This window comes from Equus caballus, chromosome 7, assembly GCF_041296265.1.
Source record: "Equus caballus isolate H_3958 breed thoroughbred chromosome 7, TB-T2T, whole genome shotgun sequence".
Taxonomy (NCBI): Eukaryota; Metazoa; Chordata; class Mammalia; order Perissodactyla; family Equidae; genus Equus; species Equus caballus.
Window position 1 is genome coordinate 6764530 of NC_091690.1, and position 144179 is coordinate 6908708.

At 39.6% G+C, this 144179-nt stretch overlaps 1 protein-coding gene, 2 long non-coding RNA genes and 1 other non-coding gene across 11 annotated transcripts in view; 2 read left to right on the forward strand and 2 right to left on the reverse strand.

The window, feature by feature from the left end:
• The window catches only part of LOC111774207 (uncharacterized), a 13595-nt gene extending 1831 nt beyond the window's left edge, over positions 1-11764 (reverse strand). The window contains exons 1-3 of the long non-coding RNA XR_011440414.1: positions 11537-11764; positions 8318-8380; positions 1-49 (exon numbers count right to left, since the gene is read on the reverse strand). The exon at positions 1-49 is cut by the window's left edge and continues 1831 nt beyond it. This is a non-coding gene — a long non-coding RNA (uncharacterized lncRNA). The remainder of the gene's footprint in view (positions 50-8317; positions 8381-11536) is intronic.
• A 15485-nt stretch (positions 11765-27249) lies between these two features.
• Positions 27250-95479, reverse strand: SESN3 (sestrin 3). 8 transcript variants are annotated; one of them, XM_070272652.1, is made up of 13 exons: positions 82969-83205; positions 81564-81684; positions 74951-75174; positions 71191-71332; positions 54878-54943; positions 52042-52239; positions 50200-50382; positions 46143-46379; positions 45448-45622; positions 40221-40339; positions 39225-39415; positions 36915-37059; positions 27250-35088 (listed from the first exon to the last, which is right to left on the reverse strand). In XM_070272652.1, exons 6-13 carry the CDS (start codon positions 52147-52149, stop codon positions 35002-35004), a joined length of 1245 nt encoding a protein of 414 aa, XP_070128753.1. In that variant the 5' UTR covers positions 52150-52239; positions 54878-54943; positions 71191-71332; positions 74951-75174; positions 81564-81684; positions 82969-83205; the 3' UTR covers positions 27250-35001. The 8 variants fall into 8 exon arrangements, with proteins under 8 accessions (XP_070128753.1, XP_070128751.1, XP_070128758.1 ...); XM_070272650.1 differs by having other exon boundaries at positions 71191-71267; positions 82969-83190; XM_070272657.1 differs by lacking the exon at positions 74951-75174 and having other exon boundaries at positions 71191-71267; positions 82969-83218.
• On the forward strand, positions 83260-89472 carry LOC111774209 (uncharacterized). Its single transcript, XR_002809024.2, has 4 exons — positions 83260-83385; positions 84451-84585; positions 87376-87540; positions 89383-89472. It is a non-coding gene; the product is annotated as an uncharacterized lncRNA (long non-coding RNA).
• Positions 95480-117873: 22394 nt separating the features above from the next.
• MIR7143 (microRNA mir-7143) lies at positions 117874-117992 on the forward strand. Its single transcript, NR_128006.1, has one exon. It is a non-coding gene; the product is annotated as a microRNA mir-7143 (primary transcript).
• Positions 117993-144179: the final 26187 nt, after the last annotated feature.

Genomic DNA, 144179 nt, shown 5'->3' on the forward strand with positions numbered 1-144179 from the left:
TGTGAGCCATGTTCTTGCTTGGAGAAGCATTTCCTGCTGCTACTTCAAGCTGTTGGGTTGGATGAAGAAGATAAGGAAGATGATCTGATCATCAACACACATTTCTCTCCAGTACAAGTACATAAGGACAGAAACGGAGAATTACTCACTTAGGGAAATTAGATGTTGTATAGGCATTTCTCCAAATGCTGACATTATGTAAGGACACGACATTGCTTTCTTTACAAGACAGAGTGAAAACAATTTTAGGGGGTTGGCTTAGACTGAGTCAGTGAAAAGAGCAAAGAAGGAATCAACTGTTCAATAAAGAGAAACTATGTCTATCTCCACTGAGGGAAACAGTATTTTGAATATAATGAAAATGCAGCTGATCTGTGAAGAAACTCTCAAGATCTTTTTAGATTATTTTTAATTACTGAAAACGTAAGCAGACCTCATCACTAAAAACTATTTTCTTCCTAACCTTCATATTCATTTCTTCATAACCTTCCTAACCTTCACAAATATTCTTTCCTGTGAATAAGTATGCTAATAAATCTCTTAGACAATGTCCAAATATCCAGACAGGCTTAGCTGGATGCAGGTAAATGCTGATCATGGCTAAGCTCAATCCCATTAGCTGCATTGCCTAAAAGAAATAGAGGTGATCCTCTTATGGACTGAAGAAGGAGTTTCCCGAAGCCCTGAGAGAACCCTTACCCTGTTGCGTTCCCCTCAGAGCTCTCTAATGGCACCATCCTGAGCAGGGACCTGAGAAACTGGCTGTACCCTCTGATGTGGTTTCTTCTTCCTGCCCATTAAAGCACAGAGGCCTGACATGCTGCTGCTCTGGCAGCAGCTCTGCCACTCTCAGCAGTCATGTATTTGAAATGTCACTTGTCACTGGTGCCAATGAGAGCTTCGAATTCAGTTGCAAGTGTTGCCAGAAGCCACGGAAGCCTGGCAGGGCCAGTGGCAGGAAAAGGAAGGTTGTGGACCGTGATGTGAGCTGATCATGATGTGAGCTATCTACACTACTAAATTGGGGAAGGAGGAAGAGGAAGAGGATGGAGATTTGCATATGAAGCCTGAACTGGATGGGAAAGCTGATAGAGGCCTTTTAGACCAATGACAAATGGAAATGAGAATGAAGACCTATCTTTTCACAGACTCTTGTCTTGACTCCATGGATCCATCTCTCTCTAGGAGGGGTCATGATTTCCCACATCCTTCTCATCTTAGGAGGGAAACACCTCGGACCCATCTCTTCTGAGAAGGGTCCATTAAAACCCTCCAGACACATCTCAATCCAGCAGAGCTCTCAACTCCCCAGAAACAATGCAAATAGAACATAGTTAGAAATCAACATTTCCCAGGTGCATCTTTTCTTAGAAGAACTAATCATGTCTTCCAAGATCCATCTCTCCCTGTGAGGACCTACCATAACTTTCCAGACACTTCTCAACCCAGGAGGGCTCTTGACTCCTCAGACACTTCCCTGGAACCCAGGAAGACCTGTCATAAACCCAGTTGTGGCTTTTAATATCCATCACTTCCTGCCTAGAACCAAAAGCAATGAGATATCAGAAAGAGCCTCCAGCAAGTCGTCTTCACGTTGGAAGGGCTGAGGACTTTCTCATCAGTCCCTCCCAAAGGACAGCAAATATAAAGACCATTCAGACTCTGTCCACCATTAAAAAAAGAAAAATAAAAAACAAGCAAAATCCTACTCAGGACATAAGAAACAGGATGATTTCAAAGGCTCTTTCCCTGGCCATAGGGAATTTTGGATAAATTCTTCATCTAGAAGTCATCCCTCAGACTCTGCTTTCCACCAGAATGAGAGCAGGAAGACCTCTGACTCAGACCCATCTCCTTTGTGGAATAGACCTTGACTGTGGAGCTCTGATTCTGACTCCAACAGGAAACAGAAGACCAACTTTGCTGATTCCAATCCAACCTCACTCACTCCAAATGAGTTGGTCTCTTGGAAATAAGGTTGGGCATAGGTTTTCTGGGGCTCAAACAGAGTTGTTATTAACTGACATGCAGTGAGAATCATAGAACTTCAAGAAGTGAGACAAAGAAACCATGAAGTTTGAAGCTGAATTCTAAAATGCCCAAGCCATATTTTAAGATAAGCCAGTTATAGGAGGAACTTGAAACTAAATTGTTTGGAGCAAAGGAGAAAAGTAGAGAAGATGAGGAGTCTGTTCAGTGGGGAAAAGGGCTGGTTCAGAGTCAGCCAGAACAACAGAATGTGGAGGAAACAATGATGGAGATGCAGAAGCCACTGGACAAGATGAACACTTGTATTGGATGCTCAGAAAACAAGAGAGGGGATCCTATGGCCAAATTTATTAAGAAAAATATGTTAAGGAGAACAGGGATAAGAAAGGGAAGTCCTGATGCAGTGGCATGGCAGCTCCTCCCAAGAGATTCAATATCTGGCCTGGGTACCACAAGGATGGAGTAGACAAACCCAGTGTATTTGAATCAAAGCATTTTGCACCCTCACAAGCAAGAAAGGAGTGGAAGAATTTGCCTACAAGTGGAGTGTTGAGGATGTATAACTCTTGTGACTGAGGATATGGGCATAAGGTATAGACTGCCAGCTGCTACATCTGCCCTGACTCACAGGGCCCACCTGGACCAGCAGCAACTCACTGGGCACCAACTTTGATCCTAGAAGAATCTGGGACTGGAAGTTCTGACTAGGGGCACCGTGAACTTCTTAGGTTTTAAATAGAGGAAACACTGACTGTTCAGTACCCTTAGTACATGTGGAGTTTGTTCTGGTTAGGGTTTTTCTTTCTTTTAATTTTCTTTTTTTATTAGGAAAACAAAGCACACAGATCCTCAAGCTGGACTTCTTGCATCATCGAGAGGTAGACACAAGACCAGAATTTGGCAGTGTCCTCCTCCTTAAAGAGCAACCAGCAGCACAGAGAGCATTTCTAGAAGTTGGCTATAAAGACCGTTGAAATCAACAAGATTCCACATTTCATGAGCAATAACATGGGATCATACGAATGCAAATTCTATCTGACCCTTCATAACAACAAGGTGAGTTATACAACACATACTCAAAGGAAAAAGCAAACTAATTTGGTCCAGAGATCAGCCAAGGTGTCTGCAGCCTAGCCAGAGCTGGACAAAGTCTAGGTAGAGATGCAGAAGCTAATGAAAATCAGCACTTTGGGCTACAAATAACCAAGCAGAGACATTTAGCTGGGGGCCGCAGAGTCTCCTTCTTGTCCAGATTGACTAGAGACTGCCCAGGGCATCATGCCCTGCCTTGCTTCATTTCTGTTTAGGAACAGAGGATTGAACCCCCAGATAGGTGCTGAAAGTACCTGCCAATGGCCACTGGGTTCCACAAGAGCATCACCTCCAAGGTGTCGAGCAGAGAGGACATGTTTTGGACACACTGGAAAAGTTTTCCCTCCAATTCCCCTTTAAGAGGAGAAGCCACCACTGGATGTCCTGGTGTGAAGGAGCGCCACTCTTACTGCTAAATAGATTTTCCCTTTAGCCATCACTGCCCTGAATTTTCCGCCCATCATTTTTTGCACCCTAAGAGCCCCCTGGACTCCTCTGTAACCTCTGCAGCTTTCCAGATCTAATCCTGAAATCCCGGAACCAGGAGTCTACCACCAACTTCTGGGGTCTCCTCCCACATCCTGGAGTCATCCTCCATCTATGTGTTCACAGCCGACTAGAAGTCCATTACCAACCACTGCAGTTCACTCCCAGGTGCCAGAGGCCCACCAGCTTCTGGGGTTCATCCTGCAGCTTCTGGGGTTCACCCCAGCCTCTTAGAGTACATCCCACTGACCCAAGTGTACAGTGATTCCCAACTCCCCAGTGATGGGGTGCCCACTCATCCCTGAAGTTCCTGAAATCATTCCTCCTCCTCTTTTAAATAAAAAGCTTGGCCCTTTCCCCACCAATTTTTCTTTTTCCTTCTGATTTCCCATATTTTCTTCCATTGGAAAGCTTTGGTGATTTTGTATACAGGACAGCACTATCCCCCACCCAATGATATGAATACATTGTAGCAACAAAAAATATAATAATTTCCTAAATAACAGAGCCCCTTACTATGTTTTATATAAACTACAATTACAGCCATGCAGAGAAATATTGATACAAACAAACAAACAAGTGATAACATTTTCAAATAAGGAGGAAGAGAATGGGGAGAAGGGATCTGACTTTGATTAGAGAGAAACTATAGAGCCACGAGGCAAACTTTGGTCTATTCATGCCCATTGCTCCTGCCCGCTGGACCTGTGAGGTATGGCTGGAGCTCTCCGCAGGTGAATCAGGCTGAGAAGAAAGGGCCCAGTTCAGACGGCTGGGGGCTCTGCTCCAGTGGGTTACATTCTCTTGGTTTCTCAAGAGAAGAAGACAAGAGCTTTTTCAGAGGTGACACAGAACTAATGTTTATCATTTAAAATAAAAATTCTAAGCCCTAGATGTATGTGAAGCTCATGGAGTGTGAAATGTTTTTAAAGATAATTTTAAGAAGCCATAAAATGTGGCTATATGTGGAAAACAGTGATAGCTCAATAGATTGTGGCAGCTACTAACTACTTGGCCGTAATGAACTCAACATGAACTCTTTCAGAGTTTTCAAAAACTGGTTTCACCTGCCCATTAAAACCACAGCCTATTAAAACTTGAGAAAGCAGCTTACGCTGGTAATTTTCCCTGCTATCTTTGTTTGAAGTGAACTTGAATTAAAGGAATCTTTGGCATTTTTCTGAACCCACGCGTAATGGGATGCATTTTTTGGTTGTTCTTTTCTTTTCTTTTCTTTCTCTCTCTCTCTCGTTTTTTTTTTTTTGGTTGCTCTAGGAGTTGGGGCCCTAATGATGAACAAGACCGAGGCACCATCCTCAGAGAGCCTGCAGTCTGGTGCTCAAGTGCAGGCAAATCCGCCTTCCTTGATAAGGGTTAGCATGAGCAGAGATGGGTAAGTGGACGTGTAAATAGTCGACATCAGGATATGGAGCAAGAAGACCAAGAGTCCAAGAACTCCCACTCAAAATACAAGTTAGTACACAGACAATATGTCAGCAGGAGCCAGGGCGCAGGCAAGCTGAATTACCAGAGTTGGCCGACAATGAAATCACTCACCTCATTCAACGTGGGGGAAACATGTCCCTCTTCTCTGCATATACTACACTGTGCAGAAACTGTCCATGTGTTTGCCTCTGGCAACAGACTGTGTCTTAGTCATCTTTTTATCCCACTTTCCAGCATTACCCATCAACAACACTTCCTGGCACAGTGCAGGGGTTAATAAATAATCATTGGATTAAACAAACATTCAAGAAAGAATGTCCTCACTGGGTGGGAGTTTGAACTAGAAGAATTCCAAGATTCCTCTCTACTCGGAGATTCTATGATTGTATACACAGCCTGGCATGTGACAGGTGCTCACCGAATATTAAATCAGATGATGCCCGGGTAGTATTGAGGTCCTTTGTACCCCTGTGTTATCACCCCACATCATCAGCTTACCCTCTTCTACAAGGGTAGTAATCATTTACAGAGCACTTTGTTATGCAATCTGCATGCATCATCTCATTTAATCTTTACAACCACCCTAGGAGGTAGCGTCCTGGTTTCTATTGCTGCATAACAAACCACCCCATAAGTTAAGGTTTAAAGCAGTTTATTATTATCTGCCATGGTTTATGGGTTGACTGGGCTCAGTGGGGCCATCTTTTTGGGGGTCCTATGGGGTTGCACTCAGATGTTGGCTGAGGCCACAGGCATCTGAAGGCCCAAAGGGGCTGGACGCCCAAGATGGCTCACTCACTTGGCTGGCAGTTGATGTTAATCATTAACCAAACACTGACATTGTGACCTCTCCAACTGCTTGGGCTTCTCACAGCCCGGTGGCTGGGTTCCAACAGGGAACCTTCCAAGATGCCCAGACAAAGTGATTTAGCCTTATATGATCTAGCCTTGGAAGTCCCAGAATGTCACTTCTGCCACACTCTACTGGCCAAGCAAGTCACTGAAGTTAGCCCAAGATGCAGGGGGATGAGAATTAGACTCCATCTATTAATGGAGGAACGGCAAGGTCATTTCAGAAGAGCAGCTGGGATGGGAAATATTGCTGTAGGCATTTAAGGCAAACACCATCTGCCACAAAGATGGGCTATGACGTCCCATTCTGCAGGTGAGGACATTTTGCAATGGTTAGCTAGGTTATATGGTTAGCTTGCTTGTTTAAGGTCAACCAAATCCAGACTCCCTCTGATTTCTTAACCATTATACTTCGCTTAAGACAGCGTTCTAAAACTTTAACAGTGAAAGAGTTACCCTTCTCTAAGATGCAGGATTATTTTCAGGAATATAAAAACATAAATTCTACTAAAATTGATAAACTAGAAATATAAGTTCCAGTAGGATTTGGGATGTGGGATGTTATGTTTGAGAAATCCTATTGAAGGAAGAACTGACGTTGGTTGGGCTGCTTCAGTGGTCCAGGTACTCGTACACCATATATAAACTCACTTAATCTTCACAATAATCTCTTTCCCCAGATGAAAAATTAAATTTAGAAGGAATAAATAACTTGCCCAAAGCTACATAGCCACCAAGTGACAGAGCCAGGATTTGAACACAGGTGTGTCTCGGCCCACTTTCCATGTAGCTCCCCGTTGCAGGTTTGAATCCCCAGAAATCAGTCTCTCAGATGAGATAAACATGAAGGAAGTTAGTTGAGGTGTGCTCAGGGGCAACAGCTGTAAAGGAAGGGAAAGATGCAGGATGGGGCAAAGGAACAGGTGGGCTAGGATGCAGCATAACAAAGGGCCCAGCAGGCCCACGGTGAGCTCTGACACTGGGATAGCCCTTCAGCATGGGCCCGAATAGAGGGCAAGGGGTCTGAACCTTTATTGCCACCCCGTTGCCCACAGCAGGCATCACAGTAAATGGTTGCTGAGTAAACAAATGCATCCAGCAGTCAATCCAGATTGAACTGTAAAGGGAGGCAGCATCACAGAGGGGAGGGACCACTGATGTGTGAGGGCACGAGCACTGGCTCTGGACCAGCAGAGGCTTTCCTGCAGGACATGAGAATGTTCTGGGCGCCAACTCCCAGACAGTCCCCAAAAGGAGGAGCCTGGCCTCTAAGCCCAAACCAAGTGCTAAGATGAACACTGCATGTTCCTCCGTGCATCCTGCCCAAGGAACCCTCAGAGCAGCTGGTACATTTTTAATGTTGTTGAGTTTAGGCCTGGCCCCAAGTGGACTCAACTTACAGTATTGAATTTATTTACTCTAGGATTCCAAATTGTGACCACACACCCCAACGAGGAGTTCCAAAAAGTAAATAATTCAGGTGCCATTCACTCATAGAGGCTGGTGGTGGGAGACCGTTAGCTGAAAAGATATTAACAGCCAATCATAACGACAGTCATCTTTGAAAGGTAGGGTCCAAAGCAGACGAAATGATATAAAGAAATTGCAGGTTTCCCAGACCCCATCCCTCAGGTCTGTGCCTGATCCAACCTCGCCTTCAATATCTGTGGAGAATGGAAGAAGAAGTAGGGAGAATTAGAAGTCAACAGGGAAGAGGAAGAGATGAGACAACTCAAGGGAAACAGGACTGGTTTATTCAATGTATGTTATCTCACCTAATCCTTCTCACAACCCTGTGAGTTACCATAATTACAAGCTTTTCAGATGAGGAGATTGAGGTTCAAAAGGACCAATCGAGACCCCAGGGGTGTGGGAGAGAAGGAAAAGGAGTGAAGGGAAGTGGGAAGGGAGGAGACTAGAGTTGGACACATTTATCAGAAAAGGGGGACAATTAAAAAACATTGCCAGGGGCTGGCCCCATGGCCGAGTGGTTGGGTTTGCTTGCTCCGCTGCAAGCGGCCCAGTGTTTCGTTAGTTCGAATCCTGGGCGCAGACATGGCACTGCTCGTCAGACCACGCTGAGGCGGCGTCCCACATGCCACAACTAGAAGAACCCACAACGAAGAATACACAACTATGTACCGGGGGGCTTTGGGGATAAAAAGGAAAAAATAAAATCTTAAAAAAAAAAAAACAAAAGCGTTGCCAAAACATACTCACACGGCCAGAACACCGTGTTTCCCCTCTTTGTACCCAAACTGTGAGAAACCAGGGAGAAATAAGTCCCTCTAGCCTCGGTTCTCGTTTCCTCTCTAAATAGCTCCAGATCCTGCTTGACGTGCCCAAAGACCTCTCAGGGACTGTCTTTCTGGATGTTTTTAGACATGTGATTATAGAAATCATTTTTGGCTTCATTTCTAATAGAATTTTCAACAATGGAATGAATACTTACTGAGCACTTCCTGTACATCAGGAACTTTCAAATACATTATTTCATTTAGTCTTCACAACAACCCTGCCAAGATAAAGAATTATTATTTTTATTTTTATGGAAGAAGGAATCTGAAGCTCAGAGAGGGTGAGTAACTGGTGCAAGATCACACAGCTAGTATCCACACCAGGATTCTAAGCGAGGTTGGAGCCTACACACTCTTCACTTGATCCTCCTGCCTCAAGGTTACTGATGTCCATAAGCCCCACATAAACTGACCTGGCCTTGCTTTTGGTTGATCCAAACATTTGGGGTCCAGTAGGGAACACAAATTCTGCATGGATCTCTAAGTTATCCACTACTTGGAATTTTACTTTTATTTATTTTATTTAGTTTTTGCGTTGTGAGTGTTGGTACCCACATAGCATTGAGGCCTCTCTTAAACAAGTTACACTTCCCATCTGTACTGAGTCATTTGGCAAGAAGAAGTGGTCCCCAGCCAATGCAAATAGAAGAGGAGAGCAGGAAAAGGGAGGGGTGGGAGAAGAATTTTGTAATGTATGGAGCTGTGAGTGCAAGCTCCTCATTTTTGCCTCCCCCAAATTAACCAACACCCCCTTGCTAATATTCACCCCAGGGGTTGTTCAGTCTGCACTTTTGATCTGCGGACCCTTAGCGACCCCAAAGTCAGCATCCACTGCCCTGTGCCTTTGGCAATCATCCTTGGTCCGGGACTGGCTCTAGCCTGTGTGGATGCCTGTGGATGCTGCCAAGAGTTCCTCAAAGCGGAGAGGTAACCATTATCCACAGCACCTCTGAGGTTCTGCCATTCTGGCAGAGTGTATGGGAGGGACCAGTTCCTCCCAAGTCCTGGTAATGCGGCTGGAGACTGGCAGGGACGTGGAGGGAGGGCTGACAAGCCAGAGCTGCAGAGGAGAGGGCCACTGGGGAGGCACATCCAAGGCACTGTCCTCTCAGAACTAAAGCAGGAGGCAGAGGGCGCATGAGGCTGGCCCCCTGAACCGTCACACTGTGACCCTAAGTGTTACCAAGCAACCAAGGAGGTGGGTCAGGTAAAGAAAGAGGTGGCTGAAGGAGGGGGCATGTGGAACTTACTGGAGTCAAGCAAATGCCAGCCACAGTTTTGAAGGGTCTAGATGGAAAGGGGATAATGCCAAACACTATTAATCCTCAACCCTGGGTGGTGGAAAGAAAAAAATGTATATACAAGCATGTATGTACATATGTATATGTATATACAAATTCTCTAAGTCAGACAGCACTGGGTTTGAGATCCCATCTGACAGTTACCAATTGTAGGACCTTCCACGAGGCACATAAGCTAACTGCGGGCGCTAACTCCTCCGGACAGGGCTGTAAGGGAGCATTGGAGCGCTGGCACGCACTCAGAGCCCAGGGAAAGTTCTCCACCCCTCCACTCCCTCGCAGTGGTTAGGAAGCCTGTTTTGTTTTCTTCCCAGGCGAGACCTCAGGGAAGAGTGAGGCTAGTGGCTATCTTTAGAATCCTCGAAGCGGAGGGAGCCCTGAGCGTGGAGGGGCAGCATCAGCCCCGGGACGGCGGGCCACAAAGGGGCATTGTGCCGGGAGGGCTGCCTGGGGCAGGCGCTGACTCCGCTCTGGCCTGGGGACCGGCGGGTTTGCTCCCAGTGAGAAGTCCTCCATCCCCGCCCACAATGGCCAACCTCCAACAATAGTTTTGTCAAACGTCAGGAATGCAGGAAAACGCCAGAGACCGTTTATTTTCCGCCAGGGTAGGTAGGGGAGAAAGCCGCTCCTTTTCCTGGGCTGGATGGAGTCTGTCCAGCCTGCCTGCGGTTGGGCTGCACCGAGTTCCGCCGTCCCTAGGGAGGCGGCCAGGTGACCGCACCGCCCCCTCTGCTAGGCGACTGCACGCCTTTCAGAGCCCCGCTCAGCCTGTTGCCTACGGCTCAGAGAGGAGATGCTGGTGTCTATGACGCACAGGACCGAAACCGGGACAAACGTCACCCCACCCTTACCCGACTCCAGTACCGGGAGATTGAGCGGGTGCTCAGTCCCGAAAGCTGGTCGTATTGCGGTTGCGATCGGAGGAAAAACCCTTGTATATAACACGCCCATCTACGAGGAAACCCGGCGCCTCCTTCGACAACTCCTCACTCCTGCGCCAGCTGTGGTGCAGAGGGATTCTCGGCTTGGAGAAGGGGGTCTGGGTCACCGAGGTCTCTGTCTTGGGGTTTCCGCTGCCTGGGGAGTCCGAAGGCGCCTCGGAGCCCCTTCCCAGGGCTCGGATTCGAAGGAGGAGGGAGCCGGGTTTGAGAGAATTTTCACTATGATCGCTGTCGACTCCTCCCGCCTCCAGGTGGCCCGCCTCCAGGTGGCCCGCCCTGCGAGGGCAGTGGGCTGGAGCCTGACGGCGGCCGCCCCAATCCGGGGGTCCTGCGTGAGTCGGGGGCTGAGTGTCCGACCGTGGCGACCTCCCCCAACCCCAACTCTCCCGACACCCACCAGCTCCCCCTGCATCTCTGGTGACACTGGCCGCAGCGGGGAGGATGAGCCCACAGAAGCAGACAGAGGCCGGGCGGAACAGGGTTCCTTCCCGCTGGCCGGACCTCCCGTCCTTCCTCCTGGCGCAATTCTTTCCCTTCCTCGGGCTGAGAGCCCCGGCGAGGCAGAGGGAAACCTTAGACTCGTCCCACAAAAATGCACTCTCATCTACCCAATTTTGCATTACCCTCTGGGCCGCCCTGAACCCGCTGAAGAGCCCAGTGGGGCCCGATGCCATCCCGGGAAGGGCCGCTCTCTCAGTACCCTACTCGGGCCAGCGCGCGGAGGTGGGTTCCGGCAGCCCTGGGCCCCTGCAGACCCTTGATGTTTCACTCTGATGACCTGACGGGGAAGCACTGGGCGGTGCTAACCATGCCAACGACCATTTATTAGTTTACACCGAGAGTGGACTGCTGGGGGTCCACATCTGGGAATCCGCCCGAGGAGTGCCTCTCCTCCCTGGAGGCAAGCCCCAAGGGAGGCTGGAGCAGGCGAAGTTGCTGGAGCACGATAAATTCAGAGCAGAGGCGTCAGATGACTCAAAAGTGCAGCGGCATCTGGCTCAGACAGGTTGTTGACCCAATTCAATGTGACCAGATACTTCCGTGAGCCCCATAGCCCGCCCTTACCCAGACCTGTACCCCCTTTTGGCGATGCGCCCCGTCTGGGATGTGTTAATACGTGCCGTCGGGTTACCGTTTAGTCGGGCACGTTCGTCTCGGCGCTCTTCCTCTGTGAGCTGATCTGGTAGGTTCACCGGCAGAGGGCAACCTTATTCCAAGTTCTCAAGCGCCCCTGGCCATCTCCTCGCTCCCTACCTAACTAGGGAGATGGAACTTAGTGTCTTTACTGTTTACAGCCGTTCCTACCCATGGCTTTCTTCTTCCTCCTCCCCTCAGGCGTCCGGCGTGATCCAGTAGATCTGGCCTCTCCTCGCCTGCAGCAGGACGGAGGGGGAGCTGGCCCCATACGTCTTATCTCTAGCAAAGCCAGTGTGAACTGGCTCTGTCCAGGTGACTGTCCTCTTCTTCCTCCTCCTGAAAACTGTTTACATTTTAAAGAGAGACAGTCTCCAGCCTGAGGAAAGCAGGCCAGGGAAGGCAGGGTGAGTGTGAGTGTGTGCACCGGCGCATGTCGGGGGCTAGAGAGACAGGGAGAGAGAGATGGCTGGGCAGCTTCTGAAAGAGGGTGAGGGAGGGCTTTCCCTGTTTCCTGAAATCACCTCAGATCCCAATTCAGTTAGCACATGGAGACACTTACTTTGCGCCGGGCACTTCGTTGCACACCGTCTTAGTGGAGCAAGCTCTGGGTTTGGAGCTGTGAGATCCAGCTGGAATTCTGGCTCTCTCCCCATGAATTTCTTCTTACAGTGGTACATCTTGTTCATGGCACTTACCACTATGCAGTTAAATGCTTGTATAGTCATTTTATCCAGTCAGCACACATTTATAGAGTGCCCACTATGTGCCAATAAAGGAGCCCTTGCTGAGCTTGTAGTCAGACAGAGAAAAAGCAATAAATATAATAACTAAATCCTATCTGTTGGAAGGGGGCCAATTGTATAGGGCTTTGCAGACATTTCATGGACTTTGGCCTTAATGTGAAAGAAAAGGGGAGCCATTCGTGGGTTTTGAACAGCAAATGGGCATTTACTTTTCACAAGGATAGTGCTGGCTGCTGTGTTGAGAATAGACTGTAGGAGATAATTGAACAAAACAGAGGCCACAGTAGCGATCCTGGTGAAGGGGCATTCTCTCAGGCCAGGGGGTAGTGCTGGAGGTGGAGAGAAGCGGTCACATTCTGAATATGTTTTCAAAAATGGAATAAAAAAGATTCTTGTCTGATTGTGGGATGTAGAGATCTCAAGGGATCAAAGATAACTCCAAGCAGCTGGAAGGATAGAGTTGCCACGGACTGAGACCAGAAGACTGTGGAGAAAAGCTATAGAAGAGCTTAATTTTGGACGTATTAAGTTTGAAGTGTCTACTGGGAAAACTAGTGGAGAGGGTGACTAGGCTCATGTCTGGAGAGGGCTGGGCTGGAGATAGAAATGTGGGGTTGTCAGAATACACCGAGGTGGCGCTGAATGCTGGGAGGCTGGAGAGACCACCGAAAGAGTGAGTAGGGCAGGGAGTCTAGGCACTGAACCTGGGCTGCCAGTATGCACATCACATCTGTTCCCTCTGCTCGGCTATAATTCCCATGATCCTCCCCTGTTCAGGGCTCCATCCGCAGTGCCTGCCCAGAGAACATCTATTCAATGAGTGGACCTAATCTCTCTGCCTCTTCCTCTCATCACATGTAAAATGAACATACACAGGATACCTACCTTATAAGGTCATTGTCAGGAAAAGTTAAATGAGGTAATGAAAGTGAAAATGCCTTATGTATAGTAGGCACTCAGTCGATTTTACAAATGTAGGTTTGATTATTTCATTCTGTACTCTATGATAACTCAGGTTTATAGGAAGTTAACCGCTTGTATTACTTGATGGTATCTTCACAGTTAAGTCCTGAAACATTCAGGGCAAACACTATTATTCTTGTTTTATAGATGAGAAAAGTGGGCTTGGTGAGGTGGAATAACTTCCTTGAGGCACACATCTCATAGTAATGCCGGTGGCTAACATATTTGAGCATGTCTGTGTCAGGCACTGCGTTAACGATTTTGCTTGTATCTCGAAACAGCTCTCCAAGGTGGGTGTTATTATCCTCATTTGCAAATGAGGAAACTGAAGCATAGAAAGGATGATTAACTCAGCCAAGTCACATGGCGGCCAAGTGGCAGAGCCTGGGCCATGAAGCGGATCTCCTGATCCTGACTTGAATCTTCTTTCCCCAACCTTCTAGCTCGTCTTCCTCATTCCTGTCCTAGACTCCTGCCAGGGCTGGGCCTCACCGTAGGCAAAGTGAGTGGCTGCCTCCTCGCTTTGAAGTTGGAAAAGTTCTTTCTCCTCCCACTTTTCTCCTACCAAGCCTGCTGCAGGATCTGAAAGTTCAGTTACTCCTCTGGAACTTTCTAGAACAAACTAGGTCAAAGCATTTTGGTTCATTGCTCCCTCTCTCTGGAATGTACTTTCCCCTCTTCTCTATGTGGTGAACAACTTCTGTGTGTTTATCCAAATTCTGGTGTTTTTCCAAATCCAGCTCATGTGTCACTTCTGCTGTGAAGCCTTCCCTGCTTGCACCAGACAGACTTAGTCACTACTTAGTTCCTACGACACTTTGTTCATACCTCTGTTGGAGCATGTGTCAAAATGTAATGACAGCTTCCGATGGATTGGAATACTGTGGTATTCCTATGGATACCTCTGTAAGACTGCGATTTTCTCCAGGAAAGCTTCTTATTTCTTTCATGTCTTTGTATCTGATGTGGTGTTTGCTTCATGAATACATAAATGAATGACTGATCCATCAATAATCACTCTCAAAGCAATTTTAAGGATATCAAATACTGTTTTAGAGATGAGCAAATAGGCTCAAAGAAGTGACTTGCCCCAAGTCAGCCAGCTCATTAAATATTGGAGCCTGAGCTCCAGAAAGGTGATGAGGTTGTGCCTTGTGAAGTCTCCAGACAACTGGTGAAGCCCAAAGACTTCGTGCTACTGTTGCCTTCTTTTCCCACTGCCATCCTGGGTCCTTGAACTCTCCCCAGAACGATCCTGCAGGTGGCAACAGAGGCCAAAGAAAGGCGCAGCGTCCTGGCCGGAGCCCATGTCTGGGAGTGAGTAGAAGGAAGCAGAGCTCCCTGAGGGCAGGGGCAAGCTGATTTGAAGACATCCAGGAGAGGGAGAGCATCATATGCCCCATCATTTGTAGCTCAGAAATTGTTTAGACACTTTTAGCGTAAGCACTAGTCATAAAATTGACATGAAGAAAGGAAAAGCAATTAAAATAAAAGGATATCAAATAATAAAATGAAACTTTATATTTGGATGGAAAAGCCACATGATCTGTCCCAAGTCACAGAGTTAGAAAGGGGCAAAGGGGAGGGCTGGCCTGGTGGTGCAGCGATTAAGTGTGCATGTTCCACTTCGGTAGCCTGGTGTTCACTGGTTGGGATCCCGGGTGTGGACATGGCACTGCTTGGCACGCCATGCTGTGGTAGGCATCCCACGTATAAAGTAGAGGAAGATGGGCACGGATGTTAGCTCAGGGCCAGTCTTCCTCAGCAAAAAGAGGAGGATTGGCAGCAGTTAGCTCAGGGCTAATCTTCCTCAAAAAAAAAAAGAAAGAAAGAAAGGGGCAGAGGGGAGGGTCGATCCCAGGGCCCACTGCCTCATGTCACCTGCAGAGCAAGTTTCTGCCTGATGGTTGAGCACAGAGAAGCCAGGTGTGGTACAGGTACATTAGACAGGACCCAGAGGGTGTTTGGTCATAGACTGAAGGCCACCTGGGGGGCAGAGCTTCTAGTTGGCTGTTGGGCTTTGTGCCCAGCTCTGCCCTAATAAGCATTTTTCCAATGGCTCGCTAAAAAAGCAGAGGAAAGGTCATCAGATTTGCCAAGGACAGGAAACTGAGTACTTGCAAGCGCCCACGCGGAAGAGTGGGGAACTATGTAAGTCCAAGCAGCATGGGCCAATGGGGACACAGAACAAGGTGACATTTACCCTTGTGTTCAAAATAGTGGGGCAAGGACAGCGTGGAAGAGCCATGGCTTTCGGCTGGGGCCTTTATGATAACAACTCACGGTTGTGCAGTGCTTAGAAGGCATTTTCATTATCTCTTTATCCCTCAGGACACACTATGAGGCAGTAATGGGGAAACTGAGGCTGGAAGGATCCTGTCTAAGCGGTGGAGCTATAGTATGAATTGCGTCTCTGTAACTCTTGGGCTGCTTCTCTGCTTTCACCCCACATCTCTAAGCAGGCTTTGAAACAAGCTTTGGAACCTTGCTCACCTCCAGTCCAGCCATCGCCCCGTTATAGGAGCGGGTCATCCATCTCTTTCTGGGGCTACTGCACAACCTCCACGTTTGACCCCATCCTCTGCTTCCTCCCATTAATTTGATATGAGTTGCCAGATTTAGCAAACAAAACAAAACAAAACAAAAAACCAAGATGCTCAGTTAAATTTGAAATTTAGAAAAACATTGAATAATTTTTATCTTATGAGACGTAACATACTAAAATTTTTTTATCTCAAGTTCAAATTTAACAGGCACCTGTATTTTATCTGGCAACCCTATATATGAGTGATAGTTCTGAAACAACATTTCCACCGTTCTGAAAATGTCCAATTTCCCTGTTACCTATAGGGCTGGGGCCACAAACTCAAATTCCTGCGGGGCCTGGGAAGGTAACATGAGTGTATGAATCGGGTGATCAGTAGGGGTGGGGCCTAAAGCGAAATTCAAAATTGCAGAGCAAATGTTCCCCCAACACAAATATTCAAATTTAGATTTTTGAACTATATGATAAATCCCTGTTGAAGCAAAAAGCAAGCAAAAACACACACACACACATCCATGGCTGTCAGTCCAGTGTCCCATCTAGAACCTGGGCTAGGCCAAGCCCTCGGCCTGGTGCTGGAGGCCCCTGGTTGACTGTTCTGCCTTCACTCTCACCACTCTAAGGCTGGGTTCTCCCCTCCTGCCCCCCTCTCCTTCACCAGCTAGTTCTCACTCATCGTGGCCCACCTCCCCCCCCCACCCCCCACCCCGGCCACCTTCCACCGTGCCAGTCCTGCTGGCCACTCAGTGACCTTGCCCTTTGCATGGTCAATGTGCTCCTTTCTGCCCAAGAGCATCTCTAGTGGTCACATCACTTTCCTCTCCAATAACCCAAAGAGAAGACAGGAAACCACTTTGAGAGGCCCCTACCATGTGCCAAGCCCTTTATATGCAGATCTTTGCTTATTTTTGGTCTCCTCTTCTTGGTGAGATGGTGACTCACTCAAGGGTAGCAACCCCGTGTCACACCCCTCCAAATGCCACTTTGAGCTTCGCTGTAAAGATGCACTCAGTGCATACTCGCCAACGGGGCCAAGAGTATACAAACTCCTGAACTCAGTAACTTCAGACTGGAAGCAAAACCACACACCAGTGCTTCCCCCACCCGCACAGTTCCTTACCACACCTCGTCACCTCCCAACTCTAGTTTCAAGCATTTTTAAAATCTGAGGCTTTAGCACAAGTTTAAGCCTTGGCTTAAAAATCCGTTTTTTACAGAGCTGATTAGGACCTGAATTTGGAAGATGTTGGTTCTCTTTTGACCTCAGTCCAAAAGAGTTCTGCTTTATTGGAAAATTAGCTGTAGCACCTTCAAAGGCCTCCTCTTGTGCGTGTTGAGCTGAGCCAGCCTTGAGGCTTTGAAAGGAATGCCATTTAATCTTGGCAAAGCTCCACCTTTTGTTTCTAAGGGAGAAAAAAGCCCCAGGGACACGGATGACTCAGGGCAAAGGACAGTGGCCCCAGACCTGATCCACTTCTGATGGGGAAAGGGCAAGAATCTTGGAAATACCCGAATTAGACACTAAGCTGGGGAAAAAAAAAGGGACAAGCACCAGCAGGGCAACCTTTCAGTTTTGCTAACTCCAAAGATTTTTCAAATACCCTCCCCCTCTCATGATTGCTGGCCTCCCCAGCTGCGATCCGGCTGAGATGTGCTGAGCTCGGCTGGGCCGCGCTGCCCTCTGGGACAGCTCTGGAGCCAGCTATGCCTTCAGGGAGCTCCCTCTTCACGATTTCCTCTGACAGCTGCCTCCAGGGGCTGCCTGGCCAGGGAGGGACCTTCTAGAAGCCCTGTTGCCTTTTGAATTCTGCTATTACTCTTTTCTTTGTAAATGGAGCCCCTTCCTTATGATGGGAAAGGGTGTCATGACAAATAATACGTCTCTATTTTATCATTAGGCTCCAAACTTGTCCATGGGGAAAAAAAAGTGGCTTCCTTTTTAATTGAACTAACATGAAGAAGCTCTTTATTATTCCTCTTCAAAGAGACTGCACTAGGTCCCTTGGACAGGACTCAGCACAGAATTTCCTAATCAGAAATCAGGACAGAAAGAAAAGGAGACAAGGACACAGGGGTGAACTGCACTGGATTAGGGGTTTTTCCATAAATAGTCTAGTTTCGTGTCTGGGCGGTGGGGGGAGGGGGTTTGCATGGGCTTGTGGGCCGGGTACTGTGCGGGAAGCTGGGAACACAGAAATGAATGGAACACCATGCCCGGCTCTCCCTGCCTGATGGAGGAGGTAGATGTAGGCACCCAGCACCCAGGGAGAAGCACTGTGGCGCAGTGGTTAAGAGCACTAGTGCTGGATTCAGCCAGCCTGGTTTGTACGCTGGCTCTGCCACTTGTGGGCTGTGTGGCATTGGGCAAGTTACTTAGCTTCTCTGTGCCTTATGTTTTGCATCCTAAAATGGAGTTAATTATGAAACCTACATGATAGGGTTCCTGTGAGGATTCAATGAGTTAAATAGTCAAAATACTTACGCACAGCGCTTGGCACTTGTGTTTATTGTGATCGTTCGGGAGGTGTGGAGGAAGTGTGTGGGAGCACAGAGGAGGGTGCAGCTGACTGCCTGGATGTCGCAGGGGAGGCTTCAAAGAGCAGGTGACATTTGATTTGCATCCTGAAAGATGAGTAGGAGTTTGTGGACAAGAATGGTGTGAAGGAACCCAGGCAGGGGGAGCATGGTGGGAGGGGGAGAGAAGGTGGGGCTGTCCGGAGAAGCAGAGGCCAGTGGGGAACGGTGCTGGTCTGGGGAGGGAGTGAAAGCACAGGAGTCTGAAGAGGCGGGTCAGGCTAGGCTGGCAAAAGCCTCGAGTTCCATGTAATAGGTCATTCATTCACATCTAGCGCTTCAACTGTATCTGGCGTACTGTAAGTGCTCAATAAGTATTAGCATCGTTGTTATTACTATTATCAAGTCCTTTACAGGCATCCTCTCATTGAATTCTCCCCACATCCCTGGGCAGTGGGTTCTTTTATCCCCATTCTATGAGATGAAGAAGGAAGGCCCAAGGAAGTTACATAAGTTGCCCAATGTCACTGAACCAAGAAGGGGCAGAGCCAGTAGGTAGCAGAGCTGCAGTTTGAACTTGGATCTCTGACCCCAGAGCCTAAGCTCTTAACAGTGACTTCGTGCTTTCTCACAGTGCTTAAGGCTGCTGCCTTAAGTGCTTCCTATTGCCTAGTTAAATGGGATTGTATGCGATGATACTCTTTGGTTTACTTTGAAAGAAATAAAGGAATCCAGTAAGGCAGTCTGACAGGGGCCTTGGGTGAATAAATGCACCCTTAGGCTGGGGTGTATTTCAGGCAGCCTGGGCAGGGAGCTCCTGGGCTGTATCCACAAGGCTCAGGCCCCAGGGGTGTGGCCTTCTGACCCCCTTGGGCCCCTAGCACAAAAATCACGATGGCAACCCCAGTTAGCGTTTCTTTGCAGACTGCTTGGCAGGGCTGAATGTACCTGGCACCCTCTGGGTCACTTTGCTCTGAGCAAGGGCTTGGCTCCCTTAGGCATCAATACAGGCCCATTGTGCAGGTCACCAGGCCTTGGACGAGAGCCCACATATCTTCTGGTTGGGCCAGGGCCTGTGATACCTTCTCTCCCACCCCTTCACAGCCAGCTGGGCGTTTGTGTCCTGGATCAGTTCTGCAGGTCCTCCCTCTTTCTTTTAGAAGACACTCACTGGTGGAAGATACGTAGTCAGTGGGCCCCTAGCACCTCCCGGGAAGTAGCTGGGGAGGGAGGAACAGGCTCCAGTGGGGAAGCAGACGGCAGGCACTGGGGAGTTCCCCTTCTCCAAACACGTCCCTGTTCCCTGTGCCCTGGTGTCTTCAATGCCAGAGGTTTAAGAAATCACCCCAGATCCCCTGGCATTTACCCTGGGGCAGCTGCCCCTTATTAGCATCCCAATGCAGGTGAGCTGATCTGCAGAAATGTCACCTCCTTAGACATTTCCCATCCCACAATTCACCCTTATTCCCTGTTTTTCCCTTTACAACATTTACTCCAATTCGTAGTCCTGGGCTGGCCGGCCAACAAGGGCAGCTCAAGCCACAGGTTAATCCTGTTTTACATTGGAGGTGCTCAATGAGACAAGAAGGTGCATGTTCCTTTTGGAGAAGTTGGGTGGGCACAGTCCTGAGCAGCTAGAAGCCCCATAACAGTGCTGGGAAGCTGAATGAGAGGGCATATGGGCTAACTTGGTTCTGTCACCACCAAGCCTGCTGCCTAAAGTTAGAGTGTCCTCACCCCTGTTGACCTCCTACCCTCTCAGTCAGTCCCTGACCCCATCTAGGAGCCTTCTCTGTGGACATCAGCCCCAGCCTCAGTCCAGAGGGGTTGCTTCTGTAGGGAACGGCTCTGTAAGAAGCATCCCCAACCCTATGCCAAGGAGCTGGAGACCTCAGTGGTGCCACACACCCCCAGGCTGGGTAGCCACACTTCTCTTGAAAACCACACAGAATCTTTTTGCTTCAATCAAGTGGTGAGAGTCCTTCTCTCTTGCTCTGAAGTCCCATGGCCGTCTGAGCCTTGCCTCTCACTGAGTCCTTGGTCCAGGCACAGAGTATTTCTATCTCATCTCACCATGGCCAGCGCTAGGCAAAACCATGAAAGACTGTACTTTGTCTGAAGTGCTTTTGACCATAAGGAGGGGCGTCTCATGCCCATTGGCAAAGTGTAAATTGGCACAACCTTTCTGGAAACAATTCAGACGTGTGTCAACGGCATTAAGAGGGCTCTTCCTTTTGGTTGAGAAATTCCATTTTAGTGGTTTCCATTTAAGGAAAAGTTTGTAACAGAGGTTTGTAATCGGGAGTTCATTTTCACCATGGGAAATTGGGCTTTGATGCACCTTCTTCTGGATCCCATTGGTTTGCTGCCTTAATAACATGTGAACCTTCTTTGGCTTTCCAGTCATAGACTGAACATAGAGTAGGCAGTCAAGGCTGACTTAAGGCGATGTAACTTTGTGGATAATGTTGTCTACAGGGGCTTCCTCCCAAAAGACATGGTTCTCAAAAGGAGACTCAAATGGTGCGGAGTGCATAACAATTTGTGTGGGGAGCTTGTAAAAAGGGAAATTGTATGAACGCCTTACCTCCCGTTCTGATTCAGTAAGCCTGGGTGGTTTCCAGGAATGTCTATTTGTAAGAAGTTCCCTAAAGATTTTGATTTGCAGAGAGAACATTTGATAAACATGGCTTAGACTGTAATCTACCATGGTCCATTTAGTTTTTAAAGAATTCTCCTAGGTCTTATTTTTATGGGAATATTGTATGTCATGCAGGATCCAGGCATTCAAGAAATATCTGAAATACCAGACAAGCATTCTTACCACAAAGCTATAGGAAGTAGAGCAATTACAAAAGATACTATGTAACCCATGTACCTCACTTTTTTTTAAAGATTTTATTTTTCCTTTTTCTCCCAAAGCCCCCCGGTACATAGTTGTGTATTTTTAGTTGTGGGTCCTTCTAGTTGTGGCATGTGGGATGCCGCCTCAGCATGGCTTGATGAGTGGTGCCTTGTCTGCGCCCAGGATCGAACTGGTGAAACCTTGGGCCACCAAAGCAGAGCGCACGAACTTAACCACTTGGCCACAGGGCCAGCCCCGCCAGTGTACGAAACTTTTAAGTGCACACACCGCATATAGATACAGAGGAATCTGGAATGACTTAAGTATGCAAAAGTGTTCTGTTCACGAGCAAGCTTGAGCACTTGACTTTTTTTCCTAGGGGTCATATGAAATGGGTGCATGTTTCCATGTTCACTTTCCTAGCACTTCTCAGGCTCTCCCATAAGGAGTGATCTTGGAAGCAGCTGAGAATTCCTTTTCCTGTCTGCCTGATCCAACTGTCTTCTCTCCATTCTGTCTACAGGTCAGTTTGGTAAATCAGGGCTGCAATTCTTTTCACTGTTAGGAAGATACCTATTTGGTGGGACATGTTATTAATATTGCCCATTTCTTCTCAAAATGTGCTGGACATTGGAATCACCAGGCGAGCTTTTCCAAACCAAATGTCCTGGATGAACTTCAAACTAACTCCATCAGAATCTTAGGTGGGGGCTGGTTCTCAGATATCAGTATTTTTAAAGCCCTCACATGATTCTATGTGCAGCACAGTTGAGAACTATTAATTGGCCTAAACTCCACTGAGGTAGGAATGCAAGTACAGCAGGAACCTTCATTAAACAGCCAGGAGAAGAATATTTCTTTTCCTTGTCCCCGCTCATGATTCCATGATTACTTTCTGTGTCCACTTGTCCTTCTGTGGTTTGGTTTGCTTTGCTTTTTTCCTTTTCACAGCCTGCAAGTATTACCCTGTGGTGCCTAACTGTATTGTAGTTTTACTGCATTCAGAACTGGAAAGCTCTCATTGCAACCCAACTTTCTTAAACCCAAACCAATCTTCTTTCAAAGTCAGACCATATGGCCCCCAGTTACCCAGGATGTTTTTTAAAAATGGAGGTTCCTGGTGTCTGCCCCATACTCACTAAGTCAGAATCTCTGGGGGTGGCTCCATGAATCTGGATTTTTAACAAGTTCCTCAGTGATTTTTATACTCTAAAGTTTGGGTATTTCTGCCCTAAACCCACTAGTTGAGCTGTGGGTACGGTCATGCTTAGGGCCCAAAACATTGAGGATGAAGACCTAAGAACAAGCTTAACAGGAATGTGATACATTTCAACCCCATGAGGTTGGAACTTCTGAGGACAGGGATGAGCAAAGGGCTGATTATTAGGTTACCAACTACACTCTTTCTAGTTAAGAGACATAGATGAAAATCTCTGAGATTATTCTCAAGGCTATCCTTAATAGACTGCGCTATAAGGAAGAAATTTCCCACTCCAGATTCTCAATGGATGCAGTTCTGGCATTTAGATTGTACCAGTCATCTATTGCCACAATGCTGTGTAACACACAACCATGAAACCTCAATGGTACACAGTAAATACTGAGTTTTGCTCATGAGCCTGTAGGTAGGGCGGGTGATTCTGCTCATCTAAACTGGGCTTGGTGAGGCACCCATGTGAGTTGGCAGTCAGTTGTAGGTAGGCTAAATGACTTAAATGATCTTGGGTGAGCTTTCCCACATGTTTGAGGCCTTGGCCAGAACATCTGGGGCAATTCAGCTTGTTCCAAGTAGGTCATCCTCCAGCAGGCTAAGCCCAGGCACGGCAGGATTCTGAGAGAGAGCAGAAGCATGCAAGGTCTCTTAAAGCCTAGGTCTGCAACTTGTGCAATGCCACTTCTGCCACACTCTGTTTGCCATCTCGAGTCACAGGGTGAACACATATTCAAGCAAGGTAGAGAAACAGACTCTCTCTTTCGATGAGAGAAGTTGTAAAGTCACATTCCAAAGGGTGTGGATGCACGAGGACATTAATCAGTGCCATTTATGCAAACAATCTTCCACATCCATTACCTAAATGTTATCTGTTTAGCCAATGCTGTAGTTAGGAGGCACAAAGTTGTGAAGGCTCTCATATTGGTCCTGGGCATCAGAAAGGTCTGTGTGCCCAAATATGGGAAGGTAAAGCCTTGTATGTCAACAGTTTGCTTCGAGTATCTTATGCTTTACCAATGATAGCCTGGTGTGCATCATCAAGGGGACTTGCAAAAGTATCCAGGAAATTATTCAAGATATTCAGAAAACTTCCCAAAGAAGGATTAGTAATCTTGCAGATCCTGTTTCTATGCTGCCCTGAAATTCTAGTCAGGCTCTGGTTGTCAAGGAGATGCTGTTGTTTCAAAGTGGGACACATCCATCCCTGAGCTAAAGACCCATTGAAAATGGCTTTCCACTCCTCCAAATGAATAAATACAGGTATTTTAGCGTAACCTTTGAGACCCTGCACAGTCTGACCAAACCATCCTTTCCAAATTCATCTTCTAATGTTAGTCCTACACACATATTGCAGTGGGTTTTTGCTCCCTCTGTCCTCTCTACCTAATTGGGTTGTTCCTCAACTTCTGCAAATCCAAATCTTAGCAATTCTACAAGTGCCTGTTTAAATCTTACCTGGTTTAAAAACCATCACTGATAATGGCAAACAAAAGTGCACTACTTTCCTCTTTATTTGGCATAGAGGAAAAAGAATAGTGGTATAAATCTGAGAATAGTTTGGCCATCCGCTTGTTTGACCTTAGACAAGTCACTTAAATTTGCTAAGGCTATGATTTTAACTCTCTAAATTGGGGATAATCCCCACCTGCAGAGTGATTGTAATAAAATCATGTATTTAAAGTTCCTAACATATAGAAGGTTCTGGATAAATGGTGGCTATTTTTATGACCCTATGTTACAAGCTTTTACCTTATTCTTTTCTATGTTGTCTGACGTTGCTCATCTGACCCTTTTCTTACCAACACTTCCCCTTTCATAAGGGCAAGGGCTATGTCTTCTTTCCCACTACTGCTGTCTGTGTTTTACAGATGAGGCAATGGAATAACCACAAGATTAGGTAACTTATTCAAGGTCAGATAAGTTAGCAATGGTGGAGTTGCAATTTGAGTTTATTCTAGGGTCTCCTTTCTAAGGCCCTACCCTATACTGCCTTATCGTGGCCTGGGCTCTGGGGAAGCAGACCCGAGACCAAGGGTTATTTGAGATGGAGGGAGGACACGGGGAGCAAAACAGGAAAGCAGGGAAAGCCCAGAGATTTGGGCTGGAACTCATTCTGAGTCTCCAAATGGTGGCCTGGGGGAAGGAAAGAAGGAAGCACTCAAGCACTGTCCCCAGTTAGTCACTGCTCCTGGGTTAACTGTTAACTCCCTGCATTTCAGGTTGTGCACGCTTAGTACAAAGGCAGCTCCCTCTGGCATCCTGCCACAAGCACTCAGAACAGCCCCAGGCCAGGAAGCGAGAAGTGAGCAGGCCAGGGCCCCCAGAGGTACCTTCCCACTGAACCTGTGAAAACCAGCCAGAGCCTGCCTGGAACTGGTGGCCACAGCAGCAGGCAGGAGGGAGCTGGAGGGGGGCCAAGTGAGTTGAAGCGGTGGACAAGAGGCGTGCACTAATGCCTCTGGGCAAAGGAGAGAGTCGGTGGCAAAAAGTATTATAACCAGGAGAGTGTTCCCGAATTTCATCTTGATGTGAAGATGAAGGGTTTGTTTACATTTATTTTAGGAGCAGCCAGTGCAAGAGGGAGTACGAAGAATTCTTGCCTCAAATTCCTTTTAAAGAGTTCTATAGAAATGTTTGGGCTCATCTGTGTTTGGAAACATGTCCAGTATGAGAAAGTATGGGAGAAGAGACATTTTCTGAGACTTTCTTCTCAATTCAGTTAGAAAGTTACATGCATTAGAGACTATGACTTTGAATTAGTAACTTCCACCATATAGAATGGTCCTAAAAATAAAAATGCAACACACTTTTGAGTTATCCTGAGTCTTCTTTATAATCAGGCCTAGTCTCTTGAGAGAAACTCTTAGCGTTTAAATTGACAGGTACTGATTTTATATATTGGTCTGTGAACCTCCCCCTCAGGGATCATCTTTTAAATCAAAAGGCTCATTCAGGACTGGAGGAAAAAAATCTGTTCTTTAAAATTAAAAAAGTTGCAAGTTAGCCAGAGAGAAAAGTTATCTAACCTCTTGTTTAGGGCATGGACTATCCTCCTACTTTTTAGTAAAATGTTGTGTTGATAGCAGGATCATTTATATCACTAAGCAAGAAATTTAAGCTGAGTTAAGGTAGTGAAGTTCAATATAGAAAGTGACATGAGAAAGACCAAGTTCAGGGGCTGGCCTAGTGGCGCGGCAGTTAAGTTCGCACGTTCCGATTCTCGGTGGTCCGGGGTTCGCCGGTTTGGATCCCAGGTGGGATATGGCACCGCTTGGCACGCCATGCTGTGGTAGGCGTCCCACATATAAAGTAGAGGAAGATGGGCATGGATGTTAGCTCAGGGCCAGCCTTCCTCAGCAAAAAAGAGGACTGGCAGTAGTTAGCTCAGGGCTAATCTTCCTCCAAAAAAAAAAGAAAGACCAGAGTTCAAATCCCCACTGTGCTGATCCTAGGTGCCAACTCTTGGACACAGCTCTCTAAGAGTCAATCTCCTCATCTGTAAAATGTCAGCAGTTCTTTACAGAGTTATCGTGAGGATTAAATGAGATCACAAATGTGAAAGGACCAAACACACACAGAAACATGGAGTTTTACTTTAAAAATGGCTCAGATATTAATAAATTCCTAGGTAACTGCTGTCAAAAAGCTGGATTTTGATAGGGGGAGAACTCGTGGAAGGGCTGGGCTGTTGGCTGAGTCTGTCTCATGTGCCCTGTCGTTTATCTGGGCCAGAGGTGGCATATTATTGGAAAAGACAGACTCTAACCAGCAAGGAGCTGATTTCTGCTGAACCCCCATTACAGCTGGACATACGACACCAGGGAGAGCTCCTGCCTTTGATACGAACTGTTATGTCATCAGCGAGTCAAGAGAAATGCAACGTTAGTGCTTTCCTTGGAAAACCTGGCTCAAAAGACTTTACACATCTCCTATAGCTTTCCAAAAGCCTATCTTACATTCCTTTTTGTTTTTAGATTGGCACCTGAGCTGACATCTGTTGCCAGTCTTTTTTTTCCTTCTTCTTCTCCTCAAAGCACCCCCCTGTACATAGTTGTATATTCTAGTTGTGAGTGCCTCTGGTTGTGGCATGTGGGACGCCACCTCAGCATGGCCTGATGAGCGGTGCCATGTCTGCACCCAGGATCTGAACTGGTGAAACCCTGGGCCACCGAAGCGGAGCGTGTGAACTTAACCACTCGGCCACGGGGCCGGCCCCCTATCTTACATTTCTACTTGGGAATCTTACCATCACTTCACATTACACATGTATAATCTCCCCCTCCTCCTCAATTCTTCTTCCTTCCTTTTTATCTCCTGACTTTCTCATCTATCCATTTAAATTCATCACTGTACTGTATATTTCAAATACATTATTCCACTTCACCCAATTTTCAACCAACCATCTCAAGAAGGTATTACTCCCCTCAGACTGTGGTATGGAAATCAAAATTCATAGAGATTAAATTACCTCCAAGGTCACAAAGCAAGTAGAATGTGAAAAAAAATAGGTTTTGAATCTGGGCTCTGCCGCCATGTTCAATGCCCCTTCCCCGATTCCACATTACTATTTTGGTTAACGAGAGAAAACAGTGCCATTAATTTGCCTCTTGCTGAGTTCACAAGTGATATTTTAAAAGGTTAACAATAACTATACGTTTTGCAAAACTTACACTATTGCAATATTCCATTAATGCAACATTGAGTGATTATAAGAAATGTCACAGGAAAACCATGGGTCAGGAATAAAAAAGGGGAAAAATGACTCTTACAATTCTGATGTCTTTCAGAATGCACGTTGCAGTAATTAAGGAGAAACAAACATAGGCAAGAATGTTACTCCAATACAAATATAAATACATATATATACAAAAGCAAATAATCAGGGTTCAGTTTTGCCAATTTTATTGAACCAATAAAATTCCTACTAATAACAATGAAATAAATTTCTGCAAGTATAAATGTGATACAGTTTAACAAAACCCATTGTTCTGTACCTATAAATAGATTTTCAAAATGTCATAAAAAGTGCAGTTATGAATTGTTGTTAACATGTTAATACAGTTCCTTTATTTCAAATGTGTTTGTCTTGACTCACTAACAGTTCCTTCTGCATCTGTTCAAATAATATTACCCATCCCTCCAAAAAAAAAAAAAAAAGGAGGCATTAAAGCACTGGAATATTACACATAAACTGATCTGTTCAGGTCAGCTTTAGTCAGAATTGTAAAATCAGCAACATAAGAAAAATAAAACCTAGTTATACATACAAAAAGCTTTCATAAGTTCTATACTCTCCTTACTGCTGACTCACGGGGAGGGCGTAATAGTTGAAAAGGCCTATATGGTTCACTACCTTAGACTACATCTACAGCAGGGTCTGGTTCACCAGAAGTTTAAAGTGGCTGTTTATCAAGTTTGCTATTTTCAGAATTGAACCTATAAATGTAAGACCGCCATTTGACACTGAAAACTGTGTGCATCCTAAATTGCATCAATGAGCTATTTGATAAAAGCTTATTCTAATTGAAAACCTTATATAGTAAGAGACTGATATATAGAGCAGTCTTTAAGATCACGTCATCCGCCTCACATTAGTCCAAAGTCACGTGCTTCGTAAAAAAAAAAAAATTACAGTAACAAAGCACAGGACTACAAAGGCAAAACATCACAGCTTCTGATTACACTGAATAAAAAGTACCAAGGAACGCAAAAGATAATTCTGTATTAATACTGATGAATTAAAGAACTATAATAGACGTTTCACAGCATGCTACATATATCACTCACAACTTAAGGATAAAATGATGTCTAAAATTCAAAGTCAAGAAGTTGGCAATCTGATTTCATGTGCAATTCAGCTACAAAGTCTTAATATATACATTCATTATGTAGCTGCCCTGCAAAATCAGGATTTAAAAAAAGAGATTTCAAGTTCAAATCCTATTTCATAAGCTAAAGGATACATCCAGTTCTTCCATGACCAGGAAAGTTATTTTCAGGTTTGAAGGAGCTAATCCAAGTAGCAAGGCCATGTTCCAAGTTGACCTGACAGGGTTCTTTTTCACCTTGCTCAGACTGTGCATGTGGATGTGACTATTCTATTAGCATGGAGAAGATGCCAAACTGGCTTGTGGTTTGCTTTCTGTGTCTATCTTATTTTGGGTTGAAAAGAGTAAATGTGAAGAGAAAGAGGAAGGGAAAAATTGTATTTTCTTTTCAGAGAAGATACACGAATGCAAAGGAATTATTTGCACTAGACAGAGTTTGCATTACTTTCCTTGATGAACAAGGGTACCATTTAACTCTTAGCTTTTATTTTAGAGAACCAGTGAAATTCAGAAAAGAGAAAATAGTCTCAACACTACAAAGGAAACTTTTTGGCAACCCAACTGATAAGTTTCCTTTGTCTTACCTTTGGATCCTTCCTTATCAGATTTGGGAGTCAGTTGAAAATTTGTAAAGACTGATTAATTTAAGAAAGAGATGTATAAGGAGTTTCATTCGGTAAGTGTCATAATTTGTACACTTAGCTAGCCAGGATTCATGAACAATATTTTAGCATCAAAGACCAGAGATTCTCTCTCCCTTGGATATTCTTTCTGTAAAAATTACACATTCATTTTTAAGAGATTAAATTGAGGGGTGCAAGAAAATACTGTTTTAGCAAAATGTATACACCAAAAATTATACTTATCATACTTAGACTTACTAATGTTTGATGTTGTCCTATGAGCTGTAAAATGGGGTGTTTGTTCTAAAGGCTATTTTATAGTATGCATTTCATTATTTCAAAGATTTCTACAAGCATTGAAAAGAATCAGATATTCATTCTTTTTCCCCCCTCTATATTTTTTCTTTTTCATTTCTGTACTTCACGGTGGTGTAGTCTTAATTAATTTAAAGCTAGAATGAACACTTCAAGATAAACGATTTAATAAAAACCATCCCTTCACTCTCCAAGTCTTGTTTCTTAACTAGGCATCAACTCATTCCTAGGCCCTTATAGGCATTTACTAGACTCTGCTGTCAGGTTCGGTTGTTCATGAATGGGAATGGAAAGCATGCAAATACCACTATAGATCATAATAACCTACACTTTCAAGTAGGGTGGCTCATCATCAGGTCAGACAACAATCTATAAACACGCCCAGGTTAGAAACCTGACAGAGTTTTCATCTACAAACTACACCAAATGCACACTGGCTGGAGAGGAAAAACTGTTACTTCCTCCTCTGTGCAGTTCCTGTTCCTTAATATACTGTCTGATTATATCTGAAGTGCAGCCAGGGGAATAAAGACTACAGTCAATGCGTTCCCTTTTCATTCCGTAACACATTTTTCCCCCATGAGAACAGGGTAGGAATGGGGTTAGAAGCCTAGTCTAACCCAGGAAAGCTTGATCAAAACCCTAATGTACCAAATTTTGTGGTACTTTATCTATATTATAAATCAAGTGGGCTTCTGTGACCCAATGGGACCACCTAAATGCCGCTTATCATATGTTCTTCTATTAGAAATGCATTTCAAGGCCCAAACACCACCAATAAAACAAATGTCTGAAACACCACCCATGTGTATGCCAGAAATTTCCTGTTCTACTGAACGGTTAAGATCAATCTAGATTGCTGGAGAATAAACTTTACATTCAAATAACCTAGACTAACAGCAGTATTTATTACCTAATATAGATCCAGGTTAGGATGGCAATTTGATCACTTTAAAATCCTGCTAAATGCTAAATTCTGCATGGTAGAAATAGTTCAATTTCTGTATCATGTATAAATATAAAGATTCTTACTTTGATAGAAGGCAAAAATCCTCTATGATTTATTTAAAATATGGAAGTAGTATTACTGAACCATAGAGAGTGAATCCATGAAAAGGTTGGATACTCTGAATTTATAGGCTCTTTGGGGATGAGGTAGAGGAGAGCAAGAGATTTTGGCAGCTGGGAAAGGGGAGAACAGGATGGGATGGACAAGATTACACTTGGTGCTGCATAATATCTGGTAGGGTGTCCAGGGCAAAGGTCAGCCAAAATACAGCTGGATGGTTGAGGAATTCAGAGGGAGTTGGGACAAAGTCATATTAATGAACGGAGAAAAGGTGATTCAGAAAAGTAAATGCTGGTGACTATCAGCAGGTGGCTGGTGATGTTTGGTTTGGATTGTGAAAAGGCATTCAGACCAAGATGGGCTGAGGGAAGGGGCGGGGAGGAAGCGTGCAGAGGTTGAGGCACTTGGAGGAGGAGAAAGCAGGCAGGAAAGGGTGGACTGAATGCAGGCGGAGCTCCCACAGCGGGAAATGTTCCCTCACTCTAGGTGCACGATGCTGAGGACAGCCACACTCTCGGAATTATGTTCCATGTGTTCTTTGAGAAACTCTTCCTTCCTCACAGGGCTCTGCTTTGTCATGTACCTCTACCTCTACGATCTATGTCACCCCAGCTATTTTTGTTCTAGGTCTCACCTGAGCAGAGACTGCTAACTAAGCCAAATTAGCATGGAAATACACTCCACATGCAGGGGACTCTTCAGTTCTGGTGACTGAGACAGATACATTCATGTTACAGTACTGCTTTGAGGAAAGACTACTGAATTTGATTCTCAGTCTCCAGAGGGATATAATAGGGAAACATAGTTTACGATGACGGCCGCCTAGAAGAGGTTCTGATTAGATAAATTAGGTAACTCAAAACTCATCTAAATGGAGGAGCCACATGTCTCTCAGTTTGCTGCTGAATCAGACTTCTAAGAAAATTTCATATACTATTTATATAACATTACTGTTGCATAAATTTTACTCCATGCAAGACCACCTATTTGCATAAAAAAGGAAAAAGTCCTATTAGATAAAGAGAAGAGTTTAAGGTCCTGCTTTCCCGAGGAATGATTTAGACTTGTCTTTAAAACACAACATAAAACAAAACAAAAACCTCATTTTACTAGCACAGTGCAAATCACTTTTTTAACATGCACTGAAATTTACTTTTTTCCCTGATGAACTGTCCTTAGAGTTTAAAAGAATTTTCCCATGATATATGCATGCACTCTGCATGAATTTGGTGAACTATTTTTAAGTACAGGTCTTTAATTGTTTGCTGCTAATTTTATTTTGCTGTGGCATAAAAATCTAAGGTTTTGGATTTGAAAAAACTCTAAGATGGAAAAGGAAAAAGTTGCTCTGGAATACTGTTAATTGGTTTTTAGGAGCATTTAAAATTTTTAGGAGACTTTATAATGATTAAAATAGGGGCTCTGGTTCAAATATGATTTTGATGAGAAGCTTACATGGAGTTTTCTGTTCTAAAACAGCCCTGGGTTGCTCTGCCATTTTTTGGGTTTAAAAGCCATAATGAAAGGGCAAGGCCATGTCCCAGATTTCAAATTAGCCACCTTTTATTTAAAATGTACCCCAAAGGGGACAAAGATTCTTCCTGAGACTGAGACAATCAGTTTGAAAAGCTGAAGAAGGTAATAAGTGGTCCCGTCTCAAATGCCTCTTTTCCTCTAATTATCCCGGGTCCATCGGAGGAAGCCTAATCTGAAGGATCTGGGAGGCAGCTGCCTGGCCACTCCCACGGTCAAGGGATTGGGTTCAAGGGCAGATTCCCTTTCAGAGGGGAGAATACTTAGATATTTTTTTAAGGTGATCCGAGAAATTAAGAATTACAACTGAAGCTGGAAAATTTGATATTCAAAAGTAAATAGCTATCAATCAAGCATATACATCAGTGGATTATTAGACTAATTTTAACATAATAAGCAACGAAGTTAGAGAATTCACATTCACATGTGCTTTCTTCATGGACACGTGCACATTTCGGTTTGGCACAATGTGAGCCCAAGGTGTAGGTGAGCGTATCGCAGGATCACGTCGTTACACCCATTGAACCAGATATCTCTTTGAAAAATATCACATTTTAATATAAAAAGCTATACTATAAATTACTACATAGTAAATTCAATACTCTGAAAAAATACCACCCTGGAAAACCGCATCAGAATTTCAAGTTTGCATTAGATAAAGTTCACAGCAAACTCGCTGTAAAATGGTATTCACAACCTGGAATGCTGTGCATGCTGTGTCTTAGCAGGTGCCCAAGCACCTTCAGAAGTCAATTTTTCTAGGCTGGTTCACTGAGGTTCATAAATATATTGTTTTGTTTTTGTTTATAGTTCCAAGTCAACTTCTTTTCCTGATTATTGATGAGATAGATCAATGTTGAGCTAAAAAAAAAAAAAATTTTGCTAGGAAAGAGAACTAGTAAAGGCACTAATATTTCCATAACCCAAACTCCAACTACTTGTATTTCTGGGGAAGAAAAAAAAACCCAAAAACTAAGTGGCCACTTTAGTTACTTAAATCTTGTTTCCCTTTTGGTCTAAAGCTCATGTGGTGTTCTGTGAGAATTTCTCCTCCTTTTCAATATATAAAAATCATTTTTCATCCTGTAATACAGGTCACCTGCACAAAAATACAGGGCTTTAACTGAAAGAATTCTATCTAAAAGACAAATGTCAAGAATAAACAATATCTTCAACTTGAAAGTTCTAACGTTAGGGAAGTCAAATGGACATTTATGTTGTCATCTGTTTTGTCATTTTCCTAAATACTTTCTTTGTAGTTAATATGTATCTATATAATTAGCTATTAAATAAAATCAACATATGGTATATGCAATAAACAAAACAAAAGGGATCTGGCATGAGTTCTTTGAGCAATCTCTTTAAATAAACCACCCTGTCTTAAAAAATATTAGTAATCTTTTCCTCACATGGAAGATTTCAAACAAGGTCCTGGAATCCAAAAATGCAGAACTACCTTATGTTAACAGGTTTACAGTCATCTATTTTCTTACCTGGAACAAAATCTAAAAGAAAGCAGTCTAATGTATTGTACCAGAAAAGGACGATAAACGGAAGGGGTAAATGATTAAGAAAACACTAGTCCACGATTCTTTCAAGAGAGAAAAAAAGTAAGTCCTATATAAAAGTAAGTAAGTCTAAAAGGAAATCTTTGTGGGAAGTCTAACGGAAAATTTTAACACCATTATTTACTATGAAAAAATGGATCTGTTTTAAAAAAATTAGCATGTTTGTGTAAAATTCAAGTCACCCTTAATTAACCAAAAAGTGTTTACGCAGTGCATCCGTGTCCTACTGGATAGTTGTAAGCATCTCTTTAGGCACTTCACTGGTTCATGAGCGTAACACAAATTAAAGCTATAAACACATCCCGTTGTGCTCTGTGAAGACAGTCTGATCAAGCAACAGAAACCAATGCAAAAATGTGACTTTTTGGATGCTTATTCCTCCCCTAAGACTAGGTATCTTTTTTTAACCAGTTGTCCAAAGAGATTTTTCTGGGGAAGGAGATGCTTTGGCATTATGAAAGGAACATTGTTCAACCCCAGTAAGGCAAAAAAGCCTTGTGCAATAAAGAAATTTGAACAAAATTTCTTTATGGCTCTGTTTAAAAGGACACTTCTGCAGTGACATAATAGGGGAAAGTTTAGTTGAGTATTTTTTTAACATATTGCACTCTTTTTCTTCTTGTTGTTGTTCAATCACATTAATGCATAGAAACACAACTTTTACTTTTGAATAATAAACTGTTTAACCTATTATAAGAAAAATCATGGAAAATAAGTTCTAAAAGCCTAACAGGAAAAATATAGGTATAGTAACCTTCCTCTGCTTACTGTGATATAGAAAACACTATGAGAAAAGAAAAATGTGCAAAGAAAATTTTTGGTCAGTCTTGTGTGGGTACAGGTTTGTATGTGCCAACTAAACGAACTGTGAGTGGCACTGTGAGGACTGATTATTTAAGATGACTGAGGATTACTGTCAGTGATAGAAAGGAGTGTGCATAATTCCACTTTTAATATATACATCTGATATGGAAAACTGAAACTTCTGTTTCAGAAGAGAAAGAAAATAGCTGAATTTGGCATTTCAGTAGCATGCTATAGAATTCATCATGATTAATTTCACATTAAATTATGGACAATGGCTGTATCACATTTCACGTTATCGCCAATAGCAGTAAAAAAACAAAAACAAATAAACAAAAAAAAAAAACAAACAGTGCCTGACAAATAATCTCCTGGGGACACAGATGTGTGTCCTGTGAGCAGCTTAGTTCAACAGCGCATGCTTTTCCTCCACCAGATTTAGGACACAACATGAAAGGTTTAGAATGGCCAGAGGAAGTCATTCTTTGCTGAATTCCAATATCTGAAAAACAATTGCTTGAGCAGATTGTAAGCGCTTTTCCTTATGTAAAAAAAAAAAAAAAAAGGAAGAAAACAATACACATACGTACAAACCCAAAAGCGCTGAAGTTAAGCATTAACAAACCAGGTTCGTGATTTATGATCAGTATCCAAAAATCCAACTATAAACAATGCAAAGTAGTGCTCCTCAGTATTATTTTTGCAATTGTTAGTAATGTTAAGCATCAAGAAAAATAAAACACATCATTGCACATTACAGCCGCCAAAAAAAAAACGGCTAAACTTTTGACACTAGAGAATTGAATAACTTTTGATGCTACATCACAAACAGCTTCTGATGTATATCTTATGTGAAAAGGTCTTTACACACATATGACATTTTCCCGGGGTGATGCTTCAGGTCAAATGCCGAGTTATGGCACGAAGAGCATAAAGGAGTTCAGCTTGCATCCGTGCTTCCATTAAGAGTAAATTTACGTGAACCTAGAAATGAAAACGTTATCAGTTTAGAGACCATTATAAACAACTGAAAAGCCTTTCAATTATTTTCATATATCAGATATTCACAAAGGTTTTCACGTGTCTACAGATACATGCACACACACACGCCTGGGCATATTTATGCAAGTATATGACATAACACTCGAGAAAACCATGTTTATAAAGGACAGCTCTTGTGAGCAATAAAATGACCCCTGAAGTCTTAAAAATTCCAATAATTTTGTTAGAATATATGTTATGTAAAGCCAATCAATCTTTTGAGTTATAAAATAAAACTAATTTTTATAAATTATGCTTGTCCTATGAATTATATTTCTTCCAGTTGTAAAATTTTAAAGATTTTATTTTTTTAATTAATTTTTTTTAATTTTTCCTTTTTCTTCCCAAAGCCCCCTGGTACATAGCTATATATTTTTAGTTGTGGGTCCTTCTGGTTGTGCTATGTGGGATGCCACCTCAGCATGGCCTGATGAGTGGTGCCATGTCCGCGCCCAGGATCCAAACAGGTGAAACCCTGGGCCGCCGAAGCGGACGGTGTGAACTTAACCACTCGGCCACGGGGCCGGCCCTCCAGGTGTAAAATTTTATATGGCTAAAAATCAGCCCTACATTTCTTATAGCCTATGTTTATTCCTTAGAAAACACTTGTTACTATTTCCTTGAAAGACACTAAAGGGAAACTCTGAAGCTTACAGCAGTTTGTAATTAGCACCTGGCACTCGTTAGATACACATAGCCTCCCAAAAGCCTTTTAGATACAGCTGTGAACAAGTGCCTGACTTTTGGGGGATATGTCTCAGGTGATAGGTTAAAATAAACACCCACATATTTTCAAAATTTATTACAAAGAAGTATGTTATATTTAAGTTACTTTGGTATCTTTCTATGGGTTGGATATACTCTCTTCGTGGGTAAAGAGAATTTCTAGATATAACTTGGTAAAGGAAGAAAATTTAATGCAAACATATAAATAGGGCATAAAGATCCATTAAGGAGAGATGCTGGAGATAAAATGGGTATTTATTTGATGTACGATTGGCTCAAAGACTCCAAAAGATCTGTTGGGTACTGAAGCCATGACAGTCTCTGTGAAACTCACACAGTTAATTAGTGAATATTACAACCCTAACAAGATTTTCTTACCCTCAAGCTTGGAAACTGGTATAAATGGAAGATTCTTGGAGTTAAAGGTCCAAAGACCTAGGATTTAAGGTCAATTCTTATACTATAACATTGGTAAAAATCCTTAACATTTATTAAGTCTTAAATAATGAATCCTATATATTTCACCCAGAGAAATATTCTTATATAATAATACATTTGGCTCAAAGGTCCTGCATTATATTGTCAAAATACTAAATGACCAAATTGGAATGAGAAACTATTGTTCTAATAAGTTAACTCTAATGGCTAGAGTTAAACAATCTCTAAATGGATATGCTTTCTGGGCCAAGATAGAATTACACATAATACTCTCAGTAGGTTTGATTTTTATTAATAGTTAGAATGGTAGTCAGTTTTCCAAATGTACTTTTAAAATATCAATATTAAGATACCATTTTTCAAAGGCCGATGATAAACTTTCACCTCATACACCACAGTGGACAAAACACATAATCAAAATTTAGTTAATATTCAATTAAACCAGAATTTAAAAACATTAAAAAAAAAAACAGATGGCTAGATGGTGACACTTCCATTTCTTTAATGGCATTAATTTATTAATGTTTCCATATATAATTTTTCATAATCATTACTTCTTATATTGAACATTTGTCTATGGTATAATGTTTGGTCATGAAACACACCTTTTCTGAGTGTTTGAACTGACGCCAGTAACTATCATACATGCGCTTGGTAGTTCTCTCAGGATAGCAGGTCACTGTCTTAATGTAAACCTTCAGGCTTCGTTCAAGTAATTGATTAACTTCTCCATAATCATAGTCATCATACCTAGGAGCAACAAGACAACAGCTTCATAAGGACAAAGTGAGAATTTCCGATTTCTAAAGCTGTAAAGGAGATATTTATTATCTAGTAATTAAACACCAAAAGCTCATTAATTAACTCATCAAACAAATATTTACTGAATGCTGATTATAAGCCACATACTTTCTATGGACTCTTCTAGACACTGGTGATATCCTAATGAACAACATATACAAACATCCCTGGTCTCATGGAATTTAAATTGTAGTGGAGAAAAAAGAAAAAAATTAAAAACATAACTATATAATACGTCAGATGGTGATAATTGCTGTGGAGGTAAAATGAAAGTTGAGGCTGGGGGAGAGGAGCTGTGATTTTCGAGAGGGTAGGCAGAAAGCTTCTCTGAGAGGCTGACATCGAAGCAAACACCAAGAGAAGAAGAGCAAGTGTAAAGCCCGAAGGGAGGAGTCCAGTGTTTCAAGGGAGCGGGAGGAAGTAATCGACTGCATCCAGTGCTGCTGACTAGCCCAATAAGATGATAACTGAAAACTGACCACTGCAAGGAGCTATACAGAGGTCACTGGCAACCCCCAAAAGAGCAGTTTTCTTGGCATGGCAGGAGTAAAATCCTGATACTGTGGTAGGTTCAAGAGAGAATGGGAGATGAGAAAATGGTGACAGTAAATATATAAAATCTTTTCAAAGAGATTTGCTGTGCATGGGAGCAGAAAAATGAGGCAATAGCCGGGGGAAAAGAAAGGATTTTTTTTTTACAGATGAGAGAAATAAGAACATGTTTATATACTGATAGAAAAGACCCAATAAAGAGACAAAAGTTGATTATTCAAGAGAGAGAAGGGAGAATTGCTGGAATAGGGATCTTTAGAAGATGAGGAGAGATGGGATTTGGGGCCCAAGAGCATGAGAGCATAGACAAGTTCACCCAAAATAAGAGAGAAGAGACAGCAGAGTAAATGGGCACAAAGGCAGACAGGAAGGTAAATGCAGTGGCGGGAGCTGGGGGGATTTCTCTTCTATATTTTCCGTTAATTTTTAACCTAAACGCAATGCTTAGTTAAAAAAAATGTATCTCGAGGATTTTACATAAGCTTTATTTAGTAACATCCAACAGATAAATATAATCACCATAACATTTGTTATTTGTTGTTTTGAATATAATAAATATTTATCACAATTGAATTAAATTGTTACTGTTTATTTTTCTTAATTAGGTAGGTATAATATCTGTGTTTTAAAATGTGATGATTCTGTGATAACTTACAATGTAGGATGGTAAAGGGGAAATAGCATAGTTATTAATTACCATCATTAATAGTGTCTTTTAAGTAGAATGTTTCATTTTTAGTTGATTTTTCAGGAAATTTTGGGGTTTTTTAGTTAAAATTATAGAAACTACTTTGCTTAACAAATTGAATTCTAATTCCATTCCATAAAGGCTTTCTAATACAGTATATGAGAAACATGTAGTATAGAGTCAAATTGAATGTATTCATAACTGGAAATTTTCTCTTTCTGCAAATCTATCTCAATAAAAACCTTCAAAACTCAGCTCGACAAGGCACATTCTCCCAAAAAAGCTTTCCCGATTACACCATTCAATCTCATTCACTCATTTACTCACTATTCTCTCAATGCTAATTTTCTAAATTTAGAGGCCATGAATTTACACTGACTGATAGTTTCATTTCAGTGTTCTTATGCGAGCTTATGTAAATAGCTTTATGAGGGCAGAATCTATCCGAGCTTTATCAATACCCTAATTACCATTTTCTTCGTAAATAAATAAATAAATAAATAGTTAAACCAGCATTTATTACACTGATCCAAAGGGACACAATTTATGTTTTTTAACCGTCCAATTCTTCCAGGAAGGATTCTCAAATTGAGTCTGATATAGAATCCTCAATGATTCTATCCCCAATGATTACTGATGCTTTTTTCCCCTCCTTAGTAAATTCTTACTCTGTATTTATATGTGCATGTTAAGATTCACTACCGTCAAACAAAATAAAATGCTTCTCTATAAAATGGAATCAATTTTTTAAAATCAGAAGTCCACATGTAATATTTTCTCACCAGAACTGTATACTCCTAAATAGGATAGAAGTAAGACTAATGTCGGGAGTTTCATCTAGAAATGTGTAAAGCTGTCTCCACAATGAACATACCTGATTCCAAACATACAGTGAACATAGTTAAATAAAGCTCTGCGCAGCATGGTTGTGTCAACATCCTCATGGGTGGCCATAGTGTTATAGGTGAGATTGTAGACCATGCGAAACTTTTCATCAAGAAGATGTCCAATGTCAGAATAAAGTCTGTTCACCAGGGAGAACCCATGATTTTCCCAGGTATAGTCCTAAAAGAATAAAATGAATCCAATTACAAAACGGACATTCCATTTAAACTCTATGTTTTCACTCAATATAACTACTGAAGCAAGTAGATGAAGATATTTCAAATTTAATTCTAAGTTTATAGCGTGACTAAGAACCTTTCACACCAGTTTGTAGACTGGAGTACCATGTAGTTTCCTCAATGGGGTCCAGGGTTTGGCATGTTGGTGATGAACTCTGCCCACCTCCTGGGGTCCCGGGGTCAGGTACTATGTAATCTATGCCCTTATCTGGAAGGACCCCAGAAGAGCTTGGAATATTTCCATGTGACCAAACCTACTCAGTGATGTGGACAGTTAGTAGATCATCTAAAACAAGCACAAAAGAGCCTGTCTTAATTCAAACTTACACTCTCTCTAGGAGGCACATCACTATTGTGGCTATGTTTTCTAGGGGTGGGGAGGGGAGGCAGCCCTTAAGCCCATAACTACTGGTATATGATCTTATTACAAAATGCTTTTTTATTATAAATGTGACCATATTGCTTGATTTCCTCCCTCCTTCTCTCCAAAAAATGCTATGAACATTATACAGCTACCATGAAACTACGCAGGTAACCAACAAAGCAGATAGTTTTCCTTTTGCTTTCTTAGGGGGAAAATGTTGAAATGATAATCCATCTACTGGGACATCAAATTAGACTAGGCCGAAAACTAGGCTAAATAAAAAGATTTACAGACTCTATTGAATGACCTTTAACTTCTTTAGAAGTCGATTTATTTATGTTTCAACATTTCACAGTTTCTCTGAATTAAAGCAATCTTATACCTGAGCTCGGAATGTTGGCAAATGCTCTTCTCCTCGTCTGGCAAAGTCTTCATACCCAAAACCAGGGTCTTCGATATAGCGGGAGACATCAGATGTTATAATCATGTCATCCTCAAAATCTAAGGACAATGATGAATAATCCAATGTTAAGGAAACTGTACACAGGCAGAACAATGAAACAGCTCCTTCTTCCTCTACTTTTTTAGCTTTTCCACGGGTTTCCAAAGTGACAATATTGTCTACATGGCTTAAATTCATATAAAATATCTATTGCTTAAGTTTTGAATACAATTTCATTACCAAATATGGGCAACTTTAATATTTAACTGTAGTCATTCCGGCAAAAAACTGACTAAACTGAAATATCTAAACAGCAGTGGCAAAGGATCAACATTACTGTAGTTTTACTTCTTTAGAAAACGAAGAGAGCAAAGGCCTGTAAGCATTGAGCTTAAAAATTCTTTTGATCTCTCTGGGGGATGAAGTGGGATGTGGGGAAAGAGAAGAGATGCAGGCAAAAGACCACTTTAATGGAGTTTAACATTAAGACAGATTTTGTTAAAATTAGATGGTGTTTCCTCTGGATGTATTCACAGTGAAAATGAGGTCACTATAGTTCATTTTTTGCTCATAAAGAGGGAGACGGACTGGGAAGGGAACACAACAGGGGGGAAGTGGACTTTTGGTGCCACTATTATTCTTAGTTGACGTGGGTGCTAAACAGGAAGGTTCAGTTTGTAAAAATTCCTTGAGTTTTATACCTAAGATATGTGCCCTTTTCTGTGCATATCAAAACAAAAAGGTGTATAACACATGAAGTCAATGTCAATGTGTGCTAATGAGACTGTGATTGCAGATTGTGATTAGAGCACGACCAAAGTGGCATTCAGGAAAATAGGAAGACTATACTATTTTAAGACAGCTGACTTCTGTATCCTTGATAATATTAAAATTCGCCACTGAAAACTTTTAAATGCCCAATGCATGTTAATTTGGTTTAAAGATAATTTTCTTCTAACTCAGCTTTTTTAGGTTAGTATGTCTTTACAATTACTTTTTTCTGATTTCAACCACTAAAAATGAATGAACAATCTTTATTTATCTTCAACTCTAGAAAATGAACATAAAGTTTTCAAAGTAAAAGAAAAAATTAGCTCCTTCCATGCAAAGAACAATATTTTCTTAAGTATTTTAATTAATATTAAATAAATTCAATATTTAATAAATAAATATTAAGTAAATACTTAATAAAACAATTTTATGGCATAATAAAAAACTGTAATTCTTAATTGGACAGTCTTGACAGGCTTAAAAAACAAGTACAATTATAATAATTCAACCAAAAGACCTGGTACATCAATAGTACTTTCGTTATCTTTAATTTTTGCTATTTCCTGAAAAGAATACTATAGTATTCTTTTCTCACAAGTTTTCACCTTTCGTTGGGTTGCTACCATGGACTAACTGGGGTGCTTGACACTGGCAGAAAAGGTCACGTGCCCAGGCCACCCAACTTTGGTAATATCTTATTAATATTCTTCCCTAACTTCTTTATTACACATAAAAAGAAGAGGCTGGCGTTTGCTGAGTGCTTACTACATAACAGGTACTATGCCATGTGTTTAATATCTATTTTTACTTTGATTCATTAATGAGAAAAGACGTATGTATAAAAGAAATAAGTAAACTAACTGTAAGTTACTAATATCGTCTGTACTGTCAGTAAGAAATACACTGTGGGTTAGTTTACGATGATGTGGAAAACTTGTAAACATTATACTACTTAAACTGATCTGAAGCTTTTAAGTGACTCTCAGTTCTCTGAAGAGAAATCTCAGACTTATCCCTAGCCCAACCCCACAACACTGTGTTGTCTCCTTATGCAGGTAAATAGAAACACTTTAAAAATGGCATTTTCAATGCTTTATCTCTTAACATTTGTGAATGAGGTTATGCCTTCCTTACTTCAGTCCATCATATAAGAATCGACAGAAATGAAACAAAAAATGTAAAATGTAGTAGCGATCGCTGAGGCTGCTATGAAAACTAGGAGCTTTTCGTGGGTTGCAAAGTAAAATTAAACCAAGAACAATGAGTGATAACTAAACTCTGTAAAACAGTTTCTCTCTTGAAGTGATCCTTCCCCCCACACTGCACAGCCAGGTGGTTTCGTTTGGCAAATATCGATACTGGAGGCGACTATTACACAGCTGGTTCCTTTGACTTCGATGTTAGTTTTTGTTTTGTTCGTATACATGTTCAAGTTGTCATGTGACTTTTAAACATTTTAAAATAAACAATAAAGACTAACTAACCAATTTATCCTATGAATAATATCCTACGAATAATATCCATTCATTTATTTTAAAATTAGAAGTCAATCAAGACCTCTTTTCTAGACAATTTTGTCCACAGAAAGAAATGTACAGAGGTCTCTCAAACCACAAATATGTTTTTCCTAAACTTATCTTAAGAAAAAATTTTTTAAGAAAAGAAGTTCAAATTATCAAATCCAATCAACAAATCTAAAACTCAATTTTAATTCTATCTGAATGAATATTTCAAAGTCTGGACTTAAAGGAAATAATATTTTGCACATTGTCTGCATTCTTCTGCCCCTAAGAGGGGGCTACTAACATAAACACAGAAGCAGCTATGTTACAGTACTGGAATACTTTCTAAACTTGAAAAACATAAAACAATTCAAGCTAGCTAACTCTGTTATCAAGCTATAGAATACAACCCCTGCAGAACACTTTAAACATTTATTTTCTTCGAAAGGCTTGAAAAACTATGCTTAGAATCTCTACATGGAATCTGGAATGCTCTATCACATTGCTCAAACCAAGAAATTTTTTACAGGAAAAAATAAATTTCTAATTCCATTTTCAAACATGCTAAGTTTATCAAAATGACTCAATCACCCACTGTACTAAGTCATTTTCCTACGTTATTCTTTGTGTGATCAACGAACTTAGTACTGGGAATGGTTAAGAGTAAACAGTGAACTGATTTATTTCCTTGAATAATTTGCAAATGATACAGCCTCTTCTGTTAACATTAGAACATAATTTTTGCTAGGGTCTAAGACTTGCTAGTCAAAATTCACTTTAGAAAGCAGTAGTCCCTGCTTAAGGGTCCAAGAAGGTAGATATGGGGATCCAAAACGTATTTTCAATATAAAAAAACTGAAAAGTATAATAAAACATTTATATCCTTTAAGCTCTAGTGATCTTAGCAAAGCTCTTAAAAATTAATGCCTAAAAAAGCAAACAGATATTACTAACCTTAATAAAAATGTTAGATTTTTAAATATTGGTTCACTTAGGCTCATTACTTCCCTTTGTCCCATTTGTTCTCCCTGGATGATTTTTTATAATTAACTCTCCTGATTTTAACTCCCAATTATATGCTGATAACTTCCAGAACTTTATCTTGAGCTTAAATCCTCCCCTGATCTTCAGACTATCTGCTAAACCCTTGCTCCTCCAAGTGTGGTTTGCAGCCTGGCAGCATTCACATCACTTCAAGGCGTGATAGAAATGTGGTCTCTCAGAAGCTGCATTTCAACAAGATTCCCCAGTGACTCATATGCACATTAAAGTTTGAGAAGCACTGTGCTGGATATCTCCAGACATCTCCATTCAAATGTCTACAATATGGCAGGTTACATGTTCCTTTAGGTTAGAAAGGTCATCATGATAAGGCCCCTGTCTACCTAACTGGCGTCCTCGCCACATTATCTCCGTTATGATTTATGTCCTAACAACACAGAAGCACTTGTTCCTGCACTCAGAATCCTCTTTCCTTACCACTGTGCCTTGGCTCAGGCTTGGATGCTGGTTACCACAAACTCCCCTATCCCCCAGCCATTGCCTGACTCCCTTGCACTCAAGTCTCTAAGACTTAGCTTAGAGCCAAAGGGCAAATGGCTGGAGAAGGCTTCCTCTAGAACTCCTTCTGTCTACATTCCTCCTCCCCCAAGAATGGGTTCAGAGTCCTCTTCTAGGCTCATGTACCTTTCACATTCTGCTATGAATTGTAATTATTTATTTACTCCCATTAGCGAAGAGACCTCTCAGAAGGCAGGAATCATGTCTTATCTAACCTGAAAACCTTAGTACCTACCACAGTGCTGAGACTAAATGGGGTACTAAGTAAATGTTTGCAGAATGTATAACCACTAACGAAAAACACCAAGTTTTTTAATTTGGGATTTCCTGTTGGTTAGAAGCTCTGAGAAACCCTTACTTAATATACTCAATCTGGTAGATAAAAAAGATCATCAGGGAAAATGATAAAAGGTGCTCTTGTTCTTCCTGGTAAAACTTCTGAGAGCTATTGGTCAATGCTATGTTTAACGTTAACAAAGAAGTTATGGCCAAATCAAATACCCTCTGAATTTATGAGACTGATTAGCTGTAAGACTCTTAATTTTGAAGCCCTCTTTTAAACCAATGGAACATTATTTTAAAAATCAGTGTTATGTAGATTGATGTCTTTGATGGGTTTAAGCTTTCTATTGATTATAAGCTATTTTAATAACATTTATTATGTGGTGTTCAATATCCTTTTTAGTCATAATCAAAAAGTTACCCTCCTATTTCATCTCTTAAAGTGTTAGAAAAAACGCATTTTTAAGACTAGAGCAAAAAAGTCTAGCTTTCAATACAGAATGAATTCTTCCAAATTCTATCTAAGAAAACGACCTAAATAATACACTTTTATAAAATTCCAAAGATTTCCTCAAAGAAATGCAAATGCAAGTGCAATGTAATTTTAGAACTAATCTGGAAAAGCAGCAGCATGAGAACAATCCTCCCACACAATCCCCACCCAAAAAAGATGAAGATATTTTTAAAAAATTATATCAATTGAAGCAAGATTTCACTTATCATTAAAAAAATCACAAAAGTAGGATGATTTATTAAATATTCCTATCTAACTTTATAAGCGAGTGGCCTGCTTTGAATGACGCTTTAGCCAGGACAGAGTATGGAGCACAAAGCTGGAAGTCCCTCTCACCTGGATCTGAAATGTACTCAAAGATGCACCAACCTAAGAGGGGAAGCATAGCGTTGGGGTGAGGAGGAGGAGAACTGAACAAAAGGACCAGGGCAGTAGAATCTCTTTCCCACATCCACAGGGAAAATACTGAAGGTGGTCTGTCAGGGTTCTAACAACAACTAAAAGGCAAAGAGAGTGAAAAAAAAAAAAAATAAAGCACCTGAATGAGGAAATGAATGAAGAGTATCTCCAGAGACCACAAAAAGACTTTCTTTCTTCTCCTTCTCAAAACGAGTGGTCATTTCTTCCTGAGATGCCTCTTCATCTTCCCTTTCTTCTTGAAGCCTTTTCATTCTTTCCATTAAGGCCTCTAGTTCACTTAGAGAATCTACAATCTGGAGCCAGATAAGATAATGTTGGGTGTTATTAACATTAAAAATTGTTCCAGTAAATGTCTCCCTCTCCCAATGTCACCTTATTACGTACAGTGGCATGGGCACAGTTATTAAGTTTCCAGGTAGGTATTCCATTAACTCCAAAGGAAATCATATGACATATTCAAACATTTTCAGAAGTATGATGCTTTTGCTTCAGTTATAAATATAGAAAGTTTATAAGTATAAATATATTTAATCTAGAATTCTAGCCTTTGGTACATATTAAATTATATTATAGTATATTTTTAAAAATGAGGCAGCCCTATGATTTGTCATAATATCTATTTGCTTTAAAAGCTTCTTTAAGACAATTCAGAACTTCAGGTACAGGTTACATTTTTACAGCAACAAAAATTATGCAATAATATTTCAAGTATATAATATCCTGTTTAATCAGAGAATAAACTCTCTCTAGATTTTTTTAACGTTAGGAAGTTTAAAGGCAAAACAGTGAAGAAAAACAGTTAAGAAAACTAACCCCAAAGTTGCCGCCTGTGAGGGATGCATTCTCTATGTTGTTGTCATTAGCGAGATCACAAACACAGAAATTGTTGACAGATATTAGCCTGAATCCATTGGAGATTTCTGGATCTCTCTCTGGATTGATGCCACTACCAAAAACAAAGCTTGCCAAAGCATGATAATGTGCCAGTAGGACCACAGCATGTACCAGTTCGGGCAGAGACCAATTATTTTCTCCAGTTTTGACAAGTTTCTGAAATGAGAAAGCAAATCAGAGTAAAAATGAAAATCATAGAATGCTACAAAGCAACTTTAGGAAGCATGGGAAATCTACCAAACTTCATATGTCCATTTATAGTAGTAAAACTTAAAACTCCCTTTAAAAAATATTTCACATATTAAAGATATAGCTCTCGTCAAACAATGTTACATTCCAACAAACAATGATACATTAAAATTATCAGACCTAACAATACAATTATTTTGCAGCTTCTTCTAAATTCCTTATATATACAATGGAAGTTCTGCTTCCAATGCACTTTTACATATTATGTTACTTTACTAAGATATTTCAGAGAATCAAAGAACATTAAAGCTAGGAGAGACTTTAAAGACTGTCTAGCAAAACTATTCATTTTAAGGTTGTAAGGTAGAGACTTTATCTTAAAAAAATCACATAAAAATCCAATTTAGTAAGTCAACTTCTAGTTACCTTGGAATTATCTTCTCTGATGGAGAAAGACCCTACAGCAGATGATAGAAACTGTAGAATATTACCTCACATTTGAATAACAACTTAAAAAATTTCAAAGCACGTTTTCACATGCTATTGTACTTGATCCTGCAGCTGACTGATGGAATCACAAGTGAAGCCATTAAAAACAGTCATTCCTCCACCCCCACTTTCTCCAAGAGCCCATTCCATCTATTAAGACACCACGGATTCTTTCTCATCAGTGTTCTCTCTCTCCTTTTTGTGTGTGTGTGTGTGTGTGTGTGTGTGTGTGTGTGTGTCCCCTGCTGCTCCCTGCAAATCTAAAACTTTCATTTAGCTCACTTCACAGCTAAAACCCAAAATAGCTTTTGCTTTACTCTCTATATTTAACCACACACACACACATACACACGAAAAAATCAATCATATTCTATCACCCTAATATAACTTTTACGTATCTTCTTTTATTTTTATAAAAATAATTATATAATCAGAATATATCTATTTTTTTCTATTTTTCAAACTTGACATTTTGACATATTCATTTTTTATGAGGCTATACTGTCATTAATTTTAAGCATGGGCGATATTCAAATTTCTTTTTTTTTTTTTGCTATTACTTAAATGGCATCTTCATGCTATGGCTTCATTCATATTTTAAAAACAATTCCTAATAGGATTTTTAGGGCACATGGTATTGATATTTTTATGCCTTTTGATAATACTGGGAAAGAGCTTTCCAAAAAGGACTGGTAGAATTTACAATGCCTTTGCCAGTCTTTGCAGGATTATCATTACAGCTGAAAGAACAGCCAACACTCATCACCTTGAATTTCTCACCTCACATTCATTCTACTTTTGTACTTGATTGTAATCTGGTTTCTTTCTCAGACAAACTCCTGAAGCTACTTTCTCTAAGGTCACATATGACCTCCAAAAGGCCAAATCCGATATTTTTCAGTTCTTACCCTGTTGATCTCTGCAGAATTTACATTTTCCTTATTTCCTCCCTTCATGAAATTCTTGAAGTTAATCTCCCTTGACTTCAGCAATTCCACTATATTTTTTTTTTTTTTGCACCCTTTCTACCCTGAGATGCATCTTTCTCCATCTCTCTCACAGCCCTCTTCTTTTCCTGCCTGCCTCCAAAATGTTGGCTTGCTCTATTCTACTCATGATCTTCTTTCCTTGTACAGTATCTCCTGGATGGATCATTCATTCCTTCAACCTGATCTTTGCTTATCCGTAAATAACTGTCTCATTTTTTTTTTCCTAATCTATCCTTTATCTTGAGCTACAGACCTGTACTTCCTTCAGCAACTAGACTTCACTATATGGATGTCATCATCTTCTGTTCCCAAGCCTGTCTATGCTACACTGCTCACAGCATCACCCTGTGCCCAGGCAGGAAGGTAGAAACCTTAGAGGTATTCTGCTGTCCCACCCACTTTCTCCATCGTCACATTCCGCCTGTTATCAAGTCTTGCTGATTCTTTTGCAGAATAGTTACACATAGTCTGATCCCTCCTCTTTATCTCCCTATTTCTCCCTATGACTTAAAAAAAAAAAAAGCATCTCTCAAGTGGATTGCCACAACTGTTTTATGACTGGCCTCCCTGCTTCTAGCCAGTCCCACTTGTAATTTATCTTCTGCACCACCAAATATACTCATATGACAACTCAGCTCAAAAACCTTTAATGATGCTTGATTCGTTATCATAGTTATTGCCAAGCTCTTTTGATCATATATACTTCTGACAGTAACAACTGGGGGGCCCAACCCCTGATAGTACATACATTTATTTTTAAATCAATATATACGTAAAAAATGTAACATTTTCTGTAGGTTAGTTATATCCATGTACTATAATACTAATATTGTAAAATACACAAATACAGAAATTTAAAAGGATGAGATAAGAATATACACACACAGTTTTCTGACATTTAGAAGGATTGTCTTGTGTACCCCCTGAGGTATTATAACATAACTCTGGAGACCATAGCTTTCTGAGCATAAAACACAAATTTTTGAATACAGTAGTCATTGGGTCATACAATACCATTCCAATTCTTCCCGCCTCTTACCCTGACCTTTCCTACACTTTAGTATCCCAAAGCTGTTAGCTTCTTTTCCAACATATCATACTTCATACCCTAATCTCCGTCTGGAACACCCTCCTCTACTTGAAAATTCCCACTTATTCTTCAAGACCTACCTCAAATGTTACTTCTTTCTAGAAACCTCATGCACTCTCTTTATTCATACCTTAATACACTATTGTGCTGCGATTATTGTTATCACCTCCCTGTCTCTCCTCCCCTAGACTCCACGCATGTCAAGGGCAGGGTCTATCTTTTCAGACTCACCAAAGCATCTGGCACCAAGTAATTAACATGTGACATAAAAATAATGATTAATTCCTTTATCTAACTTAACACATTATCAAATCGGAACATAAACCTCAGGACAACACTGTGTTTCACAGATTCCCAGACAGATCATCAAAATCTGAGAGTACACAGATTGACAAAAGCTAAGTTTGGTTTAACCAAGCAAATAACTAACAAAAATGTAGTCTAATAAGAGGATCAAAAAGACAAGGAGATTTCTATACATTAGAGCAGGGATTTTAAATACCTAAAGTTTCTACTGATAATAATTTAGATGATAGCTCCTGTTTACTGAATAGTTACCAAGTGCCAAGCATAGTGCTAAGGATATTGTGTAACCACCTCACCCTGTACACCCTCCATGGATGCTCCTTTTGAAGAGCAAGTGCTCTAGTCAATCACCACTATATTTCTCATCTAAGCTCTAGCTTCTAGAGGCATTTAAGCATTCACACACCAGTTGGTAACTCACTTTTTGTTTCCAAAATAATTTGTTGAAAATCTTTAAATTATGAAATGTTAGAACTAGAAAAGAGTTTAGAGCTCCTTTAATCTAGGTCTCTCATTTTGTAGAAGGGGAACTACTGGGACCCATAGAAGTTAACTTACTAAAGGTCACAAACTTGTGAGTAACTGGGTAGAGACCAGAATCCAGGTATCCTATCGTGCTAGTGCATTTTCTTTGTTCTACCTACTGCTTGAAAATAGAAACCAACTTTTCTCACAGCCACTCACTAAACTTGTACAGCTAATTACTGATTCCTTAAAGAGAAGTATTCATTTGTACCTAAATTAAACCCACTGACTTTCTAAATTCATGTCTTCTACACATTTTAATACACTACTTTTTTTTATTTTTCAAGTTCCTAACATGCAAATATTTAAAATTAAGTCTTAAGCAAAAAAATTAACTCTCAGTTAGAATCATTAGTAAACTTTTTTATTTCAAAGAAACACTCAGTACCTGAATGTGCTCTTTCGTGATCAGCCAGGGTCGGTGTGCTAGCAGCTTATTTATTTCATTAAGATTTTTCAGTCTTTGTGGTACATATTCCAAACCATTCAACCACTCAGCAATGCCTCCTGTCTTTAAAAATTCATCCACATGCATGTTTATTAAGTAAGAACACTGATGTCTAGCTGCAGCCTAAAACACAAAGAAAAGAGTTAGTTGATAAAACAATCATAGTAGAGTCTTATTCTATTTCTAAACAAATAATTTAGATGGAGTTTAATAATTTTTAAAGCCAACAATTCTTTTCTTACAGATTCCTCCTCCTTCTAAAACTTTCATCACAATGCTGCCACAGATTCTTGAATCAAATCATGAAGCTGATACACGTATAAGAAAATAATCGTCACATGAGGGCAATTTCTTCCTCATCCAGAACTTGGTACAGGTCAACCTAGAACCCACTTTCTAGCTAAGTAAAGAAAATATATGTCCATTTCATTACGGTAAGTGTTATCAACTGCAGTCTGTTTAAAACATAATAAAATCTCATTAACTTGTATTCTACCCATTCAAGATGCATGTTAATTTGGATACTTCTCTTATCCCCTTTAAGACAACTGCGATTTCAGTCTTATCTCTGCATATCACCCTCCGGTGGAAGGAAGCTCACAGACACTTTCCTTCCTAGGTAGTCAAAATCAGCCTCAATACTGACAATCTGGTAAACCACACAAAGCAGACTTTCCACCACTCCTGTCCTCAGGACTGCTTCTCAGTAAAACAGCATTGTTCTATTCTATTTTATATATCTTGTTTATGTCTTAGTCTGTGACCATTCAAAGTCTGCTTTCAGCCTTACTGTCATCAAAACTTCAAGCTGAAATGAAGTCAAGTTTATGATTCAAGAACACACAGAATGCTTCCTTTTTGGTTAAAACTTTAGTGCGAGTACAAACAAGATAACCAAATTAAACTCGGTAAAAACGAATCTGCTAACTCCTGGCTAGCTCTGCTGGCCCAGCCGTTCTCCTACAGGACATGCATCATGTTCTCCTTCCTCTTTTTCTCCAGTAATAGTTCAACTGTAACACTGTTTTCCTTCTATCCTTCTCATTCCTGCTCCCTATCATCCCAACTTATAACTCTTTGCCCCCCAAAACAACTAGTTAGAACCAAGTACTATACTTAGAAGTATCATAACTCATTTAAGAATTCTCTTATCCAGAGTCTCCATTAGTGCTATACTTTCCTCTTACTTGGCCAAATTAGTAATATTGTTCAAGTATAAAGTGACTAAATAAAATGTCACAAAGCATCTGTTCTATACTAACAATAAAAACAAGGTTATCAAGAGCAAAAACAAAACTTGTGGGATATCAGGGGTATTACTTTGAATCCTACCAGCATCTTTAATCATAAGAGATTACAATGATAATTAAAGGAGAAACATTCAGTACATTAAGTGGTTTAAAGCATTCAAAATGTATCTAAGGGGGGCCAGCCCAGTGGTGTAGTGATTAAGTTCGTGCACTTTGCTTTGGTGGCCTGGGGTTCACAGGTTTGGATCCTGGGCATGGAGCTACACACCACTCACCCAGCCATGCTGTGGTGGCATCCCCCATACAAAATAGAGGAAGACTGACACAGATGTTAGCTCTGGGACAATCTTCCTCACAAAACACAAAGCAAAATGTATCCAAGGGGTTTGGTATCCAAAAGGCCACAGGCTTCTTCAATTCTTATTTCTATGAAATTATATTTAGCTCTACGCACACACATACATACATTAGGATGGAGAAGGAATAAGGGAGGACAATGTCACATGAACACAGGAAACAGGGAAACGCGCACCATTATTGCAATGTAGTGCCTGTGTGGTAGAGGAAGGGGGCCGTCCATGCGCAGCATGTAGAACTGGCTTCGCAGGAAGGACTCCAGGTACTGAGTGTGCAGACTCATGACCTGAGTGATGTTGTCCAGACGACCGGATGTAGAGTATTCTTCCACAAGAAAGTTAGTACGTTCATCTACTGTGTTTGCTTGGGCAACCTTACAACCAAGAAACACAAAACAAAATTAATTATTGAGAAGTAAACACATCTTTGGCTTACATAAATTATGCCACTATTGAAGCAAATGAATGTTCTTTTGATATTAACAGACACTGAAATTATGCAGTTGCTCATACTAGAAACAAAAATAAAAGAGAAAGCAACATTTATTTTTGGCTCCGGGACCACAATTTATTAAACAACAAATGTCAAATTATCAAACATTGTACACACAGCTATGAAACAGGAGAAAAGAAGCTTCCATCTGCTTTTCCAGGCACAGACGGCAAATTTTTCAGGGCCCACTTGCCCGGCCATTGTCACACCAATTTGTGGTAAGGCAAAGGCAGTGGTGTTTGATTCCATATATTTATAATTTTATCTCGACAGCCTATCAAGATACTTAATCATGTTATCTTAAGACAAATATTTTCAGTCTGATCTTTTGCTTGTTTTTGTCATTCAACATAAAAATAAGCTTTCTGAATTATTTTTAGGGACAAAGGAAAATACCATAATTTGTAGAAAAGTGTTAATTGAAAAATTAATAAGGACACTAGAATACTGTCCTTCCTATTTTGAGCCTATTGTATTAATTACTAAAAACAAGGTAAATTATTAAAATGGACATCCTCCATCCTAGGGAATCAAAAGAGCTTTCTCAAAAATAGATTATTTATATATAGCTTTATGCACCATGACAGCTTAGGCATCACACACAGAACTGGCTCTGAAGGTGTTAAGAGCTTATTAGCACCTTGTAGAAGGACTCAGCTCTGTGGGAATTAATGGACATGAAAGGCATATTTCTAGGATTGGTTCGTTATTTATTGATATTTTAGAATGAGCGTTCTGGACTTAAGAAGAATGTATTCCTTATTTTAGATAAGGAAATAGATTCGAGATTAAATTCAAGCTCATGCACCCAATGAATAGCAGAGCCTGGTCAAGAATCCAGATCTCCTTTTAAGTCCAGACTAATGGTCTTTGCAAAGATCCACAGAGCTATTAAGAGACTCTGTTTACCCTTCAGGGCTGGCTTCATAGCTTTTTCTGAAAAATAAGCACAAATTACACAAAGGCACTATTGACTGAGGAAAATTTAATCCTGAAGTAAATACAATGTTTGAGAAGTGTAAATTGTGAGGAAATGTTAATTACAGTGGTGTAAAACAGAGGCAATTTCACTTCAGCTAATTATAAAGCCAGATATACTTTCATTTGCCCATTTCTTCCATTTTGTCAACTACAGGGACCAAGATGATAGTTAAAAACATAACAGGATCCAGGTAAATCACATACAATTAGGGACAGAATATTTGCTGTTCTTGTTTTGATTTCCCCAGCAGAAGTTTGTGTGTTTAACTGATGCCTAAGACACATTAACAGATTCCTATGATGCAAAGATCCTGAAAACAGTGGTGGCTTCCCCAAACCAGATTATCTTCCAACATAGACTGTGAAAATGACTGTGTTTAGGAAGTCTTTGTATCTGTGAGTCAATCATTCTACTAAGAGCAGCCCCTGCGCCGTGTGAGGGAAACAGGCACAAGTTCAGCAGTTTCTCTGATGCACGGTCACCACCTAGGCCAGCTGCAGGCACTGACTTCCCCAAACATTACTCTCAACTTTCATTAAGATTTTCCTTTAAATGGTAAGGTCACACACAAAAAAGCAAAATGAAGATGAAGGAACTGCTGACTCTAGCAACCACCTGGCACGTACTATTTGAATTCTACTTATCCCTTGCTTTAAGACAAGGCCTAGCACAAAACAATTTACAAAACTGCTCCACGAATATTTGCTGGCTAATTTCAGAACAATACAGGAATGAAGCTGATACTCTAAGATAAACGATATCTTTGCAGTAAATAGTGAATCAGTATATACAACCGTATTCAATGTGAGTTAATAACTCCACAAAGCAGAGAAAAACTCCTCAATTAGTGGTTCTTAAACTTTTCTTAGCCCAAGTATATCTGAGAGGCATCTAGGAATCTAGAATGTCCCACACATTGCTGTGATCTTTCACAGAGATATATACAAAACAGGCACAAATCTTGTATTGATTGTAATCTCCTTTGTGTCATTTTACAACCTCTCTTTCTTGCCTTCACCATCTTGACTCCCCTCTTCACCAAAGGTGCAGGTTATACTGGAGATTCTGTGACATTCTGTCCAAGCAGAGACAGAAAGGAAAAGAGTAACTACTAGTGAGGTGATATCATATTTTGTTTAATAAGTTTAGTTGGGAAACTCATTTTTTTCATTTGAAGATATTCTTTCTAAACATTTATGTAACCTATAATCACCATGAAACAGTGGCCATTTTAAAACCTAAAACCTTCAGGTTAATATTAAATTTTATTACTGTTAGCTTTGTTTAGAAAAGTTATGTTTAAAGTCAAATACAGTAAAATTTATATTTTTCTAACCTTTGACTACTACCTAACTCTGAAATAAGAAGGCAGATTATTATACACACAAACTTTTAACTGAAGTTGAAAAGAAAATATCTCTGTGCTCTTCTAACATACAAATAAGAAACAAGAGCAAAACACACGTTTACTTCCATATTAAAAATGGAGAAGTTACTTTGTATCCCACTTTATGCATTTTAAGACAGATAAACTTACTTCCTTCTCTGGAATAAAGGCACTTGGTCCTCTTGTCAAGGGTTGAGACACTCTGATTCTTTTATCCTGTTTTTAAAAGAAAAGTTTTGTGTATTAATGATGATTTTCTAAGAAAAATGAAATTGATGCAAATTTATTGCTGAGGTACTAAAATAAGCAGAGATAAACAGAATTACATAAAATCAGAGTAAGTCTTAGGTCTCTGATCAAAGAAAATCCAAAGGGCCATTGTGTGAATAAGATAATGGGGCAAGTTTCTACCACAGTGTTGGGTGCACCGCAGGCTCCCAAAATGTCATTTCCCTTAGTCATATTCTACACCACGATAGGTTTTTAGCCAATATTTGATATGACTGAAAACGATCAACCTCCATAATAAAATCATATCGAACGGTATATTAGTATATACTGTTAGACCTCAATTTGAAAGCTAAAGGAAAGGTTAAATTCAAAGAGGATTTTATGCAACTCCCCAAACCAATGACCTGACCTTTTTTCTGAATAAAATAGGAATGAGCATATCTAATATAAAGTTTTGAAGCTTTAAAAAAATGTAAAGCTTGGAGAAGTAGAGGTTAATTTAATCTAAGAAATGAATAATACAACAATGCTATTGTTCTCCTTGCTATTCTATTTAGTATTAACAACTAGCAAATTGCCGATGGTATGTCCCAGTGCTAGATTATTTTAGTATTTGACCTTTCTGTTAAATTTTTTTCAAGTGAAAAATATTTTAGCGTCCCCATTTAACTGTGATTATCTATAAGCTGTGAAAATTCCAATTGGGGAATAACTTCCTTCTCTGCAGGTATGTTGAGGAGCAGGAATAGTCAGAGGGAGCACCCAGGCTTTGAAGTCCTTCTCAGCCAGGAGAAGAGAGAGGAGAAATGGCCACTTAATTTTCTATAAAAAAGTAATATTCTAAAGTTCTGAAAAAGAAGCCCTGTAAAACCATAACTTAATAAATAGAGACATGCCACGGTTTATAAAGATTATAAAGACTGAGTGGGAAATTGAAGAACATGGGAACAGATGTCTACCGGAAAAGAGTGTATTAATAGGTGCCACCAAGCTCTCCTCAGGAAACTTCTAAGCTGAGGAAGTAACTCTAGGTGGTTCCTTATCTGAAGATGGCAATATCTATTTCACATGACCTTGTCTCCCGGTCACAGCTGACTAGACCAATCAACACAGAAGCTGATCTGCAGCCCATGGGTGCCTTGATGAAAAAGTTCCGCCCAAACAGAGTTGAGGGTAATTAGCTGGACCAGTAAGATTGTAGAGTACTAGAAGTAACTCCAGAGTTCTACTAGAGTTCTAAGAAAGTAATGTACTTTGACAGAAAGAAGAGAAACAACACAGCACTCATAAGCAGAGGCAGAGAAAACAATGAGGAGGCACCAGAGTAGGCCTCAACAGATACTTGCTTCCAAGGGGAAAGCCATGAGTTTCTATGGCTTCACCAGAGAAAGCAGAGCCTAATCTTGGGCTCTCTTCTCCCTCTTTCTCTCTCTTCTTCCTTAATTTCTTAAGCAGAGATGTGGATCAAATCTGTGCTTTTAATAATACGATTCTGGGGGTGATGCAGCCCTGGGCCTGAGACACAAAAAGAGAAAAAAAAAGAAAGAAAAGCCAGCTGAGAGGTGTCTGCAATAACCCAGGGGAGAGAGAAGGGGGCCTCCCCTAAGAGAACTGTTTATACACGAAAGAGAAGGGAAAGCTAACATGATTTTTCAGTTTAGCATCACATAGCCTTTCTTTGTTGTATTTTTAAAACGGCATCGCTACTGAAAAATGATCAGCCTCGTTCCTAATTCTGTATAAGAAGCATCTTTTCTCGTGAGGACTCTACTATTGTCTCAGTTGGCTGCCTTGTATTATATGAAGGTGAAAAACAAAATTTAAAGAATGATCAAGGCAGCTCATAAATTCTACTGTAAATTCATTTACTCAAAGTTTTTTTTTCCCTCACCTATTTTCTATCTCTGTATGTTTTTAAGCTGGTAAGATCAAATACAAAAGAAACAGGACGGCACCATATCCACAAGATTCATTTTAAAACATAAGGTGGAGTTCTGGTCTCCTGTAATATCTTTCCTCAGCTTTTATTTCAAATCCAAAATGCCCAGGAGCGAGTTCCTACTTCACTCATACCCTGATTAACTTTTCTCAAGTTGCTACACCTGTGTTGCCTTGTATGGTAGCCATTAGCCACATGTGACTAAATTTAAATTAATTAAAATTAAACCAAGTTAAAAATATAGTTCCTCAATCACGCCAGTCACATTTCAAGTGCTCAACAGCCACATGTGGCTATTGCTACTGGCTATTGGACAGGGCAGACGTTTCCACAGGCTGTCATGGAAAGTTCTACCAGATAGTGCTGCTCTAGACTCTTCATCACATCTTCAGGCATATTAATACCTTTTTGAAATGCTAAATGACTGCTCTGCAGAGTTATTGGTTGGATGGTCACACCTGCTCAATCCCTTAACCAACACTTTAATGTACGTAATTGCAGAAATGCTTTCAATCAAATTAAGAGTAAACCCAGAGAGTGGCAATTCAGGAAAAGAAAAAAAACAATCAGCCAGCTTCAAGAACCCTTGTCTCAATTTCTGTCTCGGAAAAATATCGAGGACTTTTTTTTTCTTCTTCTCCCTATTTTTAAAATTATGGGGAGAAAAAAAAACCCATAGCATGAGATCTACGCTCTTAACAAATTAAGTGGACAGGGTAGTATTGTTAACTGTAAGCACAATGTTGTACAACAGATGTCTAGGACTTTTTCATCTTGCATAACTGAAACTTTACACCCACTGAACAACTTTACACCCACTGAACAACTCCCCAGCCCTTGGCAACCACTACTTTCTGCCTTGTATGTAAGCACACTCTTCAGATCCCAGCTGAGACGCTCCCTATGCAATCATCAGCCTTCTCGCCTCGTTGCACAGTTCAGATCTGCCTCTTTCTGTGCAACCCTCCCCTTGCTCAGCTTTCATAACACTCAACCATCCAATCTATTTACTTCTTTGACCACTTTTACACTTTTCCTAGATGTTCCCTGCATTTCTTTCATCAATATTCCTTCTCTCGAGTGTTCTCATCTGTGGCTTACATCTTTTTTATGCAAACAAAATTCTACTGAATTGTGTGACAGTCACTATACTGGGGGAGGAGGGTGGAGCAGGTAAATGAGGAAAAAACGGCATCTGATATGAAAATGAGCAACCCATGCAACTGACTCCTGAATCTTTTATGTCTAGCTAGGAGCTAGCTCTTCTCTGCCCTTCAGTGTGGCTTTGTGGCATTTTGACCTGCCTGTGACATCATCTGTTTGTAATATTAGCACCTTAAAATCAACATGTTTAAAACTAAGCTTCTACCTCAAACCAGCTGTTGCTCCTCACGTTCCTTTGCGAGATATAAAATCACCACACACATCAGTAACCCTGGCGCCAATTTTAGTTATCTTTGACTCTTCATTCTAGAAGTTGGCAAACAGCTGCCCAATCCTCTAATTACCTTTTGGCAACTAACCCTTTAAGTCATCCTCTCCACAGACCCTTCTCAACCGAAGAGTTGAGAAATATTTTCCCCTAACAACTCAGAATAAGGGCAATTCTAGGTCTTAGCTTTCCCTCTTACTGGGAGGCTTTGAGAAGGTGACACATAAAAATGTAAAAACTGCAAAGCATAATACAAAATAAGGCCTTATTTTTATTCTTCTCCTGCCAATTTTCCCTAATGTAAAACAAAACAAAACACCCCAACTAGAATGGCTATATTTTCTCAACAGATGCTAGTCTTATAGAAGAATTCAAGGGTTGGTCTTTAAGTGAAAATAACCTGCAGCTGCACTAATCTTGAAGCATAATATTGCCATATTTTCCTCTCTTTAAGTATAAAGCTAATATCTTATTCCGGGGAACAAATGACTTTGGTCATACTAGTGAATCTTGTATAATGGCCTTTAAGTCATAAGCCTTGTTTTGTTTCTATGAAAATCTAAAGCCAAAAAACAAGCCCTTGAGGTTTTTTAGCTGCACTGTCCATTACGGTAACCATAGTCACACGCGGTTATTTAAATTTAAGTGGATTAACCTTAATAAAGTTAAAAATGTAGTGCCCCAATTGCACTAGTTGTATTTCAAGTGTAAAATAGCTACATGTGGCAAGTGGGTAACACGCCGGACAATGCAAATCTAGGATTTTTCTATCATTGCCAAAGTTTCTATGGTACGGCTTTGCTCCATAGCATTGATTAGTCCTGATTTCAGCTACTGGGATGATGCAAAGATACAAAATGGTTAAAAATTCAGGAATGAACATAAACATAACAAACATGTATTAAGGTAACTTCATAGAAATAAAAATTGACTTGGATGTTAAAACAGGAAAACCAATAAAATCAACAAAATAACTAGAATGGCAGAAAAGTTGGAAGAAACCATTCTTCAGATTCTTAATTTCATGACAATATTCAAATCACTAAAAAGAAGAAACTCTCTAGAAATGTTGACTTTAGTGTTAAAAAATTTAAAAGGGTTTAAGAAATTGTAAACCATAGTAAATTTAATTGTGATTTGTTTTCAAATACCTTAGACAAGTCACAGAATTTGCTTAAATTTTGTCTATGAAATCCTATAATTTCAATTAAAAAAAACTAGTTAGAAAATAGGAACTGATACTTTCTACATATCAGTTCTATGTGTTCTAAGAGATTATTTTATAAGGGTTGTGATCTCAAGAACACTACCACATGGAAAGTTTCTTTTCTCAGATATGTTATTATAGCTGAATGAAGTTATGCTTGAAATTCATCAGTTGAGATTATGCCTATTAAGTAATTATCTGCTGGAAAACAAAACAGTGAAAGGATAAAGACAAATTACATTTAGAAAACTGCTTATTTTGATTCTTAACAGTTAAGCAATTTACTAGATCACTTTATAGAAATTAATCCCAATAGAAAATTAAGACACTTGGATGTTAGAAACTCTTAAAATTATGAGTCTTTAGAGGTAATCAGCAAATTACTTGGCCCTAAAAAACTGACTGCCAAAGAGAATTAATTGCTGCATTTTAAGCTACTAAACACTTTTAAAAACAATTATTAAATTTAATTTTTACCTATCTCTTCAGTTTATTTCATTAAAAGTAGAAAAATAAAAAAATACATATTCTATCCATTAAAGTGTAAAAGCTGCTTATGAGTTTCTCTCTATAGGAGAGAAGAATATTGAGAGTAATATGAATAACTAATTTTACAGAGACACTTAAAGAAATATAAAAAAATCTATTTAACATATAAAAAATTCTGGCAAAGCAGAAATTTGACTCCACTGAGCATACTAATCCCAAATTTTTAAAGATATCCTTAGAAAGTAGTTTAATAGCTTTAACATTCTTTTTTAACACACTACAATGAAAAAATACCTTAAATATGAAAGACATGCCCCAAACAAAATTTTTAAGTATGACTATGAGAAAGCCAACTGCAATTATGAATACAAATAGTAAATTTCAGTGGTTGACTCTCCTTCTGTTCTTTATAGATGTTCCATTTTGGCAGAAACCACCACAAAAAGGGCAGAGATGGACAGGTGGCTCTATTCTATGAAATAATGCTGATGCCATCTTTTTATTCCTTGGCAGACAACTTCAGGAATAATAGCTGGGTTTACAGAAATTGATGGCATTACATATTTCAGAGGGAAAGGACAAATAGAAAGGAATACAGAGAAAAAAACCCTCTAGCCCTAAATGAGTAAAGAACGGATTTTAAATTAGATTAATTGTAATAGATTGGTAATTTTACAGTAAACTCAAATTTAAATGTCTGTCATTACTTGGAATTTACATTATGGTCCCCCCATCCCAAAACAGCCCAAAGACTAACAAAATTGTGACTTCTCCTACACTAAACTATGTATTGACCTTCATGATATAACTAACTGAGATCTAATGTCACTTAGTGAGAAAAGACGTGGAAGCAGAAAATGGCAATAGCACCAAGGATAAGAATCTTTCAGATCACACCAACATCTCTCTATGACTTGGTACTGGAGTGGTGCAAGGAACCACTGAGCATCAGGAGCCCAGCCAGGCATTACAGGGTGTGGCATAAATTCACCGATATTCCAAAGGGCACTCAAAATTTCCCTCCATAAGTGGGGAATCCTGTCTCATGCTATGGGCCTGAGACTTCAGGAATGGACTCCTTTTAACTGAGCTATTAAAACCAAGGCTATCACAGCCTTCCTGCAACAGCTTCAGCTCTGGGTAGAGTCACTTGAGGAACATTGCAAAGATCTTGTTATGAACAGTGTGAATTCCAGCCTTCTTCAACAACACATGGTGACTAAAATTTTTAACTTGAAATCTCAAACACATTTCCACTAAAAGCATTCCATTTATCAACTGTATTTTAGCAATTTCTTTACTTCCTCTTTCCCATACTAAACTGTCACCTCCAGGTGGGCCTCGTGCATCTTCGAGTATTCCAACTTTAGTATGATGTATGATGTGAGGTAAACTTCTGGTCCATTTTTGAAAGTTTTATGTAACGGTCATTTGAATAACAGCATTTTTTTTTTTTCTATTTCACTTCTCAAAAAATGAGTTCCAAGAAATAATGAGTTATCATGATTAAGTAACTCAAAAAAACAAAAACCCTTGGTTGCCATTTGGCAGGAACCGTTAGGTAAATTTTGTTCTACCAATGCGGGCCTAAAGATAGACAAACTCGCCTACTGGGTACTCTAGAAATGGTAGCCATGAGTACCACTATTAATAGCAGAAATCAGTAGTAGTAGTTGCTGTAGTAGGTGCAGTTAAGTCTGCAAAGATGAATGGACCTCATCCAGCACTAGAAGAATCAAAAATGTATATCCATCTAGCAAAGGCTAGCTAACAAGTTAAATTTGAAATGCAGTATAACTGAGTTTCTAAAATGAGCTTTCCCTTGGCTAGTAACAAAATCCTTTAAATTTTACTCATTAGAGCACATGGTGAATCTGTTCAAAGTGCTGGCAAGTTTTTATATTTATACACTGACTACATAATAGCAAACTTCTAAAAACAAAAGGACCACTAGTACCCTGTACAACCACAAAGTGACGCAAACCTACAAAGGTAGAAATATTAAGAACAAATAAGGGACTAGGATAGTCTTTAAATTACACTACTAGCATCATACTACAGCTAATCCCTTAAACTGAAAGGAAATCTAAGATCATGTTCATGTCCAGTGCCATCCAGAGGCATGTAGCAAAGAATATAACTCCTTTTCCAATTTCCGTGTAATGCAACAAAGTAGCATAAATCAATCAAGTTAGATTCACCTCTAAGTTAAAAACTTGCAGTTCTAATATGGCAGGTCTTTTCGTTGTTCTATGGAATGTAGACATATTTGAACCAGCATTTCCCGAGGCTCTGCCTTCCCTTTTTATGTCTAGTGAAATTGTGCCCATTCTTCCTTTAAGACCCAGCTCAAACGCCAACTCCTTTGGTCTCCCTCCACTTCCACCAACTCACAAGCCCTTCTACGAATTTAAACCTACTCTTCTTAAGACTCACAATTATATTCTGTTTCTCCCTCTTACAGCCATTAACATATATCATTATCTTATCACTCCTTTCAGGCCATAAATAAGCTCCTTAAAGAGCAGGATTAATTTCTAACATGATATCTGTAGCATGATAGCACAGCAACATGAAAATAACATATACTCATGTATTTGTTGAATTGAATTATGGAGACAGGAGTCCGCTACAGGTCCTTCCATCCCTTTTCTCTTCTTTCCTTCAACAGAGCAAGAGCATCCTGTGGGCTTAAGGCAGTTCTCTGTATTCTTATTGAGCAACACCAATAAATTAAACTAATAAACACAGTCCTGGACATCAATCCACAGCTTCTTTATACCCTCTGGGTTCCCTATGTGACAAATATTCACTTTTCCCCATTTGTTTATTTCTTTATGCTGTTAAAACAAGTAATATCTGCAATTTTCTAAAATTTGCACTATTTTCTTGGAAATCAGTAATAATATTGCATGCTGCGACACTACTCTTGAGCAACAAAGGCTTTCTATATAAGCTTTTAAGTGTTGAGCACTTTCTTTAGAGATGCAGAACTACAAAAAACACTTGATGAATATGCTATTAAAATTTTGGCTAAAGCCCAAGAAAACGAGGAAAGAACTATAAGTCTTCATACCTGAGATAACGCAAGTCCACTACAACTACCTAACTCAATGCTTCCTTGTTAACATATAGACAATATACTTTTCTAACCACTAATTTTAAGATCTCTCCCCAGGTCCCACAAAAGTATTAGGAAGGACTTAATTTTTAAAGTTCTGTATTGTGTAATAATAAAAATTCGTTTTGAATTTTATAAAGCTTTGCCTGTTAAAATTCTGTCCCAGTTAGATGAAAAGAAAGTAAAATTGGGAGTTTTAGAAAGTAAGACTCCCACTAGAGACAATTACAGTTTCATAACATTCTAATATTTCTCAGTATATGGTTGATAGCTACTAGTCTTTTGGAGAAACAAAAAAATATGCTGTGAACATAAACCTTGGTATATGAGAAAAAAGTAGTTTTAAATCAAATCTCTATACTCAGCATCTACCACACGTTGTAACAAACTCAAAAGGCCTTTAGGTGATTCTAATGGAACACAGAATGACAGGATAGTTTCTAGGTCTTTCAAAATACAACGATTAATAAAATACAGGTCACTAGCTCAGATTAGAAGAATCAGGGAAAAAACATTAAATACAGTTGATTTCTAGAGATGTACAAAACACAAGCATTTTAGCCATCTGAAACCAATACTTCTTTACAGGTTGAGTAGTCAAAAATAACAAGAACTCGTGCTCTTATTTAAATTGAGAAAGTACCTTTTACACAGCCTCCCAAGAACAAAACAAGTGAGCAAATTAAAGTACATTTGATTTTACACGGAATTATATTAAACTTCAGTTTTAACAAAATTTGAAAGAAAAACAGAAGTTTTTGTTTCTAATTTTGAAAAGAACGGTTATGTTTTAATTTTTGCCTAGAACAGAAAATAGATCTGATCTGTACAGTAAATTCTCATTAACTTCATCTCTGTTCTATTTTGCCAAGCCCTAAGTCTATAAACAGAGGGCTACAAAATTGTGCTTTAACGTATACAGGTAAACTTAAAACCTATCATAATCAGAATTAAAGCCATGAGTTGTTATGCTTATTTAAATAGATCACAAAGTTTTTGATAGTAGGACCCTTTTATATTGTTAAAAAAATACTGACCCCCAAAAGCTTTTATGTGAGTAATTGCTATCAATAATTACCATATTAGTAATCAAAGAAAATTTTAAAATGTTTATTTTTATTTTAAAATATTCAAAAATAGAAGTAATAAACCCATTACATGTTAACATATATGAATCTTTTGGAAACTGTAATTTCCAAAACAAACAAACAAAATTACTGAGAAGAGTTAGCACTGTTTCACATGTGTGAAAATATCTGGGTTAAATAGAACTGGAGTCTTGTATCTGCCTCTGTGTTCAATCTGTCGCTATATGTTGTGGTGATTGCACAACATGTGGAAAATCTGACCTTACAAAGATATGTAGTTGGAAAAGGAAGGAGTATTTTAATAGCCTATTCAGATAATTTTAGACATTCTTTCATACCACCCTAAAAGTTGACATGGGAAGCTTTTAAAAGTTTGTTGCAATGTGGAATCTGAAATCATATCAATAAACTTCTTACTCTGTTACATTAAAATCCATTGGCGTATCTTGTACTTTGAATGAATCATTTACCCATGTGCGGTTTTGTAATATTAACCATCGATCATTTAGAAAATATTGTTTCACTGAGCTTTGCAGGTTTTCCAAATGTTGATACATTTAATATAGTATTAAAAATAAAATTTGTTAGTACTACCACTGATCACTTCAGAAAAATCTGTAAGTATTGGGAATGGTCAAGCTCATGGAAGAAGATACCAACTTTCCAAAATCCTTTTCCTCTGAAAGCTCAAATTTTACCACTGGCAATAAATCCTGTGAGTTGTTTTGCTTAAAGTCACAGGCTGACTTTGTTCATTTTTGTGAAAATGTCTGCCAAATACCCAAGTGTGTATAACCATAGTTATCAGTCAGTCATTCTTTCATGTAAAAATGGTGTTCCATAAAAAGCGACTAGTTTGGCTCACAACTCAGTCACATGGCTGCTTTTCCTTGAGACAGCATCATACTGCGGCATGCACAAGAGCTCTGTGCCTATTCTCCATTTTGAAACAGAGATTATTAAAAGATAAGTATTCAATGGTTGAAATTTAATAAAATGTGCAATTTTTAGGTTTTATCAAAGATATTATTGAGTGAAAAGTGACATTTTTTATGGTGAATTTCAGGTGGTGAGGAAAACAGTGATTACTATTATAGTGTGATGGCATGACTTTGATTTCTGCTAAGGTGCTGGAGGTCCACAGATCACACTTTGGGAACCACTGATTGAAATAAATGTTTCCAATACACTCTTGTCTCTCTTCCTTTTAATTATCTATCCTTATAAATGGCTTCAGTCATCTGCAAAAAGATTGCTACATTTAACCTTCACGTTAAAACAAAGTATTAAGAAATCCTTAAGAACAATTATTATTTTTTATTTTTCTCATTGCGAGATGGTCATAGAATTTCTATGCAAGTGTTCATTTCCTTATTTGTGAAATAAACTTTCAATCAATTAAGCAAGCAGGAATGACCAAGAAAACTCTGTAAAAGAAGAGCAATGTAGAAGGGGTGCTAGCTATGTTATATAGAAACATAATATGTCTATAATTAAGAGTTGTGGTACACATGAATAGACTCACAGACCAATGGAACTTGCCTAATTATGACTCAAATCCAGAAGTAATAAAACAATTGGTAATTCAACTATACACACACACAAAATTAAAAAAAAAAGTTTTGCATGGTACAAAAACAGCATAAGCAAAATCAGATGACAAATATTTGCAATTTAACAGACAACGGCTAATACCCCAATTATATAAGGAGCTCCTGAAAATCAAGAAGAAAAAAATCAACAACCAAATCAAAAAATGAACAAAGAATGGGCAATTAACAGAAGAAATTACTCATAAAAAGAGAAAAGCAAATATTATATTTCATCTATCAGACTGGCAAACATCCCAATAGGCAACATATTTATTGACAAGACTACAGGTGAACGGGCACTCTCAAAATTGTGGGAATGCAAAATAAAAAACCCTCATGAACAGGAATTTGACAATGTCTAGAAAAATTAGATATGCATTTACCCTTTGACCCAGCAATCCCACTTCTAGGAATCTAACCCATCAATACAGGAATAAAAAAGGATGAGGAAAATTTCTCTATACCAAAAATAACTTACTGAATCTCATCAAGGCTTTAGCCCAAACTTCAAATTAACAGGAAATAGAGGGTTAGAGGAATAAGTTAAATGACAACATGAAGAAGCATAGAAAAATATCCAGATTATAAAATATTCTACAGGACAACTGACCCAGCCAGTTAAAGGCATGACAAACAAAAACAACAAAAATAACAAAAAAGAGGAGGTACTACTCTTAAGGGAGACTTAAAAGACATAACTACCAAATGCAATGGTAGACCTAATTCAGAAGTCAACTCTAAAGTGACAGTAAACAACCGGGAGGAAAGTGGTTAAGATGAGATACCAGATGATATCAAGCACTTATTACTAATGTTGTTAGGTGTGATACTGGCATTGTAGTTATATAAAAATGAGTTCGTATATTTCAGAAATGCATACTAACTTATGCAGGGATAAAAGGAAATGAGATTTAATTTAAATTACTCCAGCAAAAATAACAACACAGATGAAGTAAGAGTGGCAAAATCTTGCCAATAGTGAATTTGGTGAAGGGTTTTGGAGGTTCATGAAATGATTCTTTCTGCTTTTGTATAGCTTGACAGTTTTCATGATCATTTTTTTAAAGGTACCTGCAAACCACCTGCATGTAACAAATATTTAATAAATGACAATTACTAAAACAAAAATTGGTAACTTACAAGTTAAACAAGAAAAATTGTTATGTATATTTAAAGCTTTCTAAGATTAAAATTAAACATTATAACTTTATAAAGAAGAAATATTAATTCATTCAACAGATTTTTTACTTTTTTAAGGGTCATTATCTGGAAGGTCTTGGGCTAAGTCCTGGGAGTATAAAGATAAACAAAGCCTAGGTGCTGACTTCAAGGACACATCAGGTAAATAAATATGGATGCACAACCACAGTATGCGTTCAGAGCTATCATGGAGATGACCAAAATAGGAATGCCTAAGTCTGCCTGCAAGGGGATGGATCAAAAAAGCCTTTCAGATGGGATAAATATTTAGGAAGGAATAGGAATGTGTCAAGCTACTTAGAAAAGAATAGATGGGTCTATGTGGGTACAACATCCCAGGCAAAAGGAATAGAAGATGCAAAGGCATGACACATTTGGGGAACTATATGGTGTCCTCTATGATCCCTGAACTTCTCTTGGGGAATAAGACTAGAGACATGGGCAAGGGCCACATCATGAATGCCATGTTAAAGACCTTGGACTTCATACAAACAATAAACAGTATTAAAAGGATTATATTTATCTTTTTAAAAAATATTTCTGACATCAGTTAGAAAAAGAAGTGGGGTGGGGTAGGCTGGGGGAAATAAAACCTATTAGAAGGCCACTATAATTTCTAGGAAAGAGAAGATTTGGGTTAACTATGGATTAAGAATAGGAATTACGTTGAGAGCTATTTAGGAGACAAAATAAACAGAATTGAGTGATTGACTGGATATGATGGTAAAGCAGTGAGACAAGACCAGAATGCCTCAGAGAATTTTGAATTGGATGACTGGATAGATGAATAATGGTGACACCAGCTGATATGAAAGAAATCAAGAGAGTGAGGCAGCCTGGATTCAGGTTACGATAATCCAGGGGCATATGTTTATAAGGCAGGTATATGGAAGGTACGGGTTCCAGGGAGATGAAAAGTGTTGGCTAGAGTTAAGAGTTTCATTATTTTAACATGCATTTAACAACCCAAACATCCTATTACACATAACACTCACATTTAAAAACGACTTCATACTAGGTTACCTCACCACCTGTTTACAAAGTTTCTTTCAGTGACTCTAATATGCTATTGCCACCACCACTACTCCATCAAGTATATCATTTTATCCCCAGCTCTGGGGGGAAAAAAGGACAGTAGAAACAGAAGGTAAGGTTTTCAACATTCTGGCCCTTACCTAGCTTTCCAATGTTTCTTTTTCAAGTGTTTTGGACGTGAACACTTCACTTTGGCTACACGGATCTGCTGACTCTCAAACACTCATTTGCACATTTCTGGGCCTTTGTTTGTTTGTCCTTGAACTTTCATGTAGAATTCCACATCCCTACTTCATATCTATTACAATGTTGCTAACTCATCTCATAAGGCCCAACTCAGTTCCCACATTCTCTATATGGAGTCATTCAAACGCACAGTGAGTTGACCCTACTCCTGGGTTATCACTTACAGGACATCTGTCATATGTCTTTGTCTTCTCTTTCACTAACTTGATTATAAAAGAAGTGTTCCAGCGTACTTAATAATTACTCTAAATTAGGTGCTCAATAAATATTGACTGTTCATGTAATATCTCTATATATTACTGAGCCTATTACATTTAATGATATTAAGTAATAATTTTTGAACAAAAACCACAATAAAAATGGTTTCTTGGTATCCTGGACTAACATTAGTCCTAAAAATACACACACACATATGCACGCACAATCATAGCTGAATAGAATTATTTCACAACATCCAAAGGTTTGGAATTTCTGTTTGGACAACAAAATTCTCAGAGTGTAGTTTTTGGTAGAAAGAAAGAGCTGTAATTATGCTATAATTAAGATCCGTGAAAGTAATTATCTTCTAATAATCAAAAAGACTTTCTTTAATTTGTCATTCTTCTGATAGCGCCTCCCATTTTCCCGATTAGCTTGCATACAGATGCTACTCATGGACCTTTCTGTTCTTTATCATTCTATTTTAACTAACTTATTTAACTAAGGATACTTAGTTACCTGTACTTAAGGCTTCAATGTTAGTATACTAAATCCATAATTTTCTAGTTAACTCTAAATAAATAAGATCACTCATATGATAGAAGCATTACTAATCTTTAAGCAATAAAAGGACATCTAATGGGAACAAGAGCTGGCTGTTGGCTGGGATGCCTTGCTTCTCCTCACATGGGCTGCTTTTGCTTCCTCCAAGTATGGCAGCTGGGTTCCAAAAGGAAGCATCCAAATGGCAAAGGCCGAAACTGCAGATCCTTCCCCTGAGTTTTTGTTGAGAGCCCTTCACAGCCAAATTTTACTTTCTAAAAGCAAGAATTTTAGGTCCCCTAATTCATCCCAAACTGTCTTTTCTTTAAGATGAGTGTTATTACAGTGGGAACAACTCTGGATTCTTTCAGCACAATTATATGAGTGGTAGCAAGACCTATGGATTAAGTTAACATGATGAAGTACATTTCCAAATCAATAAAACTAGTCCAGTGATAGTTTTTAAAGGATTTAGACTAATCAAATGGTGATTTTACGTTATGATCAAGAGCAGAAGTGAACTTATCAAAGTTAAGTCACTCTTACCCATAATGTGAATAAAATTATTTTCAATAACAGTTTGAATAGACATATGTGATTATTTAATCAGCAGAATTTAGTTGGCAAATATTTTTAAATATTTTAACATACCAACAGACTTCTGTATTTCAGATAGCCAACAATTTATTTTGCATTTTGTTAATGCTATTATTTGGTTTTTTAGAGAAAAATATGAAAGTATCAAATAAGAATGCTATAGGGAACAGAAACCGTAGCTTAATTTCACTGATAGGCACTGAATTAACATTTATTCCTATAATGGAATCTAAATATAGATCCATAAGTCTTGAATGGCAATATTCTACAACATTACAAAGCCATGGGGTCCTCCTCCACAAAAGTTGACAACCTTTTTTCCCCAGGAAATATTTGTTTTTTCTAATTTAGAGGACAAGATGACAGCGTTTTTCTTGTTAAAAACAAAAAATAAATGAAAGTGTTTCAAAAACACACATTTCCCCAGAGAAAAAGAAAACTAATACATCATAATGGTAATAGTGTAGTATTCAAGCAGCAGGTAAATATTTAATCTCCTCAAACCTCAATTTATTCTTTCATAAAGTACAGAGGGTAACTCAACTTCATAAGATTATTATGAGGATTAAATGAGATAAGGTATGAAGAAAAAAACCTAGTACTGTGTCAAGAAAACAGTGGGCACAAAACGAAAAGTAGTGCTACATTAAAATGTTAAATAGAAATCCTGGCAGGATTTCCTGATTTCGCTTCATTCTGGATTATGTTTTCCTAAGACCTTCACTAAGAAATGAACTAAATTATGGTTAGTACTACATCCCCCCCCACCCACTTGTGTGCTTTCCCTCTGTCCCTCTATTTTTTCTATTCTTTTGATTATAAAAATAACACTTACTCAAGGTAGAAAGTAAAGTACAAATAAGCAAGCAAAAATTCTTTATAATTTCATCATACAAAAATAACCACTGTTAACATGGTGGTTTCTATCCTTCCAATTTGTTTTTCTAAGCATATATATGTATATGCATAAATACAAATTTACCAGAGATCATAATTTTATACAATTTTGTAATTTCCTTTCCCCGTAATTCCCCCAAAATATAAATTTTAATAACTTCATAATAATAAATTGTGCAATTATGAATTTAGATGATGAGTTCATGACTGTTCCCTCTAATGCCCTCATAGGTGACATACTTCAAAGACATATGTGATCTGTAATGACCTAATTATTAAAAAAAGCCACTGAATTTCCATATATGATTTATCACATTTATAATTTGTAAATTTACTAAATTAATCACACTACTAAAATGAATTAACTAAAACCCAAGGCTACTTTGGGGGAAAAAAAGGGTAACTTTTTCAATTAAAATCATTCTGCTACAACACACCATATGTGCCCCTAAAAAAAAAAATCACTGCATAATATGCAAAATCATGCAATAAAATGCAAACGATTTATGGGGAAAATGAGGTTAAGGGCACAACACTAAAAAAACTGCATCAGTTTTACATTTAAAAAAAGGAAACATAAAAAATGGTACCGTAGTTTCACACGTTGTTTAAAAAACATTAGTTATTACAATAAATATGGCACATTACCTGGAAAAATACCTGAAAGTTGTTTGTGAAAGTGGGATTTGGAAGGCCTGCAGCTTGTGAGTGATGAAGAGGATGATCTGAAATTGGATGGGAAGTTGTAACAACAGATGTGGACGGACGGAGATCACACACACTGCGGGAACTGTGGTGGAGGGTAAATATTTAAGATACGTGCATGTAGGGTATTCCCAGGCAGCTCAGATCAGGTGGGTGCACTTTTCTGAACTCACTTAATATTTTTCATGGATAAAATTGCTCCTCAGCAAATGCAAAATTCACCATTATGCTCAAATTATTCCCTAATACATCAACTGGAACAAATTTGTCTAAGTGTTACAGCAGAACTGACAGCATGTTGCATTCTAACACTACATTACTTAAGCATAGCTCTTATTAAGACAGAAAGAAAGACTAAAGAAATTTATTATATATGTACACCAGACTCCAGACTATTTAATAAACAGATGTTAAACTGTTTTTATTTAAAAAACAGTTAATTTGACAAAGTTCACAGGCAAGGTGAAGGGAATGAGAAAAACTCAAATATGGCAAATCTGTTTTTAATTGTCATATAGTTCATTATAAATAATACTCTATAAATATGTTTCTTCCTTATATCAAGGATTTGGCCATATTTTAAAAAAGTAAAAACAAATACAGTTAATTTAAGCAGTTTATAACTCGATATGCATTATTTGAAAACCAAATTCACAGAAAAGATATCCAATTTTATCAAGAAAAATGAGATGGTCTGATATTATTAGAGTGAAAAAAAAGGATATATATCTCAGATAATTATCAATTATTTCCTGGTGTATAGATAAAGTAATTTTAAAAATAATGATAAACCAAGTTTGCAAATTCCAAAGTTGAAATCAAGTAAACCAGCAAAACTGCTACCAGCCAAAAGGTGTTTTATATTCATATTTATAAGAAATACAGCTAAGTTACTCATAGGAACACTAGCTTTCAGAAATGAAGACCAATAGACCATTCCCTCCCATACTACATAGAATAAAATCTAAATTATCTTAATATTTATTCTGTTTAATTTAAAAGCTCTCAGAAGAGGAAAACCTAATCACCTCTCTTGATAATGACCACGTTTAGCAACTCTCAATCAAGAAATGCAAATATATTTACTTTTATTGGAGTTTATAGACTTATAAAAGAAAATGAAATAAAATTATCAGGGCACTTGTATGAAAACTCCTTGGCAATTAGTAACAAAAACACTAAAGGAGTTCATTTCTATTTATAAGATAGAAATGGGAGTAAAACACTCAATTTCTAACTGCTTTCCTTTTATTTCTGGATATTGAGAATTGCTATCTAGATTGAGGGCAAGCAAACATGCAAGAAAATAGTTAGGGGCATGGTCATCATAGTTTTAAGCAAGTTATCTTGTGTACCTGATATCCTCATTTATGAAATGGGGATAATAATGGTACCCATCTCATAGGATAGTAAAGAGTAAAGCCTAACAATTAACACTCATTATGTGCTGCCTTGACATCTGATAAAATTGAAAGGACCTCAAATGGCCTGACTGAAAGTTCCCTTCCCCACTCTGTTCATGTGGATAAGGTCCCCTGGCCAAACAACTCCTTATCAAATGGACCAGGTACAATTCCTGCTTATCCCTGAGGTGCAGGTTTCAGTTCCTTACCTGCCTATGGAATTAGTCAAACAAGCCAGTCACAGATTTCCACAGGAACCAGGGGTACCTCACCCTCTTGACACTACAAAGCCTTCCTCCCACAGCTCCTGATTGTTCACTCCTGAGTGCAACCTCCATGAGGCCCTGGGTGGCATGCAGTGTTCTCTTCTCCTGGGCTGTGAGTATATGTAACTGATAAACTGTTACTCTCATCTGTCCAGTGTTGGGCATTGTGTTTGGCCATCCCTGTGACCCAAAGTTGGGAATCCTTCCCTCACTAATGGGATAAAGAGGATGTTATTAAAACAGGTAGTGAGAATATTATATGAGTTAATACTTGAAAAGCTCTTAAAACAGTGCCATAGTATCTATTACATAAGTATTTGCTATTATTAGAATTATGCAACACTGAGTTCATAAAGTACAATCTAACTACTCAAAATGTTTAAACGTTATCTAACAAGTTAAAGAAAAGATATATAGATTAGATAATTTAGAAAACTATTAATTGGCTCACAGTAGTCCTTTAATTCAATGTTTTGCACAACAAATGACCTAGACAATTAAAAATGAAGAATAAAATTGGAAAATAAAGCCACTTCAGTGAGAAACATTCATTTACAAAATAGTCGCTTATAGATACTCTATAATGAGCAGATGATCATTTTAAAGAATTAAAATTAGATTTTAAAAAATTATTAAAAATGCAGAAAGTCATCAAAATCATATGACTGCCTTGAAAATAAGAACAACTATTTAATATTTAACTACCCTCATTTTCCACACAGTAGCATATTTGGATGATTAAAACTTTATTCATGCCTTCACAATTGTTAAAGATAAATAATAATCAATGAATATCTATAAAAAGCCAAAAGGATATATGTTTTCCATTTTTACCTCCCTTCATAATTATTTAGAAAATATCTTACTCTCCAACCACAGAGTAAGCTCTCTAAAAGCTAGGTCATATTCTGTTACCTTTCTATTCTTCAAAAACCCTAGAATGTAAATATTAATTAAGTAGCTGTAAAATTAAATTATTTCATAAAGTAACTATCTTTTGCTATCTTCAGGTTCTAACAGATAACATCTCTAGATTAATATACAATGTTCATATTACATATTTGATAAATTCCTGAAATTTATACAGTAAGTCTTAGCTACCATATAGCATAAAAGTAGAGCAATACAATTGTAGCTATCTTTTGAATTCAAAATTCAAGAGAAAAAAACTAATTTTCTGATTAAATGTTAGTAAGTACATCAGGTTCCTAAAGAGAAATGCTGGAAGGATTGATATGATAACATGAAGGAACATGCTATAGAGACAGCTTTAATACCTTCCTTCATTTCCAGATTGTATGTTTCTACATCTACACATCGGAGTCCTCATTAGCCACCTACACACACATTATTATTCACTTGGCAATTTATCCACAGCTTCTATGGGTCTCTATTAAATCTAAGAGCTTTCTTGTTTTTATCTAAATGTGTCTTTAATTTACCACCTCATTTGGATTTCCTCTCTGCACTATCTTTCACTTAAATTATTTCTTCTTTTTGATCATTTCAACACAGTAATAGCTCTTAAAGTTTTTACGAAATACATGTTTCTTGTTAAAACAAACAAAAGACAATGAAGAGAAGTAGATGGTAAAAATAATTTCCAGTAATCCCACCACCCAGAAATTAATACTATTAATTTTGGAGTTCATCCTTCTATATCTTTTCAGCTTTTTAAAAATGAAAAAAAAAACCCTGCATAACCTTAAAAAAAAATCCAGCCTTTTCCACTCAATAACCTATTATGGACATCTGTTCACTTCAATACATGGATCTTCATCCTAAGAGTTGTCCAGCACCCCATTGTATTTATGTCACACAATTTGTTTAACCAATTCCCTCCTTAATAGTAACCTCAGGATATTAAGCATTTACTGAGGAGACCTTAAAGGTGTGTGATGATTCAACTGGAAATGAACTCTATACTGAGAAAATGTTTGGTCAAGGGGGAAATAAACAAAGAAAAGGACTAAAGATTACAAAGGATAATATGGTCTTATGCTTTAACCCCTAATATACAGCACTCTCACTGACCTTTACTGAAGGCTAGGTGGCCCAGCAGTGAGAACCAAAGGGCTCTGCCCCTTAAGTGGGTGTGGATGCAAGAGGGAACAAGGGAGGCAGGTTGCCAGCTGAGTCTTTTAAACAGAAGTGATCCGTAGACACAAAATTGTAGGAACCAGTCAGAAAAAACTGGCATAAATTGTGAAGCTTTTATTTTTAATCTTGTTATTGCTTCCAGTGTTCCAGAGATAATTCTGTTTAAATATAATCAAGAATGACCCATAATTTAGTCAGTATTTTTATTCTTTATGAGAATAAAATTACAACCAGGGCTAGGCAGCCCTTTTTTCTCAGGCATTGGCCCCAATCCTAAACTTATATCCGAGTTTCTCAAGTTTTCTATTAATCTGAAGATAATAATTACCACTCATTAATTGAGAGAAGAAATTGCTGTATAACACTGAAATTCTCAGATAAGAAGGGCTATGTAAAAAAAGATATGTTATGCTAGCTTAATCAGTCCTGTAATAAGTGACAGGAAATATTCTCATACCTTACTTTTTGCTGTACTGCTATTTTAGACCATGAAAACGCTTTTTTAAATTTCCTTTTTTATGAGTCTCAGAGTCAAAAGCTGACTGCCCATTGCCATGGAGACAGTTCTATTTAAGGTACTATATTAGTCCTTTCCTCACAGAAGATAGAAAAGTGGTCAATAGAAAAGCATCACTCTCCATGGTTTAGAATTCATTAATTACATATGCTTCTGGGGCAGCCAGGACATAAGGGAATTTGGGGCGGCGGGTGGGGAGGGCAATTTAATACAGTCCATTATTTTTCCTGAGTACGATCAACACAGGTTGAATTTTAGTTTAAGCTAGAGACAATACGAGGAAAACTCCCATTATCTCAAAATTAGATGCAACCAAATAGCAAAATAAAATTACTTTAATTCACTACCCTAGATAGAACCGCAACTAAATGTATAGTCTTTTCTTTTCAAAGAGCAATCTTTTATCTTTTTGATTTATCTAAGGCCCATCTATTATATACATTGCTTACATCTGTTTTGTTTTAATTTTCAGGTTTCCTGATGTGACTTTCTAACACCCCATTTGTAATTGAAGAGTAAGCTACCAGTTTACAGGTGAAAAAGAATACTCATAATTTACATGCATATTTAATCTTGTCTAAGAGACTCAAAACAACAAAAAATAACATATCAATCCTATACCTGTCTTTAGGACAAACATCATTTCTTGCTGTGTTCAAGGAAAAAAAAAGTACAAGATAATCTTCTTCTCCAAGAAAGCTTAAAATATCAATCTTCCTTGAAATAAAAATAATCTAAAATGGTAAGACCCAACAGAGTCTACCAATGTTAGCACTTAAACACTTATTTTTATGTAAACAAGAAATATCAAAGGACATTTTCACTTGATTTCAGTCATAAACAAGCTTCCAAAACCCAATCTCTTTTTTTTCCTTAAAAGTTCAGAATCTAGCAACAATAAAATAGGACATTACATTTTTCTCAAGGTGAGAGCATATTGTACCTGCAGGTCTCAAATCTATATTTTTAAAACAGGCAAAAGGAATTTACCCGAATCTAGCGCTGGTACTATCATTATTATCTATAGAATAGGGATTTGGTATTGATGTAATTTGAAACTATTTCCTCTTTTTACCATATTTCTCAAACAACTGAAAATGCACACTGAAAATAAAATGGATGTATATAATTTTGATTTGTAGAAGTATTTGGTTAATAATCCTAGACCAGTGGTTCTCAATCCTTAGAGTATCAGGATCACCTGGTGGCCTCGCTAAAACACAGATTGATGGGTCCCACCTCCAGAATTTCTGATTCAGCACATCTGGGGCAGGGCCCCAAAATCTGCATTTCTAACAAACTCCCAGGTAATGCTGAGGCTGCTGGGACCAGGACCACCCTTCCAGAACCATTGTCCTAGACATTAAACAAGCTCATTAGCCTATAGAAATGTTATTCCCTGTTAATAAATTACTTCAATCTTTCCCAAAATGAATCATTTTAAATAAAACAATAGCTTCAGTCTCTGGAGGGGAACAGCCATCACAGCAATTTGGCAAGGATATTAATTCAACCAAAACCAAGTTAATTCCTAAAAATTGCTATCCAGTGGTTGGATAACTGCTGTCAATTACAATGACATTCAGGAAAATAAACCCCTGACCAGCAGTAAATGGCATATGTCCCATGTTAATTCAGCTGGCCTTAAAAAGCAAGTGTCTACTATAAAATTGTGAAGAAGAACTCAGATTCTGAACATAAATTTTTCTTAGGAATAACTGTAAACCAATTATGCATTACACATGTTCCAGAAAAGGTATGTATCAAGTTTCTGTGAGTCCAATCTAGCTTTCTCACCGACTGACATCTTCATTTTAGAAATCCTTTATCCTGAATTGATTGATCTACAACTGACAGCACATTACATTTTAGTTTTAAAGTGCTCTACAGCTGTGTCAAATAGTTACTCATCCATAAACACTAAAATGCATTAAAATGACTATAAAGATAGAATAAAAGGAGGTGGTCTTATATAAAAACAATGCACTCCTCTCCTCTTTTATGGTCATGAAATGCATACCTTTCACTGAAAAAGTGATGGACAGGTTAGAAGTTCTAGAAAACAAATTGCTTTACTTTTATGACATCAGAGTACCTTTCATGAATGGTAACAGTGATTTATTAAAAGCTGAAACCGCTAAATGCATACTGCCACAACTGGTTCAATTTTCAGTGGGACTCTAAAACAAAGCAGGCACACCCAGCAGCATATTGATGGCAGGATTCTGAGTTAGTTTCATATTCAGTATTTTAAAAAATCTAATTGTTTCTATAAATATCTGAAGACAAATGGAGTTATCATCAAGGTACTCAATTATCAATTCTTTCCATTTGCCATTGTGACAAATATGTTCTCTGCAATAGCTTTAATACAGACCATTAGTAAAGGAGGCAAGAGAAAAACACATAGATGTCGTGTACTTAGTTTAAAAGTTTAATATCAATTAAAAGTAAAATATTTCCTATTAATGGCTGCCTATACATCATGGGAATTTGTTTTTTAAAACCAAGTGCATCAGATTAGTGATTACTTCATAAGATAAAAGAGAACAAGATAAGAATGATCATCCAAATCAATTCATGGGTTATGTCTTTAATTCACTTCATTCTCTCATATGTAATCATAACAATATGCAATCATAACAAGATTTGGTAAAATGAACTCCCTACCAGATCCAGTTTGAAGCACACATTATTAAAATGCATAGTTGTCCACCTTCATTTCAATGAAAATTCTGATTGCCTGCATACAGTTTTAATCTCGTTCTTTGCATGGGCTGCGTCATTGCTCTGGGTATCATTATTTCTCAACCATGGAAAACATTCAGCCGCTTTCACAAACGTGCAACCTGGATGAATGGTGCCTTGTTATATTCACTGATTCAATGCTCAGTGTTAAATTTTTAAAGCTCATCTCCATAAAAAGTATCCTGAATAACTAATAATTTTCCATTTTTAAATTATTGACAGCCATCACTGCTCACCAGAGGAGGGGTTTCTGGGTTTTTGAATTACCCTCCCCTCACACACACTCCCCAACACCAACATTTACATATCTGCATTCAAGTACTACTCTTTTTTTCTTTTTGAGATTGGCACCAGAACTAACATCTGTTGTCAATCTTTTATTTTTCATTGTCTTCTTCTTCTCCCCAAAGGCCTCCTGTACATAGCTGTATATTCTAGTTGTAGGTCCTTCTGTTTCTGCTATGTGGGACGCCACCTCACCATGGCTTGATGAGAGGTGCTAGGTCTGCTACCAGGCTCTGAACCAGTGAAACCCTGGGCCTGCAAAGTGGGGCAGGCGAACTTAACCACTTGGCCATGGGGCGGCCCTTTAAGTACTAGTCTTATCAGCTCTGTAGTATGTATTTGTTTCACTTATTATATGACACACTTCTTGAGTGCCACTACATTAATGTTGGTTGAGGAAGACAGTTAAGGAATTAGGACTTTAATGGAGTAAGGCAGTGAGTTCAACACTTGAAAATTACTTACTGTAGAAAAACTACTATGCTTGTTGTACTGCCTATCTATAGTCATAAAGAATATCTATGGAACTACCATATATTCTCCTCTGTTGAGACCTCAAAGACAATATGAATGACAGAGCTCTGAAATCCTAACATGGGGATTCTGACCAGCAAGAAACACATTCAGACTCTGAAGTGACTGGTTTTGCACTATGACATATCAATCCAAACATTCATATAAATTAGGTTTTGGGAAACTCTCAAAACGTAACTTTAATTAAAATGTAGAGCTCTGTAATACATAATGGCACTTCTACTGAAATCAAACAAGGTGTGATAACTTCATAAGGGGTAAAAAAAACCCACTCTATTTATAAGTGCCAAGTGACCTGACAAATATGCTTTCAAGTATATTTAGTGTCTACAGATTTTTTAAAAGTTTTACTTTGGATGCATCCAAATTATGTGTACCCAGGTACCAAATAGACAGGTAATTCTAATTAGATGTTTTTACAAATGATGGTATTTATTACATAGTCAGCTTTTGATTAATTTTGCACGCCAATGAAAGTACAGTTAGAATGATATAGAAAATGTTTTTTTAAATAGGTACCATTACTATCTGTATTTGAATAATGAGCACAGCACAATTTAGAAAGGTCCTCTAACCTAGGCCTTTGATGCCAAATTCCTTGCCCTTTTTTCTATACCAGGTCAGCAGGAGGTCACCAAATACAACCAGGCGCCTCTTTTTGTACTGCTGGGAGCCAAGAATGGGTTTCCTATTTTTAAATGATTGAAAAAAATCAAGAGAATGTTTAAGACATGTGAAAATTATATAAAATTAAAATTTCAATGTCCATAAATGAAGTTTTATGAGAACAAAACCATATCCATTCTTTGAATTGTCTATGGCTAGTTTCATGTTACAAGGGCAGAGTTGAGTGGTTGTCACAGAGACAACTATTTAGGCCTTACTTTAGGCCTGTAAGCCCAAATATTTAGTATTTAGCCATTTTCAGAAAAAAATTGCCAAACCCTGTCCCATACTAACTGTCAAGTGAGGGGCATAATCTTGAAGACTCTTTGTGAGATCCAGATGTATGTTGCAACTCATCACACTGCTTAGACAAGAACTCTGATGTCTTAACTCTGTGTTCTTTCAGTGCCTAACAAGTAGGCACACTTAATGTTTGTTGAACGACTAAATAAATGAATGAAAGATATTCATATAGTACGTGAGTGGTTTATAAATGTTAACAGCCCTTATACTTCTTGCCTGCTTAAAAATATGAAGGCCCTGAAAGGGTAATAGCATTGAGACATAGAATAAGCATAAAATGACAATGTATATATTTTTACCAAAAAACAGAGAACTGTTTCTACATTCCTGTTTACCTAAGCATATCTTTTCCCTCATTTTTAAGGGCATTAAATACTAAATAGGTCTCTTGCATAATAAACAGAATACTTACTAGAATTCAAGCAAACCTTGGGTGTTCAACAATTCACTTTGCCCAAAGAAGATTAGAACCTAGACTTTAGAGTTATTTTAATAGCTACACACTATGAAACAATATCTCACAAGATTATTAACTACATAAGGCATACTCTACTAAAAAATAAAACTACAAAACAAATAGGTATTCTGCACTCCAACTGAGAATTCACTAATTTCAAATAATAAATTATACAAAAAAGTTTTGATTAAATAAAAGAATTTGAACTTTACTTAGGGTTTAGTGCTAAGGTACCTTTAGCTTAGGTGACTTTTGTTTTAATTCTTTTTTAGTGGATTAAATTTGCTGGACTTATTTTCCTTTACTAATTTATACCAAAAAAAAATTAAGATACGCAAGTTAAATTCTTAATTTTATATAAAAAGGAAACTTTCTGGAGACTTAAAACTGATTTTTTAAAATTTATATTACCTTAAAGACAACAACGAGTAGTAAAAAATATGCCAGCCAGCTTAAAATGCACCACGCTGGTCCAGAGTCTTAGTCAGCACAAAGTGAACAAGGAAAAGCCAGCTTGATAATGGCCTTTGGTTATCCCAACACCCTGATTATCACCCAATTTTTATCCCCTTCTTCATTTCAACTCCTACTTGAATACTGGATGGAACCGCATTAACACAGTTTTCCTATTAGACATAATAACCAAACATATTCTCGCAGTGAACATATTAAAAGATATTTTTTGTCAAAATCATTACCCTTTCTAGTGTTAAGTATACAAGTTAGGAAAGATAGCCCCCAGTGAAACAGTTACTTAGATTTCAGGATATATTTTCCCTGGAAACAAAGTGGTTAGGTTTCCAGGCTAATCAGTAAATGCCTACTGAACACAACTTTAATACTAACGGTACTCTGGAACTTGACTAGGTATCTTACTGTGTTTCTATGGAAAACTCTCAAGTTTCTAATTTACAAAGAGCAGAACCACATCTTCCCACAAACCCCTCCCCAACATAAACCCTTTGTAAAACCAGAAACTCTTCTGTAGACGCAGTATTGTAGGAGATGTAGGTGGAGGAAGATGAGTGTAAGGATACCAGTCTCAGGGTTTCATTGCTTCCTTTTATCCTCATTTCTGCCTCAACACAGAAAGCCAAAATGAATGGTGGAAATGAGCAGTTGTGCTACTTCTTATCTTCATAAACAACTCTTTTTTTACTGCAAAAAATTTACCAAAAAGTGAGAACATTTCTTAGAGGTCAAGAGACACAATATTTAAACTCAAAATGTTTTTAGACAGTGTTTTTTGTCACAGATATTATAGCAGTATTGAATGAATCAATGTTATTGAACTAATGAATGACTGGTTGGCAAAAGGAGCAGGTCAAAGTTTGCTGGGAAATTAGTGAAAATATATACTAGAATTAGGAAAGAACAATCACACAATTAACAAGAGGTTTACACAGATAAAAGTGTTAACTAGATACATCAAAACAGTTCAGTGAGAACTTCAGTTTGTTGCTCAATTGATTTAACTTTATAAAGAGAAAACTTTCCATTTCTAATGTAAAAATAAAGTAGTAGAAAATATCTGAATTTGAAATCACCCTTATTAATCTCTTGAATAATTAGGTCCTATTCAGTTTCATTAATTTTACATTTTGTGAATCTTTTGCATAAAGAAAACATGTGGAATGTATGGAAATGCAGCGTTTATACCTGTAAAATGAGGCAGGCTTTGGAATTACACCTGGTTTCAGATGCTAAGTCTGTCACTTATTGGTACTACAATCTTAAGTAACTAAAGCTCTCTGAGCCCTAGTTTCTTCATCCATAAAATATAAATAATAATTCATTATAGGTTCGTTGTGATGATTAAAGGTGATACATATGTAGGGGTTAAATACTTCATACAATCTACAGCACACAGGTGGTATTCAGTAGAAGCTGAAATTGTTATTGATATTATAAAATGCATTTCAAAACCAAGAGTGACAGTCTCCAATTATTACAATAATCTTCCACAAAATCCAGCTTCAGTTACCCATGAGGTAAATTTGACCTTTCTAAATATTCAGCATATATCTATAACTGAAAAGAGAGATTTCATTTCTTCAATTGACGAGTTCCATCTCTGTACTAGAGGAAGATGTAAAAATATATATCTAGAAATGAGAAAATATACCTCCATTACAAGTAGCTATTAACCAGTAGAGAAAATGTGTCTTACTCAAATATATATTTTATACTTCAAGAAATCTCTGGTGCAAGAAATAATATGACCCTAAATCAGCCATTTTTATATGTGGTCATACTTATTCATATACATTGTGTTCAACACATTCTTTGTGAAACATAAGGTAAAATGTCTGTCATTCCTTATTAGAAGCTTTGAGCAGTAAAATGCAAGGTATTTCAATCCCCCATTGAATATCCCATAATATTCATGTGTCCCTCAGGGGACAGTCAATATCATGGCCCATAGACCAATAAATGACTCACTTCTGGGTAGATCTAAAAAGTAAAGCCTAGCTAAGGGGTAGTCCAGGCCTGCGAACAAATCTCTGGTTTAGTTACCAACGGAGGGTCTACTGGCCCAGGAGATCACAGCTCGCTTGGGAGACTTCCAAAGTAAGGGGCTTGCAGGGAGGTGGAAGAGAGGAAGGCTTAGCCAGAATTCTATGGTGAAACTGGAACCTCAGGAAGAGGCCTACAGAGAATGGTGGAAGCCTGAGGATTACCACTCTAAAATAGCCATTCTGTATAGAACACTAGCAGATTCCAGGAGGCGAAGCATGTGTCCATATCAAAGCAACGGCCATTTTACATTTCTGAGAAGGACCAGCAGCCAAGGCCAGTGTCCTGACCTTCTTAGGAGACTTGCATTCTTGCTCCCTATCAGAACTCCCTCCAAAAGTGGTATGATATTAACTGAAACATTCCCATGGTCACAAAGACGATAATTGCTATTAAACTTCTAGAAGTGTTCCTTATAGGTAAAAAGAACAGAATATGGCTGCAAAGAACAAAAATATGAGACATGGTTTGGAAAATGAGAAAAGTTTTCATTTTATTAGTTAGATTATATTGTATCCAATATAAATATACCGCCAGTATTTATAAGAGCAATATATCTTTAAGTCAAAATCCTGTTTTGCTAAAAATAAACTTTCCAGTAACTAGATCCCAAATAAGAGCCAACCTGGTAGGGGAGAAATTGCTAATTGTAATTCAATGTGCTAAGTGCAATAGATGCAGTATACTTGGATAGTATGGCAGTCTTGAGGGCAGAGTGAGGAGGAAAAGAGTATGAAGATTAGGAAAGGCTTTTTGGAGATGTCACAAGAGTTCTGAAGAAAATTTTTGAAAGACAAATAGGAATTCTACATGTTAACTATAAATTTAGATGGTATAGGTATATATTTTTAAATAGTTTATACTGCATCTACTTACAGGTTTAAGGTAACTGTCATGTGACACATAACTAAATGTTTTGGCTTGGCAGTGTAGTGAATTCCACCTCCTCTCCATCCCCACTTCTATCACAGTGATGTCTAAGGGACAGTTTAGATATTGGTAGTCATTGTAGGTCTCAGCAGATCGAATCAGATAGACTAAGTAGATCCTTATGCCCATACCTTCAAGAACACACTGAATTACAGGTAGTTGCTGGCCTCCATGGCTTTTGTGTACAGTGTAACTCCCCCTCCCACCCCCGCCACCACACACACACACAAAGTGGAAAAGGCCCTAAACCTTTGAAGAGTGCACTATTTAGGGACTCCCATGTTCAGAGCTGTCCTATCTCCTGTCTACAGCAGTGGGTTTCTTTTCCTTTATTGTAACAATGCTTGCTATCAGTAGCCTACATTGATACTTCTTTCTTCTGATTCTTGTCCCTTCTGTTGCTTCTCCCACACTTCTCAGCTTTCATGAAAAAAAAAAGGCTAGCCTTGCTACTCAGGGCCTTTCTTTCTTTTTCAGCTAAGAACCAACCAACTATAGCACAATGGACATAATCTTTGGATCTGACCATTCTTCAGTTGTTGCATAGTACTAAGGAGAACGTTCCTTCAGAGACAAAGAGCTTTGGTTTTTCCCCTCCCTCATTTCTACCAGGTAAAGAGATGCTTACAAAATTAGAGAAAGATCATCCCTAGATAGCTTAAGTCGTACTTTGGTAGTAGAGAAGCTTCTAGGATGTCACTGAAAAAGTGCTAGGCAGCAAGTAATCCCCATACAGAAAAGAGGTGACTGGGCTGGCCTTATCCATATTTTCTGTCAGTAGTATCAGCCCTTTTTCCCCCTCACTGACCCTCCTGAGAATTACAAGCATACCTCACTTTAGTGTGCTTCACAGATATTGTGTTTTTTACAAATCAAAAGTTTGCGGCAACCCTGCAGCAGGCAAGTTTATTGGCATCATTTTTCCAATAGCATTTGCTCACTTTGTGTCTGTGTCACATTTTGATAATTCTTTCAGTATTTCAAACTTCTTCACTATTATTATAGTTGCTATGGTGATCTGTGATCAGTGATCTTTGATGTTACTATTCTAAGTGTTTTGGGGTGCCCATATAAGACTGTGACTTAATCGATAAATGTTGCATGTGTGCTGACTGCCCCAGTGATTGGCTGTTCCCCCATCTCTCTCTCTCTTTTCTGGCGTCCTTATTCCGAGACACACTAACGTTGCAATTAAGGCCATTAATAACCCTACAATGGCCTCTAAGCATTCAACTGAACGGAAGAGTCGTACGTCTCTCACTTTAAATCAAAAGCTAGAAATGATTAAGCTTTATGAGGAACGCATGTCGAAAGACGACATAGGTGGAAAGTTAGGCCTCTTGTGTCTAACAGTTAGCCAAGTCGTGAATGCAAACCAAAACTTCTTGAAGGAAATCAAAAGTGCTACTCCAGTGAACACACGAATGATAAGAAAGTGAAACAGCCTTATTGCTGATATGGAGAAAGTTTTAGTGGTCTGGATAGAAGATCAAACCAGCCACAACATTCCCTTAAGTCAAAGCCCAATCCAGAGTAAGGCCCTAACTCTCTCCAATTCAATGAAGGCCAAGAGAGGTGAGGAAGCTGCAGAAAAGTTTGAAGCTAGTAGAAGTTGGTTCATGAGGTTTAAGGAAAGACGTCATCTCCCTAACATAGAAGTACAAGGTGAAGCGGCCAGTGCTGAGGTAGAAGCTGCAGCAAGCTCTCCAGAAGATCCAGCTAAGATCATTAATCAAGGTGGCTACACTAAACAATAGATTTTCAAAGTAGCTGGAAGAGCCTTATACTGCAAGAAGACGCCATCGAGGACTTTCATAGCTAGAGAGAAGAGGTCAACATCAGGCTTCAAAGCTTCAAAGGACAGACTGACTTTCTTGTTAGGGGCTAACGCAGCTGGTGACTTTAAGTTAAAGCCAATGCTCACTGACCATTCCAAAAATCCTAGGGCCCTTAGGAATTATGCTAAATCTACAATGCCTGTGCTCTATAAATGGAACAACAAAGCCTGGATCACAGCCCATCTGTTTACAACATGGTTGACTGAATATTTTAAACTCACTGTTGAGACCTATTGCTGCAAAAAACAGATTCCTTTCAAAATATTACTGTTCACTGACAATGCACCTGGTCACTCAAGACCTCTGACGGAGGTGTACAACAAAATTAATGTGGCTTTCATGTCTGCTAACACAACATCCATTCTGCAGCCCATGGATCAAGGAGTAATTTCAACTTTCTTATTATTTAAGAGATACATTTTGTAAGGCTATAGCTGCCATAGATAGTGATTCCTCTGATGGATCTGGGCAAAGTAAATTGAAAACCTTCTGATAAAGATTCACCATTCTATATGCCATTAAGAACATTTTTGTAAGTCCACGGACAAAGGTCAAAATATCAACATGAACAGGAAGTTGGAAGAAGTTGATTTCAACCCTCATGGACGACACTGAGGGGTTCAAGACCAGTGGAGGAAGTAACCGCAGATGTGGTGGAAACAGCAAAGAGAACTAGAATCAGAAGTGAAGCCTGAAGATGTGACTGAATTGCTGGACTCTGATGAAAAAACTTTAATGGATGAGGAGTTGCTTCTTATGGATGAGCAAAGAAAATGGTTTCTTGAGATGGAATCTACTCCTGGTGAAGATGCTATGAAGACTACTGAAATGACAACAAAGGGTTTAGAATATTACATCAACTTAGTTGACAAAACAGCAGCAGAGTTTGAGAAGACTCACTCTAATTTTGAAAGAAGTTCTACTGTGGGTAAAATGCTATTAGTCAGCAGCCATCAGCATGGACACAAGACCCTCCATCAGCAAAAAAGATTAAGACTCGCTGAAGGCTCAGATGATGGTTAGCATTTTTTAGCAATAAAGTATTTTTTAATTAAGGTATATTTTTAAGACATAATGCTATTGCACACTTAATAGACTACAGTATAGTGTAAACATAACTTTTATATGCACTGGGAGACCAAAAAACTCATGTGACTAGCTTTATTGTGATATTCGCTTTATTGCAGTGGTCTGGAACTGAACTCGCAATATATGAGATATGACTGTACATTTATATGTACCACACACTGCTGTCAGGAACTCTGGCTCAATAGTTCTCAAATGTTTTGGTCTTGGAACACCTTCACACTCTTAAAAATTACTGAGGACCCCAAAGAGCTTTTTGTTTATGTGTGGCTTATAACTGTCAATATTTACTGTATTAGAAACTAAAATTGAGAGAACTTAAATGTCTACTAATTCATTTAAAATAATAATAATAAATCCATCACGTTAACAAAAGTCACATTTTTATGAAAATAACTATTTTTCAAAACAAAAAAGTAGTGAGAAGAGTGACATTTATGTTTTTGCAAATCTCTTTACTGTCTGTTTAATATGACAGCCAAAGTTCACATCTGCTTCAGCATTCAATCTGTTGCGATGTTTCAACTGAAGGATGTGAGGGAAATCTGGCCTCACAGAGATATGTAGTTGGAAAATGAAAGAGTAACTGTGAATATTCTTCTTTGATATCACACCAAAACTCGACAAGTACAGCTTCTTAAAGGTAAGCTGCAATGTGGACTCTAAAGCCTGACAGGGAAACTTAACCTTCTGCATTATATTAAAATCCATTTGTCTATCTTGTACTTTGAATGGACCTTTTACTCCTGTATGATTTTGACAAACATTTTCTCAAAACTGAATGAAGTGATCTTGAAAATTCCAGGAAAACAGCTGACAGTATTTATTACCATGATGAAAAGAATGGTCAGATGGCAAAGATTATGTCCATTGTGCTCTAACTGGTTGGGTCTTAGCTGAAAAGGAAAGAAAGGCCCTGAGTAGCAAAGCCTTTCTGCACTGGTCATTGGAAAGACATTGGTTCACTGAGTTAGGAAGATCTTCCAAATGTTAACACATTTTGCTATACAACATCAAAAAAATCACAGCCATTAGTATCACCCTTGAACTCAAGAGGAGAGCCTTTAAGAACTGGGAAACTTTCATGATAATGGTGGCAGATACTCTCTAATTTTTCCTTGAAAGCTTGAATTTTATCACTGGCAATGAATACTGTCAGGTTTTTCTCTTTGAATTTCCAGAGTCACATTACTCATTTTTTAGAAAATTTTTATCAAATACCCAAGCCTGAATAACCAAAGTTTGTCTGACAGATGTCCTTTTAAGTAAAAATGGGGTTACATTTAAAAAGTGCTAGTTTAGCCTGCAACTACAAGTGCCCAAATTCTCTCCCTAGAGCCAACTAGTTGGCTGTGCAGATGAAGGCACTTTGTACTCTTCTCGTTTCATCACACAGGATATTAAAAAGATGGACACTCAAGGGCCAAAATTTAACAAAATTTACATTTTTACTGCTTCTTCAAGGACATTCTTAAGTGAAACAGGCATTTTTCCCACTATGAGTGTATGGCGGTGAAGAATATGAGGCTTACTGTTTGGTGCCCCTACCCTGACTATATACTAGGGGCCAGCACAGTTCTGCCTCCTCTCCTTTTGTACAAAGTGAAAAGGGCAATAAAGTCTTAGTAGGATGATGAAAATAGTTCTGACCTCCCAGAGCCCTTGAAGGGGTCTTGGACATCCCCAGGGTCCAAAGAGCATATTTGAGCTGCTGTTTTATCTCATTAGGGAATTAACCAAACAACTGTTAACAGAGATAATAAAAACAGCCAGCTAACTCTTCTCCTTCCCCTCCAGTTGATGTGCAATAATATGTCAGAGTGGTTAAAATTCAAACTTCCAACTCATATTACCTGGAGAGTTTCAGGTCCCTACAGGCATTCCACAGATGCTGAAGCTGGGAGTGGGGACTTTCCCTGACGCCCTCAATACTGCAAGGGACAATTCGAACAGTCTTATTTATTACAGAGGCAGTATTAAGAATTAAATGGACTTCTTACTAGTTGTATGACAGAGGCTATGCCTCTCAACTTTTCTCAGTTTGTAAGAACCAATTGATAATGTGAAAGCACTTTAAAAATTGTGAAGGTCTGGACAAACACAAGTTATAACCCAATCCCTTCAAAAGGGAAAAAAGGAATGAAGAGATGGGGAGAAGAGGCTAAGAGACGTTTACTTCCATAACTCTTCTCCTAAATTAAAATAATTAAAAATTCTTTGGTTTACCCTAGATTTGCCCCAACTTCTATTAAGCACAATCATCCTTAACTCTCAGTCTTTTCAAACCAAATACCAATTTCCCTCATCTACTGAAGTGTCCAAAAGGCAATTTTATTTTTTTAATTGTTTGGAAAGCCAAAAGTGGCACATTGGATTACTGTTTAAGGGGGGAGAGGGATAGAATACAATTAGACATATGCAAATCAAAAATCAGTACACTGATCCTTCTAACTAAAAGCATAATACCTTTACCTTTCGTTTACAGGCAATAAGTAAACAGGACAAAGAAGTGAAAGCTAACCAAATTACTCAGTATATATTGAAATACAGCGCCACAACACACAAAGAACTAAGGTATTCTGGGAAGAGGGAAAATAAATAGGCCATTCTTTTTCTTTCTTATATTTATAGTTGTACTTTATGGTTTACAAAGTACTTTAACAAACATTACCTCTCTCGAGTTATGCAGCAACCTGTAAAACAAGTAGCAATGACCTACATTTTACAGAGAAAACTAGGCTTCAAGGAATTTAACTAACTTGCCTCAAATTAAAAGACCTGTAGAAGACCTAACTGGGAGCGTATCTTGTGGCTTCCAATCTCTCTACATTAGCAGTTACGTTTTAGCAGTTTATTTATTTGGTGGTGGGAGGGTTGGGGAAACAAGAAAATCCTTTACAAAAGAAATCTTACATTGAACCTGAACTATGAAACATATAAATATACAAAACAACGATTTTTATAAGTGTTTTAGTTATCAAGTAACAATTACTGATAACAATAAGTTTGTGTTCTCACAAGTAAAAATTTAACATGAACAGATATATACAGGAAGGAATTTTTTTTTAAGGCCAGAGCCTTCTTAATCAATGGCAATCTTTCTCATCAATGTCATATGAACAAAAAAGTTCAAATATACGTACAACAGTAGCAGAAGAAGTTTAATTCAAGGGCTACACAAGAATAACCTAATAAGAGATTTTTGGGTAGCCATATTTTTAAATTATAACTTTAAAATAATTTAAAATGTACGTAAAAATTTAATCCAACTCAAGCATTTCTGAACACTGAAGCATCTTAGGACTCCATAAAAAGCAGCTAGAAAGCCACTGCATAACTGTTTGCTGTCATAAATCCACTGCTTAATCCATGCTTAGGTCATTTAAGATAAAATTAAGTAAAAAACTGCTTTTGACAATCAAAAATATATACATAAGAAACCTGATTAACCAAAGCAGAATATAAGTACTAACTCCCAGTCAGAGCAATTCCATTCTGTTGGTTGAACCACATAAAACTGCTATGAACTGAGAATTTTGACTATAATAAAGGGTTCATATAGTTTAAGCTAATATTTCCAATTTTATTTTCCCCACTTCAGTTATAAAACCATCAAAAAGTTTTCAAAGTAAATGATTATATAAGCAGAGTGGAAAAGTGCAATAACCAACAAAGATATATCACTGGATCTACCTAAACATATCAAGATTTTTGAATGTTAAGTCCTGTAACTCATAGTGAAGTTTATTCACTTCAGTAGCACTAACTGCTCAATACTCAAAGTACATTGTAATATGCCACCTTTTATTTGTCAGAAGATGAGCAGACTGACAGTCACTTACCTTTCTTAATGCAGTTTGGCACTCCACTTTGAAATTTACCTAGTTTCATCACTGGAACTTCTTCAAATCAAGTGTATTACACTTCAAAACTCATTAACTTTTCCAAAGTAAATAGAAGCATTTCCTTTTTTCTTAAAAATTTTATTGAATTATTTCATTAATAACAGAGCAAGTTAGGAGTTACAGATTTGAGGATACTTTTGTTTGTTCACTTGTCTCCCTATATGGCTTACCTCTCAATTCTTTTTACTGGCCTAAGGTTACCAAATTAGGTATATTCAATATTTTAAGAAGTCTCTTTCTTCTGGAAGGCACTGAATCAAAATTGTAAAGGCACTTCTAAGAATAAATGTGACTCTCATACAACATACAATCCAATTTTCAGATATTGGGTTAAACCAAATTATTTCATTTGAAGGTGAACCCAGTTCCTTTTGAAGTTCCCCCCCAAATTCAACACATCGCAACAAATTAAGCCACTTAGAGAAAAAGGCTTCATGCCAAATATAAAGGTGACTCTTCCTCCATCATTAATGAAGATTCTAACAGCAAAGAGTAATTCACACTGGGTGTGCATGAGTTTCATCCTTCCATTATGAACTACACCAAACTAAAATTCAAAATGCTATGACTCACTTGGTTATTACTGAACACTTTACTAAGTGAAAACACAAGATAAATTCAGAGAATCACATTTTGAGAGTTAGAGATGAATTTTGCTTAGCGTTATATGCTTTCTACCAAAAAGAAAACCATCTCCTTATTAGAAATAAACTTACATGCTATTTTTAGAATGAAGAATTTAAAATGCTAAACACCTGATATCTTTTAAGAGCACTGACAATGGCACCCTTAAAAAGCTACAAATGTTGCCAAGTCATGTTATAACTGGCTCTAACAATCCTATTTCCATCTAAAGTTATTTCATGCTACTGCATGAATCAATACTAAATACCTTGGAGTTACTAAAAACTGGAACATTAGCAGAAGTATGCACAGCCATTATAAAATATGAAAAGGGTGAATATCCATTTTCTATATACCTCTTTCTTTTAATAATGGCTAGAAATGAGGATTATTCTTTCCAGGTAAATAGAAAGAGCTTCTTAAAAGCTAAGAGAAAGATATAAAGATGTTTCAAATGCTAGCACAGTGTAAGGGATCCATAGCCATGGTTCTCTCAAAAGAAAAATCAAATAGATTTTGAAGCCTAACATCACCTCCAAACATTTCATTAGCATACCACTGCCAGAGCCATTAAAAAAAATCCAAGTCAAGATAGCTCTTTTTTTCCTTATTCAGTAAAAAAATAAATAAATAAATAAATAGCTGTTATTTTTAACCAGACTTAAGTTTAATCAAATGTTTCTCAAACAACACTTTCCTCATGTTAAAGACATAACTGATGACTTTTAAAGTTAGGAAATAACCATCATCATCATTTTTTAAAAGAAGGTAAGTTCACACGACATCTGGTCCTGAAGTGAAAGAGTTAACATTCAACTAAGCTGATCTGCACTTCTGATCCATTACATTTCTCACAAGCCGCTCTACAATGAGCTGAGCAAGTATCAACTGTAATTTGATCCCAGAGTTTATGGAAAAAAATAACTGCACATACTCAACATGCACATTTAATAAAAATCTGTTTCAAGAGAAACATATCCAATAACCACAGTTTAAGGCATATTCAACTGTTCGATTAACTTCAAATCTGCAATCCCTTTGCTTTTTTTATGCTCTCAAATGAAATAGGAAAAAAAAAAAAAAAAGCAGCAGCAGCCCTGCTGCAGGGAAAAGAGGCTTGAAAAACAACTTTGATTGGCACTTGGCCTGACCCACAGAGGAAGAAAAACAGTTTTTGGACAAAGAGCGCAAATATTTGAGCTTGCTTACTTACACGCTTTCTTTCTTTTTCTGATATATAAAGAACAATCCCAATTGAACTGTATTTAGCGAAACTGACTAAAAACGGCGCCGTATTCATCTTGGTCTTTCAGTCCCGACGCATTTGCACAGCTCAGCAATTTTAATTCATTTGTACTGGACACACAGAAGCACCTCAACTAATGTTTCCACTTAATGAAATGCAAAAATAGACTTTGGAGAAGAATAAACTGATTATAATATTATGCAAAGGCGGCTGTGAAAGTCTGATTAAAAGCTTTTCTCGGTCTAAAACGACATCTTTTCACGGCACTCCCCCTCCCCCCCGCCCTTAACGGAGCGATTAAGCCAAGTAAGCTAAACAATACTGGAGAAAACTTTCTATCAGTCACTCTGGGAAGTAATAACATGATTGTGAGTCCGACTTTTCTGGACCATCACAAGGGGGCAAGGAGGTGCTAAGGGGGGATAACCCACGTCCGCCTCAGTCTCCTCCTCCCCCAACCCCAGCCTGAGGAACTGTGAGGTCGAATAGCATTTCCCATGGGCATAAAGTTTAAGCTGCTTTACCAGTTCCTTTCGGGACTGAACTATAGACCCAAGACGATTATCAGAAGAATGAAAAAAGGGGGTGTTCGGAAAGAGCGCGCAAGGAAGGCAAAAGCAACCGAATAAGCAAAAACAACGCCCGCCAGAGTTAGCCGCAGCAAAGAGGGGGCCGGTTCCTCAAGATCAGCCCAGGCTGCTCTGGTTTCACAGCGACCTCCATCCCCAGCAGCGGGAGAAGGATCGTACCGGTCCCTCCTTCTCTCCGCCCGAAGAGCAGGCCCGGGATGGAAAGGCAGGGAGGTGAGCCGAAAAACAGACCACAGGGACCAAAAAAAAAAAAAGGAAAAAGATCCCCAACCCCTCTGGACTACCGTCTGTCCCGGTGGAGATAAAAAACAGCAGCAGTGCCAACCCTCCACCCTAACCCACGCCCCCTTCTTCGGTCTCGGCGCAGCAAAGGTGCCCCGGGATCCCTCTGAGCCTCGCCCCAAGAGTGCGCCCCGGGGCCGAGCAGCCCGAGACCCGGCGGGAGGAAGGCCCCTCTCGGGCCGGACCCCAGGCCGAGCCCGTACCTTCCGCAGCACTTTCCGGCAGTTTGTACAGAGCAGGTAGTTGGCGGCGGCCGACGGGCTGCTGCTGCCCCGGTTCATTGTGGCTGCGGGCGCCGAGGGTGAGGGCAGGCTGCGGGCCGGGGCCGGGCTGTCACTGCGGCTGCCCGCGCCGCTGAGGGGCCTGACTGTCCCCCCGCCGCCGGCCGCGCTTCAGCCTCAGCCTCCTCCGGGCGGGATGTCGGGATGGGAAGCGACGGCCCGAGAGCAAGCGGCGCTGCCCGAGGCGACCACTGCGGCGGCTGCCAAAGCGACGGCGGAGACGGCGGCGGCTGCTCCTCACCGGCCCGTTGTTCCACCCGCCCCCATCCTTCAGACCCCCGCCCCCGCCAGGCTAGGATGAGCAGCCGCCACCGCTGCAGCCGCCGCCGCCGCCGCAGCGCCTCAGTGCGGCCCCGCCCCCGCCTCCCCACCGCCTTCACCACCACCGCGCTCCGGTACCGCCCCCTCCCGCCAATCGGACAGCTCCGGCCACGCCCCCGGGGCGCTAGCCCGCAGCCAATGAGCAACTAGAGCCCGGCTGGCAGCTGCGCCGGCCAATCACAGAGGCCGAGGACGCCTTGAATCTCCGGGCAAGTTAAGTTTGTCTCCGAGGCTCCGAACTGAAGGGAGCTGGCGGGTTAGTTAGGTAGTGAAGTGGGAGGGAATATAGTTTGTGCTGCTCCGCCAATAGGAGAAAGAGGGTGTGTTGTATGCAAATTATCCCGGGGAGCCCAGCCCCTTATCTAAGGCAGGCCACGCCCCCTTCCCTAGGTCCCTGCAGAAATGGTGAGGAGGGTGAGAAAAATAACTGGGAGCTAGAGCTCGCTAGCGGGTCTAAGACTGAGCTAAAAATTTCCTGATTTCTTGAGAAAGGTTGGGAAGGGAGGGGGAACTGAAACGTTCATACCATCAGGGCAGCGGTTAGGCTTTCTCTCAGCCACAATCTTAGCTTAGCTGTAAGGAAGACTGCAGTCACGTAGCACTTTGCTTCCAGGGATCTCAAAGAACTTTATGCATCATTTATCGTGACCCTTGTTTTACAAAAGACCAGTTACCTGAGGTTTGGGCGGGGGTTAGGGGATAGATGTTTGAGGTATATTTACACCATTAATCGAGTGAGGGGGAAAAAAGACAAAACCTCTGGTTTAGCGGTTTTCTCCTCGATCTGAAGCCCCTTCTCGCAGTCATCTCAGCAATGAAACTTCCTTTATTTGTCCAGCACGAGAGGGCCAAAGAAACAGGTTTATCCTCTTCACCCAAAAGCCCTTTCTGAGACGGCTGGCCAGACACACACAGAGCACAGAGCCCTGCTTGGGAAGGAAGGTTCAGAGAACAAATTGCCTTTTAAAACTGTTGGGCTGGACCTGCCTCTTCCAAAGCTAAAAATGGTGAGTCAGGATTTTGGCGTCCATGCTCTGGGGAGAGAAGGCAGATGTAATTGGGGAAAGCTCTGGCTGGCAGGGTGTTGGGGTACAGGCGAGTTGGGGAGCCAGGTCTCCCAAGGGGGCCAGCAATGCGCGTGCTAGTCGATTGCGGGCTCCCGACGCGAGACACCCCAAAACCTGCTCCCCAGTGAGAACAAAGGCAGGCGCGGAGCGAGAACCTGATTGGTGCCCGGTCCTCACCGGTGTCCTCCGGGCCCCGGAGATAACTTGCTTCACCCACTGGCGCGGAGCTCCGTCTCACTGGAGCCCCAGCTCCCCACCCGGCCTTGGCTGTGACCACACAGGACTGTGCGTTATGACATCACCTGTTTTCGCTCTTTAGAACACGATCAGTATTCTCGGCTTCTCCTTTTTTAAAGGTCTCTAGTGCACAAGGATTTGCGAAGGCCTGCCGTTCACAGAATGAATCTGTGGAGATGATTTAAAAGAACGGTTTGCATTTCTGTCTTTTCTTTTTAATTTAAAAGACTACCCTGGTTTCCTTAGGGATTCAGTGTGGTGTTGTGATGCAAAATCAGAAAGGTACACTTGGAGGAGCTAGCAAGTTTAGCATATCAAAGCCATTAGACCAAATTGTGTGGTTAAAACTGCCAATCTCCTCATTTTTCAACAGCTGCCTCCTCTCTGTCCTTTTTAGAGACCAACACGCTTAAACGATGTCTACACAAGGAACAAAGGAAATGGAAATCTGGCAGTGTCAGGTTTAAATAGATTAAAATAGACTGGAAAACACTAAAAAGGTCTAAGTTATGTGACTGGGTAAGCGTGTTGATCCATCTAACGAGTGATACTTAAAGGTTGCTTGATGCTGTATAGACATATATAGCCTAGGGTAACAATGATAAGGGGAAGATGCTTAACATTCAGTTAGAAGAAACTGTAAAGGCAAGAAAATTCAGCAAGAGAGAAATTACCACATGCCCTTTAATACTAAGAAGCAGGGAGAAAGTTAGCAAGGCAGTTTTCCTAAGAACTGAAACACATATGTGTCCCCATTTAGTGGTAAATTTCTTGGGCTGTCTTCCTGGCTGGTTCTGTCTTGTAAAGCAGATTTTATGTGAATACATTTTAAAGGAAAGGAGAAATTGAAGAATGAAGTGAATTTTTGTACAGAGATTGAATTTTCTCAAATAATATTTTAGCTTCAAGTAGTTTTCTATCATATTCTTCTTGTAACATTTCCTTTTACTTAATAGCTAAAATCCTTTCACAATGAAGTCCTTTAAGTTCTTCAATAACTAAAAGAAAAGATGGCCAAGAAAGTCCAACCCTACACAACCATACTCTCTAACAAGGATTGCTACAAGGTTTTAGAGGAATATCTTCATTGATACATGGTCAGATACATGTGTGTGACCAAATGAAGGCTCTCTCCACCAAACTCCTCCAAATTTTTATAACATTCATTGTCTATAGTGCCGTTTATTTGGCAGTTAACCATGTACTGCATTGTGACATTTCTTATACATATTGGACTGTTATACTATATGTGTTTATGTTCCACCCCTGAAATCTTCAATCTAGTAACTCATTCTCAATACACAACAACCATCCTTGCTTCTAGTCCTTGCTACCCTCAGTCCCATCATACTTGTTTTCTGCTGTCATGGTAATGTTCAGCTTCTGGATCCCTCCTTTCTTTCCATTCCCCACCTGGCCTCTCTTCCTCTCCTAGCCAGCCTGGACATCATAAAGAGAATGTCATTTAGAGAATAAGTGACTTGCAAATCCTGGATCACGCTGTTAGTTAAGAGAGAAGGAAACAAAAGCCAATTCTTTTGATTTCACACAGAACAAGGAGAAACTCCATCCCTTTTGTTGTCTGGTGCTATGTCTAAAACAAGAGAGAACTTTAGAAAAGAAGGGTATGGGTGAAAATCACAACCCATGTTGAGAACTACTTTTTCATTTTTTTATTACATAATTAGGATGATACTTCATTAAACATTTACATCATTTTTTAAAATCATTTTTGCTCGCTTTGAAATATTCTTTTAAAATGTGATTTTTTAAAATAAGTAGCGCATAAAAATCACATGGCTTGGATGTACCATAATTTAGTTAACCGTTACATTACTCCACTATTGAACGTGTAGGTTGTTTCCAGTTTTTCATATTTATAAATAATGCTGTGATAAGCTTCCTCATACGTAAGTTTCTGGCAGTTTCTCTGATTCCTAGATGTGGAATTTCCAGCTGAAAGGATATGAGTATGTTTTTAGGTTCTCGATGCAATTTGCTAAAATATTTTGTGGAAAGGTGTACCCAATTTGCACTCATCTCATAGTGAATAAGAACACGGGGAGAGAATCATTTGAAAGCACAAATCTGATCTGTCATTCTCCTACATAAGTCCTATCAATAGTCCCCTCACCTCTACCTCCAAGGCCCTCCACTTCCGTCTGCCTGGTGATTTTCTTCTCTTGTTGAAAGGTCTCCTGGTAGAGTCAAGCAGTTGTCAAAGTGTCCGTGGTGCCTCTCTCATACCTCTTCTTTAGCATCAGGCTCAGTATTGAAATGATTGGGTTAAATTTTATTTTCTCATTACACTGTAAACCCCTTGAGGGCAAGGATGGAGTTACATTTACTTTGTAGTCTCAACTCAACCCAGAGAGAAGTGCTTAAAAAAATCTTGGAGAAAATAACTCTTACTTTCTTAAACACAACATATATTCTTCTAGGGTATTTCTTTTGTTTTTTTGTTTGTTTGTTTGTTTTAATTTTTATTTTTTTCGGATGTACATCATATTTCAAATTCTGGATACATTACATCATGTTCACCACCCGAACACTAATTATAGTGCATCCCCTCACATGTGACCCTAATCACCCCGTTTGCCCTTCCCCCTCCCCCCTTCCCCAATGGTAACCACCAGTCCAATCTCCAATGCTATGTGTTTTTTTTTTTTTTTGTCGTTTTTATCTTCTACTTATGAGTGAGATCATATGGTATTTGACTTTCTCCCTCTGACTTATTTCACTCAGCATGTAGGGTATTTCTTTTGAATCTCTAATAATAGCTACAAGATCTTATAAAAGGGCCTCAATAAATATTTGTGAATTGAATGGTTCAAAAAAACTGCTGCTGTGGAAAAGGGAACTAGGGTTCATGTCCCTATCTGTCACTATTCCTTCTCTGACATTGGACATAAGAATTATTATGGCTGGGGCTTGCTGTCTCTTTTCTAAAATGAGGCTTCTTGCCGAAAACCAAGGGTGTGGGGAGGGTTGGGGACAAATGTTTATGTTTAGCGTTTTGAAAGAAGGTGCCCTGTTAATAACATTCTGTGACTTTTGGACTTGAAATTGTTTGCTTCTCTAGATATTCTCATTCTATTGACCCAAGAACTGGGCCTCTTTATGGTTCCTAAATAAGGATTCAATTGAAAAAATCAATTGCTAAAGATATTTTTAAAATTCCATTTCTTGAGACAATAGGTCATTTTCTAACATTTTGCCTCCACAGACTTCTTTTTCTTTCTCTGGGGGCCACCCAAAGCCTTTGGATTGCAGGGTAAGTGCCACATTATTTACAAATTTGCAAATTCTGTAATTTGTTTCGGGCACAAAGGAATTTGCACTTCACACAATTGTAAATTGATTGCTCCCTTTGAGCTGTTAATTAGATTCCTGCTATTTTTTCCTAAGGCTCAAGACCAACCTACTCCAAAGGAGAAATTAGGAGGATCTGATCCCAAAAGGCCACGGCTTTAGTGCCCATTTCCATCCCACCCCCTCAATCCCCCATCTCCACAGGGAAAGTTATTCTTACCAAAGCTCATTTTTCAAAGAACACGTATTCCAACAAGATCCAAATTTCTGTCAGCCTTCTCTTCTAACTTCCCATTTCAGAGTTTCCTGCAGTTTAACCCCATATAAAGCAGACTACAAATGAGAGGCCTACGAATGTGGCGTTTGTTTTTGTTTGTTTGCCCTGCACAATGTTAACCAGCACAGTGCTTTAAAAAAAATTGAATTATTTTAAAATATTTACAATTTAGGAGATTTTTCACCAAAAGTCTAGATTTCTAGTTTCTCATGGAGAAACATATCAGATCTGGTCATACTGGGTTCAAGCTGTCACCTGGCAACCATCTATGGGAGCCCAGTACTTGCTATTTGGTTTTGGACATGGCAACCCAAATTTACCAAAATCTCTGTCACTCCCTGAGCGTTACATTTTGCCATTTTATTTATATATCTTCTTGACATTTGTAGGGATTTGCCACCTCTGTAAATTCTCTACAGCATCTAAATTAGTGATCTGCTGACTATCACTCTTTATCATAGAATATGAATTAAAAATAAACTTGCCATCTCTTGGCTACAACAAAAGTTGAAGAGAGAGGTCAGGTGCAAGAAATATCATGATGTGTAGCTAGTACCCTGACACCTATATGTGTGTGTATGTGTGTACACAATGGAACATATATGTGTATCCCACAATAGAGAGGACAGTTGTCTGAAAAGGGACTACTATGTCCTTGATGCTGCTAACCGACTCCTTATTCTAACTCTGCCCACATCCCCATTCTTATTGTGGCTTCGGGAGAAAGGGACCACAAAGAATGTGGCAACAGTGAAAGAGCATCGAGGGTGTTTTCTTTGTTGGGCATTATCACTTTGGAGGCTAGGAGCTCTGGCTCTGGAGTCAGACATGGATTCGAGTACTGACTTTGCCTCTCACTAGATATATGACCAAGTTATCCAATATCTCTACACTTCAGTCTCCTCGTCTGTAAGATGGAGTAATAATGCTACCCATCCAAAAGGATGATTGTAAGATCGAATGAGATAGTGCACTATAGTGCTCAACAAAGTGACGAGACCATTGTAAACCTTCAAAAAATGTTTGCTGCTAGCTCCCACAATACAAAGGATGTTATATTCTTCACATTCTGTGTGACCTTAGTCTAGTTACTTAAACTTTCTATGTCTCAATGGTTGTCATCTGAAAAATGAGAATATTAAAATAATATTAGCTTAGTCAGAGAACTGTTTTGAGGATTAAAAGAATTACATGTAAAGCACTTCAAAATGCCATATAAGTGTTTTCTATTATTATATACTGCAGTCAGGAGATTTTTTAAAATTTGCTTCTTTTTATTTTTCAGTGAGGATCTTTGATTTTTGAGGTACTTCTCAAAAGTCAGATAATGTGGGACAGTCGAAATAGCAATGGACCGAAAGTCAAGAGACCTAGGGTTTAGTTCTGTACTGCTGTGATCTATGAGATGTTGGGCCTCAGTTTCCTCATTTGTTAAATGTGGAAGGGTGATTAAGTAAGCTCAGGGCCAGATCCAGGTTTTAGGGGGAGTGAAGCTTATATATTGTGGGGACCTTTAAGAAAAAAATATAAAATTATGGATGCAAAATTAGTTATGAAAGCAAATACTTATTTAAAATCAGCAACAAAATCACAATAAATTTTAAAAAGATTGAAAATACCATAAACATCACAAAATCCAAATAAATAAATTTTTTAAAATTATCTGATACAACCCTATCTTACTTTTATTCATCTCATTTTTTGGGCTGTATCCTCTGATTTCCTCTTCATATGGCAATGATTTTTGCGATATTATCTTCTATGGAGAGAGTGAAAAGATAGTTTGATCTTCCCCGTAGCATACATTTCCAGTGCTAAGTGCCCTAAGACATATATGCATACATCTTTGTGACATGATACTGGTGAATTGGCTTGGCAAGTGTGGAAATATTTCTAGAACCCCTTCTTGCTTTGGGATAACTTGAAACAACAACCACACACTGAAATGATTGTGATCTACAGATATATATAACCCACTAAACCCAAGCTAAAGATATCTCCCTCTCAACTTCCCCTTAGCCAGATCAACAAAAATACCTATAGTTTCCCCAGTTCCTCCAGCATGAGAGAGAATTTGAAAGAGGTAAACTGGAGTGCAAAGAGACTGTGGTTGTTAACAATAATGGTTAAAATAGCTTACTTTTGAAATTTAATTAAAAATATGACCATGTGAACATATGGCTCAGAACTCTCCCAGGGCCTTGGAAGGGGCCAATGCTAGTGATGGACACTAAAATTAAAACTTCGTTAAGTCTGTGGTTAATCCATGTCTGAATAAAGAATTACAAAGAACTTTCAGGCTCTAAAATTCTGTGAATTTGTTTTGTCTTAGTATTTCCATGAGAATCTAGTGTAAGCAGGATATAGGAGAAGTAGAATTTCTTCAAGTGGGCAGACAGAAAGTAAAAGCAGCTCTATTCTCAAAAATCCCCAGAGTTGTGTTGGTTTTCCTTTGTTTCCTCAGAGATTATTTCTCCTGTTAGTCTGTTTGTCTCTTTGATAATCCAAATTCACTGTCCCAAATTCTCAATATCCTACTTTCAGAGATGAGGGAACTGAGATGGAGAAATATTTTGTATATTTCAAAGAAAGATCATTGTGAAATCTACTGGCTGTCTGGATGTTGAAAAGGAAAGCAGATGAATAAAATAGAACATTCACACAAGAGTCAGAGGTTTGGGAGTAGGATGTAGTTAATGGGAGTACAGAGGAGTTATAACATGTAGATTCAGAAGTCTTAGATGCAATTATATTCTTTTGTGAGAGGTTTACAGGAAATCTCTCACAAAATCTGTCAGTAGGACTGAGCTGAGATTGAAGGAGCCCTTAGGCAGGAACAATCTACACTTCAACTTTCAGACCCCCTGAATGTCACTATGGTATATACAGAATTTAGCATATTCAGGGGTGAGTCTTCATCATCTGAGTATTTCAAGTATTTGTAACCTAAGAGGTGCTCAAGAAGCTTGTTGGGAAAAATGATTGGATGTATTAGAGTTTGTTAACTAGAAAGCAACTGAACATGTTACTTTTACCAACAAAAGTTCCCAAATTGTCTTAAAATTGTAAAAAGATTTTCGTGCAAAAGCAAAATTTGCCTTGTTAGCAAGACAAAACTTTCAGAATTTACTTGAATGAGAACAACAAAGACAGCAATCTCAAAGATAAAATGTTGGCTTGAGATAATGCATTCCTACATGAACTGCAAGTTTGGAATCACAAGAGCCAGTTGGGAGATTCTGGAAGGCTGCAAGTTTGGAAGAGTATGCTTTGAAATATATGCTGTCCACATATTCCTTTATTCACCCATTTATTTATTGGTCCCTTACCAAGCAGGAAGTCCTGGTGACAAAAATAGCAAAGACAAGTTTATAATCTAATACTGAGACTGGGGTATGATCTCTGCATCGTAATAGAAGATAAATAGAAAATGGAGAATAGAGAGTGAAAAAGAGTATTAGCAAAGAGCTCAGAAAGATCTTTTGAGCATTTATGTCTGCAACCGGATGCCTCTTAGTGGTAGTGATGGAGGCATGGAACAGTATTGTTCCTCTGTCTTAATGCAATTTACACTGTCAACAGGAAAATGGGGTTAACTCTCATAAATATTAGAGAACAAAACAGAACAGCACATGATGAAATCACCTACTAATTCCATATTCATTACTTAAGTCATTCTTGCATTCATTCACTCAGCATATGTTTGTGGAGTGCTTACTGTGTGCCAGGCACTTGGCTAATCACGGAGATAAAGTGATGAACGTGAGTATCAGGGTCTTACAGAACTTATAACCTAGCAGAGAAGATGGACTTTAAACAAATACTGCCAATATATAATGAGTGTTATGGAAGGAAAACACAGGAAGGAAACACATAGTAGGGGAATCTGCTCTAGGCCTCTGTGAGGAAGTAAAATGTAAAGCCAAGTAGTGGGCTGTCCCTTGGTTTCCAACAGTGACTCCCATGTATTCCATCCAGTAAGTCCTTTCCATTTCCAACTCTCATCTTAATGTTTCAATTCCCCCTTTTAATACAGCTCATGCTCTAGTTATGAAACTTCTATGAATCCTGGCTTTTTATATTACAATAGACAAACTTTCATGCTGGGAGCAATTCCTCCTTTCTTTTCTAAGAGGCACTATCCCTATTAAAAATTCACCAGAATTTAACCTCCTTTTCCTGATTAAAGAATATCACTTAACGTCTTTATTTCACATTTAACATCTCACATTTAATGCGCCGTTGTGCTGCGTTCCACTTGTGTATGTGCAAGTTATATATATGTATGTAGTACCATTTCTAGTATGTACATCTATATTATTTCTCTTAATACTGTAAAGTATTTGAAGATAACCCTCATATCTCTAATCTATATTCTCTAATCCTCATAACACCCATGGTAATGATCTTATAATCATAATAGATATCGTAATAGAAGCAATCACTACCATTTACTGAGTGCCTTCTATGTGCCAGTCGTTTTGCAATAATCTACATATGTTGTCTTGCCTACTATGTACAAAACCCCCATGAAGTAGTTACAATTATCTCCATTTTACAAATTAGTTATAGGGATTAAAGGTTTGGTTGAAGTCACAGTTATTATAAGACAGAGCTATGATTTGAACCCAGATTTGCTTGATGCCAGTATTTATAGTGTTATGCAATCCTGTGTTGGCCTTATACAATCAGTCATTATTATAACTATTCTTTGAACTAATTCTCTGTATTAGGTTACCAAACTGTGAGATTCACTGACTTAGATCTCCCAAGCATTCATCAACTGTAGTTTGGGCACTTATTGTACTTTGGATTCCTATTGAAATAAATGCTATGGGAGCCAGCAAGGAAGTATCAATTATTCCCTATTCTAATATTTTATTGCCCACTAGGATGTTACTCTAAAATAAAACAATTGAGGGATTCTGGGATTCAAAAAACATTTTTGTTGGCACTCTTAAGTTGAAATTCCAAATGTTTTGATATATGTCTGAAGATTCCTAGACACTTGGTTAGTCATGAAGCTAAAGTGATGGATGTAATAGCATAAAGTTGGTAAAGGTGAGGGAAAGAGAAGGGGAAAGAAAGTGCTGTTGCTATTCTCCATGCTGTATCAAGGATAGTCCAAGTCTACTGTGGTTAGTTGAGATTAACTCCTTTAAGAAAGAAGATGAACAAATTGATTTCCACATAATCTGCCAACAAACTAGAGATATTTATCTCAACCTGTCACATCCATATCCTTCTCTAAGGAAATCTTTCTACTTGTGGCCTCATTTTAAATAGTCATGCTCTATACTACATATTTGCTCCTTGTCTTAGATGAGTGGACCAAGGGCTAGATACTTGACTCAAAGACAGCCATTCTCTGACCTGGCTAGCCATCTATATGGACTAGCTTAAAATCATAATCTGGGCTAATAAGGTGTCTTTCTTGGAAATTTGGCAATGGGAAACTAAGATACTAAGCCAATTGGCAGCAAAGTCCGATTGTGAGAGGATACCATAAACCATATGCAAGCTAAAACTATGAAGAAACAGAACAGAGAGAGATTAAAGGCCGAGAAAGCTGGTTAGAAAAGAAGATGGGAGCAGTAACAGAAAGAAAAACACTAAGACACTGGAATTTCGAGTTGCCTTCAATCCTGGTGTGTTTCCAGTTCTAGTCCCTGCTGTGCATCCTTGTAACAATTCCCTTCCCCTGTCTAATTCCCTCCCACCACTAATTTTGTGAAGTAACTTGAGTACGTCTCTGTTTCTTTCAACCAAAAGAGACTGCCTGAAACAATCTTCCTTCATTTCCATGTCAGGCACTTACAAATATGAAATATTACTCTTAGTTCTCATTAGTAAATGGATGTGAAACAGACATTCCAAAAGAAAGAACTAGAACTCACTGGGCCAGAAAACCCCATTTTAGTTTCTGCACATAAAAAATTCTTACAGCCTACGTTTTATTAAGAAAGTCTGCTTTGCAAAAACCTCAAACTTTTTAGAAATTTTTTGTGTTCCTAGTTGGAGAATAGAGATCAGTAATCTATTACTCTAACCGCTTCTCCTCTCCAAGTTTAATGTCAAAGTGGTTCTAACGTGTCTACGCTAGCAACTGCCAGTGAAGAAAACCTTGAGAGACAAAAGGCATTCCTCCTGGGGCCAGCCCGGTGGCGCAGCAGTTAAGTGTGCACGTTCTGCTTCTCGGTGGCCAGGGGTTTGCCCGTTCGGATCCTGGGTGTGGACATGGCACCGCTTGGCAAAAGCCATGCTGTGGTAGGTGTCCCACATAGAAAGTAGAGGAAGATGGGCATGGATGTTAGCTCAGGGCCAGGCTTCCTCAGAAAAAAAAAAAAAAATGCTCCTTTCCACTCTTTAGCCTTCATTCAGACTTAATACCTGCTAGCTCAGTTTAATGATTTTCTAGGGTTTTTGAACCAAAAAGATTTTTTTTAAAGTAAAAACAAACAGAAATCAAAGTTAAATTTCCTTATAAGTTTCTAAGAACTAAGTAGTGGGAAAAAAATAAAGTGAATGAGGATGCCTTTGTTATCAGTTTTCAGGGTGAAGATCACCGTGGTGGTCTTTATGGGGTCTAAAGGGGACTAGGCATATACTAGGAGGTCATTTTGTTGTGGAAATATAATCACATGTAACTGTTCTAATTTGAATCAGCTTGTTAAATGTGGAATGTACTTAAATAACTGATCTGTTTCTATAGAGCCAATTACCAGCCTTAGAGGAGCTCATCTCACCTAACTGTAATAGATCTGGACTTATCTTGGTTTCCATTCCAGTGCATCTATGACTAGTCTCTGCAGAAGCCAGTGTCCCTTTTTCCTTTTCTAAGTCTGTCTTTCTCTCTTTTGTTTATACTGGGCTCATTCTGAGCTCAGCACCCCTTGAACCTGTCCTCTACCTCATAGATAAAATAGTTCTCAGGATTTGCTAAGCTTTTAGAAAATAAAGAAGTATCCTTTTACCAAGGAGGATCGTCTCTGCAAGTGTGCCTTGCCACATCTTTGAAAACTTTATGGATGGGGAAGGAAAGAAAATGATGTCTCACTCTGGGCAATACGAGAAGGGTTGTGGTTGGGTTGGACTTGCTGCTGGTGAGATAACTCTACTGTTATTTCTGTACATGTAGGACCTGTCAGTTAGCATTTTCATTTCTCTGAGAAGACATGAACATCTAGAGATTCACATGTCTATGGGGCACTAGAATGCTGAAGAATGGAAGCAAATGGAAACATTCACAGAGTATACAAGTGACCTGAGATGTATTGCCTAAGAGCTCTGTTAAGGGTGAAACTGAAAACTTTTCTTTCTCTATCTCTATATTGTATCCTCTGGTCACTGTTCAAAAACTGTTCAAATTCCATTGTTTAGTACTTACTTTTTAGGGTTTTTTGAGGACTAAGCGAAAAAATATATGTGAAGTGCTTAGAACAGTGTCCTTCCTATGATGAGCACTCAGTAAATGTTAGCTGTTATTATTTTTAAAAGGTTTCGTACAACAATGATATGTTTTTTCAATAGCAATCGGTTTACTTGAATTCTAGTGTTTTGGGTTTCCTGATGCCATTTGCCTCTGTTTGTTTGAATTAAAACGGCCTCCAGCACTTGACAACATGCAGCATTTATCATTACGCATCTTTATTGCACTTGTGTCTGCAAAGTACATCTTTGTCTTCTGACAGTTAGTCTATCCAATCACATTCTAAGATAGAGAACCCTGTGTCAGAGATACTGCTGAAAAACGAAGAACCAAAGTGCTTGGGGAAATTAAATAATGATGTATCCCTCATTCTAACCTCTGTGTAGAGGAAAAAAGACGATTTTCTTTAGAACTAGGACTTGCACAGTTTTCTAGGTGAGTATGTGCACACCCACATATATGTATATATACCTTTGTGTGTCCTGCTCTCAACAAATTCTTTTTTCTAAGGTAGAGTTAGCGAGTCGTAATCATTCTTTAAGCTCTTAACTGAAGAGGTACAGTTTGCTAGTTAATGAAAAGGAAATATTATTCCCACGTAAGAGCTGGAATTCTGAGACAGAGTCCCTTGGAATATTTCAAGAGCTTTGCCTGCTAGTCAATGGCTGATGATTCCCAATTTAACTCTGCAGGAGGCAACTACCTTTCATGATAGGAAAAAAATCATGAAAGATAATATACCTGATGTATTCTGTATGACTCAAGCAAGCACCTAACTATACTATAAATAGGTCTGTTTTTTAAAATATAGGTCTGGGCTGAGAGGGTCTTCTGGACGGTATAATGAGCAGCATATATAAAGCATGGACCAAGCCACAGCTTCTGTCATCTTTGCGTTTTACAATTGCCCTCTGTTTATAGAAGCCTATTTATGAGTCTGCCTTGGTCATCAGGCAAAATGCCTTATTTATTTCCTAGTTGTTTACAAAACCAAAAACGCAGGCTACAGGATATTTATACTGTTGTCTATCAAAGCATTCATTGGGAGAAGAGATAAGCAATTCTTCTGCCAAAAATATTGTGGCTTGCAAATTATGAGCGCACATGAAAAAGGTCACTGCGTTACCAGGTCATAAGAAATGAATTTGTTCTCTTGAGCAAATGATGCAACTCGTTTAGGTTGATTTCACCTTCTTCAGATGTCATGAACATAACTTTTGCTTTTTCACTATAGTTCTTAGCCCTTTCAAAGAACTAAGGAGTACATTTTGCCAAACAAGGATAAGGTTCTAGATGTGGAGGAGAACAAGGAAGGGCAACATTTTTCTAGGTAGAAAAAGCAAAGAAGGGAAGGCAGATGCTTGGGTGTGTTGGTGCCATAGTTTCTGCAGGCCTGATGGTGCCCAAAGGAGTTTCAGAATGAAGACCAGCAGTCTGATCCTCCAGATGGGACAACAGCCTGGAGTGAGTAGAGGCTGTAGCCCCAATCTGCCAGCTCCTGAGCCAGTTCAGCACCACCTCAACTCTGTTCTCTTTGCCCTTTCTCTTCAGTGCTTCAACAACATCATTCTACCCGGATTCCAGAGTGAGATCAGGTGAGTTCCTCAGAGCCCACAGATCCCAGTGACATGTTAGCTACACTGACTTTGTGTCACAACTGCTTCTGGGGCTCCAGAAGCAGATTCAACAAGACTACATGATTTCAAAGCCTTTTAATGTCTCTTGCCTTTGGCTCTGTCACTTATCTGACCTATTTTCAATTTTTCATGTTCCAGTCTCCCATCTCTTTTATTAATCTGCTTCTTTTCTACATCATCAGCCCTACTCCCTACTCCCTTCTAACTATAGCAAACTGCTAAACCCCAGTTCTTTTGCTCTCTTGCTCATATTCTCCTCAAAAGTCACCCACAGTATCCTGGAAGCAAAGTAGAAGTGCTTAAAAAGATTTTTGCAGTGCAAAGCCTAGAGATGACTCGGCCTATTTGCTGCTTGATGTTGTTCTTGCTCCTGCCAGGGGGAAGTTATGGATGGGAGTTTGCCCAGACACACTGTGGCTAGTCTGTGTTTAGTGCTGCCCATGCTGAGTCAGCTATGGTTTAAGCAAATGAAGGCAGGTGTCCTTGAGGAATGGTAATGGAGGCGTTGGTGGCATTCACATGGCTGAAAACTTGCAGGTTACCTCTGGTCCTGTCCGTGAACAGAATCTCAACCCCAGTCATATTCTTCCAAAAGAAAAGATGATTTTCATCATTCAACCGTAAGCTCCATGAGGGTACACATCTCTGTCTGGGCTCTATTCATTCATGTGTCCCGGGTACAGAGAATGGAGCCTGCCCAATTGTGGGTGCTCAACAAGTCTGTTAATTTGAATTCTTACCTGATGAAGTTGTTACTCTAGCACTGCACTTCAGCAAGGCTTTTCTCTGTTAAATAGCACATATCAAATGGGTACAGCAGACTAGAATTTGATATGCTAATTAAAATTCAGAGAAAAATTGATTATTATGTCTATCATGGGGCTTTGAATGAACATGAGATTCTGAAGGCTATAAATGTATCTCAGAGAGCAGTATTAGGAGCAGAGTAGAAATATGGTAAATTTTAAGGAATATGTCAAACACAAAGGGTTGTTGATAATGAGAAAATTTATTTTTTTAATTATAGAAATGTGAAATTGACAGAGTTGCCTGTTTGTCTGAAACACCAAGTGTTTTCTTAGGACCTTAACATTATTATTCCTAAAAAAGGGGGATTTAGACTGAGTCAAATCCCTTCCAAATCTAAAAAGTTATCACACTATGATTGTGAATGATCAAAAATTGTAAAAAATAAATAAAACTGAGGAATTTATTTTCTCTTTTGGGAATGGGTCTAACCCTAAAAAAAAGAATCTTAACTTAAAGTCTATGGTTATACTGCCTTGTACCTTTGAATTTCCTAAAACTGTGTGCAGAAATTTTGTACATGTGCACTTTTCTCCTGAGGAACAAGGACCCATAGTTTACATCAAATTCCCAAGGTAGGTTGAGACCTCAGAAACCTTATAAGCCACTAGATTATAACATTTTAGACTGTCTCCTTATAAGGCTTGACAGAATACTTTCCAGCGTCAGGCATTATGCTAAACATTTTATGTGTGTTACCTCATTTAACCCTAACTTCACAATACTACTGCTTTTCTGAAAAGTAAGTTAACTTTGAACTTCAGAGTCTTACAGCGAATGGATGGTGGAGCTCGGATACCAAGCCAGGCTGAACCAGGATGCCACACTTTTATTCATTCTGTAGAACTCCTTCATTTTCAGTAGGCAGAATATTTGCCTAAAACTAGAGCCTTTTCCGTCTTAGCCATCATTTTCCCTTTCAGTCATCTTTTATATTTACATAGTAACTGCTTCCTAAGCATCTTCAAGCCTTAACACACCCAAGCAGCGTTCCTCCCTGGAACCAGCCTTCTAAAGCACAGAAACAATCCTCACCAGACTGCTCACCTTGGTTTTTTTTCCATTATACAACTGGGCTGCAGTAAGCATAATTTTGTCTTAACTGTCTATTCTAGACTCAAGTCTGGCCACATGGCACAAATGGACAACCCATACATTTGGAGAGACTCCAAGAAATCCATCCGAAGCTCTGAATGGTCCTGGCCCTGTTCCAAAATTTTACTAACCTTCCACAAATTGGGATTCCAGACACGTTCTTACCTTGGCCTCCAGGATAATGGAAGCCACAAAAGAGACAGAAATTAAAATGTCAGCCCAGCTGGGCCCCACAATGTGGGCCAGCAATTACAGTGGAACCCACTGCCTCTTAGATCACCTTAGTGCAGAACATCTGTGTTTCCTGCAACAAAGATAATAAAATAATCCAGAGCCCTGTCTTACATGTTCCTTAACTCTGCGTAAATACAGTGCGCTACTTAACAATAGCAACCAAGATGTTAATGCACAACAGGAAAATGTTCAAAATCAGGTGAAAAGCAGAGATCAGAATTCCAGCAAGCTTTGTAATTCAGCCACCACCCTCATCACTCAGGACCTAAATAACCTGAAATATGTGATCGAGGCTGGAGAGGCAAGTAAAACATGGCTTTGTTATTCTCTGCCTGAGAAGGGTATCACCCAAACCTTCTCACTTACTAAAGATTCTGACAGATGAGTAGTATGCCATGTCCTTGCAGATGGAGAAAAGAATATCCACAGCAAAGGTGACACCTTCGAGGTCATACACTTTGTGGGATCATGACAGAAGTTCAAAACATCAACTTGAAAAAGACAAGTGAAACTGAGGACCAAAGTTGGAAGTATGGGTGACAGAAGGGATTAAATGGTGTGGGAATGAAGACATTGCCAATCTCCTCACTTTCTCCTTTTTTATTCTTGATAGACCCCACCACTGACAGAAGCTGAAGTAATCTGTTGTTTTCTGGGCTCTGAAGGTGCTGATTTCAGTGTCTGTGATGTTACATCCGAGAGTCTTTGCTGGGTTTGAAACTGAGTGCTCCAAGCAAGTGGATACCTTTTCTTCTTCTGCTATCCCAGGGAAACACTGAGATTATTTCAGCAAAAATAACGTTTCTGCCAATCTGCATCATAACTCAGAGAGGCAGCTGGTCAAGTTAGCAAAGAAAACTGATATTTAGTCCTAAAGGAGCTTGGTTAAACTTTCGCTTTGTCTTTTTATATTTTGATACAACAGTATGGAGATAGGTTATCTTCTTACAGTATTTGTCACCTGCTTTGTGATTATTTTTTTACTTGGATGCCTTCTCCATGAGATTATATGCTTGATAAGGACAGTTTTCCTCACCATTGTATCATCAATACAATAAACATTTTTGTTAAGAGATGAATAAAGAAAGTCAATGCAGGGGGCCAGCCCAGTGGCATAGTAGTTAAGTTTGTGCACTCTGCTTCCTCAGTCCAGGGTTTGTGGGTTCAGATCCCAGGTAAGGACCTACACACCACTTATCAAGCTGTGGTGGTGACCCACATACAAAAGAGAGGAAGATTAGCACAGACGTTAGGGCCAATCTTCCTCACAAATAAATAAATAAAAAGCTCCATATGAAGGGAGTGATTATGACTCTGTTCATTCATTCAATAAATATTTATTGAGCACCTACAATATACAGGCACATCTTCTTTCCAGGCTTTATGTTTAGACCATTTTTTGAACTGTTTCTCATGTCATGGGAATTCTGGACAAATGCTGGTGTTCCTTCCTTAGAAGGACTCCACTGTGTTGAGGCGTCCCCCTTAAAATACAGCTTCCAGAGCAGAGCATGATAACATCCATTCATTAGTGTTACACATTCTTGAAGTGCCAGCCATGTGCCAGGCATGAAGGTAACAGCGATGAATCAGATACAGTTTTGTGCTCAGAGGACTCACTGCCCAGAAGGAGGAGGTTGCCCAGTAAACAAGATAGTACAGCACAGGAAGCGACAGCAGAACCCGAATGATGGAATGGCCAATTCTCCTTGGAGAGGGGAATCTGGAAATGCTTCCCACACAGGGGAGGTGAATCAGGATAAGAGTGTGGACTTCTGACAGGTGGATGGAGCTGGGAGAGGGTATTCCAGAAAGAGTCAGCTGCCTGAGCAAATGCAGGGAGGAATGAAATAGCCTAGTGAGTTCAAGGAACTGCAATGGCTTTGACAGGGCAGGAATGTGGGTTGTGAGATGGGGGTACAAAAGAGGTATGACCAGAAAGTTAGGCAGGGTAGAGCTTTGAATGCCAAACTGAGAAGCTTGGATTTTTTTCCTACAAGGTGATAAGGAGTCTCTAATGTTTCTAGAGAAGGGAGATAACACGATTAGGTTTACATTGTAGAAAGACACTTTGAAGGTGTGTGGCCTGGGGGCTGGACCTCTAGGAAACTGAGTCAGGGAGACCAGCTGAGAGACCAGATCATCTGGGTGAGAGATGCAATGGGATTCCATGTGGGCAATAGCTGTGAGGATGGAAAGAAGGGGATGGTCTAAGGCAGTGAAGACTCATGGGCAGGCTGTGCTGCAGGACTTGGCTACTCAAAGTGGGTCAGACTACCAGTAGCATCAGCATCATCTGGAAGAACTGCAGGATCTCAGGCCCCACCCCAGACCTACTGAATCAGAATCCTAGGCCATTCATCGGCACATTGAAGTTTGAGAAACACTGGCCCAGTTACTCGGGATACAGTGGAGAAGACATAAGACATCGAGGGCCCTGCCTTCATGGAGTTCTCCTTCTAGCAAGGGAGGCAGATTTGAAACAATAGCTCCATGGTTAACATTAAATGACTATTGTGATAAGTACTAGATAGGGGACACATCGGGAACTGGGATTGCGTGCAATAGAGGGACCTGACCTGGGCTGTGCATCCAGGGAGGGTTTCCTGAGTAAGTTAACGCAACATGCCCGAGTGAACCAGGAGAAGCAGGTGGAAACCGTGTGTGCATGAGGGGGTGGGGAGGAGGCTCCCATGCAGAGAGACCAGCACTTGTGCAGGCTCGAAGGGACACTGGGGCCTTTGGAGGAACTGAAAGAGCTGGAGCAGTGGGTGAGCAAGAGTCATGTCAAGCGGGTCTGGAGGTAAGGAGGGCCATCGGGTCAGCTTTGTAAATCCTACAGGGGATTTGGATTTTGATCTTAAGAAGAAAACTAGAGGAGAAAGCCCAGAGCAGTATCAGGAAGGTTGTACACAAGAGGAGAGCTGACAGCCTTCCCTGGTGGTTCTAACTACAGCCCGTTCATTAGTGGAGCCTGTTGCTGTAGGCTTTTTTAGTTTTGGTTCCATTTAAGAAAATTCTATTGAGCTTGTACTCTGTATTAGGCCCTACGCTATGCAAAGGAGGGATATTAAAGTATTTAAGATGTGATCCCTGCCCTTAAGGATATTACAGTTTAATAATGACATTTTCCTTCATTAAAAGAAGCTTATAGTTAAACCAAGAACTTCCAGTTAATCTTTCCCTGTGTCTTCTCACATAGACTGTTTCTGAGCCAGTTTTCCCTCCTCCTGTTTTTATCTATTTGATTTTTTTATACAAATTTTTACAGTTTTCTTGGTTTCAGGCCATCCTCCCAGCCTGCTGGATCTTTTTGAATCTTGCTTCAGTCGTCAATTTACTAGCTCTCTTTCCCAACTTTACACCACATGCAGACCTGATGAACATGTCTTCTTTTCATCAATTTAAGGTTCTACTTTAAAAATTGGTGGCAAGTCTCACAGGGCCCTTAAGCCCCCTAGCATGGCAGTAGTAGAGACTCCCTTCTGGGTGACTATTTGATTGATTAATCAACACATGTTGGAATCACACATTATTTTTTCCTGGGAAGCATATCCCTATCTTTCTTTTTATTTTTTAAAAAAGGTTGGCACCTGAGCTAACATCTGTTGTCAATCTGTAATTTTCTTCTTCTTCTTCTCCCCAAAGCACCCCCCCGCGCCCCCACCCCCCACACCCATGCATGGTTGTATATTCTAGTTGTAGGTCCTTCTGGTTGTGCTAGCATCTCCTTATCTTGAAGCTAGACATAAGCACACTATTGATGGGAGCCCACAGAACCTGTGAATACCCATGCCCCAGTCCTTGTGACTCTGTATTTTAAGTTTGCTACATATCTGACTGTCAGTATGGGGCTGCTGTTTTCCGCATCACTGTATTCCTAACACCTAGCACCAAGTGTACTGCATATGGTGGATACTCAATACACATTTGTTCAGTGACTTAACCTGCATAATTTTTTGTAGATTTGCAGAAATTGTACAAAACAGCTAGGCTATTTGATATACTTCGAAGGTTGCAATATAAAGTTTAGCCCTTCAGAGGTTTCCCAGGTCTGTGGCTAGTTCAGCTCTACATGACTTAGTAATGAGGGCTCAGTTCATCCCCCAGAGTTAGCTCCACAGTAACATATGCTTTGCTCTCTGGAACATTTCCTGATATTTTGTGAAAGTTTTTAGTCTCTCCGGTTATCCTAGAGATTCTGCAAGTGATGCAGTGAAATTGAGAGAAAAGAGATGTATAACTCCTTCTATACATCCCTGATCCCCAATTTCATCAACGGTATATTAAAAGGGCTGGATTTTGCCAATAGAACTCTAGTTAACAGATACACCAGATATAATAAAAGCCACAGTTTAATTTGGCAAAGCTGATTAATAACAACAACAGAAAGGTCCCTCTTTTTCATGTTAATCATCTAGATATATTTGTAATTTTTCATACCACCCCTGCATATTTCACTTGCTATTTCTGTAAACTATGTGTACCACAGATACTCATTTTTGAAATTTGCTTTCGTTAATGCCTTCCTACCTTGATGTTTTTCCTTATTGCTTCTGAATTTCTGTCAGTTTGGCAAAAATACTTGGTAACATTTATTGGGACTTTTCTACATCCTACACCCCAGTTCTGTGATAGGGACTTCACAAGCATTATCTTATTAAATCCTTATCTATAACAAGTACATATATGACTATCCTTGATTTATAGAAAATTGAAATAGACGGGGGAGGTTAAATTATCCATGCATTAATACCATTTCTGTTCCTCTGTGTGGCAGAGCTGAGGTTTGAATAAGGCCTGATTACAGAGCCCCAACTCTTAACCAGCACACACAATTTTGCAAAGGGCGCAAAGACCTAGGATGCCATGCTGGAGTGCCCTTCGAGAGCACCTAGCTCAGAACATGACGCGTGCTTGTGGATCTGATTTGCTCACTCACTTTCTGGGCAAAATGAATCTCCCAATGGAGAGCAAAAGGCAGGGAGGGGACATGGGTGGAATGGGAGAAGGAGGTGATCCTAACTCCCAGCATCCCAAGAAAGAGCTTTCAAGTCCGGAGCTTCAGAATTGGATGGATATTGCACAAATTTCTTAACCTACATTAATGTGTTTCCTTATCAATAAAATATTTGTTTAATAATTAAGTGAGCTTGGGATCTAATTTTAGTTTTAACTGCCACCAACTAGCTATGTGGCCATAGAATTTTTTTTTCCTCGAACATTTACTGAGTGCTAACTCTGTCTCTTTTTGTTTGTTTTGTTTTATTGGTGAGGAAGATTCTCCCTGAGCTAACATCCATTGCCAATCCTCCTCTTGTTTTGTTTTTTGTTTTTTGTGTTTTTTTTGCTTGAGGAAGATTAGCTCTGAGCAGCATTCATGCCAATCTTCCTCTACTTTGGTCATGGGATGCCTCCACAGCATGGCCGACGAATGGAGCAGGTTGACACCGGGGATCTGAACCCTCGAACCCTGGCCGCCGAACCAGAGTGCATGGAACTTCAACCACTCAGCCATGGGGCCAGCCCAGCTCTGCCTTTTTAAAGACAAGCATTCTAGGCAATGAGACAGCAGGAGCAAAGATGTGGTGCAGACAGCAAACAGAATGGGGGAGAATTGGATGTGGGAACTGCCCAGGTTCACCCTGGAGAGTCTATGAGACCAAGAGTCTATTTTTCAATATGACGAATTATTTGTTATGTTAAAATAACACAGAAAGACAAAAATCAGTAAGTTTCTACTTTCACAGGGAGTGAAAACATGAACATCTGAGTGGTGTGAAACGAAGCCAGTTTCAGAGAGAGCATTTTGCTGAAATTGAGAGTAACCTGTGTACACACAGGAAGCATGAGACATGAGGATGGAGGGGGACACACAGCCCCACAATGTCCCTAAAGAGAAAAAAGGCAACTAGTGTGAAAATGACAGAAGCTTGCAAAGTACATGAAATCAGCTATGTAAATTGTGAAACAAATCACAGTGCTATGTGTTTTGGGGCTGCAGTCACAAAGATCAAGATAGAAAATAAAAACTTATACTTCCATGTCTGAGTCATCTATGCCCCTCACTCCCTCATTCCCTCCTCCAGCATTTCAGTCTCCTGAGCCTTTGGTGAAGGATTCTCTGTCTTATTTAAAAATAAGGATGGGTGAGAGTGTGTTGTTTTTGTCTGAGCAAACCAGATGTAGTGGGCTTCATGGAGTAACTCCGTGGTTTTTTGCTCTGCTTATGTAAATATAACTTAGGGGAGCTGAAATATTTCCAATGTGTATTAAAAGTTGAAGAGAGGAAGGATTTAGAGTAATGAATGAGATGAAAGAGAAAACCATGCCAGGCAAGATGAAAGCCAAGCAAAGGGCGGTTAATCATCTGAGCTGGAGATCTGCAAGAGAAATCCAGTGTCTCCTCAGAGATGAGGAGCCCAGCTCTCCACCACAGAAACGTCTCTGACATCTAAGTTACTGAGCTGGGTATAGCCTGCTATTTCTGCTCTGTGAAAGTCATTCCATTAAAACTTAAAATAAGCCTGCAACTAGAGAATCTTACCCCTTATAGAAGCCTTATGTAATGCATGCAAATGTGCATCTGAATTATTAGGTTTCTATTTTTTTCCTCCAAGCTGCACCTAATAAGTGAAAGCTTGTGAAAGCCCAGAGATTTCTAAAATAAATGTGTATCTAAGAACATCTCTAAAGAAAACCTGAAGAATGATGTCTTGAGAGCCAGCAAGAGGTTTAGAAAAAAAGACCCTGCATGGAGAAGTAGGATTACTGGGTCCTGGCACTGGTGTAGCTACTTACTTTGGACTGGCCCCTGCAAGCCACTTAGCGTCCCAGTCCTGAAAAATGCTGTGTCGAACTGGGTAGACTTCAGAAAACAGGCTCAGAAAGCCTGGATTTGAGTCCAAGTCTTGTCATTTATGAGCTGTGTGGCTGGCAAAGAATTTAATATTTGGAGACTTGTTTCCTTATCTATAAAAGGGGGCAAGTAATATTCCTCGTGCACAGGATTGTTGTGAGGGGCAAATGAGACAAGGTACATAAAAAGTGCTTTGGAGACAGTAAAGGGCAACAGACAAGTTGGCCTTTGCCATCAGTTCTCCCGTTTATCTACGCTTTGCAGAATACTGGAGGCAGACATGAGAGCTAGAAACGTATTTATTACAGAAAGTTCAAAGAACTGCATTAAAATTCACAGTAGCAAGTAAGGACATACTTCACTTCTCTTGATAAAAACAAACATAAACTAATCAGAAAGCCAGCGTCATCTGGGAGATGTATAAAATATCTTCCTCTACACTCGAAGAAAAGCAGGCTTCTAGAGGGTGTTGGGGGTTGGGTGGCTTGGAGAAGAGAGTGTCACACAAAAGCATTTGCTACATTACGGGGTGGAGGGACGCATCCTATAATTTAAGAGGCATAACATGACTGAAACTGTCACACAAAAAAGGAGATCTTCTAATTCCGTTTGAGCTGTAATCTGATTTCGCTGCTGAGTACAATGTCCCCTTCACAAGAGTCTGAAGTCAGTATCGAGGGCTGTGCAGCAGAAGTTTTCCGCCCAGCAACAGGGTGATGTCAGCAGCCGGGAGAACAACCAATCAGCAGGCAGAATGAATCAGAGCGTGCTGGGATTTTGCTCAACGGTCTCCTAGCAAAGCAAGCTCAGCTCTGAAGTGCAGGGGCTATTTGCACTTCCTCTGCACTTGAAGCTGAGCCTGAATGGCTCCTTAGCTGAAAGAGTACGAAGGGGTGTGCAAGCAGTTAAGATTATTTGCATCCAAACAGCCAGTCCTATGGGTAATAAGAGTCATATCTATGCTTTTCTGCAAGTATTTTTTTCAATAAAAATTTCAGCATTAATCAATAGTTTAAAGGCTTGATTTATATGTTGTTGTGCCTTATAATTGTTTGAGATCTGTTTTGTTTCATGCATTATGTGCTGCTGGGCAGCTCTTGGCACATGAGCTATATATAAAGTTCAATACTGTACCTCATAGAGTTTGAACTTGCTTTTGATGTTTCCAGTTTTCTCTCTAATGATGAACGGTCTGGAAGCCAACAGCTGTTTCATTTCTGGGTTAAAAGCTCCAATTCTCTAATTCCACTAAAATGTGTTTTGTGCAGCCTTTAAAAATAAGTCTAAGTGGGAAGGTTATGATGTGACTTGTAGATATGGCCTCACAGTGGGGGAGGGTAGAGCTTTGTCGTACTTCTGAGAACACGCAGCTATGTCCTGACATCTTGTCAGTTTTTCTAACCTTAGTAGACAGTGACAGCAGTCCTGGAAAAAGGGGCAAAGGGTTAAACCTACCAGCATCCCAGTCGATTATACTTCTGGGGCAGTTTCCTCACCTCCCCAGCCTGCAACCCGACAGGACAGTCTGCACCAAGGCCAGAGGCAGTCCCTCCTTCGAGTGGTGAAAACACTCTTTCCAAAAGAAAAAAAAAAATAACAGAGAGAGTGATTTTCCATCTTGTCTTCTTTCAGAGCCGGTGGTAGGTCTCAGGAAGCGCCGTGGACTATGATAGATTAAGCCCAGACCTGCCACAACCTCTCTCTCCTTCGACAGCTTGCTTCTTGGCTGAATGCATCATTTTCCTCATTACAGAAATGAAAACAGAGTTTACAAAAGCTAGCTCATTTGAGCTAATTAGGGACAGGTCATTCTGAAATATTGAGAAGACTGAATTTGGGAATAGCCTTTGGAGAAAAGCAAACAATACCTTCAAAGGTTGATAAAGTGCTGGAGGAGGGCACAGGTTCTGGAGTTTAGGCTCATCTGGGTTTGAATCCCAGCTCCACCACTTACCGGGTCTGCACTGGGGCCAAACCTCCATTCCACAGGTGCAGACTGGGGCAAAGCTTAGCTCCAAGGATGGCTGTGAAGATGAAGATAAACAATCTCTCATTGAACACAGCAAAATGCGTTGTAGCTACTCAATAATTCATAGACCCTCCACCCGCATTAAACTGGAAGTAAACAACTTGTTGGCAAATAGAAATCCCAGAGGGCCCTGCTTTCACAAATAGAAGGGTTTGTAATTAGCATGTAAAAGGATTGCTTCCAAGCCTTGAAAGCAGGTTGTCCTTTACAGGCTCTTAGGCATACTTGGGAAGACTTGTTTACACTCTAGTATTAATTTGCTCAGCAAATCCTTACTGCTAGGGCAAAATTAAACTTCAGTTCAAGCTGTTTGAATGACCCCAAACTCCTAAGGAAGGTGGCTTTAGTGTGATCTAAGTTTCACTTTTCTGGGAGCCTTGAGACGAATGCAGGGGACCTTCTAATACTTCTATAAAGCCCTGGCACACTTTACAAGAAAGATGTAACTGTGAAGTATCTGAACTCATCCTGTTATCACCATAACCCCTCTTCATCTGAACAGCCCTCAAGGGGACATGCTCCTGGTGCCCAGAGGAGTTTAGAAAAGCTTTCTGTAGACAGGGACAGACCAGGACTGTGTGGGGATGTGAAAACCCCAGGGCAGGTTAGAGGTCAGAGCAGCTGTGATGCCCAGAGGAGAAGACAGGAGGAAGTCGAGTCGGGGGTGCACTTCCTGGGTGAGACCGAATCAGCTATTTTGGATTATTTGGTTCCTCATTAGTCAGCAGTCAAGAAGACTACAGAAATGGTAAGATTCTGCTGTTTCCACTGGGCCTTTCTCCTGAAAAATGCATTTGCTGTCTAAGATATAATGTCCTCCATTCTCTGTTCATTCAAGGCTTATTGCACCACCGAGAAGGGAATGAGAAGCAGCCTTCTTCCCACTTTATAGAGAGGTAAACAGATAGCTTGTGGGCAAGCTCAGGGGTTTGAGAAAGATCTCTCCACATTAGGACAGCAGGATGGAGATGTTGAATGGGGAAACAATGAAACAGACATTTGAGATTTCCTGACAGTACCTCCATTATTCCAATCGCTCCAAGACCAAGTGAAGTTAGAAATGGGTAAAATTGTAACTGCAGCTTTAACCAAGAGTCAAGATCTGCCTATTTTTGAATGACTGGACCCCTGTATATAGATCCTAACAGATCTCTACCTGTATTTAGGCAAGGGGAAGCCGGAGAGAGTGCCATTTTGTGTCAGAACAACTAGATACGGTGTTTTGGGTTGAACTGTGTCACCCCCCTTCGCCTGGCACCCCTACCATCAAAAAAAAAAAGAAAAAAGAAAAAGGCATGTTGAAGTCCTAACCCCCAGTACCTCAGAATGCAAGCTCATTTGGGAATAGGTTCATTGCAGACAAAATTAGTTAAGATGAGGTCATACTGGAGAAGTATGGGTCCCTTATCAAATATAACGGGTATCCTTATACGATGACAGTATAAAGACAGACACATAGAGGGAGAAGCCATGTGAAGATGGAGGATTGGAGTGATGTATCCACAAGCCAAGGAACACCAAAGATTGCCAGCAAACTACCAAAGAAGCTAGGAGGAGGCAAGGAAGAGTTCTCCTAGAGATTTCAGAGGGAGCGTGGTCCTGCTGACACCTTGGTTTCAGACTTTAGCCTCCAGAACTGTGAGGCAATAACTTTCTGTTATTTTAACCCACCTAATTTGTGTTACATTGTTCTAGCAGCCCTAACAAACTAATGTGTATGGCAATAATCTAAATTACTGATGTCACTCCAGATGGGGTAAAGCTGGCAGCTGTGTGATCTTGGGCAGCTTAGTTGATCTCTCTGGAAGAAAGTTTTCTTATCTGTGAAATACAGGTGGAGTAGGTGACTCGAAAAGACTCTAACATCCTTTGAGACTATGCAGGTATCCTTCAATATTTTATAGCCTTTCTTCCTCTGATCTAGTTCTTGAATCTTTCCCCATTTCTCCATCTGCACTTGCACATAAGGTTCAGGGCCCAGTTATTTCTTGCCTGGAAAATTGCAAAACTGTTCCCCCCTCCAACCTATATATAACACAAGTGCCTGAGGGATCTGTGCAGACACAGATCTGATAACATTATTCTCCTACACACCCCTTCTACAGCCTGACTTTGCCTGCAGAATACTGTGGAAACCTCCTTAGCTTGGCATGAAGCGCTTCATGTCTGAACTAAACCTCTCCCTTCAGGCTTGGCTCCCATCAACCCCTGCCAAGTTCCCCCTTACCTCACACTTCGTATATTCTAGCCGTGCTAAAATGTCTCCTAAACAAGTTGTGAACTTCCTTTTTCTAAAATCCTGTACCCATCTACTCCCCGGAGACTTCCCCCCCGACAAGACCATGAGCAATTTGAAGGCAGGAACTGTGTCTTGTTCACTGTTTTTTCTCCACTACCTAGCACTTTCCGAAGCATAGAGTAAGCGGTTGATACATGTGAATTGAAGGAAGGAATCTTTTATTCTTCCAGACCCATTTCAAAGGGGTTTTATTCCCTCCACAAATACCTGAATTAGGTGTTTCCTTGCAGCTCCCATTGTACTGTCACAATTTTGTTATATTGATTCTCATCTATGAGTCCTCTAGCTCCGTGCACGATGCTTAGCACATAAGTACTTGATAAATGCTTGTGGAGTAGATGGACAAATAAATAATGGGCATATTATTACTCTAAGCATTTGTGTGCATTTTTTGTTTATTTGGTGTGAAACTCTCTGAATCATTTGCGGTAAGTGGAAAAGTTTAACCCCAATTTGATTGACTTTTCTTGTTTCATTAGATTGTGACTGTAGCAGTTTAGTTCAGTTGGTCAGAACATGTGCTAAGTGTTGGCTTCCTATAGAGTCCTGCCCTTATTTGGGGTCTGCCACAGCTGGCTCCCAAACCCCAGAGGGCACTGGGAAACTCAGCAGGCAGGACCTCCCCCTCAGTTACCAGGCAGACCAAGTGAACGAGTGCGGAGGGGTCAGCACAAACTCACCGTGGGCTCAGCAGCTCGGCCTGAGGGCAGTGGACAGGCGCTGGGGAGTAACTAGCAACGAGCTCCAAGCAATGTGCGTCTCTTGTGCGGTATGCCCCCACTTCTCCTTCTCCGTGGCTAAGTTTGGCCAAACAAGGCCCTGGGTGGGTGGGGAGGAAGTTGAAGCCTCCTGGGAAGTGACACACACACTCCTCTCCAGGCAGGTCTTCTTGGCATATGGGTCCAGTGAAAAGGCATCAGCTGCTGGGCTTAGTGTTACCCATAGGTCAGGAGAATCATCTTTTGAATTGTAATAATTGTAGTGCTAATGACCACGTATTGGACGTTTAGTATGTGCCAACTTCTGTGTGTGTGTGTGTGTGTGTGTGTGTATGATATAAAGTGAATATATAGGATATAAGAGATCTATCTCTCTATATATGATTAAAGTGAATTCTAACAACTCTGCAAGATAGATATTTTTATCCTTTTTTTTCCAGATGTAGACATTGAGGTGATGTGCCCAAGGTTACACAGATAGTGAGTAGCAAGGACAGGAATTTAAGTCAGGTTTGTTTGACTTAATAGACTTTCCTCTTGACTGCTAAACATACTACTTTCCCAGTCCATCGTAGTCTATCAGATTAACAAATAAATTAATTAACTTAACAATATTTGTTTAAAACGCCAGTTGCAGTTGAGGTTCTGGGGGTTATGTGGCAAACAAGACAGATAAAGTCCCTGTTCTCCTGGATCTTATGGTCTGGAGAAGGGAGATAGACAATACAAACAAGCAAATAATTTTAGCCAATGATAAGTGCTATGGGGAAAATAAAATATGGTAAAGGATAGACAATGTGATTGGCAGCCTCTGAGATGGTCTCCAACAATCTCCACCTTCTGATGTTCACCCTCTTGTGTGATCACCTGAATGTGGACTGGATCTTCTAACTGATAGCATACGGCAAAGGTGGAAGGATGTCATTTCCAAAAATAGGTTACAAAAAACACTTTTTAAAGTACTTTGAGATACTTTATGCTTGCAAAATTCAGTGAGATGCATGTTACATTAAGCAACATTACCCCATTAATTTACATTAACCAACAATTAGCCCTAGAGACAAACCTGGGATTTTAAAAAGATTTGGTAAAAAGAAGAGCTCTAACTTTTGATACAGCGTGTGTTTAACTTCCTTGAGCCAGGACACCAACAGATTTTATACTTTCTGCCCAATTTTGTTTAATGTCCCTGCCGAGATCATTCCAAGCCCTCAATTCATATAGCGAGCCCATTTTGATGTTCTCCAATAACCAAGATTTCTGAGAGCTGGATGTACTGAAAGCCTGATCTTGACTTTTATGACTACCGGAAGTCAACATTAATGCTTTTAGGGAGTGTTTTTGCATTTTCTCAAGCTATAAAGACATATGAAATGAGAGATTTCTTCAATTAGATCAGGCCTGAACAAGAGTTTAAAGATTAAACATTTATCAATAATAAATATACAAAAAAAGTATAACCTTGCTAGAAATCAAAGAAATACAGAGGCAACAATGAAATATAGTTTTTCACCTTTCAAATCAGAAAACATGATTCTTAATCCATATAGGATTCAGTGAAATGCAGTCTCAAACAGCTCATGTGGGATAAATTACTGGAACATCTTTCAAGTGAAGCAGTTGGCCACATACATCAAGATTCTTAACCATATTCCTCCCTTTAACCCAGTAACACCACAGTATCTTTAACCCCTCAACTGTAGCTGGTGCATTATATAGATATTCAGTAATTATTTGGAGAATTAATTAATTAAATCTAATACAATCCTAACAAAGCCTAAGAAAGTGATATCAGTTATAAAATGTACAAAGGTGTTTATTGAAGCATTTGTGGGTTTTTTCCTGTTTTTTTGTTTTTGCTGGGAAAGATTCATCCTGAGCTATAACCTTCCTCTCTTCACCCTGCCCCCCACCACCAAAGCCCCGGTACATAGTTGTATATTCTAGTTGTAAGTCCTTCTAGTTCTTCTATGTGAGCTGCCACCACAGCATGGCTACTGACAGACCAAGTGTGGTTTTCCCCCAGGAACTGAATCTGGGCTGAGGAAGAAGAGCATGCCGAACTTTAACCACTAGGCCATCAGGGCTGGCTCAAAGCATTTGTTTTAATAAGGGAAATGAAAGCAACCTGAATGCCTAAAATAGAGGTTTGATTAAATAAATTATAGAATATCCATTTGCTGGAATATTTTTCTGCCCTTAAAAGAGGTTTTAGAAGAATTTTTAGTAACAAGATACAACATGGACGAAGCTCCAGATACTAGGCTGAGTACATACCGTCATCCTCAAAATGCATATCTAGAAGGCATTTTGAAGTATATGGAAGCTATACATAGGAAAAAATAATTGAGAAGAAATTGTCTGAAATGTAAATAGTGGTTATCTTGTGAGTTATTTTCTTCTTTTTCTGTATTTAAAAATTTTTCTGCGATTACCTTGATTTACCTTTACAGTTAGGAAAATAGCAATGCAAATATTTTAACAATAATTTTTCAAATGTAAGCCTACAAAATTTAGACTACTAAACTGTGACTATGTATTGAACCAAAAGTTTACAGTAAGACAAACAGGCAGAAAAACCACTTTTGGTTTTCCCCAAATATTAGGATCATGCTAGTTTTTCTCCTTTTGTGGCTTTTGAATCAGCCAGGTCAATCTGGGTAAGCACAGAGGGAGGCCCATATGGAGTAGTGGTGATGAGCATATTCTCTAGAACCAGGATTTGTCATTTTACACCTGGGCTCTGACACTTACTAGCTGGGTGATGTTTGGTAAATTATCTAACCTCTTGGAGTCTTAGTTTCTTCATCTGTAAAATGGGAACATTAATAGTATCTATCTCATAGGATGATTGCATGTGTTAAATGAGAATAATACATGTAAAGCACTTAGAACCACGCCTGGCACGTGGCGAGTGGTACTTGTGTTTGCTGTTGCCATCGTGTGATTTCTACCAAGAAGAGCTCTCTTTAGTGTCAAAGGTGTGAAATCCAAATTCTTCTCCCGCCCTCCACAAACCAAGAGTAGAAGCTTGGCAGTAAGGCTTCTGTGTTACTTGGATATCCACGTGTGCATGATTTATAGAAGAAATGACCAAGATGATAAATTGAAAGAATTTAGATGAACAGAATCTTAAACGTTACGGCCTTTTAAAAGTAAGCACTTTGAAATGTACTTTCTTATGGGCACTTGGAGTTCTCTTGCTTTTAAATTGTCCAAAATAATATCACGGTTTCAATTCATGGAGGGGTTCTCTCAACCCCTCTCTTAATGCAGAAGCAGAAAAAGCTCAGGAGTTTAGGCCCCTGGGAAATAGAAGGGTCTCTCAGTCTGAACACTCAGTGGCCATCTGAGGTCTAGATCACCTTCTTTGCCAGGAAGCCTCTCTTTGCCTGCTCAGCAAGACGGATTTCTCTCTCTTCTAAAAGTCCCAGAGCCTCTTTTCTAGAGCTCCTTGGTGATGGTTCCTACATCTCTCTTGTATTGTGATTATTGTATGTGTGTCAACATAGATCTTAAGTTTTAAGTTTCCTGATATCACCTACCTACATCTAGCATAGTAGAACCTCAAATTTTTTGAATGAATTAAATAATAAATCACGTAGATATTTAGAGCTGGGAAAAGATCTTAAGGATGACACTTTAGAGCCAGAGATCTGGAGGTATGGAGAGAAGAGTCATAATCTTAGTAAAGAGAAAGTCAGGTGTTAATCAGGCTTTAACCCTCACATGCTGTGTGATTTGGGGGAAATTCCTAACCTTTCTGATAATCATTGTCCTCATCTGTACTCATGAGGATAACAATACCTATCTCACAGAACTAGTAAGAGGATAGGATCGGATGAGAAGACAACTTGCAAGTGGTTGCCACTCACTAACACAAGTGAAAGCAACACTGGTCAAGACAGCATAGCTTGGCAGCTGCTAAAACCATTGCACTGTGCTCTCGTTTCTCTTTCTCTGATCACATTTTAGGTTTTGCCCAAATACCATGGCTGTGATATGAGAATTTCCTTTAGGAGGAGAGTGAGGAGAGGAAGTAACACTTGTTGAAAGCCCCCTATGTCCTGGCAACTAACTGTTCCCTGAGATTTACCTGTAGATTTTGAAGCTACTCTGGATGATAAAGCCGATGGAAATGGGTGAAAAAGTGAAATGAGCTATTACACTCTCATGTTTCAAGCACTCTTAAGTGTTTTCTTAAGATCTTCCTCACTTTGTTCCCCTTTATTTGGACTCCAAGGCATCCAGAGATAGCAGATCCGATTGCCAGACTGAAAACCTCTGGGAAATGAGAGTAACATTCACCTATGTGGGATAATTGGAACTTCTGGTTACTTGAAACTCCCTCCATTATGAAGCTCTCAGAGCTACAGGGCTAAACTGACTTACTCACAGTCTTCCTGTGAATCCTGCAGGAGATGTTTCAACAGCACAATAACCTGGCCTGTGCAAGATAGTGTATCACAGCCAACTTCTAGTCAAGTAACTCAGCACTCGTCATTGGCCCATCAATAGCTTTTTAAAATTATAGACAACTCCTGCCTCCAAATAACAGGAATTTTCCAGCGAGGATAATAAGAATGCACTCCAGACCTAATCTAACTTTTTTGATCAATGTGTTACAAAAAAGTGCAACCCACCCAAGTTGAGTTTCTTTTTCGGAAGAAAGAAACGTTAGTGAGGACCTACCGTGTACCAACCCTATGTTGGGTACTCCATCATGTTATCCCATTTTTTCTTCACAACAGTCAAGCCAAAAAGCATTACTCCCATCTTACAGCAACTATAAGGCAGTTTATTTACTTGCAAGATGCCACACACAGCACAGGTCTTAACTAGTAAAACCAGGAATCAAACTCTTTTCCTATTTTTTAAATCTGCAAGATCAGTGTTCTTTGGGCCACACTATACATCTCATCTTCAGTTATTTTCAGAGTGATTTAAAAAAATGTCATTGATGTATTCATGTTATTCAACAAACATTCATTGAATGAAGAGTGTGTTCCAGACATAAGCTAGTCAGTGGAGACAGAGTTGAAGACAGTCTTTCTCTTCATGGGGTCACTGTAGTGCCTTATTTAAGGACTCTGAATCTACCTCTAAGGTCATCTGCTTCTCTTTGGATGTGGTTACCACAGGGATGACATTGGATAAAATTATATACAATCTCAGTAGTGGATTCTATGTTGAAATCGAGGTTTTAGAAGGTAATTTACAAGTTAATCATTGACAGTGTGTGGAGATGGAAGCATAGTGAGTAGTTTGCTGTGTTATGTGTGTGGGGTGTGGCAATCGTGCCAAGAGTGTAGCTGTCACTGCACGTGACAGGGTGAACCCCAAGTTAGCGATGCTGTTCTCCAACTGCTTGCGCTTTGGAGAAAAGAACTGCTGGAATCACATTTTTCTAAATGTAGCAATTGAATTTGGTTAAATTTATGGAGAAAATGTTGATAATGCATATCAAGAGGTGTGTACAAATTTTTGGCAATGAAGTCTGGTTTGGGGGAAACTGCCTAGTAGGAGACAGACGAATGCAAGCTATGGGTCACGTGGCTCACTCTGTTGGCATTGAGACTCCTGCCCCGAAGTTTACGGCGATCTAACACAGTGGTTGATAGACAGTACGTCTTTGGAGACAGGCAGAATGGAGTTCAAATCTCAGCCTTCTCATTCGCTTATGCTCTTGTGCCTGTGTGGGTCATTTAACCTACATGAGCCATGGTTTCTTCAAATATAATAATAGTTCCTACCTCATAGTGTTGTTGTGAGGATAGAGTGAGATGTTTTCTGTTAAGCCCTTAGCAGAGTTCCCAGCAAATAGTAAACAATAAATAGTAGTAATTGTTTTTTTAGGAAGATTAGCCCCGAGCTAACAGCTGCTGCCAATCCTTCTCTTTTTAGCTGAGGAAGACTGGCCCAGAGCTAACATCCGTGCCCATCTTCCTCCACTTTATATGTGGGACGCCTGCCACAGCATGGCTTGCCAAGTGGTGCCATGTCCGTACCTGGGATCCAAACTGGTGACCCCGGGCCCTGGAAGCAGAATGTGCGAACTTAACTGCTGTGTCACCGGGCCAGCCCCTAAATGGTAGTAATTTTAACTAAATATTTAATTTAATTGTTGATGGGAAAGTCAGTATAGGAATAATAAAGAAGTGAAATGTTTGCAATACTTTATTCTCTTGTGATAACATCAGATTTAAAAATACATATCTTGTGTCTTTCCTTTTAAACAATTCTGGAATTTGTTCATATTGAATGTGAGCTCTGCAAGGACGGGGGCTTTGTCTATCTAATCACCTCAGTGTCCCCTATACCTAGAACAGTGCCTGGCCCATAGTGGGCAGTCAATAAATATTTACTGAATAAATGAATTCACTCATCAATCACTCAACCTTTAGCATCTACTGTTAAGTTCCGTAAGTGTTGTGAGAGACACAAAGATGGATAGCATAGGTTTCTCTCCCTAGGATACCATACTGAATTAGGGGAGAGAAATGGACACATCGCAAATGATACTCCAAGTAATTCCTTGAAAAAAAAAGACTCTAAGCTGAGAATTCAGAGGAGAAAGAGGGATATTGGAGACAGAGAAAAGCTGCAAGGAGCAGTGGTATTTGAATTGAGGTTAAATCGATAGGAGGAATAGTGACATGTACAGCTAATGGGGATGAGGGGGAGAGTAGGGAATGGAGATGGTTATTCCTGGAAGGAAAACGTCACAAGCACATATCTGGAGGCAGTAAACAGCCAGGTATGTTTGAGGACAAGTAGAAGTACAATTTTACTAATAAACAGAAGACTTGAAGGGAACTTAAGGACAGGGGCTATCTTTCTGGAACACTTTGCTCGGAGCCCAGAAGCCCATTCAAGGTTCAATAAACAAGCTATGAGTCATTGTCATCCAGAGCTGTGAAACGAGCATCCAGAAGGCCCAGCGAGACGATTGCTTAGCCACAGGAAGGAGAGGACTCGGCGGTGGAATTAGCTACAGACGGGATGAAGCATGGGATTGATTAGAGTGTTGTTTCCAAACCCACCCACAAGCGTGTCTGGGAGGATTTCACCAAATTCTAGGAAATTAGGACTTTGGAACCCTGGGTTTATTGGCTTGAAGGAGTCTGTCTCTGCATTTTGATTCCAAATAAATAAAATTGGTGCTTCCATTACCTGAATCCATTTGTTTGGAAGAACACACAGTCCTGAAGGACATCTGCCTAGCACGAGCTGTATCTATTCAGCCCCATGCATACATCCTAACTTTGGCTGTTAGAACTGGTAGAAATCTTGGCTAAATTCTGCACCACCAAAGAATACAGAGAACTGAGCTGCAGTGGACAAACTCTGGATCTTCTGCAAGTGTCCAAGATTTCTACATAAGATCAGCCCCCAGATGATTCCCTCCTGCCTGGATTAGTGGAGGACAATAATAACAGTTGACCTTGACTGAGCATATACTATGGGCCAAGCTCTGCACCACCTCATTTAATTTCATCTTTACAACAACCCAACAGGGTGACTTCCGTTACCCCCACTATTATGTAATTGAGAAAATAAGATTCTGTTAGGTTAGATTACTGAAGAAGTAAACACAGAGCTTGGACTCAAAGCCAGGTCTGTTTGTTGAGTTAACTGCATTTTATTGAAATCCTAGAAAAGTTTTTAAAATTTTCTAAAAATTAAAGAAATTTTATTTGATAGGTACAAAGAGCTGAGGGAAAATACAAAACTTCCTAGAATTTAGCAGAGAGGAAGGGAGAGTCTCAGAATGTGTAAGGGGCAGAACTTGAGGTCATTACATGGAGTGGAGATAATTACAAAACTAACAGCTCCTGCTTTTTCTCCTAAGGTGACAATAGCTTCCTTCTCCGACAGTCAGGTGGAGGTGGTGGCTTCAGACTGGCTTTGTGGTCTCCCTGGCCACTGGCAAGGGGCAGATATTTAAAATAAAATCCATACAGTGCATCAGTCCCATATCCAAGGCCAACAGGGCAAGGCTGCCAGGCCTCCTTGAGGGGCAGCTGTGCTTGAATCCTGGGCACCCACCTTGAGCAGGGGTCTGTTGTCATTCTAATTAATCTTTAAGTTGGGGATTCGCAGGTACCAGGCATAAACTCTGTGAGTGACCTAGGAGCTTATGTTTCTCTGCCACACCTGGCCTGGCGCACTTCCCAGAGTCAGCTCTGCACACCAGCCCAGATCCACAGTTACCTCTGGAGCTTAGGGAAGGGAAGGGAGCTGCTCCTGTGGATTCTGAGGCTCTCAGGCAACAGGAAATCCAGAAGAAAACTGAGAAGGCAAAATGGAGTTAGCAGTTCCAAGATTTCCCCTTTGGAATTAAGTCAGCGCTGCCGGGTGGAGGCAAAACCCTCCACTCCGACAAAGAGAAATTTATCCACTCTGTTTCATATTGTGATACTGAAATTTAAGCTGTTGTTTAAAACTCCTCCTGAGTGCTCAGCAGTAACTGCTCTGCAACCCCCAGCCTCTTAGTAATGTAAATTTCTCCCAAAGTCTCCTGTCACCAATTGGCCTGAAAGTTGGAGTGCATAGAAGCAGAAGGGGCCCCAGACACTTAAAGTGAAATGTGAGGGTGGAAGGGAAGTGACTCAAAGTGCAGACCGTGCTCAGCAATACTTGTGTTGGGGGCAAGAGCAAAACAAAGCAAAATGGAAATCAGATCTTCGACTAATCTGCCAGCTGAGAGATACCTCACTAGGATAAACAACTGAATTCAGACACCAAGGTACATCCAGGAATAGCAATCTGTTCAACATTCCCCTGTCTAAAATGGCTTCCCTTTGCTCTTAGGAGAGAGATGAATATCTTTAACGTGCCTACATGCCCACAATCTGGACCCCGTCCTCTCCATCACTGGGTTGTAGTCACATTGACATTATCTTAGTTCCTGGAACACGCCAGCACCAGGCTCCATGTCATACCCAGACTTAAGCTTGTACATGCTCTTCTCTCTTCCTGCATGGTATTGTCCACCCCACCTCCACCCACCCCACCAAAAAACAAAGCAAAATAAAACAAAGTCATCTCCTTTCCTCCCTGAAAGAGAATGTTAGGTCCTTGAGTGGAGGGACCATGTCCTTCTTGTTCACACTCTATCTCCATGCCTAGAATGGTGCCTGGCGTGTAGTCAATGCTCAGTAAATATTTGTTGAAAGAATGAATGGAGCAAGATTGTTTCAAACAGTGACATAGTCTTGTTCTGTTGGGCAAACAGTATGAACACAAAGGCTGGTTATATAGCATACTTCCACAACATATCCCAAACTAGACACTAATCAATAAACAACTTGCACCTACAGGGTGCCAGGTGCCATGCTTAGTGGCAAGTTGGAAGTGTCAAGTTCCAACTTGACAGTGGAACAATTCTCTGAGCACAAAGCTTCCAAAGAAAGCCTTAATGGAGGTGGTGGTAGGGAGGAGAATCTAAGGAAAGTGCCCTGTGTCTTTTCTGCACAAAAGAGAGGAACTATCAGTGTGACATTTTCAATGCAGGCAGTGAACTAGCTCATCTAGATAGAGTATCTTTGACTCAACATTCATTCAGTAATTGTTTGCTGAGAATTTATTGGATTCTCTGGTGAAAGAGTAGTAAATAAGACTGACAAGTCTGGTGGAACTGAGAGTCTGATCTGCAGAACCATCGAAGCTGGTGCTATAATAAACACCTGGTTTCTGGCTGAAATAGGCCCCCAGTGCTGCTGGCAGCCTTTTCCTTCTCTTTGCTGAGCATCCTCTTTCATGCTCCTTGGTGTCTCTTCCAAATCTTCACCATTCTCATTATACCCTCTACTTTGACTCCAGTCTACTCATACTCAACAGGTGACCTCAACTCCTGCTTAAAGAAACGTGTGGCCTTAAGGCCTGAAATGCCTCAACTTCCTCTGTATCAGTATATATTTATCCTCATCTCTACCCAACTTGATTTTCTTGTAATTTTGGAAGATTTAGAGATTGAAGAGTCTTTCTAATTGCAGTATTTTTTTAAAACTTTAGGCTTTGATTAGTTAGTAGGGCGCAAAATCAACTTACCAGGTTACGACTAGCATTATTTTTTTTTATTGAGAAAGACTGGCTCTGAGCTAACATCCATGTCCACCTTCCTCCACTTTTTTTTGATATAAGGGATGCCTGCCACAGCATGGCTTGACAAGAGTTGCGTAGGTCTGCACCTGGGATCTGAACCGGCAGACCCTGGACCACCAAAGTGGAAGGTACAAATTTAACCCCTGCACCACTGGGCTGGCCCCTGCTTAGCATTTTTTAATGCAATAAAACAGAAAAGAAAAGAAAATTTGGGGTTACATGATATGTAGTAAGGGCAAATATTGTCTCATAAACTTTGTTTTACATCTATGGTTATGTGTATATCTTAGTGTGTGTAGTAAGTCTTGAGTGAGATGTGTTTCCTATAGTGGGTCATGGTCAAAAATATTAAGAGCATCAGTCTGTTCAAGGCCCTTCTCCCCACCCTTTCACATTTCCCCAGCATTCCTGTTCCTTCCACTATCTTCTATCTTCTCTATATATTCAATCCCTTACTTTATATTGATTCTTTCCCTTTCGCTTTTGATGCCCTCTAATTTCTCCAGCTTAAAACTATCCTCCTTTGACCTAGTTTTCCTTCAATTCGCTTTTCTTCTTAGTCAAGAAGCACAATCTAAACTCCAGTTCCTTTTCCTTACTCCTCCAAACCGCACATTGTTGCAACCGCTTTTGAAGAGATTGCAAATGCTGTTCATATTGCTAATGGAATGCATATTATTTTAGGCTGATATTAGTTGCATTTTTGCATTTATTTGTTATTGTTGGCCATCTGCTTGAAACTTTAAACATTCTGGATTTTTTTCCTTCTTCTTCTACCATTTTGATCATTTCTTTGTTGTCCCTTCATGAAGTCTTTCTCTTTCTCCTGCCCCTTAAGCCTGGGTATTCCTCAGGGTCCTCATTCACCTTCTGATTTTTCTTCTTGATAAGTTTCTCTGACTTCCTCTCCTCCCTATCAGTTGATAACTCCCAAATTTACATGCCCAGCCTGTAACTCTCCTCTGAGCTTTGATTTTTTAATATCAAGATGCCTGCTAGGTTTACTTCATTATCCCACAACACAGCCCAAGCTGAACTCATCATTGCCTCCAAATCTGTGGCTCCTACATTTCTTTTGATCAGGCTGTTCCCTGTGTCTGAAATGCCCTTCCTTGCTTTATTCACCTGGCTAACTCTCATATGGCTTTAAAATTTGGTTCAGGTGGCATCTCTTTGAGGAAGCCATGGTGTGCTGAGAGTTCTGCGTTACATGTAGCTCTCACTGATCACATTGTGTCAATGCGGCCTGTGTGTGTGTCTTTCCCATTAGACCGTAAGAGCAGGGAAGTTCAAATCATTTTTGCACTCCTAGTGCCTAACACGTGTCTGGGCCATTATAAGTGCTCAATAAATATTTCTTAGAAATGTTACAGTGGAGAACCAGAAACTATCATGTGAATTCCTACTGCAAACATGCCCTCAGGTAATTTTGAATGAAACAGTCTATTCTAGGCAGATCCAGAGTCTGAGCTACGCTATTCGTTACCTCTCCCAGATTTACTGTATAATTGTTCTGCTTTTTAATTGCTTTGTGCTGTGTAGACCTGGTGATAGATGCAGAGAGGAAATTTGATATAAAAATTGAGGACTCAATTAGCTGTTAACTAAAACTAATGATTTAGAGAATAGACAGCATAGATCTTATCTCAGTTATGGAATATCCCAAAGGGAAGGAAGTCAAGACGTGGTGGAATTTGTTCTTTCTAAAGAAACTCTTTAGAATTGTATCACACTTTGTTGGATTTAATCACATTTCTAAATTGTTGCCAAGACTAGCTTGTTCTACTTTTCATGGCAGCCCTGCAACTGAGCTCTAGCGTGTCTGTCTAAACTTAGGACTAAATTGCTATTGTGTACTGGCATTAAACTGAAAGTTCACTTAGAGATCCTTTTCGGTGGGCTTCCCTTCTTCCTTCCATACCTTTGTTTTTTTGGTGTTCAGCTGTCACATTCTAATTCCATTGTTAAAATCTAGTGAAATGAGAAATTGATGTTGGGGTGAGTTGGGAGCTAGGTTCTGATATATTTCTTCTACCAGCCTCTTAGAAGCAGGGTTTGTTGGTTGTGGGGAGAATGCAGCTAAGATTAATCTATGTGATTATTACTATAAACTACTTAACAAATACATGAGTTAAGGAGAGCATGCTCTGCTGATTTCATTAGTTCTAATAGTGTGCTCAGTGAATAGTGATTTAATTTCTCCCACACGAGTTGATATGTAGGATCAGAGGGCCAGTGATATGTTGAAAATGCCATTGTGCCGTGATTCAAATTTATAGTGATTTAAACTTCTCCTGTCTTTTGCGTGGACTCATCAGGATTATACATGAGCTCAAAAATAAGGGAAAGAGGGGCTGGCTCTGTGGCCAAGTGGTTAAGTTCATGTACTCCGCTTCAGTGGCCCAGGGCTTTGCTGGTTTGGATCCTGGGCGCAGACATGGCACCGCTTATCAGGCCATACTGAGGTGGTGTCCCACATAGCACAACCAGAGGGACCGCAACTAGAATATACAACTACGTACTGGGGGGCTTTGGGGAGAAGAAGATGAAGAAGAAGAAGAAGAAGAAGAAAGATTGACAGCAGATGCTAGCTCAGGTGCCAATCTTAAAAAAAAAAATAAGGGAAAGAGAAACCCCCTGTAGTTTGGTCTTCAAAAATATTAATAATTTTGCATATTAGGCTAGCACTGTGTAGTTTACAAAGAGTTTTAGAAATATTATTTAATTCTCAAAGCAGCTTTCACGATTACTCTTGATTTGTAAATAAGTTAAAACTCAGAGAAGGTACAGCGACTTGTCCAAAGTCACACAATTAGTATCAGAGCCATAGTTCTGTTTGAAAGCAAGATGTTTCAACAAATGTCTTTTGAAATACCCTTTTATATCTAGTCTAATCAAATACTAGTTTTAGGGGAAAGTATTTTGAACACCTAAATCTACCAACAGTTGTTATTCAAGAATAGTTAGTTCTTTCGGAATTCTACTTATCATAAAATATTTATAGCTTTCTTCTATTGCTTTAGTTAGTTCCTCACTTTCTCTATAGTTAGTGATGATATAGAAATGTCCTCAGTTTTGTCTTTTGGGAAAATTGAAATGAATTTGGTTGTGTTCACTTCATCCCAACCCAATGATAAAAAATCTTCTAACCATCTGTCTCTAAGCCCCTCATAGAGCTAAAGACTGTTAGAAGTAGACGATGTAAGAGGCCATACAATCCCAGGTATGGCACGTCATATCATTCATCTTTTCCTTTTACTCTAGTACGTTTCTGTAGAATTGTGTTAACAAGGATTGTGAGACTTGTGAGCTCCATGGGAACAAGAGCTATAATTGATGAGCAATGCAAGCTATGGGCTTGTTGTAGTGCTGTGATCATCCTTGATGACCTTCTTTCTTTTCCATTTATCGCCAATCTGCCAGAAAGTCCTATCAGTCAAACCTATGAACAGATCCCAAATCTGATTCTTTTCACCATTTCTACTGTTAGTATCTCAATTGGTTAGGATATGCTAGTTTACACCATGGTAATAAATAACCCCAAATCTCTGGTGGTTTAAACAACAAATGTCTACTTCTCACTTAGGCTACATGTTCATTGCATATCAGCAGGGAGACCCAATCCACTTCTTCCTTACTCCGGGCCCCTTACTGAAAAGGGTCCACAATCTGGAATGTTACCAGCCACAGTTGCAGGGGATAAGAGAGCACAGGAAGCAATCAAATGTTCCAGTCTGGAAGTGAGACACACCATTTCTGCTCCCAATCCATTGGCTAGAACTAGTTACATGTCACCGCACACTGCAAAGGGGACAAGGAAGTATAATTCTTCCATGTGCAAGGAAAGTGAGGAAAACATATACAGATGAACGTTAAAATTCTAAGTCACTGCCATCTCTCACTTGGATTCCTAAAAAGTATCCTAACTAGTTTCTCTGCTTCCGTTCTTGCCCTGCTGATGTACACTCTCAATAAGGCAATTAGAATATTTATTTAAAATATAAATCAGAATATCCCTTCCGATTAGTCAATTGGTGGAGAAGAAGAATTCTCTATTGGGAAAGGAACCTGTATTGTGTCCACAGCACCTTCTACATTGCCATGTATTTCCACAACTTCTCTTAAATCTTTCTTTTTGAATGAGGAATGAGTCAGAGTATTTTCACACAGCCAGATGGAGACGGATAGTCCTCATACAGAGTGGCCTCCTACATTGTTCTCTTGTGGACAGCCAAAGAGGGGTTGCTGTGAAGGAGGTGAAGGTTATGCCAGCTATTATGTGGAGTCCTCTATAAGAGTGGGGATTGTGGCCCTGCCTTCGTTACCCACGTCATGTTCCCAGGTGCTAGCTATACTGGTTCAGCTTGGTAGGAGAGTGAAAGGGAAGTAGGGAGTGGCTTATTTTCCCTCCATACAGGACCAGAACAAATGAGTGTCTAAGAAAGACATATTGCTTTTTCCTTTCTTATCTCCTCTCCTCTCCTGGCTCCAGTAGCCCTAAATCATTTGACTCTTCTGATGGTCTTTGATGAAAAGCGATCGTCCAAAATCTTTGTCAGTATCTTACTTGAGGCAGTATCTTACTTCATCACTATTGCTTCCCACAATGTTCTGATAATAATGAACACCTATGGGCACAGCTGCCTAAATATAGACAGCACAGAGAGAAAACAACCTATGCCCCCAAATCTGATCTCTCCTTGATGTTTTCTGTTCTTCAGTGCTATTAATATCTATTCTCTGGTTCCAGACTCTGGAATCTGTCTGCTTTGACCTACAGCTCTTGCTCTACCCTTCCTGCATTTGCTGATTTGTTTGGCACTGACTTCTGACTTATCTAGATTTATGTCATCTGTCCAGCCTTTTTAGTCTTGAGTACTTCTCCAGAGCCACTACCTCCATCTGTGTTCTCGTACAATTTCCTTTCACTATGTCTATCATATTTTCTTTGTTCATGTATCTGGCCTCAACATGCTTCCAATAACAATACCAATATATTTCTCAACATGAGCAGGTCTCAACATGACATACCTTTCTGGGAGAGAAAGCTATGTTTCATCATATCACCACAGCCTAAAAAGAAATGCTCTGAGAAACATAATTTACTTAATTTGGAAAAATTATTATAGAGGTTCTGAGATCTTTCTCCAAAGTACTTAAATTAATTTCATAAATGCAAATTCACATGAAGATAGAGCTGGAAGAAACCCTAGGGATTGTCTAGTTCAATCCTTTCAATATGCAGCTGAGGAAACTGAAACCAGGAAAGAATAAATAAAATGCCTGATATCACAAAAGTAGTTTGTGTGGTGCTGGAATCCAGGTCCTCCAGGCTCAGGGCCCCGGTCTCTCCACTCTATGACACTATCTTTGAGTTTCACATTATAATCATTATTTGAGATGTTGATATCCAAGTGTTCATTATTACAATGAAAATATGTGTTTGAGAATCTTTGTTTTGGGAGATTCAGCTTTAGAGAATGGAGTTGTTCAAAATAAGAAAAAAGGATACCATTTGTGGGATGTAGTTAGAAATTTTGTCTTATATACTGGGGATCACATTACAACTCTCCTTTTTTAAGCTAGACACCTATTTGAAATCTCGTCTTTGTATTTTCTTCTTTGGTACAAAGTATATTGTTGCCAAGAGCCAATCAAGTCTAGATAGGGTCTGACAATCTAGAACATTGCTTTGATAGAAACAAAAATACCAGTGATAGAATACAGAAATACATAATCTAATATATATTTCTTTCTGTTAATTCCATTGAAAGGACCAGAAGCATCTATGAGCCACAATTTCAATGTACTTTCCTATTCTATAGCTACTATGTTTTTGTTTGATGGTTTTAACCCCCATTTGGACTGTGACACATCTACCTACTATTTTTCTCTTCTTTCTCAGACCAGCAAAAAAATTTTTAAAAATGTTTAGAAGTTCAAAATCTCCTTTAAAAATACAATACACCTCCAAAAGAGATGGGCCCTGGAAGCAAAGCAGTCCATGCATCCCAAGCGGAAAAGAAATGCCTGAATTGTCCATTTCTCTTAATTTTAAATACTTTAAAGATGTTAATTCTACGTATTCTCCACCTCAACTTCCATTTAATCTGGTGTATGAGGCTGCAAACTCTGCCTTGGAGAGAGAATCACTCTTCACGTACAGCTATTTTTGCCTCATTCTTGACCAGTGGAATCAGACAAGAGTCAAAACAGGTTTCTATCAGGGACTCATCTCTCTCAGTAATGGTGAAAGCTGTGGATTTGTGCAAGATAACAGTTTGAAAGTCTGAGGCGTGGGTAAGGAATTTGAAATGCTTGCTTCTGATGAAGATGTGTTATGTGGCCTTGGGGGATGTCTCTCAACGTTGGGTTGTCCTCATCAATCAACAGAATAGGTCAACAGATACCTGCTTTCCCATGGTGCCGAGAATTTACTTAAAGGTCTGAGGCAGTGAAAACAACTGGAAGACTCCTTAATATGACAATTCCTAAGTCAGACTCTCATCAGAATGTGAAGGGAGCCCTAGTTTGGGAAAGGAGAGACTGCTTGAGTACCCTGAATTTTAGGAATCAGGCAGTTGTGATTAACCGTATATTCTGGTTAACTGTGGATCAGCACAAAATCTCATTTATTTCTCTTTTTGTCATTAAACATGTTTTCAAAATATATGAAAGAACTCCTGCACTAATGTAGTATGTATAATATGAAACACAGAGATTCTGGAGTTAGGTTGGTCAGGGTTCAAATTCCCCTTTGACTGCATAGACTCTATGAAGCACATTCTTTAGCCTGTATCAGCTTGAGTAATTTAGGGATGATAATAACTGTCTTGGAAATCGGTTGTGAAGGTAAGATTAAATTAAATTAAATTTCCCAATGGATGTAAGGTTTCAAAAATAGTGCATGGCACATAATAGATAATAAATAGTCCCCATCTCATGTTCTGCATCAGTTCTGGAGAAGCAGAGCCTGAGACAAGGATTTTTATGGTGGTGACTTATTGAGGGAGTGCTCTCAGGCAAAGCCTGTGAGGGAATAAGTGAGACAAGCAGGATGAGGAAGAGGCAGATAAAGATATATATTCCACTGAAGGCTAGCTTTAGCTTGATCCCACAGGGAACTCTAGATAGTGAGACCACATAGCTTTCCCTCACTGAGGCAAGGGGGGATACCTTTTGGATCCCTTTATCAGTCAGTCATTGGTCACAAAGCACCAGCCACCTCGGAGTTGGTGTGCAACCTCCCAGGCCTCTCTGGGGGAGGTGCTCCCGTCCACTAAGGGCAATTCTCAGGAGAAGGGGGCAGCTGCCAGCTGTTTGCAGCCACTTACAACAGCTGGAAGATGGTGGCACTGGTTGGTAAAGGGAATCTGGGTAAGGCTCCAAAAGTGTCTTCTATACTAAAGATAACTGGATGCTTATTCAGGGCAGAGGCCACATCTTATCTGTTTTTATATTTTCTATTCATTAGTCATTCACTCATCCATTCAGCAATTATTTATTGTGTGTCACCTCCACGCCAAGCACTATTATAGGCACACAGGATACATCAGTGAGGGCAATAAAGATCATTCACTCATGGCACTCATATTACATGGGAGAGAAATAATAAGCAAATAGATGTAAGAAATAATTATATACCACGTTAAATGGTGATAAGTATGACAGTGAATGGAAAACAGGACTGTCTTTTTTTTTAAGTCAAGTAAAATTTAATTCTTTGTTTGGATCCAATATTTCTTAACAGGATTGTCTTTTAGTCACCAAAAGTGTCCAGCATCTCAAGACTCGATTCCTAACCTCAGGCATCCCTGTGGAGTATTGTATATGTGTGTGGTATAGAATCGCATAGGCGTGGATTTTTTTAGAGATAAAGATCAAGATTTGCTTGAGTTTGTACTGATCTCCGACATACTATAATTTGTATTTTGACTATATGTTTGATATGATCTAAGTTCCCTATTTGTCTTTTTCCCCCCTCTAAAATGGGAGCGTTGATACTTTTCAGTTAATCATACTTTTTGGTAATTTGAATTCATTCACTTATTCACTACTTCTATAAATAGCATTTGAGTGTCTCCTGCATACTAAACACTGATGAAGTTTGGAAAGGATAAGGCAAACATTTCTGCCTCCAGGAGCTTACAATCTAAAGTAGGAAAGACAAGCTGGGTGTGTTAACAGCTCTGTCATAAGGAAGAAAGCACCAGAGCCAGGAAACCTACATACAAGGCCCAATGGAGGCGTGAGAGATCAGCTGTAACTAGGAGGGTTCCAACAAGCCATATGGAGATGTTTCCAGCTGGGGCTCAAAGGCTGGCTGGGATGTGGACACTTGGACATGTACGTGATGGGCATTCCGAGCAGAGAGAACCTATCAACCAAGATATAGAGACAGTAAAGGGCTAAATGCATTTGTGGGATAATGAGTAGCTCTGGTTGGGTCTGATTCCTGAGGCAAAACACTGGGTTAAAAAGATAAGCTTATGACTCGTTAGAGAAGGATTTGAAGGTATTCTCGTCAAGAATCTTTCTGTAGGAAGAAACAGCAGCTCATTCCAACTAAAACACGTAAAAGGATTTATTAAAATAAAATAGGGAAATTGCACAGAATTGAAGAAGGAAAGTACAATTGGGCCCCTCCGAAACTTGTTGTAGGAAATTAGGAGGTTTCAAGGGCTCTCTTTCCACCTCCCAGGGCCTGTGAGGTGGCAACTCTACTTCTCGTTATTTGTTATTTGTCTGCTTCACGCTTCTCTTTCTCTTCCTGGTTTCCTCTGTTTAGTTATTTTTCTTACAGCTCAGTGCAGTGTAGCCACTCATCTCTCAAATCTGGTGATGAGCAAAGACAGTCATGCCCAGGGCTCATGGCACAAAGTTTTGAGGGAGAGACTCTTACTGGCTGTCTTTAGGAGATGCGTCCACCCTAGTCAAGTCACCTGAGACTGGAGGGGAGGCATCACAAGGTTTCTGCCTACTGGGCGAACTCTGTGCTGTCTGTCCTTGGGAGGGAACCATGGTGGGGCAGCAGACCTGGCGGCCTGTACTAAGATGGCCTGGCTGAGTAGCTCCCTTCTTCAGGAAGCAGTGGGGAGCCTGGGAAACTTTCTGAGTCGGAAGTTCTAGTTCATGTATTTTTTTTTTTGCTGGAGTTCTTTGTTTCTCAGTTCCATGAACTGCTAACAACACTGAGGCCCTCTCAAATTGTGTTAACCGTGCAAACTCGAGCATCTGAAAACAATGAGTGTACAGCACCAGGGCCTCCCAAAGCCTCAGTTGCACAAATGCCCCTCTTCTGGGAGTGTACGCTATAGCCCCTCACTATACTCACTATATTCTGTAGAAAGTATTTGTCTAAGACTCTCTCTCTGTGATACTCTGGGTTCCTCTGAATATTAGTATTCCTCGAGCCCGACATCATACCTGGCATACAGTAGAAGTTCAGTAAATGCCTCTCATTTTCTGAAGCATTTATCTTTCCAAACTTGTTTATACAATATGTTGAATGCATGAATCTCTATATATTAGAAATGTGGCACTGGCATTCACAAAATGATAAACTGGAAAAATGTCAACTATGTTCTTCTTGGGCTCTTTTCCTAAGAAAACAGCAAAAAATGGAACAGGCTCTGGGAAGTTTTAGGACTTTGGAATCAGCCAATTTGGGTTTGAATTCCAGTTTGTCATTTCCTGGTTATGTGACCTGGAGCAAGTTACTCACTTATAAAGTCTTACCTTCTGTTCTGTCATTGGTAAAGTGGGAAAATTATGTATTATTATTTACATCCATGCAAGTTTGTGTGAATGCTGAGATACTGTACGTAAAGCTCCAAGAGTTGTGTCTGATGCATAAAAGTATCAATAATTGTAGCTATTATCATTGTCATTGTTGCTCTCAGGACTTGTTCCCATGCAAAAGCAATGGTACAGTTATCTTCTTACAAAACAGAATTCTGAGAAAATGAAGCGTGAGTGTGCTATTGCTAGGCATTATAACATCATGATTAGGCATAGCTTTTGTGTCAGAAAAATATGGCTTGGGGGCTCGCCCAGTGGTTTAGCGGCTGAGTTCACACACTCTTTGGTGGCACAAGGTTTGTGGGTTCGGATCCTGAGCAGAGACCTGCACACTGCACATCAAGCCATGCTGTAGAGGCATCTCACATACAAAATAGAGGAAGATTGACACAGATGTTAGCTCAGGGACAATCTTCCTCACCAAGAAAAAAAGAAAAGAAAAAGAAAAATGTGGCTTGGATCTGGGATTATGCCTTGAGCAAGTAAGACCTCAATTTTCTCATCTGTAAAATGAGGATGGTAATAACCCCTGCATCTGTAAGGTCTGGAGAGAATTAAATGAAAGAAGGCATGTAAGTACTTAGTTCTGTGCCCAGTGCATAGAAAGTTCTCAAAATATGGCAGCCGTTATTATAGCCATCGTTATTATTAGTTCCTCTCTTTTTCTCTCTCCAACCCCTCACATACTGCCACCACCACCACCACCACCAAATCTATCAAATATTTTGTCTTTGCTTGGGCTGATCCTTATTCCATATGGACCAATATAGTTCCACAATCATTAATAAACATTACATGGAAGGGGGTGAGTGTGTGTGTGTAGTGTAGGGTTTGTGTATGCATGTAGAGTAGAAACATTGAAGACTATTTCAAGATTTGAAATAACTGTTCCAGAGACCCTGGGTAAAGGCAGCAAACAGTCAAAGCAGCTAAATCTCCCTCAATCCCGAGCCAAGTGTTTACCTCCCCAGCAAAGCAAAGCCGCTGAAAGAGAATCAGCAGAACAAAAGCAGAGACTTGGAAAGTAACTTTGAGAGATACTGGGGGAATTGTAAAGAACTTATCCTTGCTAATCCCAGAGTTGCTGAAACTACAGAAAAGCTGGTGGAAATTAACCATTTGTGTCACAGGCAGAACACCATATGCTGCTCGCCTTCCCTGGAGAAAGAACAGCCAGCAATTGCTTCCCAGTCCCTGGGCCACTGAGCTCAGCCTACGCTTGCTGGGGCTCTCAAATGAGATGCAATTCAGCCAGCCAGGCCCCAACATGCTCAACCTTTGGACCACGAATGCCCATGTTTCTCTGGAGAAAGAGTCGGTAGGGCTTGTCTTGGTGACTCTGATGCAACGACTGAAGGGAGAAAAGGCTTATACCCACTATGATTTTGCAATGGCTCCAACAAAGGGCTTAAAGGATTTCAGATGCATTTGGAAATTAAACTCTGCTGGCCCTCCTGAGCCAGCATCTCTTCTGAATACCAGAAGGACTGACAATGACAAAACCCAGACCCAATTGCTGATGCAGGCTTGATGGTATTTGGGTTGTCTAGTCATGACAAGGCATAAACAAATCTCTCTGCCACTGTTCGAATGTGAAGAAATGGCATCTCATCCGGCTGCTTTCTACCCAGCATTGGCAGGTTGCCCCCAAATCCCCCACCCCCACTCCCCAAGTGGATCTTTGGGAAACTGACCTTGAACACAGAGCATGCAATTTTTTAAAGTGATAAATGTTCTCATTCCTTCTCTGCTTATATAGACATTTCTGGTCAAAGGCGAACGACAGTAGGGATTCAGGACTGCTTGCCAAGAGGTCAGTTCCTGCTGACATCAGTGCAAAGGGGCAGACCTCAGGGGTGGTGTCTGACTTAGAAGGAAATGAAAAATGAGAGCTTGCTACAAAGACAGGAAATTTTTTTTTTTTTGAGTATGGTTCTTAACATAGCAATTTCTTTTGGTATGTACTCTGTAGATTATAAGAAAGGAACCAGATTTCTGTAACCTGGACAAGAGATAGTAAGGGGTGGTGTGTGGCAGGGGGCTGGGATGGAGCAGTGGGGGAGGGTCTTGTTGCCATTTGGAAGGGCGTGGGGACTTATACATGGAGGACACTGGCCTTTACTC

Excerpts from the sequence above, each read along its gene's own strand:
- SESN3 (XM_070272650.1), bottom strand. The coding sequence starts at position 75,116 with ATGCCAGTTTTTTCTGACTGGTTCCTACAATTTTGTGTCTACGGATCA. Across the intron at positions 45,623-46,142 it reads TCACAGGCGGCAACTTTGGG|ATTGTAGATTCTCTAAGTGA; the intron begins GTTAGTTTTCTT and ends ATCTGGCTCCAG. Across the intron at positions 39,416-40,220 it reads TGCCAACATTCCGAGCTCAG|GACTATACCTGGGAAAATCA; the intron begins GTATAAGATTGC and ends TTATTCTTTTAG.